Source organism: Miniopterus natalensis, chromosome 14 (assembly GCF_054644295.1).
Source record: "Miniopterus natalensis isolate mMinNat1 chromosome 14, mMinNat1.hap1, whole genome shotgun sequence".
Classification (NCBI taxonomy): Eukaryota; Metazoa; Chordata; class Mammalia; order Chiroptera; family Miniopteridae; genus Miniopterus; species Miniopterus natalensis.
In genome coordinates this window covers 21,617,899-21,760,524 of record NC_142094.1, presented here as the reverse complement: position 1 = coordinate 21,760,524, position 142,626 = coordinate 21,617,899, and the positions used below count along the sequence as shown (strand labels likewise).

The 142,626-nt window shown below is 51.2% G+C and overlaps 1 protein-coding gene across 1 annotated transcript; it reads left to right on the top strand.

The window, feature by feature from the left end:
• Positions 1–49,767: 49,767 nt before the first annotated feature.
• UNC5B (unc-5 netrin receptor B) lies at positions 49,768–129,934 on the top strand. The gene is made up of 17 exons (XM_016224065.2): positions 49,768–49,884; positions 111,369–111,593; positions 116,099–116,242; positions 116,715–116,818; positions 118,129–118,309; positions 119,005–119,172; positions 119,895–120,059; positions 120,260–120,292; positions 122,061–122,255; positions 122,586–122,975; positions 123,585–123,672; positions 124,786–124,954; positions 125,075–125,308; positions 126,319–126,468; positions 127,108–127,272; positions 128,062–128,243; positions 129,007–129,934. The coding sequence occupies exons 1-17, from the start codon at positions 49,806–49,808 to the stop codon at positions 129,170–129,172; spliced, it is 2,838 nt and encodes a 945-aa protein (XP_016079551.2). The 5' UTR covers positions 49,768–49,805; the 3' UTR covers positions 129,173–129,934.
• Positions 129,935–142,626: the final 12,692 nt, after the last annotated feature.

Below are 142,626 nucleotides of genomic sequence, written 5' to 3'. Positions count from 1 at the left end.
CACTCACTCCTTTTGTTGTTTTTGCTATAATGTCCAGCCCATGCCTCCCAGGTTTACTAAAACAACTAATTCAAATGGCAACCCTGCCTGTGAGATTCCAAGAGCTTTAGTCTATTTGACCAATATTTTGCTTTCTCAAAGGCAACCAGTTGTTCAGTTCCCCAGTCCCATATACATCCCTTACTAGGTGATATAATGGGCAAAGCATTGTGCTAAAAGGTGTATAAAAGTTCACCAATACCCCAGAATTAGCACAAAAGCCTGTACCTCTTTTGGTATAGGGTAGCCCTGTACTTTGTCTATGACAGCCTTGGGGACACCACAGGCCTTACCCAACCACACGACTCCCAAAAACTTAGTGCAGTGTCCAGACCTTCAATTTTTTTTAATTGATTTTTTTTTGTGGGGGGGGGGGGGGGAAGCATCAATTTGCTGTTCAACTTATTTATGCATTCATTGGTTGATTCTTGTATGTGCCCTGACCAAGGATCGAACCCACAACTTTGGCACATAGGGATGGTGCTCTAACTAACTGAGTTACTCAGCCACAGCCTCAGACCTTGAATTTTCGACATTCATTGCCCAGTCTCTCTATTGTAGGTGGTTCAGTAAAGCCTGCAAGATTTTCTATCGCAGAGGCAATCTTCACATGTTAACATGTCATAATATTCTAATCCCATTTCATAGAGGTAGGGAAGGAAAACAGTGACAGGTCCCAAGCCTCCATCCCATGGCATATGGTGAGGCCATGTGCTATGGGGAGCACTTGGAAGGTATACCCCATGTAGGAAACATATTTTCTAACGGCTTCTTTGCCAGTGTCAGGGCATCAGCCTTGTGGCGGGGAAAAGCTTCAACCCATCCAGAAAATATACACACAGCAGCAAGAACATATTGAACCCACACTAAATGGCAGTTGAATGAAGTCCAGATTACATGTAATATGGTGCATGAAGTAATGCAAAAAGCATGAAATGGAGAGTGCCAGGGAGCCTGGGAGAACCAAGCAGCCTTCTTGGGTTTCTCACAGCTCTGATTAGTCATTTAATTTATAGCTATTTTTTACCCATCTTAATTTCTAATTCAGGAGCAGACTGTTGCCATGTTACACGGGCATCACGTTGGCAAAAGTCTGGCAATGAAGGGTCATTTTTACAGAGCAGAATGGACGTCATCCACGTGTGCCACAATATAGATTTTGTTGCTGCTGCCTTTGAATGAAAGTCAGCTGGGACATTTCTAATACAGGTAAGCCTTCACTATTAAGATGCAGTTTTTTAAAAAAGTTTTCTTAAGTAATTAAGGATCTGATTAAAACAACAGAAAACAGAAAATTATTTTAGTGAAACACAGAACCAAGGCAGAAAACTTTCATGGTGTCGTACCAGGAGTAGACGCATAATACAGAAAACTTTTAACATAAAAGTCTTACATCTGCTTACTTTTGCTATTTAAATTAATGTACTAATTAAATTCATTTCAATCTTATCTTGACCACATAAAACTTTCTTTCCAAAGATTCCTTTTCAACAGAACTTCTAAATTTTTTGTCTCTTTTAGTTTATCTCTTCTTACTCATTTAGAAATAACCGATGCCCATTTCTTCAGCCTTCCTGCTGGCTCGCCAGTTGTTACGAGAAATTCCCCGGGACAGAGAGATTAGAGAATGAGCCTGACAACTCCAGAACTAGATCAAGAGTTTATTAAGGGATGTACATACCAGGCACGCCTTGGGTGGCAGCAAGATGAGGAGAATATTCTCCACACCTCACGGCGGGTGCTAAAGAATTATATAAAATAGGGCAAGATGGACGGGGTAGTGGGGCGTGACCTGCCAATAGAAGGAGAAAATGCCTTCCAAGCTTGCCAGGGGTAGGGCAGTGGCCTGTTCTAGGAACCGGCATGCTTTGCAAGATAGAAGAGGGGTCGCTCAGACGTCTGAGGGAATTTACAGAAAGCAACCTCTGTCCTGGCCCAAATCCAGCTCAAGGGTCCAGCAGCGGTCATGTCATGGGATAGTCTCTACTCCACAATGGATCATGGGCTTGAGATACATGCTCATCTAGAGGCTTCCTGCATTGGACCTCCCAAACAGCCAGCCTCAGCCAGACGCTCCTGAAAAACAAATCCCAGCATTGTTCAGCACAGGGGAGAGCCACAGCCAGCTAGCTCTCAGGTCATCCATCTCATTACGAGTAGTGATCAAAGATGACACCGCAAGGAACACGACCAATTCCACCAACACCAACGTACCTGGGAAAAGTGGCAGGCAACTGGAACCTTGAGATTCACTTGGCCAGTAGACAAACCATCTAACAATAACCAGATCCAATCTAAGATAAGGCATGTACTTGGGTGGTAGGCTTGAAGATATAATATAGCAACAACTGTGTTACTTTCTTCTATAGGCTTTTCTAAAATTTCTGAAACTAAGAACATTTTTTTAAGAACCAAGAGCAAGATTCCAAAACTACACCCTGAAAGTAGAGACCTTGTGGTTAGAGGAAGGGAAGGCAGCTTGGGGACACTCAGCTGACCATGGAGAGCAACAGGTAGACTAAATGAGGCAGACAGAGATGGAGAGTCTAAATGGCAGCTGGTAGGATGCAGGGAGGGAAAGAGCAAGGTTGGGCCCAAAATAGAATAACCCCAAGCCCAGCTGATGGCCCCAGAAGTCAGACTGAGAGGACGAGAAGAGATCAATACAGGTGACCCAATGGGAAGGGTCCCAGGATGAAGACACTGGAACACAGGCTAGAGGCCATTGTCTTTATAGGAGCCAGAACTCCCAGATAAAGAATGGGCAGTGGCCTAGTTAGCTGAGGTCTACACCTACACAGAGGTGCCATGGCCAGAGGGAGGGCCAAGAGACTGCTCTTATGAGAAAAAGTGAAGAAAACAAGTGGCCCTGAGGCAAGGGGGATACTGTGGGCCTTGCAAACCCCTACAGAGCAGATGCTGCCGCAAGTGGTGAAAATATGGCAAGGCCACGCATCTTGTATCCAGAGGAATCTGAGCCCAGGCCCAGTCGAAGAATTAGAACATTCTACTGATCTCCTCAGGGGCCCTTGCCACACAGACCCCAGCAAAGGAGAACAGAGCAGGACAGATCCCAGGAAGAACTATGGCTACCCAAGAGTGACTAGAGGCCAGTAGTCAGAGAAGCTCCTGACTAAAGTCTCTTTGGGGGCCTGAAGGACATTGCCTTCTTATCCAGATGCAGCTGAGAATTAGGCTAGACCAAGGTCCAGGCAGGAGAAATGCCAAGAGAGAAAGATCATGGTTGGCAGCCAGGACATCCCTGTAAGTCAGAATCTACTAGCAGAACATCAGCCCACACAGAGAAAGTAGGGTCCAAACCCATCTTCCTGCCAGGCCTTGGATGCCATGAGTCTGTAGCATGAAGAGATTAATGCCAGTGGAGAGGGTGACCAGGAACAGAGCTTGATCTATATATCCCACTTAGTAAGAATTTTCATTCTTACTAAGGCCAGTTACCAGTCCTCAGACCAGCCTGTTACCATGGGATGTGGCTGCTGTGACAGCTACTCTGGAGCTAAGGTCAATAAGCAGCCACACTGGGAGATGCTGAAACAGGAACAAAGGGACAGAGGAGCCCAGTAGACAATAATTCACAGCCAGGATGGAGCTGGGGGTATGCAGCGAGGGCCCCCCAAGGCAGCTGGTAACCCTCCATAGAAAAAGAACATCTCTGAAGGAGCAGAGATGTTCAGGGGAGAAGAAACCCCCTGCCTGGCCATTAGGAACAGTCTCTACTAACAGGAATCAAACAGAGTCCACGGGGTCATACCTGAACACGCCTGACCACTGAGACATAGGCATCAGCAGAGCCCCCGTCTGATCTCGGGCACCTGCTTCATGCCTGTTCTCCAGGCTACCAGGAAAGTACTCCTGCCCCTTCCAGGCAGTAATGTGCCACTGCCTATATAACCAGCCTCAGCCAGTCCCCAGCATTTTTTCTAACAGCCCAAAATAGGAAACTCTAGTCCATCAACAATAGATTGACTATTCAAATTGTTGACTACTTATAGAGTAGTCTATAGCATCGGACATGAACTATTACTGCTCTTTGAACCATAGATAAAGCCTCAGGTACTGAAAAGAATTAAATACTATGAGGTTTTTCTAAAACGCAAAGGCAGAGGCAAGATCAGAACGAGCTATGTTTCCTTCGTACCAGTTGAACTTCTCTGCCTGAACATGAGGGGCTCAGACAAAAGGATCAGGACCCCAGAGGAATCAGGAAAGATTCCCCACCATCATCTCGGAATCTATCACAGCGGAACCTGAAGGTCAGGGTCGGCCAAGGACAGAGCTAGCTGAGCACATCAACTTCACCAAGCGGCTCCGCTTGGGGGCAGGTCAGACAATCCACTAAAAACCGCAAAGCTTCATGTCCTCAGAAGAGAGTGCAGTTCAAAAAATCCCAACCTAAAGGCGCCAACGTGTCCTTCCCCCCAGCTGACTTTGTGTATCAAGTATTCCACAGGCCTGTACTGGCAACTCGAACTGAACATCCAGGCATGAAGTTAGAGGCCTAAGCTACCCTACCAGCATGGTTTCCCTAGTCAAGGTGATCCTGCCAAGGTACTTCTGACACAGAGCCTACGTGTCAGGTGATGCGTAGGAACAAGGGGAGTTCTCCCTGCTGGGCTGCCAGAGTCAGAGGAAACACGGCTGATGCTTGAGTTTCAGATAAACAGCAGATAATGTTTTCGTGTACGCATGTCCCATACAGATATCCTGCATTCTATCTGCCAGCCCTGTACCCTGAAGAAACTAAGTTAATAGTCACCTCTGATTTCTTGCTGGACAAACCCAGGAAATCACAGGAAGAGAAGTATCCACGACCTGCCCGTAGCCTGCCATATCCTAGCTGGGAAGGCGAGATGTTATTTCTTGAACATGTTCATAATATACAAACTTGATAAAAATCTTCCAATAAACACAGGACACCACAAAAAGATGGCCAGGCACTTTCTTGGCTGAGGCAAACAGTGAAGATCCAATCTTGAGGAACTCCACTGCCTCTGGGCTCTCACCCTCACCACTGCCCTCTGCCCTGCTGACCATGGGCAGATAACAGATGGTGCTTTCTCTGGGTTCTCAACTTCAAGTTCTCGGTGATGACCACCACTTTGTGAGCTGGTATACAAGAGATGCTAATTAGAAATATATTTTTCAGACTGCAATTAACCATTTATTCCGGTTCAAGCTGGTTGCACAGCCTACGTCTTAACTGCTCCTCTGAAGTGGAGGCAGACTCAGTCGCTCTTAAATGGCAGATCTCCAGGCGAGCATCTCAGCATCATCAAAGAACTGAAAAAAAGACTTGGAGCTTCCTTCCTTGCTTTCCTGCTCACAAAGCATTCATTCTACTCAGGAGCTGTTCCTTCTCAACTGGCATGTAGTTTGAATCACTAAACTGTTGGATTCTAAGGAAAAGTTAGGAGGCAGACAAGTATGTATACATGTGATAATCTCTAAATCTCCAAACGATCATTTTCTAGTTTCCCAAACAATTCAAGAGTTCTACAAAATTGGCTCCAGGGTAAAGACAAGAGAGCCTTCTCTAAAGCTAACCAGAACAGAGAAGTTATGTTGTCAGTGCTTAAGACAGTAGTTGTCGTGTCAAATAAAAACTCTATAAGCATTTAATGAATTAAGGTACTGTTTTTTTTTCATCTAAATTAGTACAGTTAGGATATCATTTTCTTTTTTCTTTTTTTCTTTTTTTAAATATATCTTTATTGATTTCAGAGAGAGGAAAAGAGAGGGAGAGAGAGAGACAGAAACATCAATGATGAGAGAGTCATTGATCGAGCCCGCAACCAGGGCACGTGCCCTGACCAGGAATCGAACCCCGATCTCCTGGATCCCAGGTCGATGCTCAACCGCTGAGCCACGTCCGGCCGGGCAGGATATCATTTTCATTACATGTAAACTCTCAGTCCAGAGCAGGACTTGGCCAGTGAGCCGGATTCCTTAGTTTTATACCTACTTCCAAAGTTTAGTCCCGAGTAGCCAAGAAGACATCTGGTTTACCTGTAGCGTTCATTGCAGATTCTCAGTCATTTCATGATTAGGAACGTTCCTCCACAGAATATGTACATAAAAATAGTGCAGCTCTATGGAAAATAACTACAAAGTCTTAGATTCCCATGTTAGAGGTAGCAGCACTGTGACCATCACAAGGGCTGGCAGGCATTGGAGCCACAGGGTTTAGCCCTGGACTTGGGGAGAAGGAAGTGACCTTGGGTGCGTAACCTTTGCATTGCAGTTTCTTTAACTGTAAAGAGTGATCCATATGCATATGTGCAGTGGCCCTGGGATGTGTTAATTCAGTTCATCTTAAAACACGTCTGAGACATTTCTCTGCCTCAGTTTTCATGTGTGAAATAGTTGTAGTATCCACCTTAAGGGGGGTGAGAAGAGGCAGTTAAATATGTGAATTGCTTAGTACTCTCACTAGCATATAATATGCATTCAGACGCTAGTTAACACCCTGCACAGGAGAGCTCCATAAATATTAATTCTATGAAATGAGAAAGATATTCTGCCCTAACACACCAGAGAATAAACTATTATAAAAAGAAACGAGCAAGACTAATGTTATCTCCATGAGAGATCAGAGTCAGGTTACTATTACCTTAGGGCAGTGACTACCCCTCAGGAGAGGACTTTAGGGGCTTCTGGGGATGCAGGCAATGAGTTTCTGCTCCAAATGCCAGTTGCCCTGGTGTTTACTCTAGAAGTCCATCCAGCTGTGTACTTGATCTGTGCACATTTCTGCATGTATGTTAGCCACATGTTCAAAGATGTTCCAGAAGCCACATCCAAAGTAAAACTAAGCTACTGTAGACAAAAATGGGGGGCACATACTAAACCTGACAAGCTCATGGGAGGCCAGCACGGCAGCTTTACAAACTCAGAGACTGAAAGTAACCACATAGGATGGTCTGAACATTAAAGTTCCTAACAAAATAGGCATGGTGGGTAGTCAGGTGCTAGGCCTATAGCTTCCTTGACAAAGGTAAACCTTTACCTTAAGTGAGCCTGTCTGTTGTCTTTTTGCATCTAAGATAACATAACTTTGAAAGGTCAGAGTGATCTTTTCCAGACCCCTCAGGGCACAACCACCAGCACCAGAGCAGGAGACCCTAGAACCCCTTGTTTTTACCTTGTTTCCCCGCACACCATCTCTATGTGCTGTGAATGTTAGCTGTTAACTATCCTGTCCCTACCAATATAAAAGAAGTATGTGTCTCTTCGTTTTAGTTTTTATCCAATTCCAGAGATTTTCTCACTTTGCTTTCTCCCGCCTCCCTAATCTGTCACCAATGGATTACATGTAACCCTCCTTTTATCTCCTTTGAGTCTAACGTATAAAAAAGCTGCAAAACTGCTGTTCTTGGGAGCATTTTCACAATCCGCTGAGATTTTGCTTCCCAACAATTGTCAGTTTGGCTCAAATGAACTCATAAAAATTCTTTGCAGGTTTGGCCGTTGCTTACATCCACACTGTGGTTCAAAGCTTGGACGTTAGAAAGTAAGGAAGTAGTTTTCTTAAGAGTCAGTCTGTGTTACCACTAACAGATGAAGGGGCAGGATCTTGAAGGAAGTCCACGGGACTGAGAGTTCTGCATTTACTCTGGTGGCAGTCACACAGCTGATAGCTTGGTTAAACTTTAACCGTTTACTGTCAAATAGTACCCATAGACAGTTTAAGTTATAATACACTTTTCTTCTGTTTACTGAAGCAGGCTAACTTCAGGAAGTCACAGGGCTCTTCATCTCACCCACAGCCCCATGACCACTTCCCACCCAGGTGCACTGGCTCTTGGAGGTGGCTGACAAGTGTGAAATGGGCCATCATGGGCCAACTTTTCCTGCCTGCTTTAGACGAAGCAAAGCAGCTAAAAATTGCGACATCGCTTCCCTGCCCAGCCTTCCTCCAACAAGTGTACTCAGACACTTCCATGTGGATCAGATTTTTAATTTCCCCCTTAAAAAGTCACTCAGCTTGTGTAAGGCTATATGATATCCAAGTTACTTTTAACCCCTTGCTGACCGGTCACGAGTACACATGTGTTTCTGTGTCCGAACATTTTTGCCCAGTCACAAGATAATTCATGTCTGCACTTACATTAATTTAAGTAATTTTAAACACCTTGGTAACCAGTCACAACAGAAAAGTAACCAGCCACAAGGGCAAGTTCTGGCTCGAAATAGCCGGTCAGCAAGTTATTAACAGCTAAGATTGAGACGCTCAGCTTAGAAAGAAGAAATTAGAAAAACTCAGAGGAAAATAAGAAGCATTTTATGTTTAACAGTATGGTAAGCTGTATTATTAAGTAACACTAGCCATTTTAAGTGGCTGAGAAGTTTCTCACTTACTTTGCTATTTGATGTGGCCATTCCTGGTCAGACCTCTCTTGGACCTGTTCGGGGACTGGGGCTCCTTCCACACTGCAGCTGACCCATCTCAGAATCTTCTCCATCAAACTAGTGGATGGGAAAAAGAGATTGTGGGGAGGTTTTGGGCTACACTTACATGTAGCCCACATTTCTGGTCATGTTCTACTGGCTAGAACTCCGCCCATGCCCATATCCAGATGTAAAAGAGGCTAGAAGCTAGTCATGTTTGGAAGCATCAGCAGTCTCCATTGCAAGTGCACACCCTGAAAGTATGTGTTCAAGAGAATCCTATCTGATGTCTTCCCCAAGCCAAGTATCCCCAATGCACTACTCTAAGTCCTATTAAACATACAGCAGGTTTCGTCTGAGAGTCATGGAATCTAGGGTGTTTAGAAGAAACTTGAGTTTTTCTGATAGTATCTGGAGGATACTTTCAAACAGATTGTCTGATCTGATCAGAGCAAGTATGAAACTAAGTGGCTTTAGGAGTCGGGACCAACATGTCCCTGGTGCCTCAGAGAACTGTTTCTCTGCTTTTCCTTTGCATTAGAATCTTAACACTGACATTTCAGAAGTTCCTATTTTTAAAAGTTGCCTTTTTTTTTTTTTTTAACTGACAGTATTCTTTTGGGCAGGTTTCAATCTCCTCCCCATTCCTTTATCAGAGGAATATTCCCAGGCCGTTTTGACCGACATGAACTAGTACAGATTAGCTGCTCTGTAGGTTTCTATGTAAGCACTCAGCGTTCTTTGAACTCGCTTTCAAACACCTGCAACGCCATGCATTGTAATTGCTGCAGGACAGTTGTCTCCAGGAGACTGTACTATATGCTAATCTGACCACCACAAGGATGTTTCAAACTGCTTCTACCATTAGATCAAACAGCTGATTATTTAATAAAACCAAGTCACCTTTGGTTAAGATATAGGAACTGGTTGATAGAGGGAAAACTTATCTCACCTTTAGAAGGGGGGTAGTAGCTCTTTAGAGATAGTGATAGGATGCTGCCACATTGCATCCCTAATAAACAGAACTAGATGAGTCCGTGGCTGTCAACCTCAAAAAGCAACACAGAGGGTGCATACCCCTTGATGGTAGTATATAGGTACCTAAGAGGTAGTTTTGCCAAGAAGTAAACTCAAATTTATCTTTTAGAGTCAACCACAGACTGGCTCAAACCCGGGAGAGAGAGGAACTTAATAAAGTATACCACAGAGATGCAGTTAGCAAAGTCCCCAATGTGGATGATTCTGTAGATATAATGACTCTGCTTCAAAGAATTTCAAGGAAAGATGGAGAAACCTGTACATAGAGACAAAAGACTCCAACAACTGTAGTAAGTAGACCCTATTTAGATCCTACTTTCCATAAAAACTAGAAGGAACTATAAGGGTAAAATGTAAACTCTGAATATGATTAATGGCTAATGATTTAGTTTTGTTTAGGTGCAAGTAGTACTGATTGCCAAAGTAGCGCCATAGAACTGGCCCACCAGGGCCACTGATACCCTTGCTATGACCTAGAAGGTGAGGAACCAGGAAGCCACGGCCCGGCTTCCTTGACACCTACAAAGCTAGTGCTAGATCCTAGCTCTACAGACACGCTACCCCGGAGCCTGGCCTGTCAAGAGAAGGCAGCCTCAAGTGCATCTAGTTGGCGGAATCTGATTGCATCTGGAGTCTTGGTTATAAGAATGAGGAAAAATAAAGAAGTTTGGGAAACAAGGTTTTCATTTTTTGCAGTATAAGAAGAAGGTGGAATGATCAGGAGGGAAGATGGATCTATCATACTTGCTCCATATTCTGACCTTGTCCCTGTCTGCCCTTGAGCCTCATTTTATGCTTTTTCTCTCATCTAAGATTTTAGTTACACTGCCTGCACCACCACCCATCTTCCTGCCTTCCCTCCCTTTCTCCCACCTTCGTACCCCAAACATCAAATGGAATTAGGTCGGCTAGTGAACTCAGTCAATGACTGGACCAACCTGGAAGATGGGCGCTAGAGGTATCTAAGACTTCTCAAATATCCTTCAGGACTCACTTGCAGGCTAAGTCAAAGGACAGAAGGTCCTATTATGTCTAGACTGGTCTTCTACACCCTAAAAGCCCAATATTTCCTCTATGGCCCAGGGCAGTTGTGGTTTTCTTACTCGTTAGGGTAGAGGAGCAATCCAGAGACCTCGCCATCAGATCAGAGACACACACATGCTTTCTGGTCATATAGTAACTCTGTTTAACATTTTGAGAAACTGCCAAACTGTTTAACAGCAGCTGCACCTTTTTATATTCTCATCAGCAGTGTATGAGGGTCCCAAGTTCTCTATACCCTCACCAACACCTGTTATTATCTGTCTTTATTACAGTCAACCTAATGAGGGAAGTGGTGTTTGCAGATTGACTGCTCAAACCATTTGGGTCCTTCAATGGTATGTATATCTTCTATTCCTGTCCCTATCCCTATCTTTACTGCCTCTACCAACCATACCCCTGAACACTACTCTTAAAATAAGAGTTCAGCTGATGCTTTTATTGGTAAAAATTAAAGCTAATAAAGTACAACAGGTTTACCAACAGATATCAGTATTTGGCAACACCTCTCTACCTGAAGAAACAAAAATGAAACAAAATTTTCATTATAGATCAGCATTGACAACTCAACTTTTGTGATCAGTTTTAATGGGGGACACTAACTTTGAACCTCAAACAAGTCTCAAAAAACAAGTTCTATTTTTTTCATTAATAAACCTGTCTGACAAGTTGTACTGTTACATTTTTAATTTTATGAATACATCTTGTGAAGTTCTCTTGTCATGATATCCTCAATTTTGCCTCTTGGCCCACAAAACCTAATATATTTATTATCCAGACCTTTATAGTAAAGGTTGGCTGAGCTCTGTTTTAAGAGGGAAAACATTATAATACAACCTCTAGTTTTGCTCTATGATATTAGCAATGTGTTTCATTAATTTTAATTTATGTCATCTAATTTTCACCTCTAGAAAGTAATATAAGATCTCACCCAACCCCCAGCAGGCAGGATAGTGCATTTGAAAATGTGACCATACACAAGTCCAGATGGTCTTATTTTGGATTTAGCTGACAAGGAACAGAAATCGGACAATAGCTAATTTGGGCTGGAAGGAGTTGTGAGCTCAAGCCTCAACCCACTTAGCTGATTCGGCTGCCTTTGTTTGCTATTAAGTAGTCTCCTGTGGCTCCCCTAAGCCTCTCATCACAAGCATTTTGGAAGGGAAGAAAAGTCTCAGTCGTTAAATGGGTTGTGAAGATGTCACATGCGAATGAGCAGACAGGCATGGAGGTGCTGCCACATCACAGCCCTGCAGCCTTCTTCACTAGAGCAACTGTATTTTCAACTTAGGTGTTAATTCCAAAAGTTAGCTACTGCTCCTTACTAACAAGATTAGCTAGCTCACTTGAGAACTGGGAGGTCAAGTGGTAGGAGTTAAGAGCTGCATAAAAAGACATTACATTCACTCGCAGTCATTAAGTACATCTCAAAGAAACCAACGGATAGACTTTCTCCATGAGACTGGAGGTTTTGTCTTGATACTATGGCATCGATGGCTTAAAAAAGTCGATTCAATTCCATGCCACCTCTCCCTCCCATCACTCCACAAATTAGAGATGGTTATACTCCACCACATTCACAGAGATTGATTAAGGTAGGGCATGACACTTTTTGCAGAATGAGCACTTATTTTTTAGGTCTTTGGACTCAGCAGAGTATAATCTCCAAAAGTAAGCTTTTTGAAAAGCGAGATTTCTGTCTCTCCCTACAGATGGAATACATCTCCAATTTAAGTTCTGTTCACCATACTTCCTATAAAAACCCATAACTCTCATAGCCCTAGGACACCTACTAGGTTCTGAAAGTTCAGAAACAGAAGTAAGTAAACATGTAGCCCAAAGATGACATTTCAGACAGATCATGGAAACATAGATTTAATATGCTTGGAAAAGTAGAGAATTCTGTTAAGTCTACAAGATAATAGCCATATACCACCAATCTCTGACAGATGCCAGGAGATGAGAAGCCCAGCACTTAACTGCAGCATTGACCAGAGGCTAGGAGCAGTGCCAGCAGCAATAGTTCCCTAAGAAGTAGAACTTTGAAAGCAAGTAGGATATCCTACTGGTGTAGGTGTTTGAAGTTTCTATAGTAAAAGTGTTAAAGCTAGTAGGAAAGAGGGACCATGTTTGATCTTGAGGATAAGAAATCCTTCATTAACACCAAAATCGTAAGTCGTGACCAGATGAGAATAGAGAAGGGTGGAACAAGAATACTTAGGCTTGTTCTTTATTGGCCAATTCTTTAGTATCAAAATTAGACTGGTGACTAGAAAACATCAGAAGCACTTAAAAAACAAGTGACGGGGACATCTATAGGATACAGGGAACCTCTACCAAATGAAACAAGAACGCCAATGGGGGGACTTACATATGGGCTTGCCATAGTTTGCATGTCCCAATTGTAATTCCTCTGCTGTTCTTTAGTGAACCGACTTGGCCAGTCAAAAAAAAAAGGGGAGGGGAGCCAATAGGAGAGATTAAATGCATCTACAGCTAAGGAGTCTATGTGCTGGTGCAGATCTGGAGGAGAGGAGCACTTTCAGCTCTGAGGAGGTGCTTAGTGACATTGAATATGCTTGTGCCCTTTCCATCCCACCTCATAAACACATAAGAGACATTTAAAGTTTCTAAGTTCTTCACGGCATACTCAGACGAGCATAAACATGTGATCCACACTGAACCGCAGGCTATGCGTTAGAAGCAACTGCCTAGACGTAGAGAATAGCAGTGTGGGTATCAGAAGTGTTTGGCCAGAAAAGACAAGAGCATAGTACCATTTCTGTAGATAAGCACACTAACCCTCACTCTCCAAGACAAAACTCACTGCCCCCAGTGCAGGGATTTCCCCCAGACATGAGGTCAAATTATTCCCCACCCCGCCAAACCAGAATGGGGTTGGAATCCCTGCTGATCCAAGGTGTCAAGGACACAGCAAGTCTAGAGGTGCTGCTGCTGGGGTAGTCCATGACCGAAACATAGGCCAATAGACAGCGAAGCCCAAGACCCACACCAGCCCCTCTCATTAACTCTCAGCAAGTCTTCCTCCAGGTTCAGAGCCTAAGCTCTGCAGACCCAGACCCAGCTTTCCAGGGCCATGTGTTGTCTGATATTTGAGGTTCCCACGATGACCACACATTCCTAGAGCTTCTACAGGAATGTAGAAAGAACTCGACATCTTAAGTTTTGATGTAGCTAAACTAAACCATTTGATTCCCAGAAAGACCTCAAACCAAATTCACGTGCACCATGGGAAAGAACTTGTTTTATGCCTGTTCATGAACTCACCTGTCTTCAAGTTCAACTCAAGCATCTTGCTTAGCAACTCACCTAGAACATAGGAGAACATAAGGCCAGTAGGGAGCATCAGATCCTCCGTGAAACCAAACTGAGGAGGTCAACTTTACCCAAGCAAGAGACCATTCTTTCCCACACAGACCTGAGAAGTTCTAACCTCAAATGCAAGGTTATGGGTGAGAGAACATATACCAAAAATCTCTTTTAAAAATAAGGGAGCCAAGGAGCTGGATACTTGGCAGAGCCAGAGTAGGGAAGGTGGGTGGTAGGGACGGCTTGCCTCCCCCATTGCGGAACCTTCACTTTAGGAACAAGCCAGGCCAAGTGCTATCAGGACTCCAGTAGTCTCAATACCCTGTGCCTAAGGTAGAGCACAATCTCCCCTGGGGGCTGGGGAAGAAGGGAGCCCATCTCTTGACAGTACGTACACAATTATGGTCTTGTCTTAGACTTGAAAGGAAGGTCCCACCCTTAAAGGGCCCAAAGACAGCCTGGAGAGCTACTTGAGGCCTACACAATCCAGGGTGGGGACTGCTGCATTCAGGGATGTTTCTTGACCAGCTGAACAGGGAAAACTGAATTAAATCATCTCTAGCACGTGAAGAGCTTAGAAGCCACTGGTGTCTTCACAAGGAAAACATTGAACAAACTGAAAGTCAACAATTTCTTAGATCTATCAGAGAATTGAAGTCATGGGGCAAACTGTCATTCTGATATTTGGAGACAAATGAATATATGGAATCACACCCAAGATCTACTTCCCTACAGCAGAAGACACTGAAACTAGAAACTGGTAGAAACACTGGACTGGTAGAAACACAGGTTGCTGGACTAGCTTGAGACTGAGAAAATCTAGGGGCTGCGATAGTATGGGTCCCTTCACTTTAGTGGACTTCTACCTCCAGAAATTCCACAAGGTCATCATGGTGACTAAAGGTCAGAGAAAAACCTCCTCATACTTTCAGGCAGCTGGAGAGGAAGAGTTACCATTTTGAAATATGCCCAGAGCATCCTCCATAACATAGGGCTGTCTTCCAAGGACAACTACATTATCAGAGTCTGGAAGATGGACAGTTAGCCAGCTCTAGCCCCTCTGGCTTTCCTGTCCCATAAGAGAGGAGAAAAGAGACCAAGAAGTACTTCTGAAGGTCACAGCCCAAGGACACAGACCCACTGAAGATCTGAGATGTAATCATGAGACTATACAATGTTTTCCCTCACGTACGCCTTACCACAACATCAACAGGGCTCCAGTATAATGTGGATTACAACTGAGAGAGCCGCAAGACATGGACTCTATTTAAAGAGTTCTGCCCTGGCTGGTGTAGCTCAGCTGGTTGGATGGGCATCTTCCCATGCACCAAAAGATTGCCAGTTCAATCCCCAGTCGGGGCACATGCCCGGGTTGCTGGTTTGATCCCGGGTAGCAGGTGTGCAGGGAACAGCCAATCAATTGATGTTTTGCTCTCACACTGATGTTTCTGTCTCTCCCTCTCCCTTCCTCTCTCTCTAAAAATCAATAAAAAATATTTTTTAAAACGGAATTCTTAGGGAAACCAAATGACAACAGTGGGAGTGGGGATGCAATGGAGGAAACTAAAGCCTTTGGCCCCTACAGCTACCACTGACACTAAACTAAATCATAGAAATCATAGAATATAGTTACATCAGTTTCTATTACCAGTATCATGTGTAGCTTTCAAAAAAGATTTACAAGGCATGCTAATAAAAATGAAACAGTCTGAAGAGCCAAAGTAAGCATCAGAATCAGATTCAGATGATACAGAGTTTGCAATTATCAGATAGGGGATTTTAAATAATAAGTTAAAGGCTCAAATGGGAAAATGCAACAAGCCAAAACAGGGGGTTAATGTAAGCAGAGAAATGGAAACTCTAAGAAAGGATTTAACGGAAATGCTAGAGATCAAAAGGACAAACAAAAGTAAAACCTTTGATAGGCTCATCAGTAGACCAGGCACTGCAGAAAAAAGGAATGGAGCGCTTGAAGATAAGTTAATAGAAGCCTCTCAAGCAAAAATGTAAAGAGGCAAAATAGAGAAAAGCTGATCAGCATTAGTGTTCTTTCTCATTGACTCAACAAAGAGTGTTTCCAAAGTGAAGAACAGGTTACTGGACCAACCATACATTAGGTTCTCCAACCCTAAGGCATCCCCAAGTCCTGTCTGTGGCTAATAAGGCAGAAGAATTTCAGAGCCTTCTCCTATTCTCTATAGGTCGCTGCTTCTCTGGTTGCAGGTAGGAATCAAGTGGGTTTCCCTGCCAAGCCTTGGCTTCTGGCTTGGGTCAGTGCTGGCCTCTTTGCTGTCTTTTGGGGAGGACTAGGGAGTGTGCAGGCTCTGGGTCCCTGTACTTGTCACTTTCCCCATAGCTGCAGCATGTTCTTGATGATTTCCTAGAATACTAGTGCTACTATCCAATTTCTAAGATGTCCCCATGCCCTAAGTTCTTTTTTTTTCTTTTTTTTAATATATCTTTATTGATTTCAGAGAGAGGAAGGAAGAGGGAAAGAGAGAGAGAGATAGAAACATCAGTGATGAGAGAGTCATTGATCGGCTGCAGCCCGCAACCCGGGCATGTGCCCTGACTGGGAATCGAACCCTGATTGCCTGGATCATAGGTCGAAGCTCAACTGCTGAGCCACACCCGGCCAGGCTCAATGCCCTAAGTTCTTGAAGGCAAAGAGCTGATAGAGCTGCAGATCTGTTGCTTACCTTTGTAAGGACTCACATTCTGAGCATATTCTAAATGGCTAGCTACCTAATCTCATTAGTCCCTTTTTGAAGCTTCCTCCTCATGCAAGGGAGAAAGCATATTTTTCCTACCTGTAGTCCATATTCCTGCTACTACCCATCTCCTCCAAACTCAGTATGGAGGCCACTTGAGCCTTGTCTCCCAGAGATGAGTCAGACCGCAGCGAGCCAGCCTTCCCTGTGAGACTGACCACAGGCCTCGAGGCAGAGCTGGGTCCATCCTGTTCACCCTCGGCGCTGAGCCAGGCTCATGCTACATAGAGGGAGCCTCAGAGGTCCAGCGGGATGGCTAGAAAGATGTGTTCCTGTAATAGTGAAATGCTTTGATTCTCTCTTGTTCAAACCTACTTTGTTCCCATGGCCTTCAGGCTAAAAGCTTCTGCTTTATCTTACATATAGACATACTAATCATTAAAGGAATTCTGCTTTTGGCTTGAGGAGATAAGAAAAGTATGTATTGTTTATCAAAGATTTGCCGCAACCTTGTGACCAGACATCAGCTAGGGTCAACAGACTAAGCACAATCTTCCTCGGACCCTGGCGCCCAGATGTCTGTGGTCAGTCACCTCTTGCCTCTCTCATTCCCCCTTCTCTTGACATTAAAGAAGTTTCAGCTCTGTCCTTTCTTAAGATGGATTTGAGAACTAGGTCTCTCGTACTCTCGGCTGGTTTCTTCTCAATCAATAAACCTTTCTTTACTCCAAACTCTGACGTTTTGAGTTTTGGCCTTTCAAAGCATTGGGCACATGGACTTTGGATTGGTAATATTCCTACCAGATGGCCCTCACCAGAGGGAGGAGGCTGGGGCCAGGCCACCTAAGGCATCCTGCCTGGGATCCTGAGGCCAGCTTGTGAGCTTTCCCAAGTTGTTACCCACCCAGTCACACTGTATCACATGGCTAGATCTCCAAACCTATTTCCTCACCAGGAGCCACAGCTCAAGAGCATGGCTGGCAGGTGCTGAGTGTACCCAACTGAGGTAATGTTTCCTAGGCCCAGACAGAACAGGAAATCTTCAGACCACCAGTCTAGATTTCCATGCTTCAGGGCCTCCCTGGCCACAAGCTCATCTTCCCCAGATGGCAGCTGATAACAGATAAAAAGGCTCTGCTTGGCCCTAGACACACGGGAGACTTGCACTCAAGACCTGGGGCTCTTCCTACCCTCTTACACCAAGCACCAAGCTCATGACGCCCACTCAGATGCCCTGAGCTACTGCATGTCTGCTTCTTCCTGAGCCACAGACCAAGCCAGACTGATGCCAGATATGGGGCTTCATGACAGACCCCAGGGGTTCCAGTGACAGAGGATACAGGAGAATATTTTGGCCATCTGACCATTGGCTTCTAAAGAGCCAGGCAGCTCTTTAAAGACCCTGCTCTCCTCTTCAGAACCCAGTCCTACTCAAAAAAGGCCACTAGTTCCAACACCCAGGCCCAAAACATGTGATTCGAGGTCTAACAATGGCCTCTGAGATCCTGCTTGTGACATTGGCCAGACATCTGAGGCAGCAGGTAACAGCAGCCCTTCCAAGAGCAGAAATGCAGGGCCTGGGAGACTGGTCTCATGTCAGCGACCAAGGCCAAGGCTGCCTATTTCCCCAGCCAACTGCTTAAGAGCTTCCCAGCTCAGGTACTCAGACAGGCCCAGGTCTCATTTGGAAATGAATCTTTCTCAGGCACCCAGAGTCCAGGGCTGACCAGAAACTGCACTTCAGAGTCACCCCCCTTCCTCTCCTGGTTCTGTTCCAGACACACGCTCAATAGCCAATGCCAGGTTCCCGTCCAGCCCAGGCCACAGGTGCTGTCCAAGCTCCAGCTTTCTTCCTCTTTCCTACTCTACCCATCATCAGGTGGGAACCCTGCACACTTGCTCCAGGGGGTCCTCAGCCCCACAATCCTTTCCTTAGGTGGCTGGAATTCCTCCAGTTAGGCTGCTGGGCTGAGCACCATATCCCCCATCTCCTCTGATCAGGGCTACCTCAGAATCTCCTCCCCTGGGGGAGGCTGCCAGGCCCCATCCAAATGGAACAGCATGGGAGGGGGGGGGTCAGAGTCCTGATAAAGGCAGGACCTACATCCCCTTAGGACATATGCCCAGGACAGGAGCCTCCCACCCTGAGCTCTGGCCACTAGATACCAAGCTGAGGGCAGACCAGCCCTCAGAGTTTCCACACCATCCCCAAGCCCAAGTCAGAGAGGCATAGCCAGTCCCTAAGCCAGTCATTGTCTCCCAGCCCAGGGCAGCATGTCACCTGGAGAGGCCCATGCTGTTAGGATACCAAGTCCGGTGGTCCAAGCCTTCATTCGGACCTTCATGTTCAGCCACCAGTGTGCGTGTGTTCCCTAGGTCATAGCTTTCCTGGAATCAGTAGTCCCCTTTAGACCCAGGCAGGTATGACAACCTCCCAGCCCAGTCAGTGCTCTTTGGTCATTGGCCATGGCCCAAGGGCTTTACTGGCTTCATTCAGACACAGATCACTTCAGTCCCTCACTGGAGACCTGCTTTGGCCTAGAATTGGGTAACTAGAGATGTGTCCCCAAGGGTTCTGCTTGGCCTCGAGGGAGCACGGCAGCAGGCGTCTGCAGTCCAGCCAAGGCTCTGCATGAAGGTTTTATAGGGCCCTAGTCCTGCTGCTGCTTCTAGATCAGTGGTCCTCAAATCTTTAACATACATTAGAATCACCTGGAAGGCTTGTGAAAACAAGATTGTTGGGCCCCATCCTCAGAATTTCTATACCAGAGGGTGCAGATGCTTCCTGGAAACTGAGGCCCACTTCTGGGCTACGTGGAGTAGACATGGCAGGTGGGGGAGCACAGGCAGAAAAAGCAGGTGTGGGGAGTATGGGGAGCACATCCTGGAAATTAGAGATGAGTCCCTTGGAGTCACCTGCTGGGGTTGGGCCACATCTGTCATAGCTCAGCCAACGTTGATTAATAGCCTGCTGTGTGGCGGGCACTGTGCTAGGTGCTGGGAGGGGACAGTAAAGATGCCACCCTGTGCCTGGAGGAGTTTGTAGCCTGGTATGGGAGTGACAGGAAAATGGGGATGAGTGCAGGTGGCAGTGGGAGTCCCTCCTGTTGCCCTCCTCGCATCCCTTCCCCTGGGACCCAAAGAGAAGGAAAGGCAGCCAGACGGGAAGGTCCAGCTGGGGCGGGCAGTTCCAGCAGAGAGGAGGCAGCACAGACCAGGGTTCAGAAGGTAAAGCTCCCTGTGTGTCCCCAGGCAGGGAAGTGACAGAGGGCAGAAAGGTCAGTGGGGCCCAGTCTTGCAAAGGCCTTCCTCAAAAACTAAGGGATTGCCTGGCCGGGCGTGGCTCAGCGGTTGAGCATTGGCCTGGGATCCAGGAGATCGCGGTTCGATTCCCAGTCAGGGCACGTGCCGGGGTTGCAGGCTCAGGGGGCAGCCGATCAATGACTCTCTCATCATTGATGTTTCTATCCCTCTCTCCCTCTCCTTTCCTCTCTTTGAAATCAATAAAGATATATCTTTAAAAAAACTAAGGGATTGGGCTTTTCCTTCAAGGCCAATGGGCGCATGGTGCTATCAAAGCTGAGTGCCAGCCCTCAGCTTCCTCCTGCCTCTCCCATCCCTCATACATTTTATTGTTTCAGTCATGTGATAAAAAGGAAAGAGCTTGGGCCTCAGGAGCCCATTATGTTAGGGAATGGAGCTTTGAGTGGACATTGGTGGAGGGATGCCCCAGACCAAGAGATGAGAGGATAACAACTATCAGAGCTGATGCCTGTCCTTTCGCAATCATGAAAAATTTCATGTGCACCCTTTGGCGAGTTGGTTAGCATCTCCGAGCCCCAGTGGTCAAAGAAGGCTCCTCCACCTACCCAGGAATTCACAGACAACATGCTTTGAGAAAGTGAAAGCTAGACCTAGACGCAAGATTTATTAGTAGCCTTTGCTAAACACAGCTGGGGCAGGAAGTGCTGAGAGGCCAGGGAATCAGATGACTGGGAGAACATTTGAGCAAGATCGCTTCCTGTTAAGTCCCAAACCTGGGAAAAGTGTAAGGGTACATGGAGTAAACGCATCTATTTTTCATGATCCCAAGCTCAAATGTGAGAAGATGGTGGTGGGGTGATATGGGATAGAAAGCAGATGAAACATTGATAAGAACCAGATTAATATTGCAGAAGGGGGCAGGCTGCAGGTGTGGAGGCAGGACCCTAGGGCGTCCCTCCCAGATGTGGCTTACCTGGAAAAATGCAATTGCACCCATGCCTTTGTTTATTTGTTTATTTGTTTATTTGTTTATTTATTTATTTGGTTAATCTTCATCTGAGGATGTTTTGTCCATTGATTTTTTTTGTTTTTTATTTTAGAGAGAGTGGAAGGGAGAGAGCAGGAGAGCGGGAGAGAAACATGGATATATTGTCTCCTGCATGCACCCTGACTGGGGCAGGGGATCGAACCTGCAACCCAGATAAGTGCCCTTGACCAGGAATCGAACCCGAGATCCTTCGGTCCTTAGGCTGACACTCTAACCACTGAGCCACACCGGCCAGGGCATACCCATGGCTTTAAAGGAAACTACCTGAGAATGACAGGGAAGGGGCAGGGCCAGGGGCAGAGGTGGGGCAGGGGGTTATGATGAGGAGCTTCCTTGTCAGAATTCAAGCCCCAGTTTTGTTGTGTGACTTGGACACATAGTGTCACCTTTCTGAGCCTCATTAGTGCCAATTTACCTGCTCCCCCTAATTAGGCCAGAACTCGAACCCTTGCTTGGGTTACTAACACATTGCTCTAATCAAGTTGGCATCAATACAGGACCATGTGGTATGAAGTGGTCAGATGAGTCTAAAATGAGTGATGAGAAAAGAGAAATTTTAATAACCAGAATTATTCAAAGTGATTCACTTGGCTCCGACTCAGCCTCAGGCCCCTGAGACTCAGCCAGCAGGGGCCTCCCCAGGTGGTCAGCCCTAGGGCAGCTGGGCCCAGTTCTCGAGTGACCTGCTTATGGTAGCGTCTGGCCTGGGATGAGTCTTTTGAGCCTTAACTCTAGGGACTGGCTGCCCCCAAATAAAAGCTTGCCCCCTGGATGGGCTCCCCAGTGACTAAGCTGGGAAGCCAGCCAGCAGACCCCTCTGCTGTAAGGCCTCAGTCTCCTCCAACCCTTCCCAGCCCCATCCAGTCGCCATCCTTAAACCTGCTGCTGAGAATCTGGGCACCACAGCACCTCAGCTGTCATTTGCTTTCTTTTCCTTTACTTTTTAAAGATTGTTTTATTAACCAGTATGTTACATCAAACAACCTAGTAGTGTACAGCGCAGGCCACCTTATTTAAACAACTGCCATGTTTCTGTCCCCAACCAAGATACCAGGGAAATGGAAAGGTAATTTAAAAGTTTGTCTTCTCTCTTTTTTTTTGACACAAGTGCTTACTGAATACCTAATATGAACCATGCACTTCTATGTGTACTGTCTGCCTGCATTCCCACAACAGCCCCACCAAGGACAGGAGAGTCGAGCTCTGAGAGTCACAGAGCTGGCAGAGCCAGGAACTCAGTCCAGGTTGACTATCCTCAGAGCTGTGCTCTGCCCCAGAGCCCTGCCACTATTAGGGAAAAGCTCCACTATGGCCTCAACCTCCCCTTCTGGACACTGGCTATAGTTTGCTCTGCCCTGCCCCCAATCAGGGTGGTCATGAGGAGCTGGGTGTGGGGTTGGGAGCAGTGACCCTGAGGGCCCCACAGACCTCCCTGTGGCTTCTTCCTCCCAGCTTCGCAGATGAAGGGTGGGCTTCTCTCCACGGCTCCCCCACTCCTCTCCCACTCACGGCAACAAGTCCCACTCCAGACAGCACAACCACTCCAGCATACTTTGGAGGGGAAGAATGCAGTAAGGGATTGAGATTTGGAGCTCAACATGCTTCAGTTTGAATTATGGCTCTCACATTCGTGGTCTTCCACTGTCTGTGTGGCCTTGGGGAAGTTGCTTAACTTCTCTGAGCCTTAGGGTTTGTTTATTTTTTCCTCTGTCTCTTAAGTGGGGGTCATGCTGCCTCACAGTGAAATAGCCACTCAGCAGGTAGAAGACTCACAGCTGATGTTAGTGTGAGCAGCGCCAATTTGCCACAGACAGAATTTAGCTGTAAAGAGGCTGACTTACTCCCTGCTTGAGGGCCTAATTACCAAAGATGCCCTGTGCCCAGGTGGTCTGTCTCACCTGTGAGGGGCTTCCAAAGGATGACCCAAGGGCTGTGGCCTACAGAGCCTCATGAAGCCTGGGGGTGTTGCTGCCCTTCCTTTATTCCAAGCTTCCCCCACCCAAAACCGCCTGGCCTGCTGAAAGCCAAGCCCCCAGAACTCGGCCACCCCATTTGGAACTTTCAAATATTTCTACATTGGCCTTAAAGCTAGAAGCAGCCTCATCACCCATTTAGTCCCATGCTCTTGCTACACAGATGGGGAGAGGTGGCCCAGAGAAGGAAAAGCATGCCATCCACACACACAGGTGGGGCCAGGACTGACCCAGCTTCCCCGACTCTCATTCCACAGCTCACTGATTGCTCTGTGCTGGCTAGAAGTGTCTTCTTTTCTTGGAAAAACAGAAAAAGCAACCACTTTGTAGGCCACACTAGCTCTGGCCAGCTTTGCCCACTGGTGAATTTGCTTTGCCAGTTCCCCTTCTTCCAATGTTTAAGATTTTGAACCCACATGTCAAAATCAGGAGATTTTTTTCATAAAAACCCACGTTCCCACTTCTCCTGATAGCTAAGTGAATGTGGTAGCACTAGACCCACGTACCCACATGGCATCATTTGCTATGGCTGAGTGGTAGCCTCCTATTTTAGACAGGACATGCATCTCCAGTTCCCCACCATGCCCTCCAGCCTCACACCCAGCTAGCTTCGTTCACTGTGTATTTCCTGCCTTTCCCCTCCAGGAAGCCCTTTTAGGGCAGCGTCTATGTGATCCCTGTGTTTCACCACCTTTCTCTCCAGCCCCCAAAGTGTATGGCCTCTGTGCTGCCCAAATGGCAATAATGACCACCCCCCCGACATCCATCCTGTCAGTCTTGGCTTGCAAAATGCCCTCCCAACTTTCAAGGCAATATCATGCCTGCTTCCTGAAGCACTGTTAAGTGTGATGGGAAAGGGGGAGGATGAGAAAACTGATTAGCAAGTGGGTGTAAGATCAGAACTAAATAAACTGGTAGCTGCCCACTGGGGTGGGCTCTGGAGACACTCCCTCCTTATTTGCATATTAGACTGAAAGGTAGGCCTTGCCTATGGGGTTGGGGGTGGGATCTGAGGCCTTGCCTGGCTCAGTGTTTGGAAGAGGTAGCTTGTGAGGTGGGCAGAGCTGGCACCCCAGCCTGACACCCTCCCTTCCCATCCTGGCCAGCCCAGATCTTCTCTTGAGCCACTGGGGGTTTTGCTGGACCAGTCAGCAGGCCCAGGGCCAGAACCCAGCCCTGCATACATTAGGAGTAACACAGTTGTGCAGAGAGCTATAGAACATCATTGCCTGTGCATTATTGATAGTTATTGTACCCTATGAGGCATAAATTATTGACAGGACAGAGAATGGAGAGGCAGGGGCTTCGGGCCAAGGGGAGGGGCCTGGGGCTTGACGTGCAGAATGCCTGCCTGGGTGTTTGGGCAGGAGAACCCAAGTTCGGGGGAGGGGTGTCACTATGCTTACTCCCAAGCAAAGGAGTAATGTGAGTTTCTTTCTCTCACTACTCCTCAAATCTTCCCTTGACTCCTCCCTTCCTAGGTGTCATCTCCTCCCTCCCTCCTCCTCCTTCCTCTTCTCCTGCTGGACTGATTGACATCCAAAAGAGGCCCCAAGGACAACTCCAAGTGCCAGACAACCAAGTGCTGGGGGTACCATGTCGTGAGATGAAGGAACAGATATCTGGATGGGGCGGAACCAGTAGTTTTCTTTTAGGCAGGTTAAGTTTGAGAAAATTGTCAGACATAAGGTAGAGGTAATGGGGGGGGGGGGTGTCATTATCGTAACAATGGTTAACACTTAGTGGGCACTTTCAGTAGCCCAGGGCTTTAGGCATGTTCCCTTAGTCCTCATAGCAAAGCTAGGAGTAAAGTACAGAGGGGTTAAGGCACTTGTCCAAGGGCACACAGCTAGTTAGTGGCAGAACCGGGATTCAAGCCCAGGTAGTTAGGCCCTGAGCCTGGGCTCTTAACTGTCACACTGGATGTGTGAGTGTCTCTGAGTGGGGAGATTAGGATGGGTTTTATTTGCTTTTTGTGCTTATCTCTATTTTCCAAATTTTCTACAATGAATATTCATTGCTGTTGTAATCAGAAAAAACACACACAACAAATTACTTTTTTAATAGATCTCCCGTCGTCCCAAGTCCCCAGATGCCTCTAACCTATTGCCCCCACCCCCACCCCTGCCCCAAGCTATTGGCAGCCCCAGCACCAACCTCCAAGCAGGAAGCAGAAGGAAGAAGTCAGCTGACCCCACGCACTCCCTCCTGGAGGTGGGTAGGGGATGCCAACATAAGGCTGCCGCCTCCACCTACCTCAGCCAAGTCCAGAGCTGCAACCAGGCACTGGGTGCGGGGCTCCCTCCAGCCTCTCTGCCAGGCTTGGCAGCTTCTCCTTTGGCTCTTCAAGGACTGGGGTCAGCTCCAAGCCACCCCCACCTCAGTTCTATCTGCCCATAGCAGCTGGGCTGGCAGCTGGGCCCAGGGCCATTCCCAGCCCTTCCTGTGCCTCCGAGAACACCATCTCCATCTCTTGGTACCAAGTTTCCTGGGTTAATTAATGTTGCTAGACTGGGACCACAGGGATGCTGCTCTGCCTTCATCCTCACAGCTCCAACTATAGTGTCCTATGCCCCACCACTCCAGGCTCCCCCTGGAAAGACTGAGAGGGGTCCAGAGGGAGCCAGAGCCTGTGATAGAGGGCAGCAACTCAGGAAGAAGGCTGGGAGCTGCTGTCAATCTGCATGCCCTGCCTGTCTGCCTGCTTTCCCAGCAGTGGGCAGAAGGTGCTCACCCAGGCCTCCAGCATCCTGGGGACTTACAACACCCATTTACAAGGCTGCTGGCAGGGACATCAAGTGCAGCCAAAAGAAAGCATTTTGTGAGGCCCACTGCCCCCACTGCTCCTCTCCCTGCTCCTAAGTTCAGCTTTCTGAAGAGGGGGAACAAGGCTGCATGGGGTCCCCACCTCCCACAGGCAAGGCCTGGAAAGCCCCAGAGAAGGGAGTCAGAGAGGGCACCAACAGCAGCACTTGGAGCACCACAGCTGGCTGTATCTGCTCCCTACACGCCTGGCCCAGCTCCAGGGGGATGAGGGGAAGAGGCAGAGGAAGGGATCTGGGAAAAGGGAAGGGCAGGTCTTGGTTCCAGCTCTGCTGCCAAGTTTCCATGTGGTGACAGACAGCCCTCACAGGCGGTAGGGACAGGAAATGACAGGCCACAGTGAGAGTAAGGGACTCTCAGGTGGGGGTGCTCATTCCTGACATCCCCCTCCTGGTGGGGTGAACAATGTGGGGTCTGGGGCAGGGGGCAGGGCTTAGAGGTATGGACAGTAGGGGAGGGCATCTTGGGGAGTAACCTGTGTGAAGGGACAGGAAGGTGGGTAACTGGGCCCATTCGGGAGAGGCTGGAGGGAAGGGGAGTGTGAGCATGGGCTGGGGATGAAATCTAAGGTGGTAGTCTGTATCTGTGCTGGCCAACTTGGTAGCCACTGGCCACAGTGGCTGCTGAGCACCTGAAAAGTAACTAAGGAGCTGAAATTGTAGTTTTAATTTTTTCAGTTTTAATTCATTAAACATTTTTAAATTTAAAACTAATAATATTAGAAAACTTTTTGGTATGTTTAGAACAACATGGGTACTTTTCTGCTGTAAATTTTATGAAATCTAAACACTGGTAAGTATTTCTCATGAAAATGTAGCATCCAAATTGAGATGTGCTTTAAGTGTAAAATACACACCAGATTTTCAAGATTTAGTATTTTAAAAAGGAAGGTAATAACTATTAATAAGTTTTAGATTGATTACATGTTGAAATAATATGTTGGGTACTTGAGCTAAAGAAAATATATCAAAATTAATTCCACTTTGTTTCTTTTTACTTTTTTTAAGATAGCTGCTAGAAAATTTTAAATTACATATGTGACCTGTGTTATATTTCAACTAGACGGAGCTGAAGGTCTTGCATGCTGGCCTAGATTGAGCATTAGCATGTGCATTATCCATTAAGTGATTCAGGCGTGAGCGGCCTGGGAAGTCTTCTGTGCGCTCCAGAGTACCCCATTTCCATTTCAACATTGAAAAAAAGCGCTATAACACTAAGGACTTGATAAGTGTATTTTATTCAGGACGCCCAGAGTCTGTGACTACATCGTGTGAGTTGGGGGGTCTGGTTCTAGACTCTGGTGCACCCCATCACTACTCTGAGCTGTCATGCCTAGTGTGTCCTAAATCCAGCCAGGCGTGAAAAGCAGGCATCACCTACCCCTCCTGCCTCCCTGCCTGTCATTTAGTCGCAGCACAGACAGGCCCAGGGCGGCATTATAAGCCCAGACCTCTGCAGACTTCCTATGGCTGGGTGCTGGCAGGGGGCTCCCAGGAGAGCACATTGTGACACACGTCAGATCTGTCAGCTCTGATACTGTAGAAGGGACACATAGGCCAGTGAAATATAACTCTGGTTCCTGCTTCATAATGTCTGGGCTTGGGTCACCAGCATGCAGGGCGGGCCACCCAGGGTCCCAGGCCTGCCAGAAACTCCCTAGCTCCACAGGGATCTGCCTGGGGGGGGGGGGGGGCGGGGGGCTGGAGCCAGTTTTCCTCAGCCCTAGGGAGGAACCAGATTGCCTTGCCTGTCCTGTTACATTTCTCTCAGTCCCTAGTTTCTCTGGACCCTTTTCATGGGGCAGGTTTTCTTTCACTCAGTCCTTGAAATCACCTTTGACCTGGTCCTTGTCACAGGGAGAGAATCTAGAGACCAAAATTTTGGACAAGGCAGTTTAGTTTCTAGGGGCTGTAGCAATAGACTAGAATTGCTGTGTGGTCTTTGGAGAGTCATTTTGCCTCTCTGTGCCTGTTTTCCCAAGTGAGAACACTCACTTAGAATCCCGTCTTATGTCCCACACCTGATGCTGATCAGACCTTTATGGAGGAGGGGAAGCTAGGAAAGAAGTCCTGCATGTGCAAAGGTGAGACAGGAGAGCCAGTCCAGGCCTAGTACTCCGAAGGAAGCAGCTACCCCATGGAGAGCTGAGTCTGCAGTCAAGATGGTAAGTGAGAGCTGCAAACAGCCTGCTTCCCATCTCTCTTCAAAGGCTCCTCTCTCTCTGAACACTTCGGGCACCTTCCCTGACTCTCTATATAGGAACAGGCCCACCTTATTCATTTTTTCAGTCAACAAATATCAATTTAATATCGATTATGAAAAATGCCTGGTCCAATGCTGAAAACGCACTAAAATGTATTATTATTATTACAATCATCATCTTCTTCTTCTATGTTAGGTGCTGACATGTTCTTTCCATGGAGATCATGTGCTTCTCTGAGGACTGTCACCAACTATTCTCTTCCTGCACCACACTGTCCCAGGGATGGCGCAGATGGGGCCCACATAGCCTCACAAAGGGGCCAGACTCCTGCTTCTCACTTTCCAAAGTCTCCACCCTTTTAGTAATGGATCTCTTTCTTTACCCAGACCCCCTAATGTGTAAACCAGTTACTCTTAAGGAGGGGGTGGGATTCTGAAATCCTACTCAATAACCCTGCACCATCCCACTCTGCAGAACCCTGGGACTCCCTGGAACACAGATGGAAATCAGTGAGCAGGAGAAAAGCCTGGGAGTCTGAAGGATTGGGCTGTATAGCACAGGCCATTATCTTACTGTGTGACTTCAGGCAAGTTACTACCCTCTCTGGGCTTCAGGTCGATTTTGGTTGAATGAGGAGGTGGGGAGGGGGGAGGCTGAAGAGGTGACCACAATCTACAATGGAGAGAAAGGGAAGAGTTACCTTTAGTATGGGTGAGACCACTGCCCCACCCTTCCTGAGACCTGGGAGCAGCCACATCTCTTTAGGTGGCAGTACCCCTCTGGAGTGAGTCACTGCACACCAGGACCGCTTGGAGGTTTTGTTTTGTCACTAAATGCCCCAAAATATGTCTCCTCTAGTCTTTCACCTTGTCTAAAATTCCACCATTAGCACTTCATCTCTCTGGAGCCCCAGTACTCTATGTTCCACTCAGATCTTGTGAAAATACGGGTAGTTACATCTGAGACAAAAACATCTCATCAGCTAAGACTTTGGTGACAGTGAGCTGGCAGAGTTGGGCTTGGGATGACATCAAGGGATTCAGCCCAAGAACCAAAGACCAACTTCACCAATGTCATCATTTTCTGCAACTGATATTCAGGCAGACAAGCTTGAGATTCTAACCAACTGCAGGACCAACCCGAAGCAGCCAAGTTCCCCCTAAAAACTCGCTTCCCACCAGCTCCATTGCTGCCTCTCAGCCCAGTCACTGTGCTTTGCTGATTCCATTTCATCAACAGCCACTGCCTGAGCACCTGCTGTTCGCCAGGCCTGTGCTCTGTGCCAGGGATTCAGCCGTGAGAGGACAGACAAGGACCCTGTCCTCACAGGGAGACACACAATAAACAAGTAACAAAGGCCCTGCCAACTGTGCAGTGGTATGATCTGGTTTATGTTTTAAAGGATCACTGGCCACTGAATGGAGAAGGACTTTTTAGAGGACAAGAATGAAGCCACTTGCCCACCAAGTTGAAAAGGGACTGATAACCATCTAGTCCAATCCCTCACTCATAGTTGGGGAAACTGGGACCCAGGAGGGGGAAGTAGCAGCAGTGTGGTGTAGTGGAAACATCCCAGGCTGACTGGCCTCGTCTTAAATCCCAGCCTTGACATTATTCATTGGGTGGCCTTGCTGGAGTTCCTCAGCCTTCCTGAGCCTCACCTCCCACATCTGCAAGTGTCCCCCATCCATCCCACCTCATAAGGGCCTATGAGCATGGATGAGCTCACTTGTGCAAAGAGCCCAGGGCATAGTAGCTACTCAGTAAGCAGAACCATTATTACTGGAAACTTGGAGCTTGGCTTCCCCAGGTCCCCAGGAGCCCTACGTGCATGACCTCACTAACCCTAATTACCTCGCAAAGGCCCCATTTCCAAATAACATCAAATAGAGGATTAGTGTTACAACATATGAATTTGGGGCACACAATAGTAAATCTATTATTACAGATGCTGGCTTCCTAGAATGAGGCAGCTTCTGTAAATGAAAAAAAGATCTCAAGCCCAGAAATTATTCCTTGCCGAGGCTACCCTGGATGAGACACCATTAGCAGGATTTCAGGAAAGATACTAAAAGTGGTGGCCATTTCCTGAAAGCTGCTGAAATGACTAATCCCAGGGCATGTTGTCACTCAGTGATGTGGATATATATTTCACTGGGAAGAGTGGCAGCTACTAGATACGGCTCAGAAGAACCTCTACCAGGATGTGATGGAAAATCGTAGCAATCTAATGCCATTGGCTTATCAAGCTACCAAACCAGGAGCAGTGGTTGACTTGGAAGGAGGCAGACAGGGGAGAGTAGAGAGGGAATTTCCAAGTCATTTTAGCCAGAACAATGTGGTAAGTTTATGACCAGTGTCAGGAAGATGCCGAGAAGGACCAGCCTGTGGAGACAGGTCATGAAAATTGTGCATTAGGAAAAATATTTTCTCTTAGCAAAAAACTGTTCCATTTGTAGAAAAACCCTGTAAATGTATATCAAGAGAGATAACTTTGAAACAAAATTCAGATTCAAATTTTCAGAGTAAAAAATGCAGACATGAACTAAAAAAAAAACCAAAACAAAAACCATTTTTATTGCCTTCAGCATCAGGGGGAGCTGCCCAAGGTCACATAGGGGGTGAGGGGACAAGTCAGAACTGGACCCCAGGCCCCCCAGTGACCTGCCCACCCCACCAAGATCCAGTCAGCTATTGGTGGAGTTTCCAGGTCAGATAATGGAGGGGAGAAAACATTATAGGATGTTACGCAATTGACTATCATCAGGTTAAGTGATTTAAAAAAAAAAAAAAAGGGAAGAAGGAAGGAAAGTGCTTAAGAGAATACACACAGGCTGCTGCTCTGTTTCCCAGCATGTGTTTCCCTGAGGTGAGCTCAGTGGGAGACACAATAAATTACTGTTCAACGGGAAAAGACCATCCCACCCCAGGGGAGCCCTCCCGCCCAACCAGAGCCACCAGGAAGGGAACTTGCTTCTCTAGCAAGAATACCTGAAGACCGCTGGAGAGTCCTTCAGCAGGGCCAAGCAGGCCTGCGGGACAGCCTCAGAGAAACAGAGGCCCAGTGCCAGCCAGACCAGGGCAGGGCAAAGAGGAAAGCTCTGGAGCAAGAGTCTGATTCCTGCCATTCCCCTCAGGTGCCATCCTGCGCTGGGCAGGTTGCCCAACTGCTGTGAGCCTCAGTGTGTTCGCTTGTACCACAGGGCCAGCAGCACCCTTCTTGTAAAGGTGGGGCTGCAAGACCCCATGGGACCAAGTACTGCAGAGCTCAGGAGCACAGGAGGGACTCAAGACTTGCTGGCCTCCCTGTGGGCCCAGGTTCCCTCTTTGAAAACTGAAGGGAGAGGTGGTTCCTGGAAGGTGAGAGCAGGATGAGACTGGGAGCAAAAGAAAGGAAAGAGCCGGTAGCTTCTTCTCCAGGTGAAGCAAGGGCAGTGGCAGCTCCAGAGCCCCAGCTAAAGGGAACTCAGAGAAGGAAACTCAGATACTGAGGGAGCACAGAAAGGGGTGGAAGGTGGACATTGTACTTGGTTGCATGTAGGGCCAATAGAGTAAGACTTTCTAAAGGTGCATGAATTCTCCTAGGCTTGCCACAACAAAGTGCCACAAACTGGGTGGCTTAAAACAACAGACACTTATTGTCCTGAAGTTCTAGAGGATGCAAGTCTGAGATTAGGTGTCAGCAGGACTGTGCTCCCTCTGAGGCTGGATAGAAATAACCTTTGCCTCTTCTCAGTTTCCAGAGTGGCTGGCTGTCCTTGGGGTTCCTTGGCTTGCACTGCATGTCACTTTCCCTCTGTCTGTGTCTGTGTCCAGATTTGTTTTACAAGGACACTGGTCATATTGGATGAGGGCCCACCTAAATGATCTCATCTTAACTTGGTTAAATCTGCAAAGATTCTATTTCCAAATAGGTGACATTTTGCGGTACTTGGGGTTAAGACTTCAGCGTATCTTTTCTTAAGAGTTGGACACAATTCAACCCATAACAGTACTCTCAGACATACTTTTATATAAGCTTGATAAAAAGTGCCAATCATTCATATCAAGCAATATTATTTTGGATGACAACTTGAAGGAGGGGCAGGTAGCAATTATGGGGGGACTAAAGCCATTACAAGGTTGCCTTTGCTGTTGCTACTGGTAAGAGATCGGGCTAAGGCAACTCCTCCAGGAAAGATAAGTACTCTGACCTCAAACTGGAATAACACTGAAAAAGAGTTACTGTGTGTCAGGCACTGTACTATTCACATCACACAGCTTATCTCATTTCCTCCTCATAATAATCCCAGAAGGTAGGCATCAAGCCCACTTCCAAGACAGGGAACTGAGGGTGAGAAAGGCTAGAGGTCTTATTCAAAGTCACATAACTGCCAAGGAGAGGAGCTCAGATCCCAATCCCAGCAGTGACTGCTCAGCCTCTGGGTTCTGCTGCTAAGCTACAGAGCTTTCGCAAGAGAAAATCATGTGATGCTATGCCTTCTTCCAGCACTTCAGTTCCAAGGTCCTGCCAGTATCGAATCCAAAGGTAAACCAAAAGACCATCTGAAACTGCAGCCAAATGCTTTCCCAGATCATTGGCAAGACCAAAAAGCTGCTCACTTGAGGTTGGGAACAGAGTTAATCATAGGTGAACTCAATCTAATGAAAGCTGACACCCAACACTGATCAACTCAGCCGAGGAAGAATCTGATAGATCTGTTCTTTACTGTCAGGCAGTCAAGCAAATAAAGCATATAAAGCAAAATTATATTTCAGTCTTCACATTTTTAAAGATAGTAATCATAAAACTTAAAGTATATTTTATTGATTTTTTTTTTTTAGAGAGACAAAAAGAAACAACGATGTGAGAGCAGAACATCAATTGGCTACCACCTGCATGTGCCCCCCACTGGGGACTAAGCTTGAAACCCCAGCATGTGCCCCAACTGGGAATAGAACCATCAACCCTTTGGTGCATGGAACAATGCCCAACCAACTGAGCCACACCGGCCAGGGCTAAAAGGTATTTTAATACCTATAAGGAAGTAGAAAAAGACTCAGTGGTGTGCGGGAGCCAGCTCTGCCCATGGAAGCCAGTTGTACACATCTTTTTATAACCCTGTGTTCAGTATGTCATTATGTTATGCTGATAAATTGAACTCAGCTATGGTGGGAGTATTTGCATAATGGAAATTGGCAACCACTACAAATCAGGGCCGCTGCTGCTGCCTCTGATTTTTCTTTCCTCCCCCTCCTCTCCTCTTCCTCTCCCTCCTCCTTCCTGTTCTTCAAAGAGGTGGTTGTTAAACATTTATAACATATCACTGAAAATATGATGCAAAAGCAAGAGAAAAAATATCCACTAGAAGCTGATCCAGAGATGACAGATTTATTAGAATAAGCAGAAAAGGACTTCTTAAACATATCATAAAGATGGGCGTATCATAAAGATAGGTAAAGAGATAGAGGGTTTCAGAAAAGAAAGAGTAACTCTAGAGTGAACTAAACAGAAATAATAGAAAAGAAAAATCCCTTATATGAAATAAAGAATTTACTTATGGACTTAGACACTGCAAAAAAAAAGGGCACAAGTAAAACTGGAAGTTAGCTCAATACAATTGTTTAAACAAAAGCAGAAAAAGAAAAATGATAAAAATAGTGACCTGTGGGATGACATTGAACTGTTTGACATGTATTTGGAGTCCCAGAAGGAAAGAATAGATAATGGGACCAAAAAAAAGTTTTGAAGAAATAAGGATTAAAAGATGAGAAATATTAACTCACAGATCAGATCTAAGATGCTCAGTGAGCCCTAAGCAAGTTAAGTCTTGTGGACATACAAAAGAAGAAAATCCAAAACAAAAACAAACACAAAAAAACACAAAAAAAACCCACCATTTTCAAATTGATGAAAATAAAAAATGAAAAGCATGGTTTTGTAACATGTCTACAAATCCCATTCCTTTAAGAGGTGATGCTTAATTTCTCTCTCCTTGAGTATAGGTTAGACTTAGTGACTCCCTTATACTAAAGAATATGGCAGAAGGGACAGCATGTGAGTTAAGACAAGATCATACAGAGGCAGCTTCTGTGCTCACTCTTGGGTCACACACTGTAGGGGAAGTCACATGCCATGTCATGAGGAGACTCAAGCAGACCCATGGAGAGGTCCACATGGTGAGAAACTGGGACCTCCTGCCAACAACCACTAAGGAACTGGAGGCTCCTGCCATTGGATAAACAATCTTGGGAGTTCAATCTCAGTCAAACCTTCAGATGCTTGTGGTCCATATAAGTGGAAACCAAAAGAGAGCAGGGATAACAATACTTGTATCAGACAAAATAATCTTTAAGCCAAAAATGGTAACAAGAGACAAAGAATATCATTACATAATGATAAAAGGGCCAATTCATTAAATAGATATAATAATCACTAATTCATAGGTACCCAACATTGGGGCACCTAAATAAATTAAGCAAATACTAACATATGTGAAGGGAGAAATTGACAACAATACAATAATAGTAGAGGACTTCATTGCCCCACTTTCAACAATGGTTCTGTCATCGAGACAGAAAGGCAACAAGGAACATTGTACTTGAGTCAAACATTGGACTTGAAAATACCTAACAGACTTATAAAGAAAATTCCATCCAACAGCAACAGAACACACATTCTCGTCTAGCGAACACAGACCATTCTCCAAAATAACTCATGTGATAGGTCACAAAACAAGCCTTAGGAAATTTGAGAAGGTTGAAATCATCTTAAGTATCTTTGCTGACCACAGTGGTAAGAAACTAGAAATCAATAGCAGGAGGAAAGATAGAAAATTTACAAATCAGTGGAAATTAAACAACACACTCTTGATAACCAATTGATTAAAAAAGAAATAAAAAAGGAAATAGAAAATATTTTAACACAAACAAAAAATGGAAATGTGACATACATAAACCTAGGGGTGCTGCAAAGGCAGTTCTAAGAGGGAGGTGTGTAGCAATAAACACCTAAGAAACATTAAGAAACTTCCAACAAAGAAAACAGTAGCCTCAAGTGGCTTCACTGGTCAATTCTATCAAATACGTAAAAAAAGAAATAATACCAATCTTACACAAACTCCTTTCAGAACTAGAAAAGGACCTAACACTTCCCTACTCATTTTATGATAGCAGCATGACCCTACACCAAAATCTCAGAAAAATATTTTTTAAAAAAATTACAGACTAACATCTCTTGTGACATCGATGCAAATGTCCTTAATGAAATATTAGCAAATCAAATCCAGAAATATAGAAAAAGGGTAATATATCATGCTAAGTGTGGTTTACTCCAGAATGCAAGGTTAGTTCCACACTCAAAAATAAATCAACATAATTTACCACATTTACAGAGAAACAAAGAAAAATTTATGATCATCTCAATAGATGCAGAAAAAGCTTTGACAAGACCCAGTACCCATTCATGATATTTTTTTAAATCTCAGTAAAGTAGGAATAGAAGAGAAAGGAGTTTCCTAAATATGACAGTGATAGCCATGAAAATCCAGCAGTTAATATCATGCGTAATGGTGAAATACGAGTGTTTTCTCCCTAAGAGCCAGAACAAGTGAAGAATGCTCAGTGACCATTTCTATTCAACATCGTACTGTAGATTTTTAGCCAGTACAATAAGGGAAGAGAAATAAACACAATTCGTAACAATTGGAAAGGAATGAGTAAAATGTGAGTGTTTTTTAATTTATAGACAGTGTATGTATAGAATCCAAAGGAACTGAGAATAAAACAATTAAAACTAATAAGTGAATTTATTAAGTCCCAAGGTCAATATATAAAATGGATCGCATTTTTATACAAACAATTAGAAAATGAGATAAAATCATTTTTTCTGTTTTTATTGATTTTAAAGTGAGAGGAAGGGAGAGGGAGAGAGAGAGAAACATTGATGTGAGAGAGAAACATCTATAGCTTACCTTCCGCGCACACCTCGACCAGGGATCAAACCCGAAGCCCTGGCATGTGCCCTGACCAGGAAAAGAACCGGTGACCTTTCAGTGCACAGGATGGCGCTCAACCAATGGAGCCACACCAGCCAGGGTGAGATAAAATTATTTTAATATTTAAAACTCATAAGATATGTAGGAATAAATTTAATAAGTATGTACAAAGCCTCTACCCTGAAAACTATAAAAGAATCCTGAACAAAATTAAGAAAATTGAAAGGCATGCTTATTTATGGATCGAAAACCTCAATAACTAGTAAGATGTCACTTCTCCTCAAATGGACCTATACATTCAATGCCATCTTATCAAAATCCTAAACATTTTTTATTGTGTGGTTTTTTTGTAGAAATTAACAGGCTGATTCTAAAGGTAACAGAAATGTTGCCCGGCCGGGCATGGCTCAGCGATTAAGCATCGACCTAGGATCCAGGCCATCAGGGTTCGATTCCCGGTCAGGGCACATGCCCGGGTTGAGGGCTCGATCAATGACTCTCTCATCATTGATGTTTCTGTCTGTTTGTCTCTCTCCTTTCCTCTCTCTGAAATCAATAAAGATATTTTAGAAAAATAAAAATAAAAAAATAATAAAGGTAATAGAAATGTTAATGATCTAAAAGAGCCAAAATAATATTGAAAAATATGAACAGGGTTAGAGGACTTAAAGATTAACTATAAACCTATAGTATTAAAGATGGTGTGGTACTGGGGTAAGGACAGACAAACTGATTAATGAAATAGAATAAAGGATCCAGAAATAAGTCCACACTTATATAGTCCATCTGATATTCATAAAGGTGGCCAAAATAATTCAATGGGGAAAGGAAAGTCTTTTCTTTTTTAAATTTTATTTCTTGATTACAGTTTACATTCAATAGTATTTTGTATTAGTTTCAGATGTACAACATCGTGGTTAGACAATTATATACTTTACAAAGTGATTCCCCTGATATTTCAAGTACCCACCTGGCACCATACAGTTATTACAATATTATTTACTATATTCCCTATGCTGTACTTTACAACACAGTAGAGACCCCAGAAATAAACCCAAGCCTATATTGTCAATTAATATATATAACAAAAGAGGCAAGAACATACAATGGGGTAAAGACAACCTATTCAATAAATGGTGTTGGGAAAATTGAACAGATACATGCAGAAAAATGAGACTAGACCACTTTCTTACACCATATACAAGAATAAACTTAAAATGGATTAAAGACTTAAATGTAAGACTTGAAGCCATAAAACTTCTAGAAGGAAACACAGGCAGTAAAATCTCTGACATTTTTCTTAGCAATATTTTTTCTGATATATCTCCCCTAGGGCAAGGGAAACAAACAAACAAAATAAACAAATGGGACTACATCAAACTAAAAAGGTTTTGCACAGCAAAGGAAACTATCAACAAAATAAAAAGACAACCTACTAAATAGGAGGAAAATCTTTTCAAAAAGATGATGCTGGAACAACTGGATAACATGTGGGGGAAAAAAGAACTTCAACTTCTACCTCATATTATACATTAAAAATAACTAGAGATGAATATACTTATAGAAGTCAAGAGTTACAAACTGCCAACTATAAAATAAATGAGTCATGGTGACCATAGTCAATAATAATCTATTGGATATTTAAAAGTTGCTAAGAGGGTAGATCTTAAAAATTCTCATCACAAGAAAAAAATTGTAACTTTGTATGGTGATGGATGGTAGCTAGACTTACAGTGGTAATCATTTTGCCCTGTATACAAAAATAGAATCACTGTGTTGTACAACCGAAACTAATATAATGTTAAATGTCAATTATACCTCAATAAAAAAAAGATGGATAGACATGAACATAGAGACTAATTACCACAAAACTTTTGGAAGAAAACAGGAGAATATCTTTATGGCAGTCACCACAGAAGATATATTTGTAGAATTGATTTTTATCAATTTAAAAATTAATACATTAGCTCTTTGTATAACAAAATGGAAAAGCAAACTATGGACAGGGAGAAAATATTCACAACGCACGTCTGACAAAGGATGTATAATCAGAATGTTTAAGGCAGTCCCACCAATCAGTAATAAAAAGACAAACATCTCAATAAAAATTGAACACTAGGTTTGAACAGATCCTTCAGAAAGAAGATATACAAATGGCTAATAAGCATATAGAAAGGAGATCAGCATCACTAGTCATCAGGAAAGTGCTAATTAAAACTAAATTGAGATACCACGTCACACCCACTGGCTAACATTGATAAGACTGACAGCGAGGAAACAAGATGGCGAGTAGGTAGCAGCTGCACCCGCCGCCTCCCGCAACCACGTCAAAATTACAACTAAAATACAGAACCACCGTCACTCAGAGCCTCCTGAGATCCGGCTGAACAGAAGCCCCACAACCAGGGAGCTGAAGGAGCACCGAGACAGGTAGGAGGGGCGCAGACGCGGGAGGATGGGGCTTTATAGCAGAGAAGGGTCCATGGGCCCACACCCGCGCCACGGGTTAATCCCGCGAGGGACATCTCGGCGGCGGCGGAGGTTTCCCGGAGGAGGGAGGAGGGAGGGGTCCCAGCCCCACAGCAGGCCCCCAGCCCAGGGCTCCAGGGCCGGGAAGAGACTCCCCATAAATCCGGGCTGTGAAACCAGCGGGGACTGTCCCTGAGGGTCGCGGAGGCTGAGGGAGCCCCGGCTTTCCTCTCAAAGGGCCCGCACATGGACTCGCTCGGACGCGCTCCCTCTGAGCCCAGCGCCGGGCAGCAGCCTGAAAGGACCTGGGACACTCGGGGAGGAACTAACCTGCCTGAAGTCAGGGAGAGAACTGGAGGGGTGGCTTCCTCCCAAGCAGAAGGGCTGGCGGAGGCCATGGCTCCCTTGGCGAGCCCTCCCCTCACACAGCCGGCAGGCAGGCGCCATATTTGAATCCCCAGCACCTGACTCACATCTGTGGCCCCGCCCCGTGATTCCCGGAGGCCCCGCCCCTCCCCACCTGCAGGCTCATCCAAGCCATTTCCAGGGTCTTTTCTGTGCAAGTGGCCTCTGGAGCCTCATGCTTAGGACTTTCCTAAAAGCTCTCAAACAAGCAGCAGCGTGCCCCATATGGCTTGATAAGTGGCCCCAGGCCTGGCCCTAGCAGCAGCCTGCATTGGTTCATAACTTGGCCTCTCCTGGACACCTGCAAGCCCAGCACAAGTAGCAACCAACTACAGTTTGCTGTGTAGCTCATGCTGGGTGGCCCTGGGCAAGGCACTGGCAGAGGCTGACTTTGCACCTCCCGGAGGCCCCAGAGACAGTGCCCTTGGTGGTCAGACTCAACCACGCTGGATTACAACCCTACCACAGCCACGAGTGACACACTCAAGGGGTGCACTTGGTGAACACCAAAGCTCCACTGAAGTAAATCCTGCTCTATAGGGGTGTCTCCAGCACAGTAGCTCTTTGGCTGTGGTTGCACCTGGTCCTCACAGCTGATTGGCCTGGGGGTCAATTCCTCCCAGTGACGCCAACAGCAACCAAGGCTCAACTACAACAGGACAGTGCACACAGCCCACACAGGGGAGCACCTAGAAGGCCAGCTCAGGTAACTGGGGAAGCTGAGCCACTGGACCCTACAGGACACCTACTACACAAAGCCACTCTACAAATCCCAGGAGACATAGCAGTTCTACCTAATACATAGAAACAAACACCTGGAAGCAGCCAAAATGTGGAGGCAAAGAAACATGTCACAAAGGAAAGAACAGAAGAAATCTCTAGAAGAGGAACTAAATGAAATAGATCTAAGTAAGCTAACAGATACAGACTTCAGAATTTTGTTTATAAGGATGTTTAAGCATACTATTAGGGAAATAACTGAGAAAATCGATAACGTAATAAAGTACCAATTTGAAATGAAGGCTACACAAACTGAAATGAAGAATAATTTACAGGGAATCAACAGTAGAGAAGAGGACGCTGAGAATCAAATCAACAACTTGGAACATGAGGAAACAAAAAACACCCAACCAGAAGAGCAAAAAGAAAAAAGAATCCAGAAATATGAAAATAGTATAAGGAGCCTCTGGGACAACTTCAAGGGGCCCATCATTTGTATTATTGGGGTGCCAGAAGGGGAAGAAAGAGAGCAAGAAATTGAAAACCTATTTGAAAAATTAATGACAGGAAACTTCCCCTACCTGGAGAAAGAAATAGACCTACAAGTCCAGGAAGCATAGAGGGTCCCAAACAAGAGGAACCCAAAGAGGCCCACAGCAAGACACATCATAATTAAAATGCCAAATGTTAAAGACAAAGAGAGAATCTTAAAAGCAGCAAGAGAAAAGCAATTAGTTACCTACAAGGGAGCACCCATACGACTGTCATCTGATTTCTCAACAGAAACTTTGCAGGCCAGAAGGGAGTGGCAAGAAATATTCAAAGTGATGAAAAACATGGAACTACAACCAAGATTGCTCTACCCAGCAAAGCTATCATTTAGAATTTAAGGTCAGATAAAGAGCTTCTCAGACAAGGAAAAGCTAAAGAGTTCATCATGACCAGACCAGCACTACAGGAAATGTTGAAGGGTCTTCTTTAAGAAGAAGCTAATGAACAAAAGAATCTGATGAACTAAATAGATCCAGAAACACTGAAGCATGCAGCAGACGATCATATTTCAGAGGAAAGGGGGAAGAGGGGTAGAGGGTGGGAAGAGATTAACCAAAGAAGTTATATGCATATAAGCACAACCCATGGACACAGTCAATAATGGGGTGAAGGCCTGGGGAGGGGATGGGAGCAAGTTGAAAGGGGTCAATTGTGGGGGAAAAATGGGACTCCTGTAATACTTTCAACAATAAAGATAAATTAAAAAAAAAAAAAAAAAAGACTGACAGTGTCATGTGTCAACAACCGGAGTTCTCATACATCGAAGGTAGGAATATAAAATGTTACAGTAATTTGGGAAAACTGGCAGTTTTCTATAGAATTAAACATGTACTTACCTGATGATGCAGTAATTTCACACCTAGATATTTACTACCGAGAAGTGAAAACATATGTACGCACACACACACAAAAGTTTGCTCAAGAATAATCATGGCAGCTTTATATATACCAGACTAAAATGGGAAACAATACATATGCCCATTATAGGAGAATGAATAAGCAGATTGCAGTGTGTTCAAATACTACTACTCGGTAATAATAAGAAATGAACTTCTATCCCCGCAACACAATGACCTAGAATGAATGGCAGTCATTGCGCTGAACAAAGGAAGCGAGGCACAGAGAATTACATATGATCTGATGCCAAGTATGTGGCACTCAGGAACAGGCAAAACTGATCTACGGTGTTACACATCAGAAGAGCGGTTGCGCCTGCGGGGTGGGGACTGACTGGGAAGACGCAGGAGGGGATTTCCTGAAATGATGGTTATGTTCATATCTTGATTGGGATTGGGGTTACTAGGTATTTCCAATGGTCAAATGTCATAGAACTTTACACTTAAGATTTGTATGTTTCACCATATGTAAATTATACCTCACTCAAAAATTTTTAATTGATTTGAGAGAGAGAGAGGAAGGGAGAGAGAGAAAAAACCCCATCAATTTGTTGTTCCACCCATTCATGAATTCATTGGTTGACTCTTGTATGTGCCCCAACAGGGACTGAACCCACAACACGGAGCATAGGAATGACGCTCCAACCAACTGAGCTACCTGGCCAGGGCTACCTCACTCAAATTTTTCAAAAGAGAGAGAGAAGAGGAAGCGCCAGGCAGGAACACAGGTGTGCTAGTTCTTTACTCTTCCTTTCCTCACCTTGACCTTCACCACTGGGCTATCCTGGTTCCAGCAGGCAACACCAACCACACGACGTCAGTCCAAGTCCTGATTTCTGCACATATCCTCAGGTGATGATGTTCTGGGTAGCAGTCATTGGAATTTTTTATAGCTCTCTTAATTTGCAGCAGAAATTTTCACTTGTTTAAAAATGGATCACCATACAACTTACCAAACAACTTGAAAGAACAGGTAAAATTCTCCAAAAGCTTAGCTATGTTAAGAGAAAAACACATATCTATATCCACATTCAGACTCACAGCCTTGAGTTCTGCTTAAAAGATGCCGGCAATGATCGAGTCATCAAGAACAGCAGATCTAGAAGCAACCAATGAAAAGCTAAATACATCCAACTTCATAGTTCAGGGTGGAATTGATTCATAGCAAAAGAGCTGAACGAAGAGAAATCTAAATATTCAGAACCAGATGAATTGACTGCTGATGTTACAAGAAAGATAAAGCAGAGGATCTGACAAGGAGCGCTCCCCATCCGGCCCTTCATCAAGGAGTCAGTACTCACAAGACAGTTTTTCACTGTTCCCCCTGTGAGCATCCACACTAAAACGCATACTCGCTCTGCTTTGCTATCGGGTTTCTTTCCTCTGCCTCTTCCTTCAATTAAGATCTTGGTTGTCAATCATCCAAAAGAACCTGCTACTGAAAGTCCAAACCCACAAAAAGAAACATAGGAACTCTGTCTCTCTTCCAAATTAATTCTGAATTACCGCTCATTTTTAGGTTAAGGAACTGCTTTAACTTAAGTGATTATACTTTTGCCCAAGCAAAAGCTTTACAGGGTTATAATGATCATGCTAGCATTTTGTAAATTAAGTTGATTTAAATATGAATCTCATTGAGTGAGTTATTTACATTATCTTATACTCTCTGAATAGTATAGTGTGTTTAATTTTTTTTTTTTTAATATGTCTTTATTGATTTCAGAGAGAGGAAGGGAGAGGGAAAGAGAGAGAAACATCAATGATGAGAGTCATTGGTCAGCTGCCTCCTGCACGCCCCCCGCTGGGGATAGAGCCTGCAACCCGGGCATGTGCCCTGACCGGGAATCGAACTGCCATCTCCTGGACCATAGGTACATGCTCAACTGCTGAGCTACGCCGGCCGGGCAGCATGTTTAATTTGATTAGCAGTCCATTATTTCACGACTGGAAGCATCACATGAGCAATTCTGAAATGGGACATATTTGAAATGGCAAAGGCATTTTTTCATATGCCACGATCTGTATTATTACAGTTTAAAGGCAAATGTGAATTTTTTATCAAAGTCACTTGATGTTTACCTGAATACATTTAAGCTGAAATGTTTAAAACAATAAAATAGGAGAAAGTTTAAAAGGTCTATACTGTTACCCTAAACCCTGTTAGACTGCCTGTTTCATCTTCCTCTTACCCCTGTACTGATAATTCCCCACTCGTAACTCCAGGCAGGGCCTGCAAGAGGCTGGCAGTGTGGACGGTCATAAGAATGTAGGCTCAAAGCTGAGAGTCCGAAATTCACAGCAGCCCCTTTCCCTCGGGGAGCCTCGGTTTCCATTCAATGGGTCCATGATTAACACCTACCTCCAAGAACAATGGAGATGAGCAATGGGAAGTTGAGTCAAGATAAAAGAACTAAGCACACCCAGGATTTGAGCCAGGCCCCTGTCTCTAGCTAAGCCGGTACAGTTTTCCCACTTTTCAAGTGGGGAGAATCGTAGTATCCACCTCATGGGTTATAACGGAGGCCGAGGAGCTAATTCACACAGAGCTTTTGGTCCAGCGTCTGGCTCGCTGTAACTGCTCAGTGTGCATTAGCTGGCCTCGGTATTTTTTAAGACTGACCACTCCCATAGCACTGGCCAGCCCTGCGTTCACAGCTGTGTGCTGCGAAGTCCACAGGCACCTCTGACTCACCATGTCCAAACCCAAATTCTCCACCTTCTCCCTCCCACCCCTCCTCCTCATCTCACCATTTCTCCCATTGCAACCCCTCTTCCTCTGTTCCCCTCCCACCCCCCACCCCAAAATCCCCACCCTCAGTGAGGCTCAAAGTCCAGAGACTTCTTTCTTTCTCCCAGAGTCCCCAGGCACTGCCATCTGCAGCCCTGGGCTGGGAGGCAGGAAGAAATCTCCCTGGCCTCCCCCTCCACTCTGAACTGTCCTCCTCAGTCTGCCCCATACCCAGCCTGAAAACAGCCCCCAAAGGCCCCTCTCCAGCTCAGTCAGCACCCATGACCCCCCATTTACTACAGGATCAGCCTCTAGCACAGCTGTCCATGCTCTTGCTGAGAGATTTCCCCTCCTGCCTTCTCTGCTATTTTACCCCCTGGTGGGCATGCTGTTGGAGTGGAAGGACTAGGACCTGGCTAAGCCCTGACCACACCATCCACATTCCTGACCCTAGGCTTTTCTAAAACTCTTCCGTGTGTCCTCTCCTGTGTTTACAGCTTCCTTTTCTGCCCTGTGTCTAGCTCCCAGCTACCCCTTCAGAGCACAGAATAACCTCCCCACCCCTCCCCCCTCACCCTCCTCAGTACTGAGGCATGCTGGCCAGTCTGCAGCAAGTCCCATCCCTGGTTCCACCTGCCTTTTCTGTCCCCCATAATTCGTGGGATTTAGTGCAAAATTATTTTTAACAGGGCCTCTTGTTCAAAAATTATTAAGAACTTCAAGACAGACAAATTCCAATTGAGGGACATTCTACAAAATACCTGACCAATAATCCTCAAATCTGTCCAGATCATTAAAGTCTGAGAAACTGTCACAGCCGAGAGAAGCCATGGGAGTCCTGACTATTATGTGTAATGTGGTGTCCTGGACAGGATCCTGGAGCAGCAAAAGGACATTAGGGAAAACTAAGGAAAGTGACTGAACTTTCATTCGTAATAATATATCATATTGGTTTATTAATTGTAGCAAACGCACCATACTAATGTAAGACCTTAATAATGGGGAAACTGGGTGAGGGGTAAATGGAAACCTTCTCTAACAAAATGCAGTTTTTCTGTAAATCTAAAAATTTTCTAAAATAGAAAGATTATTTGTCAAAAGTAACAACAAAAAACTTTTTTTTCGAGAAGGTGACAGCACAGTATATTGTGTAAGGCACACTCAGGATTTGAACCTGGATCTAAAGGACCCCAAGGTTCTTGAATTCTAGAGAGAAAGCCCTCTCCTGCAGGGAAGAGAAAACATGCGTATGGGGGTGGGGGATTGGGGCAGGAAGGTTGTCACAGTATTTAGCAGAGGTTATGATTCCAAGCTTGATGACCCAGGCCAGTGTATGATTCCATTTATATGAAATTCCCAGAATAGGCAAATACCTAGAGACACCACATAGATAGATTCTTGGTTGCCAGGGGCTGGGGGAGGGGAGAATGGGGTTTCTTTTTTGGGGTGATGAAATGTTATCCAATTTGATTGTAGTGATGGTTGCACAACACGGTGAACACACTAAAAAACCCTGCATTGTAGGCCTAGCCAGTTTGGCTCAAGGGTTAGAGTTGGGCGGCCCACTGAAGGGTCCTGGCTTCTTCTGGCCAATGGCATGTACACTGCCCCAGGGGCAGGCAACCAACCAATTGATGTTTCTGTCTGTCTCTCTCTCTCTCTCTCTCTCTCTCTCTCTCTCTCTCTCTCTCCACCCCCTTTTCCACTCTCTGAAAAGCAATGGAAAAAATATCCTCAGGTGAGGATTAAAAAACAAACACAAAAAAACACTGAATTGTATACTTTAAAATAGTTAAAATGGTAGATTTTATGTTATGTACATTTTGCCTCAATTTAAAATAAGAGTACAAGCTTGAGATCGGGTCTGTCTGCATTTGAATCACCACTGTGTCATTTACTAGTTGTATGTGACCTTGGGCAAATTACCTCTCCGTGCCTCAATTTCCTCATCTGATACATGAAAGTAATAACTGTACTTATCTCATAAGGTTGTTGTCAGCATATAAAAGATCAGGACAGTACCGGGTAAATAAGCACTCAGCATTAGCTAAAATAATATTATTACAAAGAGGTGGTAGAACATCAAGGACTTTACCTTACATGCCCCCATTCCCAGGCTCCAGGAGTTTGCAGTCCATTCTGGACTGGATGGTGTGCGGGGCGGGGGGTGCCGAATGTGAACTCATCCCCAAACCTGCCCACCCAAGACCCTGCAAACCCAATCGTCTCTTTTCCTTTCGGGACCCACAGCCTCAGAATAGAGGCCTAAGCCGCCAAGGAGGAGGTGTGAGCTGCAGCGCGCCGCCTAGTGGCACCCTTGAGCACACGGGTACCGGCCGCAGAGGAAGGCACCACCCAAAGCCGCCAGCAGCGCCTGCAAGGAACCCTTCAACTGCCTTTAATTCTTTGTTGGTAGTTTGTATTCGGCCAAAGTAGGGGATTTCTGTATATTCTTTTTAATCCTATGAGCTAGTTACTGTTCTCATTTTACGACTGAGGAAACTGATGCTTGGAAAGGCTCAGCAGCCAGCCCAAGGTTTCCCAGCAGGTAAGAGCAGCCCCAGGTCTAGTCATCCATCCATCAGCTCTGGATTCCAGAACTCTGGCTCCCCCACACTCTTCTGGTTTGAGAGAAATGAAGGAGCTCGTGGAAGCATTTGCAGTCCCCACTAAGAGTCAAAAGTGGCTCTGAGATTGATTTCAAAGCAGCTATATTGCACAAAGTCTGCCCCACCTCCAACTTCAGGCCCCCCAGTCGCCCAGGAAATGAAGGGGAAGTGGGAGGCTCCTTGTAGGGCTCACTTGGCAAGGCTGCAGGCCTTTTGACCAGTAACCCCTCCCTCCCCAGGTTCATTGATGTACCCATTCAACCAATACCAATGTATGCCTACTATGTGCAGGACACTGTCTTAGGTGCTGCTTATACAATGGCAAGACATGGGGGGGGGGGGGACTTCTGCTTCCAAGCAGCTCACTGCCTCATCCTCTTTCTTAACTCACAGCAGGGCGGTTTTGCTGTGAGTCCAATGGCTCTGGGTTTGGGAACACCCTGGTATAAGTCTTAAACCATCTACTCCAATGTCATCCCAGACTTGGGCCTTGTCTATTCTTCACCCATCCCAGAGAAAGGTGTGGTCTCAGGGCACCCTGATTCCCTCTAAAGCCCTCTCACTGGATCCAGGAGATGCCCAGGCTGCAGAGTAATCTCATCTTCAGTAGGTTGCTTGGCTGCAGGTGGCTGGGGAAGGGGATTCTCCCAGACACTTGAATAGCATGGAATGGGAGGAGGTACAGGCGAGTTATGGAGGGATCCCCAGTATGGTAAGTCCCCCATCCTGATGCTGGAGCCCTGGAGGGAAAACAGGGTCCAGGACCTCCCATGGGCATATTTTAAGAACTGAAAGAGTTTTTAGGCTGGGGAGGGAAGTGGGGCAAGGACCCACAGGAGAGGGGAAAAAGACCACTCTCCTTTTGCTTGCCTCCCCCCTTCCCCCATCCCCCATCTCTCCAGGCAGAAATGAAACAAAGTCATGAAACCTGACACTTGAACTAGAGGCCTGGACGGTGCAATTACTGCCTGAACAGGGCTGGAACTTTTTTGAAAATTCTCCAATATCCTACTGGCCTTCTGATCAAGAGGGAGGGGGAGAAGAGAAAGGGAGGAGGAGAGAGGGAAAGGGGGAAGAGGGGAGAGGGGAGAGAGGAGGGAAGGGAGTCCTGTGTTTTAGGTATGTGGTTGTCTTTGCAGTTGGGTACCTGTTTGTACATTGATGTTTCTGGGAGAGTCATTTTGCACTGTGAGTCTTTGTTGTATGTTTACTTGTGTATACCTTTGTAGGTATATATCAGCCAGTTGTGCCCTGTAACTGTGTCTAGGGGTTGTGTGTATAACGGTGGTTGTAGCTATGTGGATAGGTGGAGCTGGCTGGGTACAATGAGCTATTGACTCTCTCGTCCACTGCCCTTGCCTGGACTGTCCTGGGCCAAGCTAAAGATAACCCACCTACCTTTGCCCATAGGGACCTTTCTCAGTTGGGCAAAGTTCTTTCCTAGGGAGTCCCACTTACGCGTATCCACTCTCCTGACCCTGGGTGACCAGCTGCAGGAGACTGGGGAGGTGGACTGGTTACATACACCCTCCCCTAAATGCTCCAGACCCCCACCTTTGGGAGGGGTACTGGGAAGTCCTGCCTTTAGCTCTCCTTTGGGGAAACAGCTAGGGCAAGCCCTTGCTCCTTCTCTGCCCCCACAAAGTTCCCTTCCAGCTTGCAGATCTGGCCCCAAATCCTTTCTCCTTCAACCTAGGAAACACCCTGGGCCCTATTCCAGCACACCCTCTACTGCCTCCTGGGCCTGGCAGGACCGCTCTCTGATTTCCTTCACCCCTTCCTGAAGCAGCCCACTGCATCTGTATTTGAAGAGTGATTCTAGACCCCAGCTCTGGAAAAATCCCAAGTAATGAACAGATCAGGGCTAGGTGGAAGAGGCAGTCCTGCTGGCTTCCAGCCCCTTCTCACAGCCTAATCCAGCCCCAGAAGAGGCGTGGGAGTGGGGGTTCACCTGCTCAGAGGGTATCTTTTCAATCCCATCTCTCCTGCCCCTTTCACTCACTCACTCACTCACTCACTCACTCACTCACTCACTCAAAGATGTGTGTTCTTGGGCAAATAAATTTATACCTCTGTGCCTCAGTTCCTTCACCTGTAAAATGGAGATACAAATGTACTTAGCTCAGCGAGTTGTGAGGATTTACTGAGATAATGCATATAAAGTGCTTAACCCGATGCCTGGTACCTAGAAGGTCTCTGTTGACCCACCCTTTCTGTTGTCTCTGGGTGTCAATCTCAAGACACCCATCCCCAAACTCCACCTCACCCCATTGTGCCCACTTTCCCCCAGGAATCAGACTAGCTGGGAGGGAGCTTGGGGAGATTACTGACATTTGTGCTGCAGTTTCCATACATATTTTTTCATTCTATTCTACATTCCCTTATGAAATAGCTATTATCATTATTCTCCATTTTACAGATAGTGATAAAAGGAGCATCAAAATGGTTAAATAACTTGTTCAAGGTCACACAGCAGATAAGGGGCAGAGACCAAGTTTACACTGAGCCAATGGCTCTCTCCCTTCTGCCCCACTGCCACTCAGGGGGCTGGGTTTTTAGCATCCTAAGACCTGAGTGCAGGGGAAGATTTGGAGGTCTGGTTAACAGTTCTGCCTAAAATCATATAGACAAGTGGGGCCAACCAGGGTAATCCAAATCTGTGCCCATGTTCACATAGCTGTAAGCCCAGCTTAACCAGAACTCTAGTGTTAGAGATTTTCTCATTTATAAAGCTGTTTTGGAAAGACCCCTACATGTGGAAGGCATAGTTTAATACACACCAGAAAACTAAAAGTGAGAGTCCTGAGTTCAGAGAAGAAAGCTGACATAACCTAGCCGAAGGAAAGCACATGGGTACTTTTCCTTAGTTTTTGGAAAAGAAAATTAAGCTGACTCCACTTCCAGCTATGATCCAGCTGCCGGGTTTTCCAACGCCCCGAGCACAGCGTCTCGCGAGGTCCCCCCTGAAGGTCCCCCAGCACTGCGGAGGCTGGGGCCCAGGTGGCCGTCCGTTCCCCCCGTCAGCGGCCCCCCGCAGGCTCCGCCTACTCCCGCCCAGGCCCCGCCCCGCGGAGCAGGGCACCCCTCCACTCGCGGACTCACTGGGGTGAGCGAGCTGCTGCGCTTGGCATTGTGGCAGGCGGCGGGGACCCGTGAGGGCGCCGGAGCCGCCGGCAGCTGCGAAGCGCAGAGGCTCACCACACGGGGGCTCGGACGGCGCGGCGCCGGCCGCTGCGAGCGCGGCTGAGCGCTCGTACCTTCGGTCGCACAACTTCGGAGCCAGGGGGCGGAAGCCCGCGGAGCGCTCGGAGCCCGGGAGCCTGAGGAGCGCAGAGAGGGGCGCGCCGGAGCCTGGCTTGAAAGCGGGCTCTCAGCACCCCTCGAACTCCGAGCACCAGGCGGCCCTCTGTGCAGCGTGGCTGCCGCTGCCCCCACGGAGGGCACGGGCTGGCGCGGCCGGGCGCCGGGGAGGACGGCGTGGAGGCGGCGGCGGCGGCGGAGACGGCGGCGGCGAGGCTGGGGCCAGGGAGAGAGCCCCGGGGGAGAGGCGCCCGAGCCGGGCCACGGGAGCATGTGGGCCCAGAGCGGAGCGCGGGGCGCGCTGCTGCTGGCGCTGCTGCTCTGTTGGGACCTGAGGCTGAGCCTAGCAGGTAAGGAGCGATCGGGTATGAGGGCGGGGGGCGAGGGCACCCTTGCTGCTCACTCTGCTCCGAAGTTGAGGTGGTTGGTCGCCGCGTAGGTGCGCACAGTGGAAGTGGCTAGGGCGCCCAAGTTAGAGGGTAGATTTCTTTGCCCCACCGAAGTGGGCGGTGGCTCAGCCACCTCCTTGGGTGGGGGTGGAGGGGCGCAGGCCACGGGGTTCAAAGTAAGCCGGAAGCCTCCCGCTTACACCTGGAAGGGATCGCGTCTTTTATTTGGAACGGGTGTCCGCGTGGGGGTCTGCGCCTCCGCGAGGACCGGTCTCCAAGGGACCCCAGGCTCTCTGCGCGCCTGGAGGTGCCGCCGCCTCAGGAAAAATCGCTGCATGGGCCAGGTGTGCGCTCGCCTGCTTTCCCCGGCAACTTCCTAGCCCGGTCCCGGCTCGCCCTGGCGAGAGGGAAGGAGAGAGACCTGCGGCGCCTGTGGAGCACGGGAAGCGCGGATCCGCTCCGCGAGCCGAAGAGGCGGGTTTGAAGGGCTTTGGCTATAGAAGGGGGTAGGGCTGAATCCTGCACGTACAGCTTTCCCCGAGATCGTGAGAACCACAGGTCTGGAAGGATGTTTTTTTTCTGGGTGTTGGTGTTTTGTGTCTGTGTGTGTGTATTGGGGCTGGGGCGGGCGGGGGGGGGGGGGCCGAGTACGTAATGATCCTGCGAGTTTCCTTTTAAATGGGTCATTGACATTCTCCCTGCCTGGGGAGCAGACTAGGTGCGCTCGCCTCGGTACAGCTCCTACTCTGGATCCAGCAATATGCCTTTAGAGGGTTGGTGAGCTTCTAAAATAAAGCTCCTATTCCCCCTCGCACCCCCCGCCACGGATGAGTACAAGTATTGCTCCTCAGTAGCTGGGCCCGGCGTCCCCGACTGGGCTGCGTCTTCCCGGGGAGCGAGCCGACACTCGGGAAGCAACCTCTGTGGTGCAGGAACCCAAGCAGGGGGCTGGCCTCTGCCACTGGTTGTCTCGGCTCCTGGGGCGGGGTGGGAGTGGGTAGGGGGGCATCCTGCACCGGGTCCTCTGAGTTGAGGCTGAGAATGGGTCAGGAAAAGCGGTGTATAAAGTGGATGGGATGAGGAAGCCCTCCCTCCTCCACCTTCCGCTTGGATGTTGACATCCGCCCCCACCAATAAAGAGATTCCTCACTTTGGAATTAATTCCTCACTTTGGAATTAATGATTCCCACGGCCCAGGAGTAAGGGCTTGGTTTTTAGCCACCTCCCCCCCAACACTTTTTTTTCAGCCCTGTGTCATAAAGTTACGACACAATCATTTGATCCAAGTTAATTATGATTTGGGCAGACTCTGGTATTTAAAGCAGTGTTTTGAAGTTGGAAGGTAATGATGGGGGTGGGGGGCAGGCTGCTGAATGACCAACCTTGTTACAAAGAGTACAGTTGGATGTGGGAGGTGCTGGACTGGGGTGTTGGTTTCTGGTTTGAGGGTGTTTGAGGGGGGTGATTGAATGGTAGGGTGAAGCCTCTGTAAATGGCACATGGGCAGGATTGGGAAGCTGTTTTGTGGCAGCAGGGCAATGGGAGCAGGAATAAATACTGAGGTTGCTGGGGGTGGGAGTTTCGGGGAGGCAGGAGAAAGACAAGACTGACTGGCCTAGAGTTCTCTGGAGCTACAGAGTAGTCTCAGCAGGGAGGCTGGGGGTGTACTGCCTTTCTTGCTTAACAAAGCATCCAGCCCCCACCTTCCCTAGAAGAAACCCCAAGCCCAGGGCTTTGATGGATTTGGGTACGAATGGTGCCCAGTCAGAAATGTCCTCTAATACTGGGGTTTGATTTCTCACTAGCTAGCAGAACCGGTGTTGGAATTGTGCTCATTACTTAGCACGGCAGGGGCTGCCTGCCCACCAGCCTGGAGAGGGGCCAGCTGGTAGGGTTGGCCTGCAGCCTTCCCTTTGCCCAGAATGTGCAGCCCTTAGAAACCTGCCTTCAGGAGGGAGAATGTGTCCCTTCCTTCTCCACAACCCTAATGCCACAGGCAGGGAGCATCTTTCAAAATGTTCTTTGGGTCTTCCCAGTGAATCCCTCATGCGTCCTATTTCACTGATGAGGAAAACCAAGGCCAGAGTGTTGGCTTTCTTCAAATGTTGCCTTCACTTGCCTACAGATCCACATCGTAGACTTGTATGCAGGGCTCCTGTCCAGTAGCCAGGTTGATTCAGGCCACTCTGGACTCTTCCTGGTGGCACCCATTTCTCTACCCTGAGTCTGAGATCAAGCTGAGGCAGAGAAGGCTGTCCCCACAGAAGGCACACCTCCTTTCCCCCATCCCCAGTGAATATGAGAATGTTTTTTAAGGCATGAGGTTTGATGGTGCAGAAATCAAACCTGGAACCGTAAAACCCCAGACCCTTAGAAAGATGTCAGCAAGTGACTGACCAGGAGAGCCACTTCAAAGCTGGGTTGGCTCTGAGAGTCTGCTCCCGCCCCCACCCCTCAGCCTTTCCTGGAGCTTTTAATGAGCCTTTCCTTGGCCTCTGGCTGGGATGGTTGAGAAGGAACTGAGGTGTCATGATAACACTTCTTTTTAAGGTGCAATTAAAATCAGAGTTTTCCTAGTACCTCTGCTGTGTGTGTTTGTGTGTGTGTGTGTTGGTTGTCCTTGGCTCTCTCTGCACTAATAGCAAACACCCATCTCACTTAAACAAATGGAAAGCCAAGAATGTCTTAGGAGGTTTCTCATTACAGTGAAAGTACCATTGCAGGGGAGGAATTTCGGATGTAATCTCTCTCCTCCTTTCTCTTCCCACCCCCAAACTGGGAATTCTGTAGGACAAAACAGTTTCCCTTTTTCTAAGCCACTTATTTAACTGCTGAAGCTTTGGGACAGGTCCTGACTCGCCCAGGGTTACACTGGTGCTCAAGGATAGAGCTGGTATTGGAACTCAGCTCTCTCAAACTTCAGTCTAGTCCTTCTCGCTCCTTCATTCTACCTGGGCAGCAGACCAGCCATCGGGGCCTGAGATTGAGATTCTGAAATCCAGTTACCACCTAAGAGAATGTTGGTTTAGCTTCTTTAGAGGGACTTGTAGCAGGATAGGAGAAAGAGGGGATTTGGGAGCATGGACCCTGGAGAGGTGGAATAGGCAGGACCAAAAGTTAGAGGGGAGGCCCTGAGACCAGGCAAGTGCCCAAAGATAGCTACACCCCTCTTCCCACAGCACCTGTCTTCTCAGCAATTGCCCCAACCTGCCCCAGGTAAGATAAATCCAACGCAAGCTCCCTTGGGCCCATTTCCCCCCCTACCGCACCTTGTAGTTTCTCCCTGAACTAAGGGTACTTTGACCTTGTCCCTAGCTGTCAGGCCTAAAATGAGGTCTGCCCCCACCCCCTTCCATTCCCAGTGCTGAAAGAGCAAGGTTGGTGATTCTGAATGGCCCATCCTGGAGCCTCCCCCAGAGCCTGCTGGCTAAACATATGTTCTTTCAACCTCCGCGCTGGGGCTGGGGTAGCAAGGAGACACCTTGGAATCCACCAAGGCCTGTAGGAAAGGGAGGAGAGGTGGGTCGTAGGTTGGGACTCGGACCTTGTCCACTGGGCCTGGGGCTGGGGCGTAAAGAGAAACTGCTGCTGGGGCCGGCTGGCCCAGAGAGGAGAGCAGGAAGAGGACAGCAGAGGCCGGGGCTGGCCCCCCTCCTGGCTGCCTCCTCCTCACCAGTTTCCTAAATGGCTTCCACAAAGAGGGTCATTAAAGCTGTGAAGGCAAAATGAAACCAAACAAGCGCGCTTTGTGCTTTTCTGTTATTTGGGATTTTTTAAAAGGAAAATTTAAAATTCCATAATTGGAATAATACAAGGAAGGGCAGTTTCTGGAGGGAATCCATGCACTCTGCACTCCACCCTTTTGAAGTTGGGGCTGGGGTGCTACCTCCTGCTCCCTTGGGGCCTGCACTCAGACAGATGCCCCTGGGAGCCTGGGGAATTTCTACCTGACCTGCACATTTTGGTGAGCGAGAGCCTGAGGGAGTCAGGTGACCTCCTGGACTTTTTGGGAGAAGTCTGGCATCCTGTAGCTGGCCTGGCTCCTCACCAGTTAGTTAAGGGCACACTGGATTCAAACTCTGTTCCAGCACCTCCCCAGCCACTGTACCCCTCCCCTGCCCCCCACAGGGCGAACACGCACCAATGAGGTCAATCCACAGGTCCCCGCTGTGCCCCGTTTGGGAGATGCTAATGGCAGTTGAAAACGTTTGCTGAAGTGCAGGTATAAATCAGCCGCCTCCCTACTGTCCCCCCATCCTCTTACCCCCTTTGTTTCCTCTTCCTTCTAGCCAAAAACACGAGGTCGCTGGGAGTTCCCAAATTTACCCTCTGACTTAGAGGCCTGATTAGCATCTCGCCGCTCATCCACTGCCCGTGCACAGGCCACACACCTTGGCACCGCGGGATTCTCCTTTTCCTTCCTCTCCTACACCCCCTTCTTCCCCCTCCCCCCTCCCTTGCTGAGAACCCTGGGAGCTCTCACCACCACCAAAGGGGTGAGCACACTGAGCCTCCCTCTTTCTCGCACTGAGCCTCCCTCTTTCTCGCCTCCCAGAACAGGCTGCCCCCAGCGCCTCACAACTTCCCCACCACTGCGTGGCTCATTTCTCAAGGAAGGCAGGCTGTGGGTGTGAGAGTGCCTATTAAGGAGTGGAGGGGGAGGTGAGAATATGTATTAAGGAGGTGGGTGGAGGTGGGAGTGTGCAGTGAGGGGTGTGGGTAGGTGTGGTGTTGCGCTGGGGCATTCACTGTGTGTGGAAGTGATGAGTGCGGGAGGAATGGATGTGTGTGTTGATTGAGGAGGTTGTGTTTTGTATACAAGTATGTGATGTAGATGGTTGGGTGTGTGTGTTTGGGTGTGTGGGGTGTGTGCAGTGTGCACTTGGACACGGCTGTGGTGTGTGTAGTGAGGGGACAGTGAGTCACCACCAGTCTGGGGAAGCTCCACCCATTGTTTTCCATTATGGGGAATGCCTCTTGGAGATGGGACCCAGGCAGTTTGCCCCTTCAGCACTAATCAGACCTCATTTTGCCCTGTGCTCTGGCCTGTGAGCTGGATTTGGTTCCAATGCCAGGTTCTAGAATTGGAAGGGCAGAGGTCAGCTTTCTGGTTGAAGGCAGATGGGATAGGCCTGGGTAAGCATGTGTTTTGCTGCTCCATAGGGAGGAAGGTTGGTGGTAGATTGGCCCTAAAACCAGCCTAGCAGCTTGGGCAACTAACTGCCCCCAGGAGGACAGGGATCTGAGTCCTGGGGTCTGCTGCAGTCAATTCCCAGCTTACCCAGAGCCCAGAGCATTGCCAGGGCTCATGCTTCCACCCTCCAAGAGTGAAGTCTAGGATTTGCTGGGTAACAGGCAGAACTTGAATGAGTGGCCTCCCCAATGAAGAGCAACCCAGGCAGGCATGGCTGGGCTGGGACTCTTCATGGAAGCAATGGACAAGGACACATGCACACATAGACACAGGACTCCACTGTCCTTACTACCTACCTCCTTGTCTCAAAGGTTCCCCTGTTTTCTGACTTCTGTCCATACTGAGGACTGCCATCCTTAACTCTAGGATAAGATGTGCCATGTGGAGCAGAGAGACCTATAGGAAAGGACAGCACCACCAATGTGCTTGTTGTTTTACAGTCTATCAAACCCTCTTACGGGTGGGTAGGTGCCCATAAGGAGGTAGGTGCCCACTTAGGAAGCTGACCTAGGTTCCAGGTCAGAGCCAGAGCATCCCTGACCCCAGCCCTCAAGGATGTCCCTGTCTGTGTGGGCTGCTGATGCTCACTCCAAAAATGGTAAATGACATTCAGAGAGTCCAAGGTGCCAAGTGAGGGCAACAGCAACATATGCAGGGAAGAGCACACCAAAGAGTGAGGCTTCTAAGCCTTGGGCTTCCTGGAGGGGGGTGATCTGAGCCAGACCTTGCCTCTCTCCTTTTCTAAGAGCACATCCTGAAGAGAAGATGGGATGGGGCTAGCTAGCTGGGCACCCAGGCAGGAGTGCCTGGCCTCAGACCACTCCCACTTTTGGGAAATTGATCGGCATCTGCTCGGCCACCATCTTGGGTGGTACCCACACTTGGTGAGCCACCCTTGGGCCATGCTTCCACTCCTGGATCTTGCAGGCTTAACTGAAGGGGTGTACCTTGGGAACCTGCTAACTTCTGATTACAGGCTGGGACCTGAGCAGGGCCTTGAAAGGAAAAGATTTCCTATTCTTTATTCTGTTTTTGTGGTTCTTGAAGGTGGAGTGAACTCAGAAAATACTTTTTAAACACTGATAGGGATTCTGTTGGAGGTGGGGGCTTGGGGGGTATACCTCTCTGCCTTCTGCTATGCTCCCCTTAGAGACAAAGAGTGGGTAAGAAGGAAAGGACAGAATCTGCAGCCCAGCCACTCCCAGGAGCCAGGCAGAGAGAGAAGGCTCATTGTCATCACCAGCCCTAGGACCCCTCATTACTGAAGCCTCTCCCAGGTTCTCAGCTTCGGGTGCAGAGGGGGCATGGCATGGTCAGCTGGAATTTTGAGGAGGTTAACGTAGCCTCCCAGCATTGCCACTTACAATTCAGTAGGCCTTGGGCAGCTCACCTAACTACGTTGTGCCTCAGTTTCCTCATCTCTAAATGAGGGTAATAATATCGTCCTCACAGGGTTGTTTTGAGGATCACATGACCTGATGTGCTACAAAGCCCTTTGCATGGTGCCTGCACACAGTGAGTGCTCAGGGAGCCCTGAGGCACAGCCTCCTCAGGAGAGAGGCTATGAAGTCTGCAATGTGGCATCTTCCTCCAGGGGAGGTGGGGTGAGGTGGGGCAGGAAGGCTCAGAGCCTGGAAGCTCAGCAGCTCCTGACCTGGGAGTTGGGAGATGTTCTTGCCTTTCTGCTGTGTGACCTTGGGCAAGTGCCTTTACCTCTGTGGGTTCGGTTGGTCTCTCCATCTATAAGTTTGGGGTGAGGGGGGGAAAGATGGGAAGATGATCCTAAGAGCTGTGGGGATTTTTTTGGGGGGGGTCTGTTTTCATCTGAAGAGGCCCCAGCAGCCAGCAAGAGAGAGGTAGCTGAGGCCCAGAACCACTTGTGTTTACAGAGGCCCCTCCAGAAAGTCAATATATCGACTGGAATGCCCTTGTGAGCATTATGCAGCCCTGTGTGTGTGTGTGTGTGTGTGTGTGTCTCTCCCTCTCTCTCTGAAGCCATAAATCACCTTCCAGGGCCTCGGTCCCTTTTTCTTGCTCCTTAAGCATCTCCTCTCTCAGAGCCCCAGATACCAAGCAGCACCCAGGAGGCAGAGAAGGACCCACCAGCAGAGGCAGCCTGGACATGTGAGAGAAGAGGCACCTGCTCCCCCCACCCTGCCACCCTCACCGGGGCTCAGGGGGGCCCTTGGAGGATGTAGCAGGAACAGGTAGCCCAGACTGGCCACACCATTTACTGTCTCATTTCTCAGGAATGGGGGTGGCTGAGCTTGGGGGTGGGGAATAAGCAGTCCTGTCCCCACATGGGGTATTATAACACCAGCCCAGCCCTACCACTTGGCGCACATGTACATTCATTCAGTCTGAGTAAGTACTGGGCTCTGGGGTCAGAGGTGGGCATAGCACAGGCTTGACCCTTGAATGGATGGTCTTTGTGTTGCTTCTTGAAACATGAGCCACGTGCCGGGCCTGTGATGCTGGGGTGCAAGAGGGGTGTAGGATGATTCGACAGAGAGGAGCCCATTGGAGGATGAACCAAACCAAACGTGTGTGTCCTGGGAGGGATCTGTCATGGTGCTTAGAGGGCAGGCTGTGTGGTCAGACTACCTGGGTTCAGATCTTGACTGTTCCTCCATCTGCCTGTGTGTCCTAGAACAAGCTGCCTATCCTCTCTGAACTTTAGTTTCTTTATTTGTAAAATGGGAGTAGTGATAGCACCTATCTTATCAGGCTGTTGTATAAATGAATGAGATCATGCATACAAGTGTTTTGCACATTCAAAAGTGCTCAGTAACATTCATCATCATCATTATTGGGTGACATAACAGAAAATGCTAAAGCTGTTAAGAGAAAGCTCCTGTGGGCCTGGGTGGCTGGTCAGGGAAGGCTTCCTGGAGGAGGGAATGATGGTGTTTGGCCTTTGAAGGATGAGTAGAGTTTGGGGTAAACAGAGAGGGTGTTCCTGGTAGGGGTTGTGTATGTGAAGGAATGGGTTGGAAACGTCTGGCATGTACACCCAGGAGACAAATTCCAAACTCAGCCACTGACTTATATCTGATCATCTGGTAAAACAAGACTTCTGGGGCCAAGGCTTCCTCATTAGTACAGCAGAAAGAGCCAAGACTTTGGAATGAAAAGGATTTGCCTCTTCCTGAGTGTCTGGGCCAGGAGGCACAACTTCTCGGAAACTCAGTGTCCCCCCCATCTGTGAGGTGGGGACAACCCCTCCACCTTCACCAGACAGTGATATGATATGAGATAGCAGACCTGGCACAGAGTAGCTTCCATTGATTTCCATTGCCCTCCTTCCTTCCTGCCTCTCCCCTACTTTCAATCTGGTTCACCCCTGAGTTGGGCTGGGCCCTGCTTCTCTCTTTGTACATCTCTGGGCAGGAGAACAAGGGGACAGAGTTCCAGGTGGTAGCTTCCAGGTTGAGTGGAGAGCCAGGAAGAGAGCTGGAAGAGGGAGACTGCTTTTCCTGGTCCCTGGTGCCCACTTGGGCCTCGTGGATACTAGGAAGCATCCCCAAGGTCCAGGAGGAACGTCTCCTGCTGAGATCACAACCTCCAGAGGCCCCGAGGGTGTCTGGAGGCATTACTGGCCAGGAGACAGAGCTGAAGGAAAACTGCTCTGTAATGTGATCAGAGGTGCCTGGTGCCTGCCTGCCCAGCTTGAGGCTTGAGCACCCATGGAAAATGCAGAGCTTACAAGTTGAATCAGAAATTCAGGAAATTCCTGGCACCCTCCTCCAACCTAGCTTTGGCCATTCTCTGACACAGCAGGGCAGAGTGGGACTCAGCATGAGCAGTGCCTGGGGTGGAGGGTTATGTCCTTGGGGTAGCCTTTCACCCGCCCCTTTCCGTATCACCAAGCCAGGGCCCTGGGGATGGGAAGGCAGGGTCAGAGGGTAGAAGTAGGGTGGGGTTGAAACTAGTGATGGGAGAGCAGCTGTGACATAGATGAGTAGGGAGACTAGGTCTGACTTGTCTGATTTTGCTCGCCCGCGTGCTGCTAGTGCCCAGCATAGCCCCTGGCACACAGCTCTATGAATGCTATAGAGCAGATGGGTAAGGAACTCATGGTCAGACCTTGTTCCCCAACAGGTTGCTGTGCTTCATTCCCTATTGCATTGGACTTAGTACTGCAAATGAGCAGCCAAAGGATTAGAAGGTTCTTACTGCTTTGCCGACAGCCTGCCTTCCTCTTTGCCTTTCCTCTCCCTTCACCTTCTCTCCTGCTTTCTGTCTTCACACACTTACTATGTGCCAGGCATGATGGAAGTCAGAGCCAAGTCTTCAGTGGTCAGAGCCCAAGGTAGGAAAGAATTTATTCGCTAAATCCAGTGGAGCCACAAAGAATTAATCAAGTACTACACTCAAGTAACCTTGGCCCCTTTGTGTAGAGAAAGCAGACTGGCAGGCGTGCTGGGCCGGTAAACTCTATACTTACCTGCAAGGTGGCCTTCATACACCACAGTAATGTTTCCTACTTGGATTCCCACGCCCACTGATCATTTCCCTCCACCTTGCCTTCTTGTGGCTCAAGAGAATTCCTGTTACATGGACACTGGCCTTGAGGCCTGGGAGCAGGTGTGAGTTGAGAGGATATATTTGAAGGCCCTTAGGCAGTCTAACCACAGGCCTCAGCCCTCCAGAGCAACTGCTACCAGCTTCTTGGCAGGAGCTGAGTTTGGTGCAGGGGGCCAGTTTGGGCTGCAGGGTTACATGGACACTGGGCTCTCCCTGGCCCTGCATCCAGTGCTAACATTCAGGGAGCATCCCTGAGAGATTAACACCCCACCCCACCCTGCCCTTGCTGAGGCAGCAATATGCCTGGCCCAGCTACCACCCCCACAGCTGGGCACCTGCTGGTCTTTGCCAGAAGCCCTACCACAGGCTGATCTAGAATTCCTGCTTGGCAGCCCAAGACAGCTGGGACTGCTGGACACAGTAACCCCTGCTGCAAATTTGATCTGACCCCACATTTTCCTGCTAGTGCATTCCACTTCTGTAGATACACACACATAGAGGAGACAACAGCAAAAAGAGCCCTGAGCTGAGGATTGGGGACTTGGATTGTAATTCCAGGCACACTGCTGTGTGGCATAGAGCTAGTCCCTTTCCCTCTCTAGGCTTCAGTACCCCCCATCTGTCCAAATGAAGAGAGTCCACCCTGGAATCGGAAAACTGAGTTAAGTGCTGGCTCTGTCACTAACTGCAGTTCCCTGTGCCTGCATCTCCTCTTTGTAAAATAGGGGCCATGAGTGATTGATGGGGAGATCACACCAATGGGGCATCAAACGAGATGTGGAATGGTCAATAAAAGTCAGTTAGTTTCCTTTTCTTTCTACCTGGGAGGAAGGCAATCCACAAATCGCTGGTTACACCATCCTTCTTTTCATTATTTCCCTCTTGACATGGGGAATATTAGAAACATAAGGTTCAGGATGGCCCACGGGGTGACTTGGTGATCTGTCTGGGTTTACAGTGAGGGGCGCAGCCTGCATTGTCATGTGCATTTGGAAAGAGTGCTGGATTAGGAGTGTCTGGAAGCTTCAGCTCTGAGTTCAACTCTGTGACAGGCAAAGTCACCTTCTTTGAGCCTCAGTTTACCCATCAGCAAAAGGAATTAAAGCAGTTGAATGCCTGGTAGGACTAGGGAAAAACACCCAGAGAGGTACTTTGGAAACTTCTCCAAACCCCAGGGGCCACTGATTGGAGGCAGAAGGAGGCGGCAGAGCAAGGTCTGTTACCCCCAGGACTATGCAGTGCATCCTAAGAGCTGTTTGCTGTGCGGGGGAGGGAGAGGGCCCCATGCTTCCATTTCCCTGGCTGGAAACTCCCACTGGTGTGTGGGCCCTGGCATCTCCTCGTGGCCTGGCTGGCCATGGGTGTTGAGGTAGATGACAACAGTGTGGGTGACTTCCCATCCCTCTCTATGCTCCACACCTCAGAGCAGAGGAGGCCAGGGTGCCACGTCAGGGAAGGTTAGTGTCAGTGCTGCGTTTGATGTGTCCAAGCCAGCACACCATCTGCCATGCCCACCAGAAGTTACATAATCCCTCGGCTGGCTGCCTGTTCTTAGAAAACAGGGCAGGTGGGACCAGCAGGGAGTGGAGAGTTAGGCTTTTCTTCTCTGCACTTGTTCCCTTGCAACCCACCACCACCACCCTGGATCAGTCTCATTCTCCGAGTCTACTGTGTGGAGCCTGAGACATAAATGCCAAGACAGAATGAGGCTGAGGTTAGGAGGGGACTGGGAGGGCCTCGAGGATTGCTTGCTGCCTTGCCTTGCAGACTCCGGGGCATCTCGTAGGTGGTGGCAGTGCTCAGCAGCCCCCTCACACAATTCTGCCGAGCTCGGTGGGGTGGATTCAGAAGGGCAGCTCAAGCTTCTGGGAAGTAGGAGTAGACCCTCCCTCTAGTTCCCACAGAGATGTTCCCCATCCAACATCTTACCAAATAAGAAGCATTTTCAACATATACAACAGCCAAATAGCGCTGCCCACATATTACTGAGACCCAAGCTCCAATCCTGTCTCTATTATTTGCTGTTAGCCGGGCCACCTCACCTTTGTTAGTCTCAGTTTCTTCATCGGTAAAATGGGAATAATAAAGCCTGATTCACATGGCTGTCTTGAGGATGAAATCAGATAGCAACATATGTAGAGGACAGAGAAACTGTTCCATGAGTCGTCACTATCATCACTGGTACCCAATTCCATTCTCCTTTTTAAAAAAAAAAATAGAAACAATACACAATGACCATTTCTACCAAGAGCTGTAATAAAGCATGGAGATCCATCATCTCTTCTACCATTCAACACTGTGCCAGAAGAATTACATGCGACCAGTCAAGAGAAATCAATTAGAGGCCTAAGAATGGGTAAAGAAGAGGTAAAACGATCCCTGCTAGATACTAAAACATATTGTACCACCTCTGTAGTTAAAACAGTGTGGAACTGGTGCATGGATGGGACAGCAGATTGGTTAAAGGCAAGGGTAAGTCCAGGATCAGACCCAAGTGCGCATGGAAATGTACATCACAAAGGTGTGCTATCTTGGATCACTGGGATAAAGATGGACTTTTTAAAAAATGGGGCTGGGACAACTGGGTAGCCATTTGGAAAAAGATAAAATTTGCTTCGTATTTCACACCATACAGAAAAATAAACTCCAAATGGACTAGGGACCTAAAAGTAAACAGTGATACCAGTAAGCACTAGATGGAAACCTGGGTGAATTCCTTTTTAGTGCTGGGTTAGGGAAAGCTGTCTACCTATAATTCAAAGTCCAGAGGCAATAAAATATAAAATTGATAATTTTTATTATATAAAAATTAATTTTTTTGTTTATTTTTTTACACAATAAAGCACCTTAAAGAAAGCCAAAGACAAATTATTTGACAGACTGGGAGAAAATGTTAACAAGCAAAGAACTAATATCTCTAATTTATAAAGCACTCTGAAATACAAAGGACCAAAATGTGATAAAAAGGTGGGAAAAAGACATGAACAGACAATCCATAAAGTAAGATATAATAATGCATTGGGGAGAAAAAGGGACATCTGTAATATTTTGAACAAAAATAAATAAATAAAAATAAACGACAACAAAAATATAATAGTGACCCTCAAACACATGAAAAAAAGTGTTAAAACTCTCTTGTAATTAGAAATCTGCCAATTAAAACAACTCCAAGATGCCACTTCTCACTTACAAGATTGGAAAAAAATAAAAATGACCACACACTCTATCAAAGAGGCTGTGGGAAATAGGCTCTTTCAGACATTGCTGGTGGAAATGGAAGTTGGTACAGTTCTGTGTATAATAGATAATTTGACAGTACTTAACAAAACTGCATGTATATGTTATTTCTTGTGCCAACAATTTTACTTCTAGAAATCTTCCCTTAAGATACATCTTTATCAATACAAAAATACGTATGCACAAGGTGATTCATTGCAGCATTGTTTGCAATTGCAAAATATTGGAAACAACCTGAATGCCCTGGTAGAGTAATTGAATAAACTATAGTGTAGCTACACACTGGAGTACTATGCAGCTGTGAAAAAGAATTGTGAAGGTCTTCATGAACAGATATGGAGAGATTCCCAAGACATACTGACAAGTAAAAGACATAAATCACATAATAGTATCTATAGGATGCTACCTACCATGTAAGAAAGAAGTAGACGTAAGACCAGGTCAGATCTGGACCTCTCTTCTCGTTGTCTTTTGGTGGCCTCTTGAATACCTTCTGCTTCCTCATCAGATGCCTCTTCCCACTCTGCTTACAGATGCAAGCAGTAAGCCCTATGTGGGGGACACAGTCCCTGTGCTGCACCTAAGTAAGATGAGGCGGTGTAGGACCCATAAGTGCTGTGTCTGCCCAGGCTTGAATTGTGACTCCTGGCTCCATGTGGTCCTGGGACTTGATTTCCTCTTCTGTGAAATGAGGGATAATGAATCCCACACCCCTTACCTTTCAGAGAGGAAGTGGTGTGCAAAGGGCTTTGCGTAATATGGGATATGATGTTATTTATTTACCCACAGGGTCTGCAGCTTGCTCCTTGGGCCTCAGATAAGCCTTGGATACTCCTTTTTCAGTCCCTGCAAACACACACAACACACACACACACACACAAACCCTGCATTCTATACAGAGCCACAGAGCTGTGCAAGATGCTGAGGTGTCTGCCTAATTTGTTGTCACCTTGGTTTATGAGGGTCCCATCGACATATACTCCACCTGCATGCCAGGTGTATAATAGGAGCCCTGAGCCCCTGGCCTCTCTCTGACTCTGGGCATGCTCTCATGCCCACACGGGCCATTTTGCACACATTGTCTCATTTAATCCTTGTAATGACTCTGGGAGGAAGGTCTTAAAGAAGACCAAAATGGGGTCGGGGCAGCGAAGTGACCCACCCTAATCTCCCAGTTTTTGTATCAGAGCCTAGTATAGGTATAATCCTAGTCTCGACTCCAGGTTCAGTGCTTCTCTCAGGAGCCCACTCAGCATCCACTCCCCAGGGCCTGGATCAAGTCCAGGTCTTACTGGCTCTGTACCTCCCTGGATGTCCCAGTGAGTGCCGACTGCTCTGTGATGACTTGTGGAGTGATCGCATGGTGTGAACAGAAAAACTTGGAGCTGCTTTGTAAAATGCAGGATCTCCCACCAATGTGATTCTAGTCTCAAGAGTGAATGGTTGATTGATGGACAGAACTGGGCTTTTCCCACAGGCCTATTACAGCCAGCATCAGCCAGCCTCTTTCTCCCTGGCCTCTGCCATGTTAAGCATTAGTCCGAACGGGTGTGTGTTCACATGGGAGCATGGGGAGGATCATTAACAGCCCCAGGGCCACCTTGGAGCCCTGCAGGGGCTTGTCTGCAGGCCTCAGGCCCCTGCAGGCTGGACTGGTCTGGGGGAAGGGGCTGAGCTGGACCTCAGCCTGCATAGAGCAGGAGGGGCCCTGGGCAAGGTGGTGGAGGGCATAATTGCCAGAAGGTCACGTTCCAAGCCTTGAGAACTCTACCTACCAGTCAATAAGTCATTTATTACACCCCTGACAGAGTCCTCCTCTGCCCCCACCCCCTCCGCCACCACAGAGACACACACACACGCACACAGGCACACCGGGTCCTGTACAACTTGCAGAGGGAAGGGCAGGGCCACCTGAGGGTCTGGCCTCTCCAGGAAGAGGGCCACCCTCCCTGCCTCCCCATCATAGCCCACTGGCACAGAGTGCTCGCCCAAGCCCCCGGGGCCCTGAACTGCCGAAAAGAGCTAGCTAAACAGAAGGTCCCAGGAGCTTGGGCGCCTCGGTCTCACTGCCCTGGACTCCTTTCCAAGGCTCCTTCTAGGGAATTGTAACGCTGAGAGGGGAGGGAGCTTCTCAGGAGCTACATACAGCCTGACAGACCCCATGAAGGAGCACATGAGTGACTGATAGGCTCTTTGCTTGGGTGAGAGCTGGTCCTGAGAATCAGCCCCATGCTTCTGGCTTCCTGCACCACATGGCAGGGTGGTGCCTGTTGTTCACAGGTGTGGAACACTTCATTCGAAAAAGTGCCTTCACATGTGAATCTCAGCAGCCCCAAGAGGGCATCAGGGCAAGTGTTTTCACATCCCTCTTACAGACAGGATGACCTGTCCAGGTTATCCCCAGGCTTGCTTTGTGGCTGCCAGATTTTCCACCCTTACCAGCTCCTCTCTGCTCTTGGGTGGCCGAGAAAGATTAAGAAATGAAGCATTCTAGACTATTCTAGATCGTCCTTCCAGGGCACCCTGTCTTGCCTCCAGATTTTATTTACTTCCAGCGAACTCAGCAGGAGATTGGGAGGAGCAGTCAGGGTAGGTGTCCACTTGTTTGGGGAAACAGGAACTCTTCTAGACTCTGTGGTCTGGAAAGTAAGTAAGCTTCTGACCCCAGAACACAAAATCCCCGGCCTCCAGACCTCCTGGCCCCTCCACATTCAAATTCAGAAATCAGGGCTTGAGCCAGTGGCCACTTCCAGTGGGCTGTCCCCAGAGTAACCCAGTGACTCCGCTTGCCTCCCACCTTCTCTCTGCCCACTGCCCTCCCCACCATACCAGGCCTCTGACCCTGCGTACCTGGGTCACCCGTCCCCTCCCCAGAGTGTGTCATACCCTTCCCTTGATGCTCATCATGGGTAGACAGCTGGGAGCAGCCTTCCCCAGAAGGGAAATTCCAGATCCCACTAAATTCCAAATTCCATGGCCTTATCTGGCACCATTCTGTCTGGCCTTTGATGGGCTTCCTGGTGTGGGAGGAAGGATCTCCCCACCTTCAGAGAGATTATGGCTCCCCTCCCCACTTTCCCATCACCCAAACTCCCTGGGTGTGTCAGGGGCTTGTCCCATGGCTGGAACACATAGGTTGTTTATACAGAGAGCAAAAACCCAGCAGAGTATTTGGGGGAGGGGGGTGAGGATGGACAATGGGCCTAGCCAGAGCAAGCAAGCTCCATAGTGGAGTCATTGTCCCATTGAACCCTTTCAGAGATGAGATGCCACACCAAAGCAAACCGCTGCAGCTCCCTGAGCCTCAGTTTCCCCATCTGTTAACTGAGGGGGTCGGACTAGTGAGTTGTAAGGTCTCTTAGAGCTTTGAGCTGTACATTTTCTGAAATCCCCTTAGCCCGGCAGCCTGTAGAATTTCCTGAGTGCCTGAGAGACAACTGTGCCACCACTGACGTCTTCCCAGCATTTCCTGTTGCCAGGACCTTGTAAACAGAGGATTGACCAGAGCGTGGGTTCTTCAGCTGCCAGGAGTAGGAGTCTACAGTTCCCACGTCAGTAGACACTCCCCTCAACCAAGTATTCTCTCCACTACACTGATGTGGCCAGCTCCTTCCTGTTATCTGGTCTCAGCTCAGATGTCCCTTCCTCTGAGAGCTCATCCCTTATCCCCATGCCTCTTTTACTTTTCTTCTAGTACCTATTACCACCTGGAATTATTTGTGCACGTACTTCTGTACTTGCTAGTTTATTGTCTGTCACCCCACCAGCATGTCAGATCCATGAGTACAGGGCCACATCACTCACTCAGTACTGTATCCTCCAGTGCCCAGAGCAGTGCCTGGCACAGGGTGGGTTCTTGATGCATGGGTGCTCAGTGAGTAAATAATCAGGATTGTACATAAGAACCTCCTCGAGTTTTTTCAAAATCTACATGCCTGGCCTTCATCCTTGCAGGTTCTGGTTTAGAAAGTCTGGGCATATGCATTTTGACAAAGTGCTCCAGGTGACTCACATGCACACCTCTTGTTAAAAAGTTCGGAAGCTCTAAACCTTAGCTGAACGGTGGATCCCCCCCATCTGCCTCAGTCCCACCCAGAGATTCTGACTTCATCAGTCTTAGGGTCTGGCCTGGCGTTGGGAGCTTTGAGCAACCCAGGTGGTTGTGTTGTGCTGCTAAGGTAGAGAGACCCTAGGACCCCAGTCATCTCCAGGCCTCTGTGGTCCAAAGGTCTGCTGTTCTTGGAAAGCCCTGCAAGGGTAAACCACTCTTGTTTCTACATGGCAAACCCAGAGCTCGGGGGGGGGGGGGGCAGCTCTTTTCCCTACCCTCCTGCATAGATAAAGTGATGCCCTGTTTGACCCTCATAGATGAGTTAGGAGGTTTGCCTAGGGCCCTGCAGCCCCTCTCCAATGACTTCCCAGGAACGGCTGGTGGCTCTCTGCACAGCCCCTGTGCCTCCTTTTCCTGGCAAGACTACTGAGCTGTGTTGGAACCTGTCTCTCCCCCTCCCCTGATAGCACATAGTTCTAAATAAGATCTTCATTTACCAGAAGTTCACACCACAGCTTATGTGTTACATGAGAACAGCAATCTTGTGTTCATGGGGGAAATGCTCTGCGAAGCAGTCGGGGGCTGCAGGAGAGGCAACGGTAGAGGTGGGGTGTGCGGGAGGAAGCCATGGAATCTGAGCTGGCGCCCGCCCCAGCCTGGGCCCTGGCAGTGCCATGTTCCTCTTGGCTCAGCACATGGCTGGTGGGGGAGGTGCCACCACTCTGCAAGCTGACCTCACGGCTGCTGGAAAGCTTGGAGCTGGGTGGGAGTGTGATGTCACCACCAACTCTGCCAACTGGCTCCCCAGTGCTGCTCTGGGTCATTTCCATGTCTCCAGGTGGTTAAGACCTTGCTCTTGCTGTTGACCTGCTAGTTGCCTCCTGCCTTGCCTTGGAGGCTGTGATGAGGATGGAGTTTGGTGGCCATGGAGAGACACCACTTCCCCCCATGGCCATCCTGCCTTACTTCTTCCCGGCCTAGACTGCGAAGCATGTAAAGCATTAAACAAATTTCAGGTGTCCAGGACTTTGCAGTTATAGGGTCTTTTCATGCAGTCTTTTTAACTGCCCTGTGGTGTGAGTATGTGCTTCCTTGCTGTGCAGAGGGAGAAACTGAGGCTCGGGAATCTTAGTACCTCATAAGACTCCTGTGGCAGAGCTGTGACCTTGTGCCAAGATTTCTGTGGGTTCTGCTGCACCTGGCAGGGGACTGGAGGTCAGGTCACTGTCACATCTTTCAAATGTGGTCTGGGTATTTTTACTCCAGTGGCATTTGTCTGTTCTGGTGGCCAGAAAGCCAAGAGATCAAGGATGAAATATCAGAGTGCCTTGTGACCTTGAGCAAGGCTGCTTCTCTCTGTGCACCTCAGTTTCCCCAAAGGGAAACCAAGAGAGTTGGATTAGGTGGTCTTTTAGGAAGGTGCTACCCTTCAGTCTTCCTTGCAGGTTTTCAAGTGGGCCCTGGCAGCGAGGATATGGGCGAAGAGGGTCTGTGGTGGCCCATCACAGGGTCCGCGGTCCAAGGCTGATGCACTTGTAATAAATACTGAGCTGACAGATGCTAAGCCGCATCCCCAGCCTCTGAATAAATAAAAAGTTGCCCAGAATAACAGCTCGAAAAATGCTGGGGCCCTTCCCACTGGCCATGCCTTTGTGCGTCTTCCTCCCACTCCCTCCTAGCTCCCTTCCCTCCCTGTCCCCTGTCCATCACTCACTCCAGCCCCCAGAGCAAGCTAGTGCTGGCCCAGACTAGCTTTAGTTCATGGCTCTGTAGCCTGCCCCCCACCCCCCAGCTGCCACAGCAGCTAATGAGGACCAGTCCCTGAAGATGACAGCTGGGGGACAGGCCAGCCTGGCCCTCATGGGACTGGGGGGAGGGCACAGGGGAGCATGCCTTTAATCCCCAGAAGTCTGTCTTTCTTTGTCAAGCACTCACTGGCATTTCTGGCCGGTCCCTGGAAGATTAACTAGCCCAACTCCAGCGGGAGGCTGTCCACTCTGACTGCTTCTGGCTGGGGCCACCAGGAAATTAGGACCAGGGTATGCATAGGTGGCCCCAGAATGCTCCAGGATGCATAGGTCACTCTTAGTTTGGTGCTTCTTTGATGTATGTATGAGTGTGTGTTTCCTGTCTCTTCTTGTTATAGTTCAAGTTTTCAGGGGCAGAGACCCAACTGTTAGGTCAAGCTTAAAGTCACAGAATATTAAGGTGAAAAGACATTTCCCTCATTTTACAGATGAGGAAACGGAGCCCCTGAATGGTGTTTGGGGAATAGTGGGAGGACACTTGCTCAGGGTCACACAGCCAGAAAGTGGCAGAGTCTAGATTTGAACCCATGTCTCAGGTCTGTGCCCTTAACCTCCACTGCCAGTGCCCTCCTCCAGGGGCCTTTGCTGAGCACACAGATGACCCCTCATGCTCCGGATAATCCCAGCCTCAGGGAAATCCAGGCGGGGGATCAAAGCTCTGTGGCCCTGTTCTTGGTTTATAGACCACCCTGGAACAACAATGCCCTGTCAGAAAATCTGCTTTTTGTTCTGCGAAAGGTGCCACTGCCATGTTGTGGGGTTTCACTGAAAGTCGAGGGCCAGCCCAAAAAGTGAAGCCCCTCGCATGGCCTCCTTTGGGTTCCCAAGCTGTGTAAGAAGCAGCCGAGAGGCCCCCTGGCATGGGAGGCTCAGAGCACCAGGCTGACTCTCCCTTGGCATGGCCCTTTGTGGTTTTCACACCATATCTGTGGGGAGAACCCCAGTATTTCCGTGCAAGAGGCAGTGGGGGTTGTAATCCCTATTCTGCAGGTGAGAGTGCTGAGGAACAGCTAGTCAGGGACCTTGGCCAGTCTTGACTGACCTCTGCCTCTCCTCCCTACTATCTCGTGGAGATCCCAGGGCCAGTCTGAACAGGTGGGGCCTGAGAACTGTACTGGGAGGGGAAGATTCGGTATCTACACCTCCTCTTGGGCAGGCCAGATTTGTCCTCAGGCTCCACCGGTCCAGAACAGACCACCCTGTCCCCCTCCCTCCCCAGAGCGCCCAGGGCCAGTCCCCTCCTCCCCTCCCTGTCTGCAGGACTCCTGCCTCTGACATTCCACCCCAGAAGATAAGGATCCTGTCTGGCGCCTGAGTGCTTTTTTCCCTACTTCTTTCTGAATCTGTTCCCTGATTATCTGCAGACAGCCCCTCACTAGGGGGCCACCAGAGAGGGGTCCAGACCACAGAGAAAGGGCTGGGGGAAGGGGGGGACCGTACTGGAGGCCCTGTGGGCCAGATCCTGCTAGCTCCCCTCACCCATCTGGGGGCTTGACGGCCATTTCCTAAGCCCCCACTATAGCCTAAGCCCCAGCTTCGCGGAGAGCTGAGGACTGGTTCCCCTGGTAGACTGACCCACTTCAGTGGGGAGAAGGGGTATTCGGACTGGGGTCTGGGAGGGGGACAGAGAGTAGGGTTACTTCCGTGGTCAGCGTTCCTCAGCCTTGGACCTGGACTATGCCCAGTGGGGGATGCGGTCGAGGCTGCAGCCAGCCAGACGGCCACATCCTGTGGGAGATGCTGGCCCTTCCCAGGCCAGACAGGCTGAGGACACTTAGGGACGGGGAGGGAGGGTGCTAGAAGGCTCCCACAGCCCAGCTTTTAGCTCTGGGGATGGTTTCAGTGGCAGGAGAGGTGACTCCCCACCACCTGGGCTTAGGACCTGGCACGGTCGTAGAGCCGCAGCCTTAGAGTGCCAGGGCTGCCTGCAGAGAGCATCTGGTCACATTAAGGCAGTGCACGCAGAGAGACTGGTTCAAATCGAGAAGGAATCTGTTCCTTTTACCCACTGGCAGGCCAGATGCCCTCCTGTCTTCCAGGGGTTAGGAGTCTGCATCTTGGTCCCCACTGTTCTGGGAGTTGGGAACCCTGGGTTCAGATGCATGCTTTACCCCTAACATGTTGTGTGACCTTAAGTAAGTTTCTTTCCCTCTCTGGGCCTTATACTCTTAAGCTGTAAACTGGGGAGGCAGCCTGTGTGGAATGAGGACATAGAACTTTCTCTGGTGGCTGGGAGGAGGGAACAGCAGGTATCTGAGCCAACACACACCACCTTCCCAAACCTTGTCAGACTTCCCAGGATTGTGAAGATGAAATCCGATGTTGGAGCTGATGCCCTGGCTTAGAGTAGGTGCCCTATAAATATGAGTACATTCAGCTGTTAGCAGTTCCTGCTTCAGGAGCCTGGGCAGTGGAGCATCAGGAGGGTGAGGGGTCCACCATTTCCCTTCTTATGTATTTGCTTCTGCTGGCTTTGGAAAAGTCCCTGCCCCCAAACTCCACCTCCATCCCCTCCCCCTCCCCTTAAAACCATTTGGGGGAAGGGAAGCAATGCAAGATCATTTTTTATGGCTTCCTGGCCCCGGAGCCAGAGGGCTGAGGATCTGGTGGTGTGGGCTGGATTCCTGAGCCTCCCCCTCTGAGCCTTCAGCTCGTAAATATGAAGCCCAGGGCTGGGGGGAGCTGGCCGTTAAACTGTCAGCAGAGCGCCCACTTAGAAAGTCGTAAAGCGTTTCTCGGAGCTCCTCGGAGCTGGGCCCAGGGCTCCCTCACCCCACCCTCATGGACAGTGGCCTCCTCACTAGTGGGTGCTGGGCTCCCTCTTCCTGAGCCCCCATTCTAACCACCAGTCACTCCTGTTTCCTCCCTGCTCTCACCATTAGCCGTGCCTTGGTTTCTCTGTGCAAAGCAAGTTGGCTGTGCTTCTTCTCTGGGGGGATGGGTGGGAAGGCACAGGCTCAGGGGTCCCTGGAGCTCTTTGGAAGCCAGTGGAAGCTTCGCATAGCCCATAGAGGGGTCTGCTCCTTATTTCTCCTCCTGAGAACAGTGAAGCCCCTATTATTTTTAATTCCCTTCTCTGTGCCTATAACCTAAGGGACCCAGTACCTGCCCCAAGGAGCTCACAAAATTGCAGTTAGAGAGAGAGGATGGATGCCTATGAAGAAAGACCTCACATTTTCTCTAGCTCAGAGGAGGAGGGGTCTCCAAGCCTGGGATGGAGGAAAGCTTCCTGGAGGAGGCTGGGATGTGGGCAGGACTGGAGTATGGGGATGAGAATTGGGGGCAGATGGCCAAACTGGGCCTGCCTGGGGTAGAGGACAGCTAGGAGAGCCCAGGGTGGGTGTGGAGAGGCAGAGGCCAAGGAGCCAGAGCCTGAACTTGGGGGCTGTGTGAGCCACGGAGCTGTGTGAACACACTCCACAAGGATCCCTATCTCTCGGTCACCAACATTCACACTTTGTAAACAATCTCTTGGCAATGGAAGGTTAAAATGCCAGCTTCCCCACTCCTTAACCATGTGTCCTTGAACAAATTAGTTAACCCATCTGAGACTCATGACTTCAGCCTCAAAATGGAATTAATAGCAATCTATCCTCATAACGTCTATCAGTTTGAAATTTAAATGAGATTATGTAGAGAGGGGAATATCGCTCCGTGGTTTCGGTGGTTAAGGGGTCTGGAGTCTGGTAGCCTGGATCCAGCACTCCGTTCTGTCTCTTACTGACCATGTGACCTTCAGTGATTATTGCAGTTCTCCCATCTGTAAGATGAGGGTAAGAGAAGGAAGGATTCAATGTTAGCTCTTCTTATGTGAAGTGTATCTGTAACACCTGGCCCGGCACAGAGTCTGTGCGTAGTAAAACTTGCATTGGGAGCCTCCTGCGTCCTTCAGCCTGCCTCTAAAGGGTCAGAAAGGGACAGCTTTATTGGGGCCAGGAATGGTCTTTACTAGGGCTCCTTAAGTTCTTTTTTTTTCGTCTTAAAAACGTTTAATGTTTACCTTAAGGCAAGTAAAAACAATAAAAGGCCAGGTAGTCTATTTTCCTCATTTGTGCTGAGCTGGGTGGGTGGGGGAGGAGGGCTGGTAACCTGAGCTGGGCAGGATGAGGAAGGTGGGAGAGGCCCCTGTAGGGCAGGTAATTGGGTATGGAGGGGCCTCCTCTGTCTTCCCACGGTGGGGGCTGTAGAGAAGGTGGCTTTGACTGTGTTACCTCATTAATAACTTTACCACAAATAGCCCAACTGCCTGTAACTCCTTTAGGCAGAAATCCGGGGGCCATTCAGAAACTAAATAAACGGGAGTGTGATCGTTAAAAGAGTAAGCCAGCCCTGGTGTGCCCCCCACCACGGAAAACTTGCTTCCTAATGAAAATACCAGTTTCCCTACATTTGGAGCCCCAGGAAGGGGTTGCTCAGAGAACTCGGGGTAGACTGTTCTGGAATGTGCTAATGGCTATGGATGAGGGTGTGAAAGCCAGAGATGCCCGTGCAGACTTGGTCAGGGCCAGCCCTGAACTTGTCTTCACGATGCTTCCCATGACCCCAAGCTTCGCGTTCGCCAGGTACACAAGGCCCCTGCTCTGTGCTATTTATTCCGCTCCCCATTGCAGCTGCACTCTCCTGCAGGTGGCCTCCGGCTCCAACTTAGAAACTGAGGCTTGATAACTCCTTGCTTATTTCCCTGCGCTTGAGCTGCCCAGGATGGTGGATGGTGGGAGAGGGGGTGGGTTCAGGTTTGAGTGGCCTGTCCTCTAGCTACACTAAACCCACCCTCTGCTCCTGGTGCCTGTGACTGACTTACCACTTCCTGTAACCTTGCAGACACCTCCCAGGCTGAGGTTTGCAAGGCAGTGGATAACTGGGCTAGTGGGGTGGGTTTGATTTAGCATCAGCCCTAGGAAGGGGAAATGTCTTCCATAATGCAAGGTCAACAGTGACACCTTCCCCCAGGAGATCCTGGTAACAGGGAAGGGGTTCCTGAAGCAGCAGGAGGCCCAGGCATAGGGGATGGGTGATACTGATGGTAGTCATCTCATTTTTGGGGTGGGTGGGAGAGCAGAGCGGGCTGTGCTTCCCGATCCTACTGAGTAGTTAGGGGCCCCCACATGTGTCACTGAGCAGATCACTTCACTTCTCTGCCCGTTTCCCCCTCACTGGTAGTTGGAAGGCACTGAGAGTCCATTGGAGGATCCTTGAGAAGTGCTCAGAAGAGTACACCATGCCCCTCCCAATGCTAATGTTAGTGTTTGGTGCTCAGCTGGCCAGGGCCCAGCTGAGAAAGCCAACTCCACACACCCACCACTGTTCTCCGTTCAGCAGTGCAAGAGCAGGTGTCCCGCAGGTGGGCGGCAGGCTCCTGGGCCATGTGTGGTAGAGGTACCAGAGGGTTCTTGGGTGAGCCTGAAGTCTAGATTTCACAGGCCTGCTTCATAGGGTTCTCTCCTATTTCTCCAGGTGTGTCCTATACGTATAAACTGCTGGGCCTGCCCTCAGGGAGCTGCCCACTCCATGGGGGAGACTGGCCTTGGGCTGGGGGAGAAATAAACAGGTGCTTTATGTGGGGTGCTAGGAAGCAGATGGCTAGGCCTTGGAGGCTTTAGATAGGCAAATGAGGGTGGCACATTAGATGCCTCCCCTGCTGAGTCGGCCTCCCCTCCCTGTCCCTACCTCCTGCCCTGTGGTCTCTCCTATCCCCAGAAGTTCTGCCCCCAGAGCGCCCCAGAGATTATGAACTGCACTTCTCTCGTGCCAGCCCCTGCTTCCCACCCCAAGCGGCACTCTCACTGCCCTGCCATGTGGATTGCTTCATTTTTAGACGACTTGGACAGATGTTGGTATCAAGCCCAAATGTGCCTCCTCTGGCTTCCACCAGCTAGCCCTGGACTAGCCACTGCCACTAAGGACACTGTAATTCCTCCTAAGCCCTAATTCCCCTTCCCTCTGGGATTCTAATACCCCCAATAAGGAAGGAAAGCTCTCAGGGCGTGGGCAGTGTCCCCGAGAACCAGTGGTCCCAGCTGTGGAAGTGGCGCCTATGGTCTGCTCCTGGTAGGCTCAAGAATGCACAGGACCAGCAGGGTGGGTGTAGTAGTGAGCCTGCAGGCCTACTCTCCATCTTTCCTCTGCCTTCTCTCCTTCAGATTCTGGCCTCCCGAGGGACCCACACAATCGCTTCCTGTTAGGGTCATGGCTAAGCAGAGGCCAGCGGCAATGATTTCCTCCCTGCCCAGCAGATACTTGCCTCCTCTCTGACCAAGACAGACACCCCCTTTTCACCCTTCCATATACCTACCGCCCCACTACACCTCCCCCATACGATTTCTTTCATTGCTAAGAAACCAGGGGAAGGATAGGGTAGGGGAAAGCAGAGGCATATTTGATATTTCTGGCCATCCTTCTGTCTGGCCCGAGAATGCCTGTGGCTGAGAAACCAGAAGTTTCCTTTGATGGCTCTTAAAAGTAAGAAGAGGCAGCCTCCTTGGTACTAGTCCCCAAGGGCCAAAGAAGACTTTGGTGGGATTCCTGTCTGGCAGGGAGTTTGGGAAAGCCCGCTAAGCTTTTCATTTGAGTCCATGATTCTATGATTCTTTCAATTTTAGACTTGATGTTTCTAAGAGTCCATGATCATGGTAGCCTCCACTTATATGCTCTACTTGTGTCGAACGCATTAATCCTGAAGGTTTCCATAGGCAGAAACCTATTCCCATCTTCTAGAGAAGCCAAGTAACCTGCTGGGGTTGTGCACCCTGGCAGCGTGCCGCAGACTCCACACCTGGAATCACTGCTCCACTAGTGTTTCCTGCATCACACCTGGCTGCCTGCTTTCTATGGCTCTTAGAGCCTGCATCCTGAGGCTTAGTTAGCTGTGATTGACTTCGTCTAGAGGAGAAGTTGCCCAGGCCTCCCTGAGAAGCCTGGTGGGTCACAATTGCCCAAGGAACCCCCTAGAGAGACTGTAACTGTGGGGCTAGGGAAAAGCCCCCCATAGACGTCCTAAACAGAGCCTCAGCCTGTTGCCAAGGCATTTGAAGACCTCCTCGGACACTCCACATCTTTACTGCAGCTCAGCCCCCTGAAGTCACAGAAATGGCTTGTGTCATGGAGCCTGGTGGCACACCATGTTCAGGGTTAGTGCTCCATTGGCCCTGGTCGGCTCAGGAAACGAGCCAGAGGCCATAGTGAGCATGTGAGCCCTGGGCCAAGGGCTGCGCTTGGGAATGGCCTTGCTGTCCTCCCACATGCTGAGCACTGCCCAGGTAGCCGTTGTTATCTGAGGGCAGGGAGGGAGGGGAAATATACTTATCAGGAATATCTAGCTTTGTCCCTGGGAACAGGGACCCGACTTGAACAATAACAGTAGTAACTGGCACCAGGACAGAAGGCCTGTCTTCTTCTTGACCTGGCCCCTCACCAGGAGATCCCTATCTTTAAATCACAGGCTTTCAGAGCTGGAAGGAGCCTCCTATTACCATTGCCCAAGTTGAGGACAAGAGCCCTTAAGTGCTGCCCAGGGCTGCAAGATCATAGGGGTGTTTCCTAGGCCATTAGAATGGGTTAAGGCCAGGTTAATCTTAATAATAAACTTATAACAATGGGGATAATTACAGCCTGGAGAGGACATGAGGCTGGCCTGGTGTTGCGCAGTAAGGAGATGACAATTGCCTGGGCACCCTAGTGAGATGCTCACACATGGCTTGGTGCTCCGACAGGGTACAGAGAGGCCCATTGTGGTGATCTGCTTTACTGAGGTTTGCGCCCCATTTTCCTGAGCTAACCTTAGCACTGTTGAGGGGGCTGGGAAGGGAGAGTGGGACTCAGCCAGTTTACTATGGACCTGCCCTCTGTCCCCTTCCTGTGTAGCATCCCCTGACCATGTGCCAGGCACTGTGCTCACACACATGAGCTCCCCTGATCCTGCCACTGGTGAGATGATCTCCTTTGTGCAAATGAGGAAGCTGAGGGTCAGGGGGCCCAAAAGGACAAGGCCAGAGAGTAGTGAAATTCACAGGGAGGTGCTAGAGGCCCCCAAGCTAATTCAGCCAGAAGAGGGAAGCCCACTAAGGGAGAGCAGAGACTGCACTGGGCTCCTCTGCAGGCAGCGCCTCCTTCATCTGGTTCCTTCAGCATCAGGTCAGGACTCTCTTCTTCTACCTGGGAGTGAGTGCAGAGGGGCTGCTGTCTGCCTCTCCAGCCCTGTGAGAGTGACAGACACAGCACAGTGCCTGTGGGCACTAAGCTTCCAGGAGGAATGCTTTGCAACTGGGACATGGTGAGCCTGCCATTGGGACCCTGCTGCCCCTGCAGATGGTTGGGGCTCTGGCTTGGCAGGCCCAGAGTACCTGCTGACCCCTCCTGCCACACCATTCCCTGCAGACCCCTGGGTCTGAACTTTTTGTCAGGGGCTCCCAGAATGTTACACACATGCACAGGAGGCAGGCACTTCAGTGAGGCTTGGTGAGGGAGAGCCGGCTGTGTGTGCCATCCATCTGGGCTTGGCCCTGCCGGCAACAGAGCAGCAGGTAGGATTGTGGGACACCTGATGAGGACCCAGCCTTCCACCAAAGAGTCTGGGCGCCAGCTTCAGGACCAAGCAGAAAGAGCCTGGTCCCAGGCTCAGTTTCCCCATCTGTGCAGAGGGCCATCACACCCTCCTCTAGAGCACCGCTCTGTCTGGTGGAACTTCCTGTGGGACTGAAGGGGCTGGGAGGGGGGGCTCTCTACCTGTGCTGTCCAATGTAGTAGCGCTACTGCATATGGCTATTGAGCAGTGGGAATATTGCTGGCTATACAACAAGGAACTGAATATTGCATTTTAATTAATTAAAAATTAAACAGATGCATGTGGCTAGTGACCACTGTGTTGGATAATGCAGCTCCGAAGTTTCTGGAAAGATGCCATCCATTGTGTGTCCAGTATAGCGTGGACATCAGCCAAGGTTAGTCCCCTTCTGTGCTTCCCAGAGGGGCTCCTCACAGACAGCCCCCACCCCATCCCACCTGAATGCCAAGCCGGGTAGACCGGAGAGTCGGGGCGTGGGGGTGGGCTGGAAGGCACTCTGCTTGTTTTCAGGAAGGCCTTCTGCAGCAGAGAGGGAAATAGCCACAGCAATGGTGATCTCATTCAGTGGCACCTGCTTTTACAATCTCTCTGTGCCCTGTAATAACAACATTTGTTGAGTTGCTAACCAAGCACCAGACGAGACACTGTGTGAAGGGCCTGACGTGTCATATAACCTTTGGAGCAAAGCCTTGTCCCCCCCATTTTGCAGTTGAGGGCACCGAAGCCCAGAGAGTAAAGCAACGTGCCCGAAGTGACATAGCCAGTGTGCGACAGTGCCAGAATCTACCCCGGGTGTGTCTGTGTGCTTTTCACAGTCTCGTGTCTGCATTTATTTACTCTCCACCTATTCTTCTGTGGCTAGTACTCGAACAGGCATCTTTGGGGACACAGTTGCATAGGGCAAGGCCCCTGCTCTCCAAATCTCCTTCCCACATCACTCCCTGTGCAGAAAGGGTAAAGAACACCCCAGTGCCCAGTCAGCAGGAGTTTCTGAGCCCCATCCTTCACAGGGTGCAACAGGTCCGGCCCTGCAGCCTGGGCAAAGCCTGCAGGGAGAGGGTGGCTCCCCACCCTGGGACCACTCAGGCTTTATGGCTATGCCCTAAACCTGGATGCTGAGGTTTGAATGATAATCTCTTAAGTAACATCCAGCACCTAGGAGTTTTCTGGCATTGCAGAAGGCTTGCTGTAAATATCAATTAGATGAATATTCTCTAGTGTTCTCTCTCAGGTGAGCCAGGCAGGAGAATCACATCTCATTTTTCAGAGAAGGAAACTGAGGCCTGGAGACTCATCCTGGGTCCTGCCCCTGCTCAGGTCAGAGCAGGATGGCCCCCAGCTCTCCCACCACCTGCTGCAGGGTGTGCTCTCCCTCCCACAGCTGCTTTTCTAGGATAACCAGGGATTGGGTGGAAGGAAAACATTCGGCTTGCGTACTCAGAGAGGAAAATCATAAATATTATAACATACACGAGGAGGAGAAGTGGGAGAAGGGAAGGCGGATGTTGACAGTAAGGATGTCCCTTCCGAGAACCCATGTTCTCCGGCCCTGCTGTGCGCAGGGAACCTGCAGGGTCACTGGGACTGCCCTATGTGTGTGTGCCTGCGTGCGTGTATGTCTGTGTTTCCAGCTGTGCCAGTGGGCACAGTGTGTGCTGGCATAGCAATGCGTGTCCATGGGTGATCATGGCACACAGACCATCTCCCTCTGTGTCTGGCCCTCCACAACTTGCTTCCCAGTTTTCCGGCAGACAGATGTCTCCCAGATGTTTCTCACTTCCTGCCTGGCTCCGAGCAGTGCGTGTGTGTGTTTATTTTGGACAGCCTACTAAATAATAACCATTTTAAGAAAAGCTTTTCATAACCTCGTTCCCACGAGGAGTCAGAGTTCAGGAAATAATCCCAAGTCTATTCACTATTGTCCCCTCACTCTCTTCTCTCTGACCTCCACTCCCCCCTCAGGACCCCTTTTGAAAAGATTTCCTTTTATTCTACATGACGTGTCCTCTCTCTGTGACGCTGGCTCTCTGGGAAGCTGAGGCTGGATGTTTCTGAAAAGAGGGTGAAGCTGGAGCTCAAAGCAGAGAACCCTTTAGAGCTTTGCTACTCAAAGTGTGGACCCCGGACCAGCGTCACCTGGCACCTTGTTGGAAATGTAAAGTCTCAGACCTGCATCAGAGTCAGTATTTCTGCAGGAGCCCAGGTGATTCATACCTACTTCTAGTTTGAGTAGTGCTGGTCTGGGTCCAGCTCTGCCTTGGTGACATAATGGGGGGTGACTCAGTGGGTGGAGGGCCAGTAATCAGACCTTCCTTAGCAAAACCCAGGTAGGGTCTGGCAGTGCCCATTAGGAGGCCCTGAGCCCCAGTGGTTGGAGCCTGAGTGGGCTGGGGGAAGAGGCAGCCTAGCTAGACCCTGGTGTGGGGAGCCAAGGGGTGGATTCATCCTAATAATGTCATCCATCCCACCCCTGGCACTCAGTAGGGGAGCAGTCTAAGTGCCGTGCCAGCCTGGCCACGCATTATGGTAAAGAAGTTTGGGCCAGCCCTGTCATCTGCTTCTTGGGCTCTTAGTCCCTGCCCTGCCCCCAGCTGTCCTCTGGAGCTTGGTCTGGCTCACTTCATCCCCAGGAGATCTGGTCCCTTGGGTAGGGTACCATAGAGTGTATGTTCTCTGTTCTTACCTTACCTGGCTTGTGGTCCTGCCTCTTATGGAAACAGAGCAGATAAAATGTTAGCTCTGGTCACTCCTTAAGGGACCTGAGGAGCCTGGGGCTGTGACTGCTCCCCAAACTGTCAAACTCTACACATGCCCAGTGTTCACACCATCTTTCAGCAAGGGCTTGTGGCAGGCTTGTAAACCTGGCTCGGTGCATGTGCCCTGAGAGGCCTGAGACCCTGGCTTGGGCTTGGCCTGCAGCTGGTGGGTTAACTGGGGAAACAAGAGTCCTGCCTTTGGAAGGTTAAGGAAAGATCAGACCCTGATGCGGAGACCACCAGTTGGCAAAGGCTTCCCCTCAAGTAAGGATAGAGCTGACTGGAGAGCCTTCATAGACAAGACAGGTTGTGGGGATGGAGTACTGCAGGCTTGGAAGTGTGAGATTCAAAGGGGAGTAGAGAGGTCCTAGCAAGGTGGAAACCCCAGGGTCAGAGGATCCCAGAGGTTCTTTCTGGAAGGATGGCTTTGGTGCTCTAAGCCCAGGGTAAAGTGAGGTCCTAATGGGATGGGGGTCAGGATGGTGAGGAGCCTTCTCTGAGGGAGGGGGCCCTGAGGCAGGAAATGCCCTTGTGGGCACTCTGAGCTCCTGTGCTATGGAAGGTTAGCAAGTCACATGGCAGAGGAGGTACACATTAAATACTGCATCAGTAATACGTGGATGAATCGATGAAGGGAGGGACTAGATAGAGAGAGGACAGGGAGAGGAGGGGAGGGAGGGACAAGCGCATTGCTGGATGGACGGAAGGAAAGGAGAGACGGATGAAAGAATGATATGATCATTCTATCACTCTGTGCTCGTCAGAACCCTTTCACACCACCGTCCTTTGATTGCACGCTTGCCCTCTGAGGGAGACTAAGCCAGTCTTTCTTCATAGGATCCGTAAGACTAACCCAGATCCAGAGGGAAAGCCAGCAGGCAGCCGACACCAACAGCCTGCCATGAAGAGTGCTCTTTACCACTGTAGTTTCCTTGTGCTCCCCACGGCGTGGAGGACTTGGCACCGAGTCATCCACACTCCCTTGCCCATTCTCTGTGTGACCAGGGACCCACCCCGCAGGCCGCCTGGGCCCGCCTGATCATGTCCTTACTGCTTGCAGAACGCCGGCGCCAGCAGCGTCTCAAGCCTCCAGCCTTTCCCCAGATTCCAGCACAAACCAAATGAGAAAGTCGATGGCCCTAATTGTCCATCAGAGGCATGTCCCAGCCCAGCAGGGTTGTCCAGGAAGTTCATCACTAAACATTTATTGAGCACCAGCTGTTTGGCAGTAGTTCCTTGAGACAACAAAGATGGTGAAAGCCTAGTCTTGCTTCATAGGCGCTCACAGTGTCCGAGAATGGAGAGGTCACAGGGAGGTGGCAGCTGCTTAGATTGTGGTGTGAACATCTCTAGCTCACTATGGAGGGCGCCTTGGAGCAGGTGCCCTTGGAACTGGGCCTGAAGAGAGGGTCTGGCCCATGTTGCATCTGGCCATTCCCTCCAGCAGCTCCCACCACCCTAGCCTGTTACCATGCCGGAAAGCAGAGGTGAATCAACAGGCCTGGCTTGTTTCTCTCTCTCCCACTGAGGGCTCCTCTCTTGGATGAGCTCCCAGACGTGGCAGACACTGTCAGCGGGTGGCCTCACCCTCTATGAGCTCTAGACCTGACCCTCTGCACAGCTCACCTGATACCCACCCCCAGCCCAGCAGAGCTGTTTGAGGAACCTGAGACTGGGCCTTCCTCACCTCCAGTCTCTAGCCCCCAGGCTCTGGCAAGGATGTGAGCAGTGTCCTCAGCCCCCAAACTGGAACCTTTGCAGAGTTGGGAGTTCTTTGCCATGGGGTCCATGAGAAGCCAGGCAGCAAATGGTAGACAACAGACAGAGAGCCTTTGGAAGGAGATGCTTCCTTTTGTGGTTTGCCCCAGTGTCTGGTGCCAGGGGAAGTTGGATTCCCTAGTGATTTGGGGTCTTGTGTCCAGGAAACCTCTCTCAAGGCCTTGGAAAGGAAAGAGGACAGGGAACACCACATCTGCCTTTGGCTCGCTGCCGATACCCTCCTCCGACATGCCTTTATCTTCTTCTTCTGTGAAATGAGGGGTGGACACAATGACACCCAAAGCACTGCCTTGCCAGGCATGTGACATCTCAGAGAAGGAGATGATGGCTTCGCCCTGGGAACCTGTCTGAGGGCCCTGGGCCCCTGGGCCGGCTCTCATCTCCTGGTGGCAGCGCCTCTGAGGAGCAGAAGACAGGCTCTATTTCCCTCCCCTCTCCCCCCATCCCTGCCTAGGCAGGCAGCCTTGCCTCTGGCCTCAAACTCACTTTCCCAAGCTGGCATGCCCTGGGAGGCTGCAGCGGGAAGGGAGGGAGGAAGAGAGAGGGGGCAGTATAGACAGACCCAGAGAGAAGTCCTGGAACCGGACAGCCTCCCCTCCTGGGGCTCCTCCTGGGGCCCGAGCATCCTTACCCCACCCAGGAGGGATGGATCAGTGAGAGGCCCGCCCTCCCCTTCTTCTCCTGAATTGGCACTTTTTCCTCTGGGTGTTAAACTCAGCTCTTCCTCCTTTTTTCTTCCATTCTTGACTGCCTATTAAATAATTTAAATATTTGGGCCTAAAGGGCTTCAATTATCCTTTAATTTACATTAGTAATTTATGTATTTGGCAGAATGGACACGCGTTAGTGTAACAGCCCCCAGTAGACCAGCTAGTATCTGCTACACTCCGTGTTCTTAAGAATCTCATCTTTTTCCTTTGCATCCCAAGGTCTTCGTTTGAAAAGCAGCTCCTATACACGCACATTTACACAGACTCATGCAAACATTCATGTGTGTACACAGGAGGATGCCTGAACTCAGAAGGAACGTGGACATGCACCCACTTACATGCACGCGCACTGAGGCAGAGGACACAAGTGTACACACACACAGATATAAAATGCATACCTCGCCTGGCCAGGCATGGCTCAGCGGTTGAGCATCGACCTAGGATCCAGGAGGTCATGGTTCGATTCCTGGTCAGGGCACATGCCTGGGTTGCAGGCTCCATCCCCAGTCCAGGGCATGCAGGAGGCAGCCGATCAATGACTCTCATCATTGATGTTTTTATCTCTCTCTCCCTCTCCCTTCCTCTCTCTGAAATCAATAAAGATATATTTAAAAAAATAAAAAATTAAAAAATGCATACCTTGTTGAGCTGAAGTCTCCACTCCCACCTGTACACCCTTCCTATGCCTATAGTCAGTGGTATACACATACACCTGTATTTGCATCAATTGGCCCGGTGGTCCCAGACATAGCTCTCTCTGACAAAGAGGCCAGTGGGCCCCAGATGACATTCAGGTGGCCATTCTGTGCCCTAGTTTTCTGTTCCTCCTTGTGCAGCCCCACACAGGCACCTCACTGACCTCAGGGTTGAACGCACAGAGGAGAACAAGACTGTGGCCACTTCTCCAGCCCACTCACATGCCACAGGCTGGCACCAGCTCCAGACTCCTGCACATTTCAGGCATGCTGCCCACTCGCCTTGGCACCGGAGCCTTGCAGCCTGGCCACCAGCAGCCGGAGCTCTTGCCCTGACACAGCCAGGCGGCCAATGGGAGCCCATTCAGAATTGTCGTGACTGCCCCTTGAGTTCTGTCCCAGCTGTCCTAGCACCAGCTTGCAAGGGTCGGGGGCTTCCCAGGGAGTGGGGACAGTAGTAACAAAGAGCAGTATTTCTGTGTGTGAGTGTACATTTCTGAGCTCAGTATCTGCTGAGATGGCCCCATCCCTGCGGGAATGTGCCTTGCAGCTCTGTGTTGAGACCTTGCTGTGTGTCCTGGCAGGGCTTTTTGGATCTAGAGCTGCCCCTGGGGATATGGCTTCCCAGCTGTCAACCCAAACTCCAGGAGAGCCTCTGGTATGATTCCTGGCCCCGCCCTCTTACCCCTCATTTCTCCCCCACAGCCTCCAAAGTACAAGGTAGTGGGCAGTGCAGATGTCTGGTTGATAGGGTAATCCATTATGCAGAGGGAAAGACCAAGACTGCAGGAGGTTAGGACAGAGTACTTACAGAGGTCCTCATAAGGTATTGTCTGTGCATCCCAGTGTCTGTGGGGCCTTTTGGAGCCCAGATTTCTCTCTTCCCGCTCTAGAGTTTAGGCTCTGGTCCTACTGTCTGGGATAGGGTAAGGATATGGTTCCCCTCGCTGAGCACATGTCTGGGCTCAAGAGAAGAGTGCAAGGGAGCCAGATAGAAAGTGTGTGGGCATCAGGTGCTCATCTCCCTGCCCCCCACTGGGCCTGGCCTCCTGGCTGCTGAAGGCCTCCTACCGTGTCGGGGCCCCAGACCCAGATCCCCAGGATCCCTTTCATGCCAGTGGGGCAGATACCAGAGTCCCTTGTATCTGGCCCTCAGGGATGACCATGACTTTCCAGCTGCTCTACTGGATCCAAACAGGATACTACCTGCCTCAGGTGGCACATCTCCAGTCCTCCCAGGACTCCTCACCACTGCCCCGCTCCCAGCCTTGGCCTCTCCCTCTTCCTCATACGTCTGGTCTGGCTTGGATGTTGGAGTGCTTACTTAAGCCCCAGCTTAGTTGCTGCCTCTCCCTGATAACCCAGCCTCCCTGGGCCTGTATAGCTTGTACCTCAAAATCTAGGGCAGCAGTGACAAAAACGGTTTATCCCAGGTGGCTGTTTTGAAAGCCTCAGGGTGACTACCTGGTGTGTTATGTTAAGAAGAATTCTAGGGTCACATCAGGACTCATTTGTAAAGGTCAACACCATTTAGTAATGTCTGCTATGGGTATGGGATTGGAATGTGGTGGCACTGATGCCAGGTCTTTGCCATCAAGGTCCGGGGCTAAATCACAAAGTCACAAATTGCCTTAGTTTCATGAAGTGTTATCCCCCTCCTGATGCCCAGTGCCCCAAAATAGATGATAATTTTTCTTGTGAGCAGAACATACTTTTCTGTCTCCCACAGATGCAACATTGGGCTAGAATGAGAGTAGAAACTGAAGAGGGGAATACTTATAGGGTGCTAGAGATGGAAGGACCTCCCAAGACCATCAAGTGCAGGGATGGCAAATAGGTTTCCTCTTGCCTGCTGACTCTGAACAAGCAACAATGACTTCCAGGAGCTGTGCCAATTCTGAAACTAATATCAGGCTCAGTCGGAAAGAGTGCCATCCATAATCGATTAGTAATGTCTGTCATGAGCTCAGCCATGGCAGCCGTTGGACCCCACTGCATTGCTCTCTGTTATTTCAGCCTTTCAAATATATCAATATGCATACTAGGACCAGAGAGGGGTAATATGTCAGAGGTCATTACAGTGCTTGTTTGAACGATTGGAGGATCCTCAATCCTGCCAAGGGAGTCAAGGTAAGGAAGGCAGGAGCTCTCCCAGCACACACTCGTGACTTGTCTCTGTGCTTACATGCTCACAATCTCACTGAAACACACACAACCACATATACACATTCCCCAAATATATACAAACACACAAAACATACACACTCGACTCGGCCTTACTCAGCTGGTCAACAGGACGCAGGAACAGCTCAAGGCAGCCTGGACAGATGTGTCCGTCTGAAGCAAGTCCCGACAGCTGCAGTCTTCATAAGTCTTCGTGCAGTTTTTAAACTTTTAAACTTTCACCTTTTACCCTTTGATAGTGTAGGTGGTTGGTGCGATAGAAACACTCTGTAAATGGCATTTAAAGGCGAATTGGATTTTCTTCTGGCAGCTGCCCTGAACTTTGGACTAGCAGGCCACTGAGCGCGCACCTCCCTATCTGCAGGAGCAATTTTCCATTTGCCCCATGATGGGAAGTGGGAATCCATCATGTGCCGTGTGTCGCAGAGGTAGCCTGCACTTTAATAAGTTTGCTTTTAACCGCTGCCCGTCTCTTGAGGTGGTTTTGCTCATGCCTACAGACAGAGTGATTAAAGTTGTAGAGTGAAGACCCCGGGCTCCATCCCCATCTGAACCCTCTGCCACACAGTCAGTCCTGGCAGATAAAGACATGAATGAACCAAGAAATAACCCCAGTCCTGTGAGAGACTCACAGCTGCACAGTGAAGCACAGGCAGGAAGAAGTGGGGATGCTATTAATTTTTTTCACGTTTTTTTTTTCTCTCTGAAAAAAATCGACAATCTGGGATGTATGTTTCAAGCCAGTCATTTCATTTGCTCTCAACTTGACCATATTTTTCTGGGACTTTGTGTCTTTGAGTGCACCAGGTGTGCCAGTTTTATAAGTAAATGAAGTGAGATACAGTTGTTCTCCCCCAATGTAAAAGTAACTTGAGATCTGAGTTAAAACAAGTATCATATATATCACAATATTCTCTCAAATTTCTGTACTTTAAAAGGGGGGGGGGAGGTAGGAAAACAGTTACTGACTGCTCTTTTCTGTGGTGTTTGAATCTTGTTTTCTCTTTGCCAGTCCAGTTCCCTCAGAGTTGCTCACTTGCTGTGATTGTGGGCTGGTCTGTTGCCCTCTCTGGGGCTCAGTTTTTGCAACTGTCAAATGGGACAGCTTTGGGCCTGGTGCAGCAGAAACTGTGATAGGGTACCAGGCTGCAGCGGGTACTCCCTTTTGATGTCTCTGTGCCAGGCAGGGCAGGGTTTGACCTGCTGCCTACAAAGGGGCCCTGAGAGCAGCAGCCTCCGCCCTCAGCCTCTCCCACTTCTGTTTACAGAGCTCATTCAGTCCATCCGCTCTCAATCTCACAATAGCCCTGTGAAGGCGGGACCTGTATTACATTGTACAAAAGAGGAAACTGAGGCTCCGAGAGGTTGCTAATAATAACAGCTACTGGCAGATTTCCAGCTGTTACTATGTGCCAGGCACGGTGCTGAGTTTGTATTAAATTGCCTTGTTTCATCCTCAGAATACTTCAGGAGGTAGGCATCATATCTCCCATTTTGGAGGGGAGGAAACAGGCTCAGAGAGGTGAAGTGACTTCCCCAAGGCAGACTCCCTTCATGGGACTTGCCTGGACAGCCCCCAGGGGCTATGGGGAGACTGAAGGTATTGGTGACCAGAGAGGGGGGGAAGAAGTGACCAAGGGGGTTCCAGAGACAACTGGGGCCTGAGTCAAACCCTGGCAGCCTGTTCTCCCCCAGGAAGTAAAGGGCAGGCGGGGAAGGGCGGTGGGAGTTGAGGGAGAGGAGAGGGAGTTTCCCTGGAGAATTCAAGGGGTAGGAGGGGGGCAGAGCACAGTTCCCAAGGTCCCAGGGCAGTTCCCAGCTTGTCCCTCTTAAGCTCTTTGCTTCTTTGCAGCTCCGGCCTCTACCTCCTTCCCCACACCTCATCCTTTTTCAACTGTGGGCCCTGAGCCTGGCCCCTCTGCTTCCCACACTTGCTCACTATAGGCTCCAGGCTCAGGGGGACCTCCTCAGCACTGAGTAGCAGAAGTGCCACAGCCTTTTCCCCCATAGCCTGGTGCAGTCCTACTAGCCACCCACTGCGCAAGGCCCAGGTGCTGAGTAGACAGTTCCCTGAGTTTTGGTGTCCTGCCCTTCCCCCAACACCATGCCCCAGAGATCCTGATGCAAGGAGCAGCAACAAGTGGCGGAGCTTCCCAGGAATGAGGTTTTCTTTCCATTGCCTCCTTTTCCATTGCCCAGGGAAGGCCAAGGTGGCAGATGTCAGGAATGGCACTGTTTTGGTCCAGGTTCCAATGGTGGCAGCTGTGGTGGTGGTGGTGGTGTGTGTGCTGAGTCCACTTAATCCCTGGGCAGCCTGGCCTTTGCCTCCCTCTCCTTGGGGCCCCAGCAAGCTCCTGGGCACCTGGACCAAAGCATTTCCAGGGATTCAGAAGCTTCTGGCTTCCCCAAGGCTGCCAAGGGGAGGAGGGGCATTGGGGGCTGGGCAGGACCATGAGCACTCTCTCTCTCTAGGGACCCACACCGCCTAGGGGGAGAGGTGAGCACTGTAGTCCCCAGAGGTTCCTTGGAGACCAGAGTATCTAGCTCTGGGATGGCTCCCAGGAGGCATGCAGGGAGCACCTGTTCTGGGTGGGGGTCACCTGGGAGGGACCCCTCCTCTTGCTCCTTCCTGCCCACCAAATCATGTCAACTTACAGACCAGCAGTCCGCAGCTCAGCAGATGGGGAGACTGATGCCTGCAGAGGATAGAAATTTGCTTAAGGTCACATCATGTGGAATCTGGTTAGGACCAGATTCCAAGGTTTCTGGTTCTTGGTTCAATGATCTTTCCACTATAGCAGGTAGTTATGCAGATTAATGTAAATTATACACGAATATCCATGGCTTTCTACACCTAGCATGGGGGGGCGCATAGGAGTGTATCTTAGGGGAGCTCACGGGATCTCTTCTCTTCACAGACTGTCAAATCCTATAAGACCCTAATCTTACCCACTAAAGGCCAGGGTCCAGAGGGGCTGTGGTGACAGGGGAGGAGTGCAAGCAGCTCTGGGACTGTGGGCCCCTGGCATCCTGCTGCTGTGGAGGCTCAGGGCTGACAACGCCAGGAAACAACCAGAGGAAGCCTCCAGGATGGGCCCCCAGAGTCTGCAAGGCGGCGTGGGCCCAGCACAGGGAAATTTTCTCACGCGTCCTGGAAAGGCTGCTTGCTCTCTCCAGGCCCCCCTGGGTCCCCATCAATAAGCCCAACTGAATGGAGAGGCTGGGTTGGAGGTTGATTTATTTCCTGGCTTTGGAACCAGCCATATTCCCTGCCCCCCACCTTCCTCCTGGCCAGAGAACAATGGGGCATCCCCAGACAGGCCTTCCTGGGACAACAGGTGCACGGAGCAGGGTGGATGGCCACTGGCCCACAAGCTCCCAGCCTCGAGGCTGTTAGGCACTCGAGGAGCCTGGACTGTTCTCTCTGCTTCGAAAACAGTTGCCTGAGCGTCACTTGCTAAAATCCCTGGGACCCTTTGAAAAAACATCAGACTCTGCCCCCTCCCCAATACTGCTGGGTCCAAGAACTGTTTGTTTATACAGTCCAGATAATGTTGCCATATTGCCCCAAATAATGGGAAATAAAGTTCTGATAAATAATCAGCTGTAATCTCACCACAGAGACCCAAGTGCTACCTGCTTATTAGTATATCTCCTTTCAGGCTCCAGCCCAGGTTGGTTTTATGGTGTAATCAAAGTAACGAATCAAATGTTTCATTTTACACTTTGGTTCCTCACATAATGTGATTCCATGAACCTTTCTGTTGTGATTGTGTAGACTTCGGGTATTAACAGACTCAGCACTGTTAATACCCGAGAATCATCCACACTGGGGATAACTTCAATTTACTCAGTTTCCCCATTGTTTTGGACATTTCACCCTGGTAAATTACACTGCAGTGAACATCTCCATGCACACAGCTGGGTTGAGTTCCTCAGAGAGCTTCCCAGAAATGGAATTCTAGGTGAGAAGACACGCCCTCCTTGATCCACGTGGTCCTATTGTTTTATGGATTTGGAGCAAGAGTCAGCCCCAACTCACCATTCTCAGAAGTCCCAGCAGATGTACAAGGGCCCAGGAGAGGTAAAAAGTATTTCCCAGACAGCACAGACTTCCAAAATTAACCAGGTGCCATGAATTCTGAGGGAAGGGAATGTGAATTGGAGACAAAAGGAGCTCAGGGCTCTCACTTGCAGAGTCCCTAACTTAGACACACCAGGGCCCCTAAGGGACCTGCTTTAAGAAGCAGGCCACTCCTTGTTGGTAATTAGCGCCATCAATCTGCAGTGAGATCTGGAACGGAAGCCCTTTAAAGCAATTTGCTCTTTTAATATCACCCCTGTGATCTCATTTAATTTTCTCAACCAAACTTTGCTCACTGAGGATGCCAAAGGCTTCTGCACCTACCAGCCCAGGCTGAATTCTCACCCCTTCTGAAGAGTGGGTCTGACTCCGAGGCACTCCTGAAGTTTGTTTCACCTGTGACAGTTTGGATCCCCAGCAAAAGAGCTGTTCCTGTCCAGCTACAGAAGGGAAGAGTATAGTTTAAAAGATGTGGCTTTAAACATAGGCAAGCAGGCCACCACTCCCCACTCTGAGCCCTGGGGGAAAGGCAGGCGGTATTTACCAAGTCATACCCTGGCATTTAGTGTGTGTGTTGGGCAGGGTCTCAGGTAATCCTCCCATGAACTCTGTGGGGTTGGTATATGATCGCTCCCATTTTATAGACCAGGAAACTGAGGCTTTAGTCTCACTGACTTGCCAAGATCCCTACCATGTCCCCTTTCTTGAGTGATCACCAGGTTATACTTTGTAGGGAGCTGGGGTGCTGCTGTCACAGTGTCATACCCCAGAGGTGATGGGGTGAGTGACTGTGTGCCTGCCACACCCTTGTGCCACTGCTTCTTCCACAGCCACTCTGGCTCAGGCTGTCAGCAGCCAGGCTGGGAGAGAGCCACAGTGATTTATGTTACTTCGTCCCTCAGCACCCGCCTGGGCCTGGTATACTTACTGACTAATGGAAGCCCAGCACTGAGGGAAATAGTTCTGCCAGATCTGGCTTCAGTGACAGGGGCAACCACCATTGCTTCAGGGCAAAGACGGAGTAGGGAACAGAGGGAACTCGGGCAGAGGCCAGAGACAGAGACACATTGATGGCTCTGAGAAAACAGATGGAGCCCAAGCAGGGACTTGGGAGGTACAGAGAGTGGCACCGCCTGGCAACCCAGTCCCTGGACTAACTCCTCCAGGGCCCCAGTGGGGAGCCAAGAGGTGAGCCAGGAGTCCAGGCTTCCAGATGCCCACCGGCCTGTACATTTGGTGTGAGTTTTGATATTCATAGAACATCAGGACTTCTCATCTAACCCCTCAGTGACAGATGGGCAAACGGGCCCAGAGAGGGTCAGGGTCTTTTCCAAGGTCACACAGCTTGTCTGTTACTGAGCTAAGTGAGATGAGAGCCTAATTTCCCTGCCTCCCTGGGGTGTCACAAGAATACTCCAGCCATGGTGCAGCTGAATGAGGAGGAGAGGAAGACCACAAAGATGGCAGAGTGTGGAGTTGCGGGGGAGGGGAGGCAGTTGAGGTCTAGGGAGGAGGTTGGGCACCAGGATTTAGGAAGTTTCCTAAGGAGAATTGGGAAAGCCCCAATGGCAGGAGGGGAAGAGGGTCCAGCAGCCAGTGTAGACCATCCTGGCAGGGCCAGGTGAAGGGGAACCCTGGAAAGCCACACCCCGGTGGATCCCCTCTGTTAATTAGCAGGTGTTCCCTCGTTCTTTGCCAGGCACTGAGGGGCAAGAGGGAGGAGAGTCAACAGCAACCCTGGATCTCGCCTGGCTTCTCTCCACTGGTGTCCTTTCACCAGTGTTCCTGGCCTTGTGGTGGAGATGAAGGAGCCCTGGGTTCAGACGCCAACTCCCCCGCCAGCTCAGCATGTGACCCAGGCCTGCCACTCACCTCTCCTGAGCCTGTTTACTCATCTGGTAAATGGGACCATTCTGCCCACCTACTACAGAGATAGTAAATCAGGAAGTTTGGGCGGAGAAGAAGTGGAAGCGAAGAGGAGGCTCTGGCCTCAGGCCAGATGTCTAAGGAACCCCTGGTGCCTCTCTTGGACCCGTTGTCCCTCCAGGCCCACACAGGCTGATCACATAGGTGCTAATGCCTCAGAGATGTGTCCCATCTGTGAAATGGGCAGAACCAGGGCCACCTCCCCCTGCTCCCTGCTAATCTCCCAGCCCCTGGCTGGAAAGCATCCCCACTGGGCCATAAGCTCCCTCCTCCTCACACCAGGTGCTGTGCGGAGGTGCTGTGTGGGTTTGGAAGGTGTTGCCCCTGGCTGGGGGCCCAGCAACCATCTGGGGCCTGACGACCAGAAGGAGCAAGAAAACCACCGAGCCTATTGCAGGGCAGGGACCAGGCTCTGTCCCCTCACTGGAACTGGGTGGGCTGTGGCCAGGTGTGTGAGGAACTTTGCCAGGTCACCTGGCTTCTGCAGCTTCCATGGATGCCTAGAGTGCCTGCTATGTGCCAGCCTGTGCCAGAGTCTTTCATACGTGGGATCTCTTGGAGTTAGGCAATGTCTTGATAACCCACTTTACAGACAAGAAAACCAAGGCCCAGAGACTTGAAGCGATGTGCGCAAGGACAACACTGCTTCAACTAGAAACTTTATGGGAGCTTACTTTGAGCCAGGCACCAGCCTAAGTATTCCACACACGATCACATTTATTCCTCCCAGTTATCCTCTAGGTTAGGGACTGTTAACAGCCCCATTTTACAGGTGAAGAAACCAAGCCCAGAGAGGTAAAATCACCTACCTAAAATCCCACAGCTGTTGATGCTGAGAGTTTCTCCTGAGTGTGTCTCACCCTCTTGGTGAGACATGGGTACCCCCGGCTCTAGGCAGGGCCCTCACCTCTCAATCTAGGCTAGAGGAATCTAGGCACTACCTCCTACTTGTCTCTGCCTGCCTGCTGGCCAAGCCCAGGATGGGAGGAGGGACTTGCAGATTAAGCACTTTTGGGGTGAAGCCCTGGTAGTCTCAACTACTTTTGCTTCTTGAGTGTCCAGGAGGCCACCCCACATCTCTCCAAACTGAGCCCTGAGGCCCCTCCAGGATACTTGGCCTTTCAGCTAAGCTGTGCCTTTCCGAGACCACTCCGCTCCCAAGCATCCAAGAGTAGCAGGACAAGCCATGTACTTGGAGAGCATCCTTTTAGAAGAAGGGACTTGTTCAGGGTCACAATTCCTGGAGCATCCCAAGGAATCTTTCTGGAGTCCCCTCAGAGAAAGGGCAGGAGGAACCAAGCTGGCTCCTGCCCATGCCCACCTTCCCCAGGGTCTCTCAGGTCCCCAACCCTGTTTGCACCCACCCCCACATTGCCTTTTCTCTTGGGGTTGATGTCCCACCAAGCAGAGGATTCACCCTTCCCTCTAGAGTACTAAGCATCCAGAGTCCCTACCCTCCTCCCTGCCCAAGGACCCCAGTCACCTCCCTGTCCAGGAGGCTGCCGGCAGGCAGCAGGGGATAGGCTGAGTCTCAGGATTGGCAGCCATGTGGGGGCCACATGAGCCAGATGTCACCAGTCTGGAAATGGCCCAGCCTTACCTTGTGGGCAGGGTGGAGGGAGAGTAAGTGTAGCCATTCATTAGAAGAATAATACTGACTAATCTTAGACTTGGACAGCTCGTTACAGGTTATAAAGCCCTTTCATATGTGTAAGAAGGTACTATTCACTTCATCTAAAGATTAAGAAACTGAGACTCAGAGGTGAAGTGTCTTGCCCAGGGTTACAAAGCCAGCTAGTATACGGGCAGGACTTGAACCTAAGCTAAGTGTTCTGAGTACGCAGGCAGATCCTGTGCTGATTACTTTCATATATGCGACTCAGTTCAGCTGAACAGCAGGCTTGGGAGGTTCATGTGGATTCCCCATCTTTATAGAGGAGAAAATTAGGGCACAGAGGGGACCTGTAGGGCACAGTGCCTCAGCCACGGCCAAGCTCAGACAGATCAGTGGGCCCTGGGCCTCTACCCTGCTCCTGACATTTAGGGGCAGACAGCCCCAAGCAGCCCCAAGTCTGCCCATCTTAGATGTGGGCGAGCTCTGTCTGCTGGGGAGGACTCCTGGCACAGCAGGGTTTGGGTTTGAGCCAGAGCCTCTAGGAGACAAACCTTTGTCATTGTCCCTTCTGGTGGACAGAGTAGGGGTGCACAGGTCATGGGTGGAGGCTCTGGTGGCCACGGAAGGGCCACCAGCAGAGGGGTGGACACTGTTCCCACCTCCTGCCCAGAGGGTGGCTCCTCTGCTTTTGCCAGCCATCTCCTGCAACCCTGTTTCCATGCCTGAGATTCAAAACTCAGCTCAAGAGACCACACCTGAGACATCCAGAGTTCCTTTCCAGGGCCCCACCCGCAGGGGCAGCGAGCAGGGGTGCTCAGGACCTCCCCTCCCCACAATCCCATAGAGGAAGTGTCAGTAGGTGGAGGCGAGAGAGCCGGCTGGGCCTGGGAGTGTAGAGGCCTCTGATGGCACCGGGTGTGGCCTGTAATCCCACTGACTGGCTGCCCTGTTCCCTAATTAAAGTGTCCTTTTGAAAATGCCCTCCGGTCCAGGACTGGCACTGCCAAGTGAAGCGGACACCTCCCAGAAGTCTCAGTGGCTTTTGTACCATCCCTGGAAGGCCTCTGAACTCAGGGCCTTTGGGCATCGGTGAAGCTGGGGGTTACGTAAAAGTGAGGATCTCGGGGTTGTGCCATCCCGTTGTGGTCACCGTCTTCCAAGACCCAGGTCTTCCACACCCCTTGCTGAAGGCAGCAGCCCGTCCTTGTTCAGGAGCCCAGAGAGCCCTGATCAAAGGCACTATTGAAGAGACTTGTCAGAGCGGGGGACGCCAGGGGCAGAAGAAGGGGGGTGGGTAACAAGAAGACTTAGTCACCACAGGCCAACTGCGGTGAGTGGGCAGTGGGTGGCTGGAGCCAGCTTTTCGGGCTGGGAGGAGGGCTCAGCCAAGAGGCCCAGGAAGGGGTGTGTGGGCAGCTCGGGATGTGTGGAGAGGTTGCCACTGTTGCTCCAGTACACCTCTCCGGGTGAGCAAGCCTGTTTCCACGCAGTCCCTTACGAAAGCCACCTCTGGCCAGGGCAGCAGACTAGCCAGCTGGGTCAGTACTGTGGGGAGGGGACTGAGTCTCCCCCACACAGGAGGCCCAGAGCTGACAGGGCTGGGCTAAGGGTGCAGCGGAAGTGGCAGGTCAGCATCCAGGGAGACTGGGCATTAAGGAGTAAGAACCACTCCGTTACTGAGGCAAGTCACCCCAACTCTCTGCTCCCCATTTTCCCCTTGGGTTAGCTGAGGGTGAGCAGGGACTAATCACATCAGGAATGGGTGAACCTTTTCTTCATTGCTTGACTGGTATGGCCGAGTGTAGTGCTGTGCTGAGGAGCCTGAGGCCCTCCCCAGGCATGATTGATTGATTAGTGATGCCTGCCACAGCCGTGGGATGGACCAGGCTGCCGTGTATTTGCTCCCGAACTAGATTTTTCTCTATAGCCCTTGTACACTCTGACATCCTGAGACTCTGAGGACACCAAGGCCTCCCACATCCTGGCTCTGCTTCTGGATCCTGACAGGCCAGTGGAAATCAGAATCTCAATTTCTCCATCTCTAAAAGGGAGAGAAGGACTCAGCTGAACCCGTCAGGCCTTGACTTGCAAAACACGTATTTCTCTGGATTCACTGAGCCCTCCTTTCTGCCGCACCTTGTGCCCAGTGCAGTGAGGGCCTCAGTAATGGAGTACACCTATGCTCCAGAATCTTCTCCCTCTGTGGGCCTGGCTCAGGCCCTGGTCTGCGTCTTACTGACCATGTGATATGTGGGGCAAGTTAGTTGCACACTGAACCTTGGTTAGTAAAATAGGAGTGATGGTGTCTATGGCCATGAAATACAACTGCACAGAGCCTGAGCCCGGACACGGCACAAAGTGCTCGGCCCTGGATGGGGCTCTGAAGAGAGGATTGGAAGAGCAGCCTCAGTTGGTTTCTTTGCCTATTCCTGACCTTGGCTTTGGATGGGAACCTTTGACGAGGGTGGGGCAGGGGGTGGTGCGAGGACAGTTTCAAAGCAACACAGGCTCAGACTGTGAGCTCTCCACTCTCCCAAGACCGCAGCCCCAGCCTGAGCTGTCTTCTCTGTAAACTCCCCACTCCCTCCCTCTAACCAGCCCCATAAAAAGGGAATGGGGCAGGAGGGAGTCCGGCTGCAGACTTTGTAATTTGGCTTGGAGGCGGCTCCTGTACGTTTTAACCAGGCTGTAATTACGGCTGGCACCCAACACCCCTCATTACCGGAGCCTGGAAGGAGGACTCTAATTATAGCATGCTAGGTCCCCGGCTGTAGCGGTGGGGGGCCAGGCAGAGCTTGGAGCTGTGAGGCCAGCAAGCAGCCCTGTGGGGTACCTTTCCCAGGGCTCCTCATTTCTCTTGCTTCCAGAGCCATCCCTGGAAAGGGTGGGGCACAGATCCACCCAGAGGAGTCCAGGAGGTTCATTCATTCATACAAGAAGCACTTATTAATCATCTCCTGCATGCCAGGCCAGCACTGGGGTCAGCAGTGAGCACATGCGCGTGTGTGCACACAGGCGTGCACACACACACACACACACACACGTTCCATCCAGCCAGGGATGGGTGTTTAGGCAGAAAGTTCCCTGAAGGCCATCGTGCTGCTGAAAATATCTGAATATATGCACACTGGATGGCAAATAGCCACATCCCAAGCCTTGAGTGTCCCCAGTTGCCCAGTTATCCCCTGGGACCCCCTCCCTCAGACTCACTTGGCACAGCAGGAGCTCTAAGACTCTGCCCCAGAGCCCACAGAGATGGCTAAATCTTGTTAGTCACTGTGTGTATGCCCCTTGGACCCCCAGGACCTGGTGGGGACCCAGGCATTAAACAAGGACATATGCAAATGAGTATATGGTGACAACGGTCATAAGGAGAAAAATGCCAGAAGAGCCAGGGCCCCATGTAGTTGGGAGTGGCACAGTCAGAGCCAAGTTTTCTGAGGAGGTAGCCTTTAAGGTGAGACCTAAGGGATTCAGCCAGGTGAGGGGAGGGAGGGGGGTGGTAAGGCAGCATTCCAGGGGTCTGCACTAGAGGCCAAGAGAATGGGAGGGTTGCAGTCTGGGATCTTGCACTCTGAGGTGTCCCCACAGTGGGTGGGAGCATAGAGAGCAGTGGAATTTTTCCTGCATATGGTGCAAAGAGCACTGGGCCATGAGTCTGTAGACTTGCAGTCCAGGCCCAGCTCTGCCAGAGTACTGTGTGACCTTAGACCAGGCACACCTCTGGGCTGTGGCTTCCCCATCTGTCCACAGGGAGGTCCCTTTAGGCATGAGCTCTCCCTCTGCCCCCACCCCTGAGAACATGAGACTGACCAGTGAGTCCTGTTTAAATGCTCCATTTTGGGATGCCTAATTCTGTGAAGTGAGAGACCAGGCAGCCAGGGTGGGGGTGGGGCCGACAGCTCCAGGCTGTCCCATCCCCTTCACTGAGTTATTAGGAGCCACCCGGAAGCAGACACAAAGGGAATTGTCCTGAGCTGGAGTCAGCCCCCAGCCTCCCAGCTGAGAACAATTGGGGAGGAAAACCAAGGCCATTTGTCCAGCTCAGAGTGCGGCAGTGACGTGGCTGGGAAAATGCCTAGTGTGTCTCAGCTAAAATTAGCCACCACTAAACCTTTACATCAAGGGCAGCCTGAAGCCTCTATTGTTTTGAACTTGGATCCCAGAGGACATGGGGGCAGGGGGTCTCTGGAGAAGCAAGTGACCTTTCCCTCTCCCAGGAGCTGGACCAAGTCAGTCCTCGAGCCTTGAGGGTGCCCAGTAATGAGGAGCAGGCCAGGGGACCGAGGGACAGACAGACAGGGAGGGAGTCTGGCTGCCCAAGGTCAGCGAGTGTGGGTGGCTAACACAGCCTTGGTTCCCTATCAGAGACATTCTGCCCTCACCAGTGACACTGCCTTCACCCTGAACTAAGCTTGGGGGTCTAGAAGGAAGTGCAGGAAACAGAGGTAAGAAAACTCTCCATCGTTTTCAGAGGACACGGCTCGAGTGTGTATCTCCCTTTGCTCATGGTGGACAATTCCAGCCACTGGGGTCCCAAACCTGGCTACCATCCTTCCTCTGCCACCTAGTGACTTTGGGTGAGTTACTTATCTCCCTGAGGGACTTTAGGTAACCAGTGGAGGTGCGTGTTGATACCACCCTCCCAGGGTGGAAAGATGATACATAGATGATGGAGGTAGTAACTGGTAATAATAACAATAATGTAGCTTATATTCAGTAAGCCTTTTGACATACCAGGCAGTCCTCTAAGCGATATGTGTGTATAATGTGTTTAATCCTTCCTAGAAATGCTGTCACCCTCATTTTGCAGATAAGTAAACTGAGGCCCAGAGAGGCTAAGTAATTTGCAAGAACGCAGGTGCAGGCAATGGCTGTCAGTATGGGTATTAGGTGTTACTGCACACCAGAGCCTGATGCAGGTTCAAGTAGCGGGCACCATGCTGCCAGGTGATTGCTTTCCTTCCTTGTGGAGGGTCTCCAGCTGAATCATAGAAGTGCTCAAGGAGAGGGAGCTTGGCCTGTGTTAAGCACTGTTGTGTGTGCTGTTTTATATTTCTGTTGGGAGGCAAGATAGTGGACCAGCCACAGCACCTGGGAACTTGTTGGAAATGCTCTTTCTCAGGCCCTGCCCAGGCCTGCAAATTGGGAAAACACAGCACACGGCCTTACAGCCTCCAGGCTCTCTGGGTACACACTACGGTTTGAGAATCACTGGCATAGAGGTTGGGGAGTATGGGGTTAGAGTTAGGAAGACCCGGATTCGAGTGTGGACAACCCTGTCCTGTGACCTTAAGCAAATTTCTTAACCTTTCTTGTGCCTCAGTTTCCTCACCTGCAAACTGGTTTATAATAAGATTATAATAAGAGTACCTGCCTCACGTGTTGTTGGCGGAATTCAGTGAAATGATGTAGGCCCAGTGCTCCATGTAGTGCCTGGGGTACAGGTTAGTCTGTAACTGTTACTGGTTGCCCACAGACCTGTTAGGACACAAAGCTGTATGAAAGGGAAAGGTGGATCTTTTTCGCCCAGGAAGCTTGTGTGTCCCAACCTGAGCACAGCTTCCCATCCAGAGCAACCCAGCAGAACCAAGGGCCCAGGTAGAACAGGTAGCCTCACCCCACCCTGCCCTCCCCCATCCACCAGGGCTGAGGGGTCTGGAAGGCTGAGATGGACATGTCCCCACCTGGCTGGTTCCTGTCTTTCAGGAGCCTTCAATATCAACCAGAGACACATGAGCTAGGCGAGGCGCTCTTCTCCCTTTTCTCAGGGGAAGAGCAGAGTTGTCTCCTGGGAAACCAGCTTTGAGAATTACAGTCTGGAGACAGGGTGATCCCCAGACCCTGGGCTCAAGGCATCAGGCCCTCAGCAGGTGGCCTTGCAGTTTCCAGGCGTGTGTCTTGGCTCTGGTCTGCACCACCTGCGTGTTTTTGATGGCTCCTTGGAGGCCTCTGGGGAGCCATGTGCTTCTCTTCCATGCCTTCCTCCCCAAGGGGAGGTTCCTGGGCCAGGCCAGGCGGAGAGCACAGCCAACAGGCCCCACCTCCTCTCCCCAGCCTCTGGGAGCCCCAAGCTCCTGGTGAGAACCCCCTCCCCCATCCCTAGCTCCCCGAGCCATCCTCATGCTTTAGTGTCATGGGCCATAGGTGCTGTCCCACCTATGGTCCCAGCTCTGTCTGTGAGATGAGCACAGTGATGTGCCTGTTTCACGATAAACAAGCCAAGGCCCAGAAAGTGAGGCAGCTGGCCTGAAGTCACCCAGTGAGCTCGTGGCCAGCCCAAGACTATGCTGGTATTTCCCTTCCATGGAGCCGTGCTTTCATTCTTTCTCTTTTCCCCTCTAAGGCTTCCGTATTTGCCTCAAGAAATTCATGGAGGGAGTGACAAGTTGAGTGCCTGTCATGTACCAGGCTCAGGAACATGGGCCAGCTCCCCTGAAGTGACACAGTGGAAGCACTGGGGTTGACCCAGGTCCTGCATACTCCAGGGTGTTTGCTCATTTCATGTTGCTTTTCGGGGTCTTTCTTTCCCTCTGCTGGGGCCAGTCGCCCCTCCCTGGAGAATAGCCCTCTCATGGTGCTTGTGGCTATTCGCCTGCCCTCCTGCCCTTGAACCCTTCCTCTAGCTCTAGCGCAGAGGCCGAGGTGAACAGGCTGAGCCCTGAGCCAAGGAGGCCCATCGATTACATCAGCAGGTGCAAACAAGCCGGCAGGGGCAGGACCAGAGTCCCCCGAGGCTGGGGGTGGAGCTCGGCCCGCCCCACTCAAGTCTGTTTCATGCCCTCCTTCCAGCTTGCATCAGTCTTTTGCAGCTTCGTGTCATCACGAGTGGGCCAGGGCAGCAGCTGGGAGGCTGGGGCATGGCAGGAGTGGGGAGTGGTGCGCCTGGCCCGCACCTCAGACCCAGAGGAAAACCGTAGAGCTGGTGGTCAGATGTCAGGTAGAGCCCCTGGCAGCTCCAGGAAAGCACACCCACCGTTTCTTACTGTGAAAAGCAAGTCAAAATTAGCAAGTGTACAGGGCTACCTAGCTGGCAAAATAGTTTCACACTTCTGGCCTTAATGTTTGCAACAACCCAGGGGATGAAGCAAGTAAAAGTGACCCCATTTCCCAAAAGGGAAGACTGAGGCCCTGAAGGAAGTGGTTTACCCACATTCACCTCATGAGCCAATGAAAGCACCAGTGTGTTTCAGCCCAAGAAATAGAAGGGATTATAGGAGCCTAGAGAATGAGACATCCCTGCAGTGGTCAAGAAGGAGGTAGTCAAAGGCTGCTTCCTGGAGGAAGTAGGCTGGCTTCTTGGCTGAGAAGGAGGGAGATGGACAGAGCCACAGATTCATGTCTGCATTGACGGCGGGTCAGCAGGCAGAGGAGTCATCACATGACTGCAGGAGAGGCTGGACGCACCCTGAGCACAAATCAGAGTCAAGTGTCTGGATCCTTAACTTGGAACCTTGGCTGTGAGCTTCCCATTGGTAGGACTGAAGCTTGGTCATTACTCTCCAGGCCTGACCATAGGTATGATCAAGGGGAAGCACTCAGGAGATGCTTGGTTAAAAAATGGAAGTGAATCCCTGCCCACTACCTGCCTCCCTTGAGGTGTACCTGAGCAGCCATCTGCTCTTTCTCCTTGGCCAGTGCCACCTGTCTTCCCCCATCTCCACCAACGACAACTCAACTACTCACCCAAGCTCAGGGCCAGGGTCTTCCCCACCATTGGAACCAGAGAGGGGCAAAGGAAAAACATTGGGCTATGCCAGGATGCCCCTAGTCCAGTCCTAGCTTTGCATCTAACCTGCTATGTGACCTGAGGCCAGTTACTCCCACTTCTGGTCCTCAGGGTATCCTGAGATCCTGAGTCTACAAGGTCTGCCTTCCTGTGCTTGTGGAAGAGGCAGAGCAAGAGTGTGAAGGAAGGCCAGAGATGGATGGCCACCTCCTTCCCTTGCCCCCAAGGCCTAAACAGGAACCCAAGTGGGCTCCAGGCTCAGAACATACAAGGAGGAGCCTATATACAGATTCACCCACCACCCACTGCCGGGTGCTCTCAGATTTCCCTTTCCCCATGACTCCCATCTCTACCTCTCTGTTTCTCTCTCCCCATTTGTCCCTTGCCCATTTCACAGATTGGCAAAGACCAGTCTGGGTACCCCCTTTTTCCCCTACTTTGATTTTTATGCCAACATGATGCCAAGATACCAGGGGTGCTGCAGTCACTGACTGGCTTTTTGAACTTGGACAAGTTATTGCCCCTTTCTGGCCTCAGGATCCCCTTCTGGAAGTGAAGGGTTGGATTCAGGTCCAAGGGCTCCATTTCCCAGGGTCTGAGCTGCCTCCTGGTGCCCGCCCGGCGGCCCACAGCCAGCACTGGGGCAGGGTCTGGCCAGGCGTGGTGACAGTGTTGACGGCAGTGGGCAAGGATCATAGTTTTTCCACTTTGCAATGTGTTGGCATTTGCCTTCGCTTTGCAAGGAGGGGCTGTTTTCTGCCCTAGAGCATGATGCTGGGAAGGCAGAGGAAATGTGTGCCTTGGGGCACTCTAAGAACAGGCATGGCCCTGGACTTTCCAGGGTGGCGTGGGGACACCTCGCCTGGAAGAGCAGCAGGGACATAACCATTGCCCTGTCGGGCAGCCCTGGGGCCAGAGGCTATACCCATGCGCGTTTTGACTTTTCCACCCGGTGCCCAAACATGCAGAGCCAGCCTGATGTCAGTGGCCAGTGGCTCCCCTCACATGCTCTGCATCCTGCAGCTCCTCCAACAACCCGAAATGTCGGCCCAGCTGGCCTGTGCCATCTGACGTGTGTGACTGCTAAGAGAGAGTGCATTTTGCTTGTGGTGTTAAAGTTCTCTGCTAACAGCCTTGAAAGGAAAACGTAGAACACACAACTGTATATAGTGAGGGCCCTTTACGTAACAAAATATGTGTGCATCTAAAAAAGGCAGAAAGGACCAATGTCCAGTGTTGATTCTGGTAAACTAGGGGTGGAAATGGGTGGTTTTATTTTCATAGTTCCCCTAAATTGTAATCATAAAAGGCGAAAAAAGAAAGTTTTTATTAGAAAGAAAAGGTGTTTTTTTAAAAAAATAAAGTTCCCTCATCTTCCCTTGGAGTCTAGAGCCCAGAGTCTCTTACTGGCTCTGCTGCTCAGGTGCTGTGTGATCTGAGGCTAGGCCACACCCTCTCTGATCTCCATCCTAGAGGACAGTGATTAGATGGTCTCTGAGGTTCCATCAGTTGATGGGATCCTACAGGATGGGGTTTCCAGAGGGGCTGGCTCCCCTGCCCAGGTCAACCCAGCCTGTGCCCACCACCCCTGGCTGCTCCCTCCCACACCCACCTGCCACCTCAGATATTTCCAGAGAGATCGGGTGGTACAGCTGAGAAAGTCCTGTGTCCCCAGTAGGCCCAGATAAACAAGCAACCAGTTATTTCCAGGCCCTCAAGGAGCTTGCCTTTCAAAGAGCAGACCTGTTCAGGCACAGACAGCGAACAGTCAAATGCAGGAAAAAGGTAATTTACAAGAGATGAGCACTGTCAAAAACAAAGACAAAAGAGAAAACAAAACAAAGCAAAACCAAGGCCATCTAGAGATAGGCCCAGGGAAGGCAGAGGAGGGTGAATTTGCATTTGGTGGCCAGGGAAGGCCTCACTGGGGAAATGGCAAGTGGCACTTGAGCTGAGATATCAATGACAAAACATCAGCCGCCAGAATATAGGGACATGGTTGAGGGGTGCGTTCCAAAAGGAGAGAACAGCAAAGGGCCTGAGGTGGGAATGAGAGGCATGTTCATGTTCAAGGGGCAGGAAACACTCCTGTGTGGCTTGGCTGGCGCACAGTGGGTGATAAGTGAGCACTTGAACTCTGAGGGTTCAGTGGAGTTAGAACTTCATTCCAGATGCAAATGGAAGCTGTTGGAGTGTGTAAGCGGGGAGTGATTTACTTACATTTTGCAAGATTGCCTGGGTTTCTCCTGGGCTACAATGAGGAGAGTGGATATGAGGGGAAGGAGGGAAGTAGGGAGCACAGTGAGGAGGGCTCTGGATGGAAGGACATGGGCTTGGAGACTGGAGGAAGTGGTGGTGGGTGGTCATGCAGTTTGAGGCACATCTTGAAGGTTTACCTGGCAGCATCGTGGGCTGGGTGTTCGGTGGAGTCTGAAATTGCAGCTTAGACTTCCCTCAGCCCACCTCTGGATGGGGGAAAGATGACCGAATAAAATAACAGGCTCCCCATAGGCCTGAATTGTTGCCATTGTCTTCAAGCATTGATGTAGGCAACCCTAAGAAAAGAGCCGCTGTCCCAGCCTGGTTGGGATTCTCTGGGTGTCATGGTGAGATGGTTGTGGATTGTAACCTTGGGTGGGGTAAGGGTGGGTCTGCTGGTGTGAGTGGGTGTGTCTAAGGGTGACTTCTTGGGGGCTATACCAGGCTAGCAGTGGGCCCCTCCCAGGCTAGGATGGATCTGTTTGTCCAGGACACTTCAAACAAGTCCGGGACTTGTCAGGCTCACAGAGGGAGGGAGGCCAAGTGCTGGAATTAAGAAGCTGAGGCCCTCTTCCTCTCCAGCAAACAAATGAACTTTGAGAGACTCTGCTCAGCTGCAAAATGAGCAGAAAAAAGGCTGCCCCCTGCAGATCCCTCAGGGGTATTGTTGGCCAAAGGAGACTGTGGTTTAACTGGACGAGTTTTGGGTTTCTTGGTAGCTGTGAGCCTGACCATGTCTTTTCACTTCTTGGAACCTCAGTTTCCTCATCTGTGAAATGGAACTTCCACTTCCCAGGGTTGCTGTTTTGATGATGATGTTCTCACATTGTGTGCTGGATAAATGTTATTATCTGAGTATGACAGATGAGAGGGCTTTGAGCTTCTTGTTTGGGAGAGGAAGGGGAAACAGAATGAATGCTCCCTCCTTACAGCCTGGGCCTTCAGGCACAGTGACACCCTGGGACCTAGGACTTGAAGGAGCACCAAAAGTTAGCCCTAGAGAGACCCAGGCCCAGGCTGAGGGAGCCCAGTGACCAGAGGAAGGGACTGGAGGGAGGGCTCAGGCCCATGGATGCAGAATACAGCCTCCTCAGATACCACCGAGAGCCTGAGGGTAGACCAATGACTCAGTAATCAGTGTCCCTCCCTACTCTGTAAGTAGTGTGGCCCCCTTTAGAATGGGGTCTGGGCTTTAGAATGTGACCTATCCTGGGGCCTCATCCCCAGCCTCCCCTCAGCTCCTTCGATTGCCCCTGAGTCTTTCCGGAAGACAGATTTCTCAGGATCAGCTGGACACCCCTTTTAGAATGCCAGCTCCTGCCCTAGCTGGCCATCCGAGGCCACTTCCTGCACAGGAAGTGATGTCATGGGCACCGCAGGTCTGCAGAGGGTATGGGAAAAGGGCTGGGCAAGGGGCCTCCTTTGTTAGGAATAACTCGGCCTCCCCCAGGCCCTCCAGCCCCCATTTGTCATCAGTAACGGCCATTGTAACCACCTCTGAGGGGGGCCCCAGCCTGAACCCCATAGCCACCAGGAGCCAGGGCCAGATGGAAGGAGGGCTTTGTGTCCAGGGAGGGGTCCTTCCATGTGGGGTTTGTGTGTTTTTAAAACATAATAATAAATGGGCTCCTCTCCCCCACTCGCCCCACTCCCCACTGAGCACATCAGCCTCCGAGTGAATGGGAGAGATTTTCCATGCGGTGGGAGGTCAAGTCTGGTGAGAATTAGCCAGTGTCCAGGGGCTAGAGAAAGACTGTGATTGCCGATGATAAATGTGCCCAGCGTGGGGCGTTTCTCTCTCCCTCACCTCCTGCCTGCCTCCTCCTCCCCTCCCAGTCCTGTCCCTCAGTGTGGGTACCGCCTCATGCCAGCCAGCCGTGGAGACACAAGGCCCTGCTTGGCTACAGATGGCTCTCCCTTCCCCTCTGGTGCTGAGTCTGGGGACCCAGGCCTGGTGTTGTCACCCACCTGGGACAAACACCAGTGGGCTGGGCTGTTGAGGCCCTCCCTCCCAAACCCTTGCAGCCTCATGCTGAGGCCTCTGCCCCGGGCAATAGGGCTGACCAGAGGTGGCCCCGCCTGAGATGGATGGGAGTGAGTTTTCAGGCCTGGGGAAGACAAGAGCCCAAGCCTTTACCCCGGGCCCTGCTGTGGCCATGCTGCCTCAGCCCTGAACCAGAAACTGGGCACTCATCCAACTTGGCTGTGAATTTGCTGTGTAATGTTGCATTAGTCACTTCCCCTCTCTGAGCTGGTAGAGTAGAGGGCTCCAGACCCTCTGAGCACCTACTTTCTATGCTTCTAGTCGGCTGGGTCTCAGGGTGTCAAAAGGCTGAGGCACCTGCCAATATGGGGTTTCAGGGTTTCCCACACACAGCGCAGCCAGAGGTGTCCTGCCTGGTCCCTCCCGTTACAGCGCCAGTGCCACCCAGTCAACAGAGCACATTCACATCTGTTTTCTCAGCTGACTTTCACAACAACACCTCCAAATCCACAGGCCAGCACCTGTTATCCCCTTTTTATAGATGGGGAAGCTAGGGCCCTGAGAAGTAAAATGACCCTCCCTAGGTCTCTGTGGCCGAGTGAGGACTTGAACCAGGTCTGCTGGCTCTCTGGCTTCCCCTAGCAGCGGGGACAGTCTTCCGTTCACGAAGGTCTGAACACTAGTTCGAGCCTCTCCCTCCTCGAGAAGCTCTGGGAAATAAACTCTCTTTACCTTTGTCCTGAAGCACTTTCTCCACCTCCAAGGTCCCTGGATCCTGCTTATTCTAGTGGCATAGATTCGGGCATCTCATAAACAAGCCTGTGGCCTCAACTTCCTCCCCACTGGGGCATCCCAACTGCCAGGTGGCAGCCTGTGTCTCCACAGTGGGCACTGCCAGGGCCCAGCCCCTGGGAAGCAGTGTGCAGCCTGGCACGAGTCCTGCTGTCAGGTGGAAACTGCGCTCAGGCTCCCCACTCTGTCCTGCAAGCTCCGCTACCTATTCAGGGGACAGGTACCCTGTCCTGGACACTGTGGGGATCACCCAGAAGGAGCAGCTGCCAGAACTGCTAAGGAGCCTTGGAGCTGCCTGAAGTAGGGTGGGCCCACTAGAGCCCGCCCTTCGCCCCTCCCCTCCCCATGTGGAAAAGGGGTTGTGAATAAAACTGAACTTGTCCATGGGAAGCTAGGTGGTGGCGAGAGGATGCAAAAATGTGTCTCCTGAATATTCAAAAGAAAGTAGAGAAGGCCAGGGAGGGCAGGCTTCTGCCTCCAGGGACTGGGAAGCTGTCAGGGGGAGGAGGAAACACACTGCTCTGTGTCACCTGGGAGGTGAAAATCATAGCGGTGGCTGCAACTTCAGACAGCAAACTCCAGCTGAAAGTAAGGAATTTTCTGTTAGGTCTGTCCAGAGGCAAACCCAGCTGGGAAAGGCAGACGTGAGCTCCTGTCCCCGGAGGTCTGAGTCAAGGTTGGATAAGGAGTTGATGGGGGATGCTGTACCAGTTGGCCCTTGAAGTAGCCTCTATCCCTGTGAATCCGTGCTGCCAAGGGACGAGCTGACAGGAGACCCAATCTGGGCAGGCACAGGTGAATTAGAAGCGAGGGTTTGCATGGTGTCCACGGGAGGTCCCACCCAGAGGTGCTGGTGGTCATTTTGATCTGAGGCCTGGGGGGGGGGTGGTCTGGGGAGTGGAGAGAGCCCAGCTCTCTTCTTGCCTCCCCCACACTGTGTCTTAGGACCACAGGATGTGCTGGGACTTGGAGCTACAAATAAAAATGGCAAGAAAAATGCCTCCACTTTAAGCGAATTAACTTCCTGAGGAAAACATTTACACAATGGGACATTGTCATACAGGAACAGATTCCCCATAAGGAACCTTCACATCTCAAAGTATTAGAACTAGAGTAGAGCTTGGGAGATTGACTCAAGCAACTTCCCAGTTTTACGGACAGGGTCTCCGAGGCCTGAGAGGAAGGCCACGCAGCGCAATGCCAGTCCCCGGGCGGGCTGCAAACCCAGGGCTCCTGACTTCAGTGACAGTTCCTTTCCTGTGTGTTAACTGTCTGGAGTTACGTCCGTGCAGGGATGCGTCCTCTCCCAAACCTTCATCTTGGGTAATGGGCCATTCATGTCTGCGGCTTTAAAGGCAGGTTGCAGTTTTGCAACCATTGGTCCAAATTATTTCTATTTGAAAAAGCCCACTTTGTGTGGGACATTTTCCTGCCAGCAGGAAATTCAGATCTGGCCTGGCAAAGGCAAGGTCTCCTCTCAGGGGAGCTCTTCTCAGGTGTTTTGTTCCCGTTGGAGAGAAGGAGCAGTCGAAGCATTGTAGTGAGGCCAGGGAGATGGGCGACCAAGTGCCTGGCTTCCTTCCGCTGACCAGGTGACCTCAGGCAGATCCCTCTATGCTCGGCCTCTTCCATGAGATGGGAAGATAGCCCCCACCTTGAGGGTTGTGAGGAGTAAATTAGCTGAAATATTTCGGGCACCTGGCACAGGGTGGCCATAAATGCCAGTTCCCAGTTCAAAAGTTAGATTCGAGGTATCAGGCTGCCTGAGTTTGCTCTCCAGCTTCGATGCTTACTAACTTATAGTCCTGTGCCAGCTACTTAGACTCTCCGGGTCTCAGTTTTCTCATCTGTAGTCTGAGGATAATAATAGTACCTAATGCATAGGGTTGTGGTTCCAGCTATGTGCCAAGGCACCCCGGGGTGCCACGGCAAATTCACAGGGGTGCTGGGAGATATTTTTAATCTTCAAGGAAACAACAGTAGTACTGGACAGCTGCCAGCCACTGCGACAGCTACCAGCTCAAGATAGCTTATAACTTCAGCATTACATCACACACTTTCTTTTAGATGGCATCATATCTTTGCAAATCTGGGACTTGGGCGTTCGGGAGTACTCTGAGACAAACAACGAGGGTGGCAGCATCCACTCTGATTCCAAGATTTGAGAACCTATGCGATGCCCACAGGTGTACATCTCCCCATTAGTAAGTCACTGCGGCTGTTTAGAAATGGAATATAAATTTTTTTTCTCTTGCAATTTATGTGTATTATTTTTTCAAATGGCTACTAAAGTGTTAGGATGCATGTGTGCACATGCACACACGCACATACACGCGCGCACACACAAACACTGTTTGGATCTAACTACTTAATAAACAGAACCTCTAGGAATTTCTTTTGGCCTTGCAGTAAAAATTACCCAGAAAAATTACTGGGTAAAATTTGCCAAGACACTAAGGACCAAAAAGGTTTGGGACCCTCTGTCTAGGGTTGGTGTGGGCTCAGTGAGTTTGTATGAAACATTCTGACAGCATCTGGCAAACTAAGCACCCAGGAACCCCGAGACTCCACTTTTCTGCTCTCTCCAAGCTGGCTCCCAGAAGATAGGCTCAGGTGGCCCTCATCCCAGACACCTAGCATTCCTCAGATGCTAGGGCCCGAGCCAGGGCCAAGGAGGAAGGGAAGCGTCCAGCAATTAGAGCAGGGGCCCAACACAGCAGCTACCTGGGCCCTGGAGGCAGCCCCTAGGCCCCCTTTACTTGATTTGCATTCGCTGAGCACCTCCTGTGTGCCAGCCTGCCTGGAGTCTGCCAGTGGCCCCTCTGGGGAGGAATCCCAGGTCGGCCCTTGGTTCTTCTTGTCTCCTGGGAGCATTTGCCTCCAGGACACCCGTGGGATGGGGATGTTGGCAAGGGGGCAGTAGCTATGTGGAGAGCCACTGGTGCTGCCATGACGCAGAGGTACTCCTGAGGATGCCCAACCACGTTCCTGCCAAGGCCAGCCATGCATCTTTGTGCCAGGGCCGTGAGGAGGGGTGGGGCAGGGCGGGCGGGGCCTGCTGCACTAATGGATGTCTAATGTTTACTTTCCTCAGTCTCGTCCGTGCCTGCTTTATAAATAAGCCGCATTAGGGTTATAAAACTGTCATAAGCCCAGCCCGCAGTGCCGCAGAGAGCCAGGGAAGCCATCACCTGGGGGCAGGGGCCATGTGGTTAGAAGGTAGCGTGAGCAGACAACTGCACTCAGGGGCTCCCACACGCCTTCTCTCGTGGTTCCCACCCCCAAGAGGGAGGTCCAGTCCCCCCATTTCACAGATGAGGTCCATGAGGCCAAGAAGGACCGGTTCAGACCCTGGGGTGTCTGAGCCTGAAGTCTGAGCCTTGCCTTAAACCCCTCAGTCCTGAGACTGAACAGGATGCTGGTGGGGGGAGGTGGATATGGAACCTGGCAGGTTCTCTGCTGCCCACATGCCCTCTTGGCTCCAAGCTGTTCCCCCTAGAGCTGCCCTCCCTGATGAAAAGGCCACAGTCACAGTGACCAGCTCTCAGGCCACTGGGAGACCAGTGTCCAGCTCCCTGGACACTATGTCCTCTCACCACCAATTGCCTAAGCTTCCTGGCCCTAGAGGCTACCGTTTACCTACAGAGAAAGTGTCTCCCTGCCTGGCTGAGGGAAGTGAGTATCGGGGAGCCCTGGGCCTGGCCTCAGGAATCCCCGCTGCCACTCCCAGTTTAGCTGTCCAAAACCCAGCTGGCCTTGGGTCAGTCACTTCCCTCATTTGGATAACCTTCAGTTTCGAAACAGGAAGGATGTTTTTAGCTTCACTGGACCTTTGGTGAGGGAGCCCCACAGTTGTAGAGTCCCAGCCAATGTCAGAGTCTATTAGGATTCTCAGAGGACACCCAGTGTACGGAGCTGCCCCAGTGATAGGCAGCATAGGGCCCTGGGCAAGCATCTCAAGCACTGAAATCTGTTTCTTGCGCTAAAGTCTGTTTCTTGCATTCAAACCTTGGCTCTGTCTCTTGCGAGCTGTGTTCCTTTGGGCAAGTTGCTTAACCTCTCTGGCCTCAGTTTCCCCATCTATAAACTGGGGACTAGTATAACACTCTTTACAAGGTTGTTGCAAGAGTTTTCAGTAAAGTATTGAAAACAGCACCTAATGTAGGTTGAGCATTAGCTGCTATTTTAATACAGTAACTTGTACCTACCGTGTGCTCAGCCCCTCCTAGGCACCCATGCATAGTTATCTCGTATTATCCTGCCATTTTCAGAGATGAAATAACTAGGTTGGAGTACATACTGGATGGAGCTGGCTCACAAGAAGGCTCACATCTCTTCTTGCTGGGTTCCCCCCCCCCTTTCTCTCTCTCATACACACACACACAGCCCAGAGCCTGGAGCCCATGAAACCCATGCTTCTGCCTACTCTGTCCAACAAGCACATGATCCCAGGGCACTGGAACGCTGGGACAGTGACAGGGACTTAGCTGGCTGGTGAGGGCGGGGCAGACATGGGCACCCCTGCAGCTTAATGTGTTGTTTCCTCTGGAGCAGTTAGCAGAGGAGGACAAGCCCCCTACTGCGCATCCCCAGCCACCTGATCGTTTGGCGCTTGGCATTGGAAAGTCAATTTTCCTAAGTGGATTGTGAACCAATAGCCTGGCCCGGCTTGGTTCCCCCCATCCTTGCCCTGGGGGTGGCTGGCTGCTCTCCCTTCCTGTTTGTCTCACCTCCTGAGGTGCTGTTCTTTCCAGGGAGGCAGGCAGCCAGGGTTTCTTTTCGGCCCCTTCAGGGAAGAGATTGACAGCCCCACTGTGTTCCCAGCCCTGAAGTTTCCTCATCCTTAGGGCGGAGTGCTTGGATCTGGCTGAGGTGGGACCGGCTACGGGGTGGATCAGAGCCCCAGACCAGAGGAGGGAGTCTCAGGGTGGAGGCTGCTGGGGAGGGAGTCTGCCCCTCCTTGCTGCCACTTGCCTTGGGCTTCCTGGAGGAGGAGGCCCGCCAGGCTGCACCAGGGGACCCAGGTTTGGTGCAGCCACCCTACCTCGCCCTACCCCATGGCCTTGCGGGTCTTGGATCTTCTCCCCACTTCCATCAGCCTGGCTGGCTGAGGCTGCAAAGGGCAGTTGTGGCTTCGGGGCAGAGCTGGCCTGGTTTGAGCTCCAGCCTCGAACGTACTGTGGTATCACCACTGGAAACTGAAGGGAGGCCGACTAGGGCTAGTACAGGAGACACTGGGGAGGGCCGTAGGGGTGTCCTTGCTTTGATGGGTCACCTCTGCTCCCCAGGTCACCCTGATTTCTCCATCTGTAAGGAAGATCACACATAGCATCATAGAGCTGGGACTGGCTTCACAGCAGAGCCTCCTAACAGCAGAGCAGGATAGGGAAACTGAGGCCCAGGGGAGCCAGACCTTGTCCGGGTCACAGAGGGCGTCTCTAGCAGGTCTCCGGCTGCCCTTCTCTCTGCCATGGGCCCCTGGGGGATCAGTGGGTACCCCTGGCCTCCCCAGCCTGCCGCCTCACAGAGCCCTCCCTCCCTCCCTCCCTCCACAGGCACTGATTCCGGCAGCGAGGTGCTCCCTGACTCCTACCCGTCAGCGCCGGCTGAGCAGCTGCCCCACTTCCTCCAGGAGCCGCAAGACGCTTACATCGTGAAGAACAAGCCTGTGGAACTGAGCTGCCGCGCCTTCCCTGCCACGCAGATCTATTTCAAGTGCAACGGCGAGTGGGTCAGCCAGAATGACCATGTCACGCAGGAGGGCCGGGATGAGGCCACCGGTGAGCCACCCTACTTGCCTAGTCACCCCAGGACACCTGAGACTTACCAGGCCCAGAGGTGTCAGGGACACTGGGTCCTGGGCTTCACTTCATCCTAGACTCTGTGGGAGTCTTCATGAAGCCGTGGCACCCCTCTGGGCCTCAGTTTCCCCTCTGTGGTTCACCCTGGATCAGTATTTCCCCAAGGGTTGGCCGCTTGTCCCAGCCTGACTTTGGGTGATCAAATCAGATAGCACCTAATCCCTTGCTGAGCTGAACGCTTGTCCCCTTTTCCAGTTTCTTTCCATCCTGCTCATATGAGGGAGCAAGTCCATTCGGGGGCCAGGGTTCTTTCACCAGCACCCCAGCGCCTGCTGTGCGCTCTAACAAAGAGGAGCTGCTGTGTCTGGCAGCCCTGGCCTTGGCAGCGCCTAACCAAGCTTCCAGACCATCCTTAGTTTCACTGGTCTTCTCCTTTCGTGGGAGTGAAAGTTTCCATTCATAGTAATAATACTATGTTTCCCTCATAGAAATTAATTGTTCTCTTTTAAGGAAGGCTGATAATATTAAGTAAATAATCATAGAGATGGTGGTGCCAGGATATAACCCAAACCCCAGGGAGAGAGGAGAGTGTATGGAGTGTAAGACCCCTTGCTTCTGATAGGTGGGGAACAGGAGACAGAGCCCAGGCAGGCTCCTCACATCTCCCAGAGCCTGGCCTGCCCCAGTGGTGCCCCCAAGGCTATGTGGGGGTCTATCTGTCCCCAGGCCTATTTGCAGTATAAGAACCCTTAGGGCTCAGGACAGGGAGGGGGCCACCCACTGCTGGTCACCCGCAGGCCGCAGTGTCGAGCAGCCTCAGCCAGGCCCAGGCTCAAGGCGTCTCCCTGGCCCCGGTGCCTGCCTGGGCTTGTGCTTTGGAGTCTCCTCCGCAATCCTTTCTTCTCCTTTTCTGGCCTCTTCTTTCCTTCCATGCCTGCCTCTCCCTTCTTACCCCGTCTCTGTCTTTTCCCCTTATGTTCTCTCCCCATCTCCCTCTCCCTCTCCCTCTCTCCCCACCCCCCTTTTTTATGTTGTTGTTAATCTTCACCCAAGGATATTTTTCCCATTGATTTTTGGAGTGGGAGGGAGGGAGGGGGAGAGGGAGGGCGAGATGTGAGAGAAGCACACGTCGATTGGTTGCCTCCTGCACAGGCCCCGACCTGGGGCCTGGGATTGAACCTGCAACCGAGGTACGTGCCCTTGACTGGGAATCGAACATGCGCTCTAACCACTGAGCAGCGTGGGCCAGGGCCCCCCACCCTCGCTCTTTTTCTTTCTTTCTTCCCTCCTCTCCTTCCACCTCACTCTCTGTCCCTTCTGACATTCTCTCTCACTCTCTCTCCTACTTTCTCTCTCCTCCAACTTCTGTTTTTCTGTGAAAAGCTCACACATTTCAGAACCACCCAGGCTTAAAACTATACCCCATAATGTACTTAATACCACTGAACTAAACATGGTTAAAATGGTGTTTTATATCATGTACATTTTGCCAAACTTTTAAAAGAACATTTAAAAATAGACTTGGAGTTGCGTTCTCACCCAAAATCTAAAAATAAAAGGAATTTTTAAAAGAAAAAATATACCCCAGCTGGCCCCACTGCCTGGCTGAGGGATACTGGGGAAGTCACTCGACCTCTCTGAGCTCATGCCTCTCTCTGTAAACTGGGAGGTTGTTGGAAGGTCCTGGTGAGGATGGAACTAGGTGGTTCCTGCACAGCGCTAAGCGCAGTGCCAGGACCCAGCGGGCACTCCATAAATATCTATTTCCTCCGCCCTCTTTCTGGGTTTTTCTTGTCTTTCTTTAAAAACTTGGCCTTCCTTCTCTCTCCTGAGCCCCTCTGGCCTGTATCAGAGGTCAGCCGTGGGGTTGTGGCAGAGCAAGGGGACAGTGTACCCTACTGGGGACCCTCACAGCCCCTGCGCTTATGAGCAATAGTAACATTGTGGCTCTTACACCCCTGCTACCAGGCACGCAAGCCCCACCAGCCCGAGGAATTGGGGCACTGTTGTCTTATTAGCTACAAAGAATGGACAGTGGTCCCTTGGGCAGCAGTGTGGCTGGTACGGATTGAGCCTCCTGCTTCCCACCCCTGGCCTTCCCTGGCGCTCTCTGAGGCCTGAAAACACAGAGGATGACAGCGTTGGGCCAGGACAGGCAGGACTGGTGGCAACTCATGCCAGGTTGGGGCAGCAGCCCAGTGCTGCGTCCTGGCCCAGGCTCCTCCTGCCTCACCGCCATCACACTGGGGAGGACACCCGGTGCTGGGGCCCACGTCTAGGAGACCAAAAGCCTGACCATCCTCTCTGCCTGCTGGGACCATTACCAAGGTGTCAGGCTGCCCAGGATAATGGTTTCCCTCTGTCTAACTTTGGGTGTTGCTGAAACCTTCTGGATGGCTGGTCCCCTTGAGAGGAAGCACTTTCAGGCTCACCACCTGGAAAGTGAAGGTCAGGGACCCTGCTCTCCCGCCTCCAGCCAGCACGCCAGGCAGCCACTGTGAGCAGGCAGAACCCACCCATCCACCCCCAAAGCAGCGTCTCTCCTCCTGGTACTCCCCGACAGCACACCCTAGCCCTCTCCCATTTAGGACCCTGGCCGTCAGGAGGGGCTCCCCAGGGTAAGCCCCTCCACCCATGATGCAGGAGTGTTAAGGCAATGACTGTATTGGGAGAGGTCCAGAGAGACATCATGTATTAAGGGACAGAGGTCCAACCTGGCAGGACACCAAGATTGCTGATCTCAGCTTTGTTGGCAACTTGCTGTGGGACTTTGGGCCTGCCACCTGCCCTCTCTGAGTCCCAGTTTCTCCAAATGTAAAAGGAAGGGTCTGGACAAGATCCAGATGACCCAGCAGAGTGGATTTGTGCCCAGCTTGAGCTGTGTGCTGTGGCCAAGTAAGTGCCGTGACTCATTTAGAGTTTACCCTGAGTGTTTTACTAGGATGAGGGACCTGAGGCTCAGAGAGGCTAAGTAACTTAGTGGAGATCACACTGCTGGAGAGTGAGGGTGAGGCCAGGATTCAAACCTGTTCATCTGTCTAACTTTACACTTAATCACCATGCCACAGTACATGTATACGATCAACAGTCCTGCCCTCAAGGGGCTTAACAGAACCCATGTACAGCCATAAAGGGGTGAGCTGGGACACATCATGGCAAGGAGGAGCAGCTTTAGGAATTCTGAGACAGATGAGTCCAGGAGGGCTTCCTGGAGGAGGGGGTCTTCACAGTTCTCCCACAGGCTTTGGGGAGGAGCTTCAGATGAGTACCCTAATCCAGGAGGGCTCACTTTTTTCCTGAGCATAGAAGGCTTTGTCAAGAGAGAGTTGGCAGCCCGGCCGGGCGTGGCTCAGCGGTTGAGCGTCGACCTAGGATCCAGGCGATCAGGGTTCGATTTCCGGTCAGGGCACATGCCTGGTTGCGGGCTTGATCAATGACTCTCTCATCATTGATGTTTCTATCTCTCTCTCCCTCTCCTTTCCTCTCTCTGAAATCAATAAAGATATATTTAAAAAAAAAAAAAGAGTTGGCAGAAGAGTGAGTAGTGAGTGATTCCCTGTCTGTGGGCTAGTGGATACGGTAATCCAGGGAGGCCTCTAGGTCCTGGCAGGGGGCTCCCAGGAAGAGGGCCCTCCCTTCAGCTCCAGCCTCACAGGCTCCTGAGCCATGAGCAGGGAGAGGTCACGTGCTCTCTTCAGGTGTGTGGTGAGCCTCTCTTCTAGGCGACAGCAGTAAACAAGCAAAGCCCCTCCTCATCCTCTTGCAGGAGATAGACGGTTAACACACGAACAGAACACATCAATAAGTAATGCAGTTCCAGAGAGCGGTCGGTGCTGGGAGGAAATCAGGCTGGGCAGGAATGATAACTGCACAGAGCAGTGTCTGGTGTGGGGGGAGAGGGGGTCACTGAGCAGTACTTTGAGAGCAGGTGGATGTGGACAGGATCAGGGGGCCTTCTCTCCAGAAGTGAGGCCCAGCCCAAAGCTGACTGGGAGTTAACTGAACACAGAGGGGACAGGAAAGAGTTCCAGGCAGGGTACTGGATGTGCAAAGACCCTGTGGCTATAGGGGCCAGGGTAACATGAGGGACTGGAGGACACCCAGTGAGGCTATAGTGAGTAGACTGTGCAGGGCCTGGGTGCCAGGCGGAGGATCTGGGTTTTCAAGCTGAGAGGACTGGAGACACAGCTAGGGAATGACATGCCGTTTGGGCATTTTGAAGAGCACACACTGGCTGCAGAGGAGAAAGTGGATTGGATGGGAAAAGATGGCTTGTTTTAGTCATTGCAATTTCCGGGTGAGCTGCATTGGTGACTAGGGTCAGGGTGGAGGCAGAAGAGACGAGAAACTAGATGGAAATGAGAGCTACTTGGCTGAAGAGCCAAAAAGACTCGGGTTAGAAAGGAGAGAGATGTCATGATGCTGTGTCCTATGTCTTGTGTCCTCAGACCTGCCCCCTGACAGTGTCCCTCTCCTCTTCCCAGGCCTGCGGGGGCGAGAGGTGCAGATCGAGGTGTCTCGACAGCAGGTGGAGGAACTGTTTGGGCTGGAGGATTACTGGTGCCAGTGCGTGGCCTGGAGTTCTGCAGGCACCACCAAGAGTCGCCGGGCCTATGTCCGCATCGCATGTACGCCACTCTGACACCACCCACTCCATTCCCTGGGTCTTTTCCCCTTCCCTGTGGATCCTGGAGAGGGAATTCCACATCTATGGGGGTACTTGGCTGAAGACACCCACCGCAGAGACATTAGGGCCCATGGATACCAGCTCAGAGAGGACTTAAGAGACCCAGAACCTGGACCACCCTTGACCCAAAGTTTTCACCTATGTCTCTCTAAGGAAGCTGCCAGCCTCCTCACCACCCCAGACTACCATGTGCTTAGAATCCCATAGTCAGGGAGGGAACCCTGTTCCCACAACTCCACCCGGTAAGACTCCACTTTGGAGACTAGGATATTCCCCAAGTAAAAGCCACGTGTCTCCATGAATATTCCCTTGGTGTGCACTGCCACCTTGTGGCTAGAATGGGGCACTTCCTTCTCCCGCTCTGCCAGACTGTCCTCCTCTCTGACTGTGCCTTGCTCTCTCCCTCTTCCCAGACCTGCGCAAGAACTTCGACCAGGAACCTCTGGGCAAGGAAGTACCCCTGGACCACGAGGTTCTCCTGCAATGCCGCCCACCAGAGGGGGTGCCTGTGGCTGAGGTGAGTGGGGACATGGGGAATGCTGGACATGGCAGAGGCCAACCAGCATGGTATTTACCACCAGCCGTGATGCCTCAGGCTCCCAGAGTCCTCCCTATTTCACAGAGGAAGGAACTGCAGCCTCCACAGGACTCAGCACACACCAGACCCCAGCTGGGCTCTCTGCAGGCTCAACCCCATGGGATGAGGGAGAGTTGGGGCAAGAACCCCCAAGGCTCCTAGAGTAGGCCTCAGGCTGTCTCCTTCAAGGGAAGTAGCTGTATACACCATCTCCCCCTGCCCCACCCAGGACCCAAGGCTAAGCTTTACGGACACCAAAGGGTTTTAATGCATGTTCTGAGTGTGTACTTGTCCCACAAGCTGGCCACCCCTCCCCCTTACCATATAGCCTCTCATCCCTGGGCCCTGCCCACCTAGCCCCTCTCGCCACCCCTGCTGTGTTCCAGACAGGCTGCCTCTCCCACTCCCTGCACTGGTGGTCCAGGAGTTAGAGCAGGGCATGGGGAACAGCTCAGCTTTGCTGCCAGGGATACCAGCAGAACAGGGATTGAGGGACATGGGGCCCTTTGTTTCCATCTTGGGATCAGCCCAGCTGACCCCAGAACTTTGCTCTAAACACTTAGCTGCCTCTAGCCCGTGCCCTCATCTACAAAATGTGTTCAGACAGACACCTGTATGATAGCTGTCTCATTGGGCTCCCACGTGGGCTGGGCACTTGGCATGTTGGTCTTCATAGAAGCCCTGCAAGGTGGATGCCATCATCCCTGGGTTATGGCTGGGAAAATACCGCTGAGAGAGATGAAGTGGTCACCCAGGGTAACCTGGCTAGTGAGTGTGAGAGCTGGGATTTGAACCCAGGGACCATATTCTCAATCATCTGCCAGGCCTCTCACCCTGGCTGAGGGAGTCAGGATGAACAGTTGTGATGAAGGCAGATGCTACTTTATATTTCCTATGAGCCAGGCACTGCTCCTCACTCACCGTATATTAACTCATTCAATCCCACAGCCCTACAGGACAGATGCTATTAAGTTGCATCTTATATTGGATGAAATTGAGGCTGATTGGAAGTCCCTTCTCAAGGCCGACAGCTGGTGGGTGGTCGTCTTAACCATTGCATTCTGTCATGTTCAGCACCGTGTCTGCCTCGTGGAGGCCCCGCCTCACTGTGTCACCACCATGGGAGCACATGGATAAAACTGCTGTCCTGTTTATGTTCTGACCTCCCTAATGCTCCAGAGAGGGCCCACTTCCCAGGGTGCAGGGGAGCAGGCCCCGGGTCCTCACGCCCCTCAACCCTGTCCCTGCAGGTGGAGTGGCTCAAGAATGAGGACATCATCGACCCCACCCAGGACACCAACTTCCTGCTCACCATTGACCACAACCTCATCATCCGCCAGGCGCGCCTGTCGGATACCGCCAACTACACCTGCGTGGCCAAGAACATCGTGGCCAAGCGCCGCAGCACCACCGCCACGATCATCGTCTATGGTGTGGGCCAGAGTGGGGGTCGGGCATGGCCAAGGGAGCGGGGAGGGCCCAGGGTTAGATGGCCCCTGACCCGCCCTACACAGGACACCACCAGGACCCTGGGGAGCAGGTGGGAAGGATGAATGTCAAAGAGGAGAGGTGCCTCCACCAAGGTTACATAGCAAAGCTGGTGGTCAAGTGAAGCACCCCTGGGTCCCCTTCTTAGGCCGTTTCCTGTCCCTGAAGAAGACCCAGTTCTCTTGGAGTCAGAGCTGGAGCAGGGCCCAGTCGGTATCCCCACCCCCAAGCCCATTGTCCTCGCAGTTAGGGTCTGCTGGCCGGGCCTGTAGGCTGTTCCTTGCTGTCCCCTTGGGTGGGAGGGGTGGAGCCACAGCTGAGATTCTTGGAGTGTTGTAGAAAGAACCACCATACTAGGTCCCCCATTACTCAAGGGGGATCCTGGGAGTCAGCCCTCTCTGGATTTTCGTCTGACATTGCATGGGGAATAGACAGTGACCTCGAGGGTTCCCTCTGGTGCTGATGGCTGCAGCCAGGTCTGCCTGCTGGTATCTGAGCCCCTAACCCTGCAGTTAGGGGGCGTCCAACTAGGAAGGGCCAGCCTCAGCAGAAGATTCGTCAAGGGTGGAGGGATGGGGTTTGGGGGTCCATGGGGTTGCAGAGCCAGGCCAATGGGATGACACCCGCTGCCCCTGCAGTGAATGGCGGATGGTCCAGCTGGGCAGAGTGGTCACCCTGTTCCAACCGCTGCGGCCGCGGCTGGCAGAAGCGCACACGGACCTGCACCAACCCTACCCCACTCAACGGAGGCGCCTTCTGCGAGGGCCAGGCCTTCCAGAAGACTTCCTGCACCACTGTGTGCCCAGGTAAGGCCTCTGGCCAGGTGATACCCTGCCCACATCAGGCGCTCGCCCAGCCCCCAGCCGTCTTCTGTGCTGTGGGGTTTGCCAGTCAGGACAGCCATTCTCTCCCCATCGTGGGGAACAGCAGGTGCTTGTCCCAGAGCCTACAGCTGGCTGAAAGTCTGGACTAGATGTTATGACCTCTGACCTTTTGTTCTTCCCTGGGCTGCTGGAGAGACGAGGCAGAGGCTCTGAGCTGTAGTCTGAGGGGTGGGCTCTCTCCCCTCTAAGCCGAGGGTTCCAGCCCCCTGGCCAGGGTCCCAGAGATGCCCCGAGTTAGGGAGGCTGTGCTCTTGCACCTGTCAGGCACAGCATGGTTGCCAACCGTAATCCTCTTCTTTTGTCTTTGTCTGACTGCTTCTCCATCTGTATGTCTGTCCTTGTTTGTCTGGCTGTGTGCTCTCTGGTTACATGTTTGTGTGAGTGGTGTGATGTTTCTTGGATTTGTATCCTTGTGTATGTACTTGTGCATTGGGCTGCATCTGCGTGAGTGACATTATGCATCTACTTGTGTTCTCTTTGCCCACCTGGTGTATCTGACTGTGCATTGGTGAGGGGCTGTGTGGATGTGGCCTGGATTTCTCTGGATGGCCTGCGTGGTGCATGGTTGTGTTCTGTGCACATAACTGTGTGCGTGTGTCTGTATGTGCATGTGTTCCCATGTGCCATGTGCTGTGCTCCCACAGTGGATGGGGCGTGGACAGAGTGGAGCAAGTGGTCGGCCTGTAGCACCGAGTGTGCCCACTGGCGCAGCCGAGAGTGCATGGCGCCCCCGCCCCAGAACGGAGGCCGAGACTGCAGCGGGACCCTGCTCGACTCTAAGAATTGCACCGATGGGCTGTGCATGCAAAGTGAGTCTTTGGGAAATCAGATAAGGGACACCCCCAGCCGTACCCCCAGGCCTTAGTGCCCAGCCCCCAGCAGAGCAGCCCCTCGGGGCCTCTGCCCACCCACCACATCCATCATCTCATTTGTGCCATTTTCCGTCGCCTTCTCTACCGCCTTTCCCTGCCACCTATGTCATTGTCTTTCCCTTTATTTCCCTCGACAGATAAGAAAACTCTAAGTGACCCCAAAAGCCACCGTAAGTCCCATCTCATGGCTGTCTTCTTTCCTCTGGGGTTCTCCTTGGCTGGCTTTTCCAGGGTGTGGGGGGCAGGGCAGGGTGAGTTGAAGGTGCCTCCCCACCGACCCTCCTCAGGATTCCCAGGCCCCAATGCTGCGAGTGTCACTGCCTCCATTACGTGCAGACAGGCAGACCTCGGCCGACAGAAAGACCCTAGGGCATCATCCTGACCCTCCCATTATAGGAGCAGGAGCTGAGTCTCAAAGAGAAGGGACTTATCCAGGGATCCAGCCGAGTTTGAACTGAAATGTTTTCCTGGCCAAATCAGCTGCTCTTAGCTCCATCCCCTTGGCCTTCCTCTCTGGAACAGGGCCAGTGGGCAGGCCCACACCTGTCCACCGTGGTGCCCCACACTGTACCCCCGAGGGGCTTGGCCTCTAGTCCTAGAGGCTGCACTGCACTAACACTGGAGCAGTAAAGCTGCCTGGGGAGATTGGCCTGTGGTAATTAAACAATTTCCAAATCATTCTGGAATCATATCAGCAGTGAGCCCTTCACCCAGCTCACTGGGGGCCGAGCTGTTCACTGATTAGAGTGTAAATCTCTAGGTAGTGGCCCCCAGTGGTGAGCAGGACACTGGGAGGCAGAGCCCAGCCCAGGGAGTAGAAGCCCCCAGAGAGGTCCAGCCCTGAGGGCTACTGAGGCTAGTGGGGGAGCTAGAAAGGGTGGAAGTGGGCTGACATCATACTCTACTTGGTTGAAAGCTCAGGCCTACCCCAGGGGACTGGGGCTTTGAAGGGATCCAGGCAGTGAAGGTGGGCTTACCCCCCTGAGGGCCCAGGGAGGGGAGAGAGTGGACAGGTGCTGCCTGGAGCTCCCACAACAGCTATCTTTGTTCTGCCTGTGCTGTCCAGTGTGGTAACCACTAGCCATGTGTGGCTATTTAAAGTTATATTTGCCTTAATTAAGTTAAATACATTTTAAAATTCAGTTCCTAAGTCTCACTGGCCACATTTCAGTGGTTCAGTGGCCATGTGTGGCTGGTGGCTGTCTTGTGGAACAGTGGAGACATAGAATGTCTTCATTCATCACTGTAGAAAGCTGTTGGGCAGCCTACTTTAGACCCTGAGTCTTGATCTTGGGTGGAGTTATTTCCAGCTGGCAGCAGGCTGCCCTGCCCCCCATCAGAGCTGGGTATCCTCCAGCCCAGTGGCCTGCCTGAGAGAGGGGAGTGTAGCCAAAGGAGCCCCTTCCTTCCCCTCCACCTGCTCACCTCCTCTCCACCCTGTTGCCCTGCATCTCATTCCCCTCCTGCTGCCCCGCATCCTGCCCCTCCCCCACCTCCCACCCTTCAGCACAGATGGGAGGCGGGTGGGTCAGAGCTGCCGCTTGCAAACATTGCTGGGAACCTGGCCCTCTAGTCCCCTGGAGATTGCCATGGGCTGCAAGTGAGGCTCTGGTTTTTATCCCAGCTCTGACAAGACAAACTGTGGCCCCCATGACTGACCACAGACCCTGTCTCCTCCTCAGCAGTGAGCAATGAGTCCTTTGGCCTCTCCTTGCCACAATGAGAGGGAGCAGGGCAGAGGTTCTGGGACCATTTTACTTATAGAGACTGGTGCTCAGAGGGGTCTTACTGAGGTCTCACCTGAGGTCACCAGCCTGTTGTGGCAGGGATCAGACTAGGGCACCAGCCCTGCCCCTCCCTAGGGACCTTGGGCCTCCCCTGCTCCCCCAGGGCCTGGGCCTCTGCCCCGCCCCTCACGCAGCCCTCCTGTCCCTGCAGTCCTGGAGTCCTCGGGGGATGTGGCGCTGTATGCCGGCATCGTGGTGTCCATCCTCGTGGTGGTGGCTGTGCTCATGGTGGTGGGGGTGGTGGTCTACCGCCGCAACTGCCGCGACTTGGACACTGACATCACCGACTCATCCGCCGCCCTTACCGGAGGCTTCCACCCAGTCAACTTCAAGACTGCAAGGCCCAGTAAGAAGCTGGGAACACTTGGTTGGCAGGTGGGGACAGGGCACCCAGTGGGCCATGGCAGACAGACCAGACAGACCAGAGTGGGGTTCTCCCCTCCCTCCTGGGTCCTGGGTCTTTTTCAGAGTTTGTTCTGGAAATGACTATGTGGATTGGTTTGGATTAGAGAGATGCAGAAAGGAGAGGGGTAACCCAGGCTGGTGAGTCCTTGAAGCCTTTCCCAGCTGGACATTTGGGTGGGGTTTTGCAACAGGAGGGACCCTGGCAGGAGCAGAATGTGGGACTGGGCCCATGAGGCACGTCTGGGTCTGACTGTAGTCCCCACCCCTGCAGACCACCCACAGCTCCTACACCCTTCTGTGCCTCCGGACCTCACAGCCAGTGCTGGCATCTACCGCGGGCCCGTGTACGCCCTGCAGGACTCGGCTGACAAGATTCCCATGACCAACTCGCCTCTTTTGGACCCCCTGCCCAGCCTCAAGATCAAGGTCTACAGCTCCAGCACCACCGGCTCTGGGTCAGGCCTGCCAGACCGGGCTGACTTTCTGGGAGTCCTGCCGCCCGGCACCTACCCTGGCGATTTCTCCCGGGACAGCCACTTCCTGCACCTGCGCAGCTCCAGCCTCGGCTCCCAGCAGCTCCTGGGCCTGCCCCGTGACCCGGGAAGCAGCGTCAGTGGCACCTTTGGCTGCCTGGGTGGAAGGCTCAGCATCCCCGGCACAGGTGGGTCCGTCTGCTTGCTTGTCAGTCTGACTTTGGCACATCCCCTGGATAGCCCCAGCACCACCCAGCAGAAGATAGGCCTTCCCTGATCCCCTTTCACAGATGGAGAAGATGTGACTATAAAATAGAAGATCTGGTGTCAAGGCCCGCCTCTTCCTCACTAGGAGAACTTTTGCAGGGGAACTTTTGCCCAGTCACTCCCTAAACCTCAGTTTCTTCATCTGTTAAGTGGGGGAGGATACCTCATTGTAAGTTGACAAAACTACAGTGCTGTCTTAGATTTGGGCTTCAGAAAGGGCAGGGTGTCCATCTCCGGTTGCAAAGCCAGCAGTTAACACCTACCCAACATCACACCCAAGTCTGGAACCAGCATAGGTCTTTGCCCCCATCCCTACACCCCACCTCAACGCCAGAGGCCCCTGTCGTCAGTGGCCTGACCTCTCCTTGCACCCAGTCCCCAGATCTTCTCACTCCCTGGTGGTGACCACCTGAAGCTCAAGAAATGTCTTTCTCTCCCAGCCACAAGTTTGGGGCCATTCCCTCCCATCCCCTGTTCTAAGCTCCTGGACTCCCTTCAGCCCCTCCCTGCTGACCTCCTTCTCCCTCTAGGGGTCAGCCTGCTGGTGCCCAATGGAGCCATCCCCCAGGGCAAGTTCTACGAAATGTACCTCCTCATCAACAAGGCAGAAAACACCCTGTGAGTAGAGAGACCCCAGCCCTGGCGCAAGTTGCTCCCCTCTTCTTCCTCTCTCTCTACTGCCTGCCTACCCTGGGCTCAGACATCACCTACCCCCCTTCTAAGCCTGATCCTAAGGCCAGAGTTAGTCCTCCAAGGAAAATATTGCTAGATCTTCTTATGTCCACATCTAAAACTTGCAGAACCAGCACAACAAATCATATAACTTGAAAGGCAGTTTACAAACTAGCTGCAATGTGACAAAAGGCTAATCTCCTTACCATGGAAAGAGGTTTTAGAGACCAATAAGAAAAACTGAACATCTCAGCACAAAAATGGGCAAAGAGTATGAACAAGTGATTTATACACAATGTTATGTGCACACACGCGCGCGCACACACACACACACACACGCACACAGTGGCCAATAGGCTATGAGAGATTGTTCAGCCTAATTTGTAGTCAAGTGATAATTCAAACAGCCGTGAGCTATTGGGAGTTTTTTTGCTTCATGAATTTGTAAAGATATTTTTCAAATGATAATGCTTTCATGCTGGCAAAAGCATGGCACACAGCCCCTGGTGGCGAGCTGGTGGAGTATAGAGCGGTACTGGCTCTCCAGAGGACAGCTTAGCAACATCTACCAAAACCATTCCGAGAGCCTGGATGGCGTGGCTCAGCGGTTGAGCATTGACCTAGGATCTAAGAGATCGAGGTTCTATTCCCAGTCAGGGCACATGCCCGGGTTGTGGGCTCGATCCCCAGGAGGGGCGTGCAGGAGGCAGCCGATCAATGACTCTTCATTGATGCTTCCATCTCTCTCTCTCTCCTTCTCCCTTCCTCTCTGAAATCAATAAAAATTAAAAAAAAAAAATTCCAAGAGTGCAAAATCTTTGAAAATGTGTGCAAAGATTTGGCTGTGAGAGTGTCATAGTGTGACAGCAAAAACCTGGAAGTAATCTGAAGATTTATGCCATTTCTTTGCCTCTCCTTAACCCCTGACCTCTGGGAGCCCCAGGGATGGAGACCTGCTCTCTCACCCCAGGAGCAGGGACAGCGGTTGGAGCCCAGCGCCCATCTAAGCCCTGTCTTAGCTCTTCAGGCCTCCCCTCACTGCCTCCCTCCTGTCCCCAGCCCACTTTTGGAAGGGACCCAGACAGTATTGAGCCCCTCGGTGACCTGTGGACCCACAGGCCTCCTGCTATGTCGCCCCGTCATTCTCACGGTGCCCCACTGTGCCGAAGTCAGTGCCAGCAACTGGATCTTCCAGCTGAAGACCCAGGCTCACCAGGGCCACTGGGAGGTGAGGAGCCAAAGCTGGGGTGCGTCTGAACCTGCCTCCTTTTCCCCTGGCCCAACCTGGATGGACCCCTTCAGGGCCTTGACTGTGACCTGTCTACCCCACCCCACTCTCACCTTGCAGGAGGTGGTGACCCTGGATGAGGAGACCCTGGACACCCCTTGCTACTGCCAGCTGGAGGCCAGGGCCTGCCACATCCTGTTAGACCAGCTGGGCACCTATGTGTTCACGGGTGAGTCCTATTCCCACTCAGCGATCAAGCGGCTCCAGCTGGCCATCTTTGCCCCAGCCCTCTGCACATCCCTGGAGTACAGCCTCAGGGTCTACTGCCTGGAGGACACACCTGTAGCGCTGAAGGTAAGGCCAGGCCACAGGTACCCACAGAGCTTTGGCACACTGAAGGTACATCACCCCCAGCCAGCTAGCTGCATGGTACCTTTTAGTATCCCCCTCCCCAAGATCATGGTACCTTCCAGGCACCCCTCCACCACCATCAGCCTCATTCAGCCATTCATTCATTCATTCATTCATTCATTCATTCATTCCTCAAACACTGAAATAGCATCAGACTCTCGAGATAGAGAGAGGAATCAGGCACAAGTCCTGCCCCTACCGATCTCCAGGCTAGAGGTGGGAGACAGACAGGTGGTCCCTGATGGTGGTCTTCCAGAGGGCTGAGGGCGCACCAGCCTGGAAGGGGCTTTCAGGGCCCGGGCTGTTGGCAAGGGGGTCTGAGAAGGCTTGACAGCAGAGCTGGCAGGCTCCAAAGGGCAAGTAGATGTGACGGATAGAGGATGCAGGGCATTCCAGGAGGCAGAGTAGCTTCTGCAAAGGCAGGTGTGTCTCCGTGTGACCAGAGTGTGCAGGGGATGTGAGTGTGAGGGAGAAAATGGAGCTGGAGAGATAGGCAGAGCTCAGCTTCCCAACACTCTTGGGGCCATGCCAAGGAATTTGGAACTTGTCCAGTGGGCAGGAGCATATACCTGGAGGACACCTGTTTATAGGTGCACTTTTCCCAACTCTTTTTTCTCCCAGCCTCATGTGACTTGTCTCAGACTCTAAATTGCCAACTGATGCAACAGAGGTGAAAAGGCTTCATGGGAGAACGAGTGTCTCCTGCTGGGACCACACTGGCCTGAAATTCCAGGAGGCCTATGGGCTGGAGACTCTTGGGAAATGGTCGTGTAACCTGAATCTCTTGGTGTTGGGGCATTGGCTAATGTCCAGCTTTGGGTCTCTGCCCTCAACGTTACAGCCTGGTTCCCTCTGCTCAAATCTATCCCAACCCCCAAGCTTGCAGTAGGAAAAGGCCCATTGGCCAAATATGATGGGCTCCCTCTCTCTGTTGCCCCTCCCTCGACCCACAGGAGGTGCTGGAGCTGGAGCGGACCCTGGGCGGATACCTCGTGGAGGAGCCAAAACCCCTGCTGTTTAAGGACAGTTACCATAACCTGCGCCTCTCCCTCCACGACATCCCCCATGCCCATTGGAGGAGCAAGCTGCTGGCCAAATACCAGGTGAGGGCTGGGCTGCAGGAGGGGCGGGGCTAGGGCTGGGGCTGGGGCTGGGTGGGGTACACTTGGGGGATCTGCCCTGGGAAGACCAGTTCCCCCTCTCAGGCTCTGCTCCTCCCTTGGCCCTGCAGCCTTGCCCCTCCATCTCCATCCCACCCCTTCGCCACGCTCCCTCCCCTCATCCTTAGGCATATCCCACATTCAGGACCATCGCAGCCACTCCCACTCCCCCCATCACACGTTCCCATGCACAAATGTCTGTCCATATTACCTTCAGAGAGGCCTTACCACCTCTGAGAGCACTCCTGCCTGGCAGACTGTCCAGACTTATCTACGATGGTCACATCCCTCTGCCCTCACCCACCCGGGACACCGCTGAGTCCATTGGCTCCCCAGCCCCAGGCCCCCACGCACTCGCACACATACACTCACATTCAGACCTGTGCCTTCCTCTTCCTTTTCTCAGCTGAAGGGCCCTTTACCAGCTCTTCCTCTGCCCATCTGGGTGGAGAGGCCTGAGCTGCCCCCCTGAGCGGTCCAAGCCCTCCCTGACACTGGCCCATTCCCTACCTCTGCCTCCATTGCCCGAGGCCAGGGCAGGCTGGCCTTGTCTCCTTGACCCACACTCCCCTCCTTCCCCAGGAGATCCCGTTCTATCACATTTGGAGTGGCAGCCAGAAGGCCCTGCACTGTACCTTCACCCTGGAGAGGCACAGCCTGGCCTCCACAGAGTTCACCTGCAAGATCTGTGTGCGGCAGGTGGAAGGGGAAGGCCAGATATTCCAGCTGCACACCACGCTGGCAGAGGTGAGGGCTGGAGGGCTGGGGTGCAGCATGTAGAACCCCATGCTCACCCCACACCCGAGTGGAACCGCGTCTCCCACAAAGGCATGTCTCCCTCAACTCCACCCCCCAAATCTAAGCTGGGACTTGGTCACTTTTTGCTAACAGCTACTATTTGTTGAGTGCCGACCCTGTGCTTAACATGTACTATACCAAGTGACCTAAATTATCTCACTAAATTTTCATAGCCATCAGGGAGACAAATGCAGTGATTCTCCCCGGGAGATAAAAAGTAGGGTTTAGCGGGGGCAGTACCTTCGACCTTTTACTAGGTCATTGCTTGGCCCAAGCCTGCAGCTCTCCACCACTGTAAGTCTGGTTTTAGGTCCCCAAAAGCCAGCCACCCAGGGGACGGTCCTAGACCCTCCTGGCAGTGCAGTGGAAAGAGCACTGGATATAGGCCTAGGCCCAGTTCTGCCACCAGTTTGACATGTGATCACAGGCCCATCACTTCCCATTCTAGACTTCATTTTCCACATGTGCAAACTGTGGCTGCGACTCCTTATGGCTTTGTAGTCTTGAGGCTGCATTAGCGTTCACCCTGGGCAGTAGGTTAGCATGGTGCACCCCTGAGGGACGGGGGTCAGGCATGCGGCCCTGGCCCTCAGGAGCCCACCTTCCGGGGGAGGTGGGGACTGACTGGAGCCTCCGTGAGCTCATAGTTTCAGGACAGGAAGTCTGGAGGCGCAGATGCCCAGCGTCGTGCACGGGGGAATCCTCTGGCCCTCTCACCCCTACCCCCTGTCCTTCCAGACACCTGCTGGCTCCCTGGACGCCCTCTGCTCTGCCCCCAGCAGCACACTCACCACCCAGCTGGGACCCTATGCCTTCAAGATCCCGCTGTCCATCCGCCAGAAGATATGCAACAGCCTGGACGCCCCCAACTCTCGGGGCAATGACTGGCGCCTGTTGGCGAAGAAGCTCTCCATGGACCGGTGAGTGTTGGGACAGGCCTGGCCCACCCAACTGTGGCCCACTTCCAGCTCCCTTCTAAGTGTGCTAAGCCTGAGATGCCCATTGCTTGAGAAGCGTTGTGCTTACAGAACTGGCCTGTGACAGTCAGATGAGGCCAGGCACCACTAGGGGTGAGCACCAACAGCACCCCAGTGCCCAGGACGGAGCAGGTGCTGGAAATGCTTGCTGAGGGATAGAAGACAGCTTGGTGTCAAAACTCTTTTGGGGAACTTAAAATGCTGGATAAATTCAGTGGCAATAATCATCATCATTGTTATGATGTTATACTTATTGAGAAACCACTTAATAGACCTGCATTGAGCGGATGCCACTTTTAAGACATCTTATTAAAAATGGGTGGGTTTACAGAGATGTCCGAGGCTCTCTTCCTGCTCTCGGGAGCACGTGGGGCGAATCGGGCAGGGAATGAAGGTAGGAGGAAGAGAAGATGGAGTGCTGGGTTTCGACAGTCACCCCCGGGCCTGCGTTTTTCCATGATGATAATGAGATGATGAACGATCGTGAGCAAGACAGTTTCCAGTTTAGAGCTGAGACTAAAGCTCAGAGAGGTGCAATGACTTGCCCAAGGCCACACAGCCTGCAAGCAGAGGGCTGGGACACAGACCCAAGATTGTGGGACCCCAGACCCTGCAGTCTTTCCACCTCCCAGTGCTCTCCCTACGCCCAGGCTTCTGGGAGGTGGTGAGCTTTCGGGCAGCCCAGTATCTTTCTTCCTTTTGCCAGGTACCTGAACTACTTTGCCACCAAAGCAAGCCCCACGGGTGTGATCCTGGACCTCTGGGAAGCACTTCAGCAGGATGATGGGGACCTCAACAGCCTGGCGAGTGCCTTGGAGGAGATGGGCAAGAGCGAGATGCTGGTGGCCATGGCCACTGATGGGGACTGCTGAGCTGCCCCAGACTGTGGGCTGGTAGGGACTGGCAGGAGGCAGGTGCAGGGAGGTCCAGGCAGCCTCCTGTGGGGCAGTTCGGCCTCCGCTGGCCCCAGCTCATAGCTGGAGTCACCCCTCCTCCTTCCTTGCCCCACCCCCAGACCACGACCAGCCTTAGGAACTCCGTGGACTCTGGTATCGGAGGACCTGGTGTTCCTTCTCCACCCCTGCTGTCTCTCCTGGCCCTAGACCTTCATGCAGAAACCAGAGTAGGGCTGGGGCCTCCAGAAGCAGATAGGGGAGCAAGGGGGTGGCCCTCCCTCCACCCCTCCCTCCACCTGCAGCCCTGGGACCTCTGGGTTAAGTTGGGTGTAGTTTTGTTCATTTTCCGCCTCAGCTGTTGATTTCCCCCTGCTCCCCAAGCCCCCCCACCCTTCGCACCGTTTTCCTCCTTGAGGAGGAGCCCAGCTCGGACACGCGGCTTTCTCCTCGCGCTGGAGGGAGAGCAGGCAGGCTTGAGGCCCCCGCGGGCTCCGAGACGAGAAACACCAAAACCGCAGGGAAAGAAAAGCCCAGTTTCTCAGGAAACGCCAACGATTTATTATCCAGATGCTTGGATAAGTCCTTTTTAAGAAAAATAGAAAAAGAAAAAGAAAAACAACACAAAAAAATAGAAAACTCTTTTCTTGAGTGTGGATGAGTGGGCGTGGTCATGGTTCTGCCCAGGAGCCTGTGTGCGTGCGTGCGTGTGTGTGTGTGTGTGTGCGTGTGTGTGTGTGTGTGAGAGAGACAGAGACAGAGACAGAGACAGAGACAGAGGCAGAGAGAGCAAATTAGGGACGGAGACTCAATAGGGAACTTTGCTGCTAATGACCCCATCTTATTCTTACAAGGCCTCCGTTTCCCCAGTTGTACAGGCTCAGTGGGGTTTTAGCCTTAAACCCTCTTAAACCTTAAGCAGCCACTGAATCCATAAAGCCAAGGAGCCCTGAGCTCTGGAGTGGGGTGGGTTTCTCCCTGTGCGCCAGGGAGAGTGTTTCCAGTGCCATGATCTGGTGGCTCCTGGAGAGATGAGGCCCAGAAGTGGACCCTGACAGAGAAAGGAGTGGGACATGAGAGTCCCCCATGGACACTTCTCTACTTCAGGTGGGGCCAGCCTGACACCGCCTTGCTAGCAGCCTTTAGAACAGGTTGCTGGAGCAGGCTGGCATTCTCTTGACGCCCAGGAGTCCAGGACTCCCCCTTCCCCAGCCTGTTTCTCCTTCCATAAGACAGAAGGGCAGATGAGAGGGCCTCACTAGCAGCAGCCTGTTCTGGGCCTCGGTGTGGTTGTGTGCAGCGTGTTAGCAGCAGTCCTGCAGCCTGGGAGGCTGGGAGTGGGTGGCCTGCCTGTGCTGTGCAGCCCTCCGCCCACCCAGAGTGGAAGAGAGGGTGGAGGGCAGTTTCCCAACTCTGATCTCCGCAGGCACCTCCCTCCCTCCTCTCACCCATTCTGTAGTTTGGGAGAACTTGAGGTAGGTAACCTTTGAACAAGAAGGGTTGCCAGAGTGGAGAGGCTGGCACCCCCTCACCAGCCTGTTTCAGGATGTCCTGATGGGCCAGCAAGGTCCCTAATTGGGGAGAGATATGTCCCCATCCCTTTTCAGCTGTCCAACAATGGCTGGGACCAGGCTCCTGCAGCTCGCACAGAGACCTCATCAAAGGCCTCTCCTTGGCACCCAGGCAAAGCAAGTGCCAGCTCCCCTGACAGCTCTGGGCACTGACCCCAGGGCTTGCCCCAGCAGGCCCATGAGCAGCCGCCGGGACCAGCCTGAGCACATCCTGGCCTTTGAAAGTCTGGGCTCCAGGAAGGAAAGCAGGTTTTAGGACTACAGTCCCAGCCAACATCTCCAGCCTGGCTTCCCTGCCACCCACAGTACCCCTCAGGGTGAGGGTCAGCCGTGGGCAGATGGGGTCTTGTTCAGAGGTTTGAGAGAGGAGTCCTTGTGCCAGGACTGTTGAAGGGGACAGGCCTGCATCAGGGGTGGGCTCCTGAGGCTGGGACCCCAGGGCCCAAGTGGATGCTGCCTCGGGCAAAGGCCATGAGCCTTCTTGCCAGCCTTCCTGCTCACTGGGGCTCAGCCTCCCTGGTCATCCCTAGCCCACGCCACAGGGCCTGGGTGACAGCTTGGAGTTGAGGGCAGTATAACCAGTGCCACCAAGGCTCCACCAGTGCCCTTCCCTCACAGCCTCTAAAATGCCCACGAGCAGCCTGCAGACCAGCGCTCAGTCTTCAGCTTTGCCATTAAACTGTGTGACCTCAGCAATATGATTGCCTTCTCTGAGCCTCATTTCCTTTTAGTACTTAGAAGGCCCCACAGCTGCTGCCTGAGGCCCTTTGGGTTCTGACACTGTCATCCTATGGGTGGGAACCCTAGTGGGTAGGAGTTCCTGTGGTCTGCCTGCCCCACCCTCAGAAGCTTACTCAGTGCCTGGGACAAGAGCTCTTTGTGGACAAGGCCAGGCCACCCATTTCCAATCTGATTTCTAGAAATTATGTACCAGGGCCTGGCGCACGGAACCAATTGGCTGGAGCCTCCTGGGAAGGTTTACCGTCCGGTTTTATGAGAAAAGCCAAGAAGGGTTTCTTGGCTCCGTCAGTCTGCTGAGGCTACTGCAACTCCATCCCCGCGCTGCCCCCTCAGGGTGGGGTCGAGGCAGCCCCAGGTGCCCGCGCACCGAGGGCAGCAGGTTAGGCACCGCTGCAGGGCCTGTGTGGCCTCCCGCGGGTGTCTGTCTCTCTCGTCTCGGGTGTGTTTGTGCTCACGTGTGTGTGCACGTGCTCTGCGTGTGTGTCCTTTTATTCACACATGGGTGCAGCAGGGCTCCCCTCCGGAAACATGTCGCCACCTGTGTGAGTGTGCCCTCCTCGAGTCCCAAGTTGGGACATGCAGAGGCTGGTGTGCCTGTTTGCTGCCCTCTCTGAGTCCACAGGGTCAGTCGGTGTATCTTCTACGTGCCTCTCCCTCTGCCTTCTCTCGAAGTGCCCCGAAATCCAGAGTCCCGGGCAGGGGCCCTTTTGAGAGCGTAAGAACCTCCCATCTCTTGGATGATCCAGGGCCCTCGGACCCCTTCCCCCAGCAACCAGGCAGCTGAGCCAGGTCCCTTAGCAGGTCCTCTGAGGGAAGGTGATTCAGGAGCTTGGGGTCAGGGAGCAGCTCTCTTGGGGGCAAAGGGCTGGACCCCCCGCCTGGGGGCTGCAGGAATGGCCCCCATCCCATCTCTGTTTATTCTGTAAACTACAACCTGTAAATAACATTTAGCATTCCTATTGTAACAAAATTAATTTTTATGAAATAAATTATATTTCCTAGTCTAATAAACTCCAGGTTATATTCTGCTGTCTTCTAGACTGTCTGTCAGCAATTCGGAATGACCTTCCCATTTTTCTCAAAACTCCAGGGGTTTGGGGGGATGGGGAGGTCACTGTCAGGACTCTGAGCTCCTGGAAAGGATCAAGCTCAGTGCCTCATTTTACAGAAGGGAAAGCTGACCCAGAGAGGGACAAGGACTGCCCATGGTCATACAGCAAGTTCAAGCCCGTGCTGGTTCTGGATCTCAGGCCCTGCTCCCTAGTCAGTGCTCTCAGTGCAAAAGCACCATGTGCAGGGGTCAGTCACTGGGCCTTCCATGGGCTCGGTGATGTGCGGGAGGGACGATAGGAAGCCCCAGTGTCCCTGTGTGCCTGTGAGGAGTTTAGAAGGGTGTATCCCAGCTGGGGCTGAGGCTGAGAGGTAAGACTGACCTGGGACATAAGAAATCGTGCAGGCAGAAAGGGAATGAGCAGCTGGGATCGGGTGACTGGCCCCAGGGCTGTCTCGTGCGCTTGGGCAGGTTACACACTGGACAAGAGTGCCTTAGGGCGAGGGTGGTGCCATTCCCATGGGGATCGTAGATTCATATATTTACTAGATGTTTCCAGCAGGGGGCAGGAAAGGATCTTGTTCTAATAAAATCACATTGGTGTTCATTTTCCCACTGATGGAAGTGTGTTGAGGGGGCTTTTATTTCTAATGCACAGTTTTAGCTGGTCCCTCTGTCCTGTGGACCTCAGGTCTTGGTGAGTTGGGTCTGGTCCCAGCATTGCCCACCACGCATTGCCTGCTCTGAGCAGATTCCGTGGGCTCTTCAGTTTATGGTGAGAGCGCCCTCTGGCTTGTCAGGAGAGCCACCACGTTCATCAGCACATTCAAGGCTCCGAGAAGTCCCACCCCAGGAGCTGGTTTCCTTGGGTTCATACAGGGTGACCCATGTGGCCATGGGACCCCCTTTAACCTTTTCATTCTCTGAAGTATGTGGCACCTGTAGGCCCTGCCAACTCTGACTTCCTGGGCCCCGTGTCTCTGGGGTGTGCATCAGGTGTCACCTGGCTGCCGCCCTGGTGGTGGGAGCACCTGTGGGCTCAGTCCTCTGGGGATTTGCGGCCTAGCAGGGCAGGAGGGACTTTTGCACATTTATATGCAGCCTGACCCGCTCAGATTGTCCTCATTCCCTGCTTCCCAGACCCGCACATTCCAGTGGGTCAGTCAGTGAGGGAGAGGAGGGAGGGGACAGTGTGCGTGTGTGTGTGCGTGTGCGTGGAGGCAACTATGGGGGATGTGGTCTGAGGTGGGAGCAGCAGCCCAGGGAGGCGGGGGCAGAGTCAGGGGTGGGCAGTTACTTTATATGAGTAGCTCCCACAGGGAGTCGCTTGTCTGGGGTCTTCCCAGGAGTTAAAGGTTCCCATTTAAATCCCCTAGCCCTCTGCCACCGCCTAAGCAGGAGGGCCCCTCCTTGTCACCTGCCCTTTGTTGGGGTTCACAGAATTCTGGCCTGGGAAGCAGGGCCCCTGAGTTCTAGTTCTGACTCTGTGCAGGTCACCATCCTTCCCTCAGCCTCAGTTTCCCCATCCATGAGTGTGGGCCTTAGACCCGCAGCTCTGCAAGGGCCCTCTGGCTGGTGTTCCATAATATGGGGGGCCCTGGTTCTGAGCAGGGGAGTGGCAGTCCCACCCCGCGGGTCCCCCTCCGTCACAGTCCCAGAAGTATATAAGGAAAATCCAGTTGTGAGCAGAAGAGGGGCTGGTTCCGATCCTGTGACTAAGTGGCCGCCCAGTGAGGTGACAAAGCCGGCACACATGTCCAGCCAGTCGTCCGGCCAGGCACGACTAGCAAACTCAGGCTACCAGCTGTTGCCCCTGAGGGCTGCCGGGTGGGGAGGGCAGCCGGCTGCCCCCTCCTCCACCAGGGGCCTTGAGAGAAAGTCCATTTCAAGCCCAATTTAAGGTCAGACACAGGGAAACCTCATCCAGTTCCATTTAACAATTTTTAAAAAAACTTTCACCCATTTTAAGTAGAAATATAATACATGCCTATGGTATTAAAAAATTCAAAAGGCACAAAAGAATAGATGAAAAGTCAACCCCCGTCCCTCCCTCCCCTGCCCCAGTCCCCCTCGAAAGAGGCCATTGTTACACTTACATGTCCTCTCAGGAATTATGCAGATACAAACATATTTGTGCATGTAAATATTTAAATATAATGGACTTGATCCAAGACTCTCAACCCCGCGAGGTATAAACATGAAATAGCTTTATTTTTCCAATAACTGTTCGGAGCTTCATTTTGTTGACACTGATGCTGGCCTTCCCACTGGACAGCAGGCTCCCTTAACGAGGTCTCCACAGAGGCCCCCAACTGCTCCCGCCCTTGCTGTTATTGAGACAGTCTCGCTGCGGTTGCTAAGGCTCAACCCACCCATCCTGGAACTCCGGCCTCATCTTTAAAGTCCTCAGAGTTCCCCACACAAGCCACTGGGGTGTGGTGGCGGCCTGTTCTCCACGCCTCGCCCTGCCCCTCTTCACAGAGTCAGCCGCCCACTTCCCACTCCCCACGGCAGGGCATCTTCCTCCCTCCCGACCCCCTCTCCCATCCCTTAAGGAAAAGCTGCCCTCAAGCTCAATGTCACTTCCTGGCTGGCCAGGCATCTCACACCAAGTCCTTCTCCAACTGGGCCCTGAGAGCCGAGGGACTGTTCTCAAAGGGACGCTGTTTCTGACATAACCCCTGCCCTGGATACAACCTTCCAAGGATGGGGGACCTCGACACTGGGAACTCCAAAGTCCTGGTTTTCAAATACAAACTGGCCAGGCAGGGAATGGGGTCACTGGCTCACTGTCCAGCAACTGACTTGGCACATTGTGTTGGGCACTCCGTGGTACCAGGGCTGGGTACACACACACTGCCCTCAGAGCCCGCCGTCTAGGGAAGAGACAGAAAAAAGTGGGCAGGGGGTGTGGAAACTCAGGGGAGCCCCCAACTAAGCCTGGGGGTCCAGCAAGACTTTCTAAAGGAGACACTATTTTAGAACACAAGTTGGTGTCCCTGAGATGTACTTTCTCAATTATGCATTTTGTGGGAGGTGCTTTTCCGCAAAAGTTCACGGCAACTTTCTTTTATGAAATTTCTGGCTAAGAGAAAATGCTGATGCCTTGTCTCGGGTGATGGTCCAGATGCGAAGGGCGCTCTCTGCCAGAGGTGCTGACCTAGTCTGAGGGCGCTGTGTGGGTGTGTGTGTGGGGGGGGTGAGAGGGAGTTAGTTGCTGTCCTCTCAGTGACCCTCACCTGGGACATGGGGGAGCCTGGGGAGGGGCACCAGTGAGTCCACGCTATTCCAGCAGCCCAGGCCAGGCCTCGCCGTGGGTGGCCTGAATCGGCTCATCCTAGTTCCTCAGCCTAGGAAGCTTCCCCCAAGGAGCAGGTCTGGGATACCTGGAAATTCAGTCAGTATTTATCGATCCAATCCATCAGTGGGTCCAGCCCAGGGCGGGCCCTTGCTGACTCAGGCCTGGGCCGCTCACAACAGAATAAGGAATGAATCCCACGGCTGGGATGCCAGGACCGAGAAGCAGCCGGCCTGGGAGTGGTACCGACAGAGCACAAGGGGGCAGGAAGAAGAAAGAGGGTCATTGCAGCTGGCCCGCCTGGAAGATGGTAGTATTCAGGCAGGTGGAGGTGGGGTGGGCATGGAGGGTGGGTCCAAGGGACCACGGAGGTGGGAACAGCGTGACCACAGGTGTTGGGGTGAGAAACACACGGTGAGGATAGTAGGCAGGCGGAGTCAGAGACAGTGCGGGATCAGGCTGGGGGCAGGGGAGGACAGGGGCACCTTGCTGGACCAACTCCCCCAGGGGTGTGGCTCCCTACAAGACTGCCCACTCTAGATTCACGCAGATCTGCTTCTCGATATTGGGATAGATCAGAAGAGTCCCCATGCCAGGTTTCAGGACTTTGTCCATAGGCCACGGGTCAAAAGCAGATGTCTCAGACCCAGCCTGCCGGGTCATGTGAATGAGAGAAGCAACCACATCAACACCTCACAGGCAGAAATGTGCCTTCTTGGCTGTTTCGGGAAACATAAAGCTGTCTCAGCACATCGGCCACTTCCCCTTTTTGTTAGCAGCATGGTCTGTACTGGGATGAAACAGGAGGATAAGCATTCTGTTAAATGCCTTCCCACATTTTGCCCGAGTGCAATGGGGGAGTGCTAGGGAGCAGTGGGGACTGTGGCTAACTGGAGACCACACAGCCCACCAGAAGGGGCAGGCCTGCACTATTGGTTCAGTCTCATGGTTGCCAGGCAGGAGTGAGCGCCCAGGCTGCTCTGTCCTCCTGCTTTGAGAAATCAGAAATCAGGATAGAATTTATATGTGAAATCATTCCATTTGTAATTATTGGCTTAATTCTTTTTAAACACTGTGTAGGCCAAACAAGACCCTCCCAATTTGTAATCTGCTGGGCTGGGGGGAGCTGAAAAAAGGTTTTGAAGGAGGGGAGGTCAGACTCAGAGCTGCTCTGTTTTAGGGGTCCACTGGCTGCAACAGGGTACTGAGGCCCTGGCCCTCTCTACAGACTGCCAAGGAGCCCCCCCGGGCACTTTTTTCCTGAATTACATCAGACAGACCATAGCGCTTGGCCCAGCTCCCTTCCTACATCCTCCATGGGATGGTGGCCTTGGCTGGTCCTCTTCCCAAGAGCCTCCCTCCTGCCTGATGAAACCCAGGTTAAGGCTTGGCTGCCAGGCCCTCGGGTCCTAGCAATTCCCCTCCCACCAGGTGCCCAGGGACAGATGCTCAAGACTCACACCAGTAAATACGGCGATTACCCAAGGGGGTTACACTGAGCAGAGGCTGCCCTTTCTTAGGAGTTTATCAAGATTTATTTTACAGATTTCAAGGATGGCAGAGGTGGGGATCCTTGGCCACCATCTAATCCATCTTCACCTGATGCCAGAATTCCCTCCACAATGACCTAGATATGGGCTTGTATAGTATCTGTTTGAATACTTCCAGAGATGGGGAACTCACTACTGCCAAGAGTAATAATAATAGCTGGTATTTATTAAGTGATTCATTATTTTCACTTAAGGGCTGATTTTATTCTCAAGAATCAATAAGAATAAGCCTAAGTCTTCCACTCCCTGACAGCTTTTTAACTATTTGAAAAGAGCTCTCATGGTCCACCCTGGAACCATTTCTCTTCCAGCTAAATGCTGCCAGTTTTCATGCATCATGGCTCAGCGTCCACGTGCCCTTTTGTGCTCCCTCGGGTTCCTGGTGGCCTGCCTCTGTGACTTCCACTCCCACAGTGGAGTAATGATGAGGCCCACATCAGAGTGTGGGAGGCACGAAGCCACCAACACGCGGGAGGAGCTGAGCACAGGGCTCGGCACTGAGGATGCTCAGGAAATAGAACCTGACATTAGCCATGGTCCCAGCTCAGCTGTAGGTTTAAGGGGGCAAGCTTTGGGGCCTGCTTGACCTGGGTTTGAACCTAGATTCCATCATCTGCTAATCACGTAACTGAGCAAATTGCTTAAACTCCTGGGGGCTCAGATATTCAAACAACAAAATGGGGGTGACAAGCCTTTCTTCATAGATTTACTGTGAGAATTAAATGAGATGGTAAGTGTAAATATTAGGAGAGTAATAACTATTACTCCTTTTGCATTTCGTCAGCATCAATAGTAGTTGCAGGGGTATCCCTGAACTTTTACCATCACCTCCCTTATTATGAGATTTATACATCTGTTTATACAGCTTAAACCTGCCCTATTAGGTGAAGATGAGAAGGAATCACTCTTTGCATCTGCAGACACCTGCGATCACAAAGCTCTTTCAAATATATTATGTTAGTAGTGCCCCATGTCTTTCCTTCTCATGTAGCTGGGAGGCCAGTGACTCTCAATCCAGGGCTCCTGCCACAGCCCCATACATGGCCCAGCTGCAGCCATATCTCCCCAACCTGCACCACTCCTGACACTGACACACCCTGTGGCCTTCCTGAAACACCTTCACACCAATCCCCTCCTTGATCTCCAGAATCAACCCCACTACCACCACTCTGGAGATAGGCGGCTCAGGGACTCCCCTCCTGGCTTTACAGAGAGGGAAAGTAGCCCATGACTGTGCCCTTGGGTTACACAGACCCAAGGGTATAGTCATGGGCTACTTCTTTCACTTCCTCCCCTCCTCCTGATTTATCTCATCCACACCCACAGCTTCAACTACCACCCAGAGCTGACAACACCCCACAGAGGCCTCCAGTAACAGCCTCTCCCTTGAGCTCTAGATGCCTAGCTGACATCGCCCCCTGGTGCCTCAAAGGTACCTCAAATGCAACATTCCAGATCAGAACTCATCAGTTGCCCCCAAATCTCGGCTTTGCTAGCATTTCTTGTCCCAGTAGAAGCCCCATCGCCATCCAGATGAGCAAGCTGGGACCCCAGTCCTCATCTTTGCCCCTTCGACCTCTCTGTGCCCTGCCTCATATCCATTTTTCATTCTGTCTCCTCAATGCCTTGGATCTTCCCAAGTACATCAGCTCCTGGCTGTTCATGTGTTCAGTCAGTCATTCAGCAGCTGCTCACTCTGGGTAGGGCAGTGTGCAGGCCCTGAGAGAACAGAGGTGAGCCTGGGATGCCCTGCTCTCCAGAGCTGGTGTGGACAGTGAGCCAGGTTCAGTTTCAGCTTGACACAATCCCAGCAACATCGGCCAAGACTTCACCTCTCTGATGGTGGAAGAAGACAGTTATAACTGGGGAGAGAGAAAAATAGGAGCTGGTGGGACCAGGTTCAGTGCTGAGAAATGAGGATTTCCTCTCTGGTGGTGGCTTTTGTTTTTTTCTGTCAAGTAGGAGGCAGGAGACAAGGCATCTTGGGATGGGGTGTGTTCATGGGTGGAGGCGAGTGGAGGAGGAAGGTGGCCACAGTTCTCATGGAGAGAGAACAGGAGCTGAGACACTCCGTGGGGCTGCTGGAGTCCTGGAGGCCCATCTCAGGTTGGTAACCATGAGCTCGCAGAGGACTTTCTCCAGCGAGGCTCGATTGCTCAGGTGTAGGTTTGTTCGTCCAGGGTTGACCAACAGTACCACCAGGAGATGAGGGACATGGGGGTTTAGGGTGTTGCTGAGATGTTACTAAAATGATGGACCATGGGATCCAAGTAGGCTCAGGGTGGAAGGGAAGATGCCTGAAGCACGGAGGGGAGATAGAGGAGTCAAGGACTAGTTTCCAGGAGGTCCAGAACTTTCCCAGAGGGAGCAGTTCAACACAGCAAGGAGAGGTGGTTAAAGTCAGAGTGGAGGTTTGATTAATGATGTGGAAGCAGAGAATTATGTGTCAGCATTTATGGATCATTCCTTATCTCCCAGGATCCATGTGCCCTGCTTGGGGGTCCAGTAAACACCTGGTAAGCAGGAAACGCAGCTCCACGGAACCAGCCCAGCCTGTGAGCACGGCAATGACAGAGCACAGCCACCAGATGGCAGCATCGGCCCACAAACACTGCGCCTGGAGGTCTCGGGGCCACCCGGCTGACTCCAGTGAGCATTCAGGCTCTTGTTGCTTAATGGCCTTCAGGTCAGCAGACTTTGGGTGAGAGAAGGTGCTTGTGTGACGCCCACAACCAACCAACCACTTTGATGGAGCCCCTGACTGGGCTCTGAAGGCAGAAAGGCATTGATTTGAATCTTGGCTCTGCCATTTCCTAGCTGTGTGACTTGAGCCAGATACTGCGGACCTCAGATTCCTTGTATGCAAAATGAGGCTGCTCAGATTGCCTGCCTCACTGCGCTGCATGTTGGACTTAAGGAGATGGTCCCTGGGGGCGCGGGGGTAGCCGGAACAGGAGCTCAGCAAACACGCATTCCTGACTTCAATCAGTACTACTTATTGGTCACCTAGTCTATGTCTCATAGAAGGTTGTTAGACTGGTATTATCAGATGAAGAAACCGAGGCTTGACTTCCCAGGGATACAGAAACGGCATCTAGGCCCAGGTCTCTCTGGCTCCAGTTCTGGCCACCAAACCAGGTGGCATCCCTGGCTAGTCCTTGGCATCACACTGAGCTCCCTGGGGCAGGAGCAAGTCCCTTTGTAAGAGGGAGATGGCCTCTGTCCAGCACCCAGAACCTTTCAGGACATTTACCAGCTAAGAAGGGGATGCTTTCCTCAAAGGGCTGAGAGTTGAAAAGTATCAACTCAGTGGGAATGCCGTGGGTGTCCTAAATTTTCCCTCCTTCCTTGTCCTGCCTCCAGCCCTCCTGACTTGCTCTTTCCTTCCCCTCCCCCTCTCCCAGTATTCACTGACAATGCCCACACTCTTCATCTCCACCCAGACACAAAGGCGGGGACCCTAACGGCAGAAAAGTGTGGCCACTCTGTTCCTAGGCACTTATCACGTGGCCTGCCCACGACAACATCAAGCCAGGGGACGGGAACCCAGCCAGTCGCTGGGCCTGCCCATACCAGCCCCACAATTTCCCTCCCCTCCCCGGTCCTAGGATCTGTCCACTCTCAAATCAGTCTTGTAAAAACACATGTATCTGTGTCTCTCCCTCCCTCCCCCTTCCTGCCCCATCTCCCTACTTTCTGATTATCTGTCAGGGGAGGTTTTTATTACTTCATCATCGAAGTGCCCTTGGCAGGGAGGAGACTTGTCAAGGTCAGTCTGCCGGTCAGAGGACGGGCAAGAATCAGAGCCCAGGACTTCTGACCCCCGCCCTGTGCTCCTTTCCTCACGCCCCAGCAGCCTGGGACATTCCCTGGGAAGCCAAGTGTTCCCCAAGCTACCTGCCTCATCTTGTCCCCAAGCTAGATACTGCTGCTGCCATCTGAGGAGAGGAGCCCACACTGGCTGGGAAACAGCCCAGCGGATGAATGAGCAACCTGCTCCCTCCTAGTCTTTCTGTCTTAACAACGGAGGCCATCCCATGCCCCTTGCAAGACCCAGTCCTAGCAACCGGCTAACCCCCCAGTGGCTGGCGCCTCCTCCCCTTGGAGGAAGTCCCCGGCCTCCTAGCACTAAGGGGGGCTCCTGACACCTCTGGTTCTCTCAGCAGGTGTCTTGAAACTGTCACTCCTTCACATACACATATGTTCTCCCAAAGTAAAGATTCAGATGGCTGTGTACACCTCAGGACTTCAGGTCAGGAGAAAAGCAGCCATGTGACAAAGCACCGAAGCACCAAAGAGATGAAATCGTGATTTGGGGACTGGGTCAGGAACAGCCCTGGATCCGCTGCCCTCACTGGACCCAAGGATTTTTGTCACCCATGCTGTCCCTTCCCTCCTCAGCCTTACCGCTTGCTTGGTATGAGAGACCGAGGCTTGGCTCTGGGGCCTGCCGCTGCATCTCTGCCAGCTACGTGCCCTTGGGAAGCCTCTTTGGCCTCCGTTTCCTCATCTGTAAAATGGGGACAACACTCCCATACCACTGGGTTATGAGGGTAAAATGAGAGAAAGTCCATGAAAACGCTTTTTTCAAATGTAAGGAAGACTAAAATTAAGGCCCAAGGCCCCCTCCAGAATAAACTCCCTTCCTTGGAAGTGAAGGGAACTTGCAGTGAGGGCCTGGCACCTGGGCCTCATTTAATACTCCGGCAGCCCCATGTGAACCCTGGGCTTCCGAGAGGTTTAGTAATTTTACCATAAGCCCTCAGGTCACAAGTCTGGAGCCACGATTCACACAAGGGACTTCAAGGCCCTTCCTCTCCTGGGCTGGAGGCTTGTTGACAATTTAGGGAGCAGCAACCCAGGGGAGGGGCCCCCAAATCTGGATGCATGCCAGAGCCTTTCATGATCAGCCAGTGTTTGAGGATGCTGGTTAGAAGATGAGAGCCTAGGGCAGGGTGTGGGGGTGCTCTGAGAACTACCCATACTGCCCAGAGCATGGCCTCCAAGGGCACTGTGTCATGGCTGTGCCCCGGGCTAGTGACTGCAAGGACAAGTCATCTACATCCACAGGACTTCAGGTTCTGGCAAGTGCTCCAGGTCCCTGCTCTGAACTGGACAACTGGGTGGGGACCTCAGGGGTCAGGAAGCTTCCTGTTTCCTCACTGGGAACCCCTGTGCCAGCCTTACCTGAGGCAGGTATGAAGGCTGGGGTTTCTGACTGT

Coding starts and splice junctions, on each gene's coding strand:
- UNC5B (XM_016224065.2), top strand. CDS start 49,806: ATGTGGGCCCAGAGCGGAGCGCGGGGCGCGCTGCTGCTGGCGCTGCTG. Junction 116,243..116,714: donor GGCCTATGTCCGCATCGCAT/GTACGCCACTCT, acceptor CCCTCTTCCCAG/ACCTGCGCAAGAACTTCGAC. Junction 125,309..126,318: donor ACACACCTGTAGCGCTGAAG/GTAAGGCCAGGC, acceptor CTCGACCCACAG/GAGGTGCTGGAGCTGGAGCG.